Source organism: Marmota marmota, unplaced genomic scaffold (assembly GCF_001458135.2).
Source record: "Marmota marmota marmota unplaced genomic scaffold, marMar, whole genome shotgun sequence".
Taxonomy (NCBI): domain Eukaryota; kingdom Metazoa; phylum Chordata; class Mammalia; order Rodentia; family Sciuridae; genus Marmota; species Marmota marmota.
Window position 1 is genome coordinate 20,053,198 of NW_026000026.1, and position 125,269 is coordinate 20,178,466.

Consider the following 125,269-nt stretch of genomic DNA (forward strand, 5'->3'; position numbering starts at 1 on the left):
AAAAAAAAAAAAAAAAAAAAAAAAATCCTAATCCCAGTCCCTCACCCCATTTCCCAAGGTGGATCACCTGAGAATTTTTGAGAATAGGAGGGAAACCACTATATAAGCAAATAGTGAGCTGACCTCCAGATTTCTCATTTCAATTCCAAGACACAATCTACAATATTACTTTAAAACAACAACAACAATAACAAAAACCCTGAAACCAAGTTTCTGTATATTGTGATTTGTCACAAAGAACTGACAGAAATATGTCTGATTCAGGGTAGGGAATTTCAGAGCCTCCTCAAGAAATTCCCCAAAGGGGGGGGAAAAAGAGTGCTCCTTTCCTTCCTCAACAATAGAATAGAGAATCCCAGATTCCAGATCATTACCCAGAAAACTGGTCACTTACCCTGGAGTTACAATAGAATAGAGAATCCCAGATTCCAGATCATTATCCAGAAAACACTTACCCTGGAGTTACATTGCAATCAAATGACACCACTAAATTTTCTCTTAAAAAAACAAACCTAAAGCAAAATGAAAAGACAATCACCTAGGAAGGGCCAAGAGCTCAAAAAAGCAAGGAAATATCCCACATTCAGCTGGAGGTGAATCCAGTCCATTTAAATTCATGAGGCTCAAGTTCATCTTTGTTGCAGTGGCTTACTTGAGGAAGAACAAAATACTACATAGTAAGCCAGGCATGGCGGTGCACACCTGTAATCCCACAGACTCACGAGGCTGAGTTCAAGGCTAGCCTTGGCAATTTAGTCAGACCCTGAATCAAAATAAAAAATAAAAAGGGCTAGGATGAAGTTTAGTGGTAAAGAAGCCCTGGGTTCAACCCCCAGTACCAAAAACAAAACAAAACAAAATTACATAATATCCCAAACCTTACCTAGTCATAGAAGAGGAAGCCCACAATAAGAAATAAAAATACCACTAGTGGTCCTGGGGCTGACTCTTCCAAACTAGCAATAATATTCTGCATGCCTCCATTGGTACTTGAGGCTTATTCACTATTTCCAGGTACCTTCCCAGTAGCAGGAAAGGAAATAAATGCTCTTCTGTATGTTAGTTTCATTCAAAAGGCCTACATTTGGGTTCAATCCCCAGCACCACACACACACAAAAAAAGGCCTAAATTCAGGAGCAGGATCCAAATTCCTAATGCTAGGAGAAACAAAGTAATCTTTATATAAAAGTGAGCAGAAAGTCTAAACACCAGAGATTTTTCTTTCCTCCAATATCCTTAAATGTAACTTGTGGTATTAAGTAAAACTATTTTAGAACAGGAGCCAGTAAACTATGGCCAATAGGTTAAATTTGGCCTACCCTGTGCTTTCATAAGTTCTAATGGAACAGAGCCATGCTCCTTTGTTTATGTAGTCTATGGCTGCTTTCCTGCTGCACTAACAGGGTTGACTAGTTCTAACACCACATGGCCTGCAAAGCTGAAGATATTAATACCCAGCTCTTCACAAAAAAAAAAAAAAGTTTGCTGACCTTTGCTTTAGAATAACCTTACATTTCTTAAAACACAGTATACTTGAGCTATTAAAACCCTCATCAACTTTAAAGATGGCTTACTTTTCACTAATTTTGAAAAACAAACAAACTGAAGGGCAAAAGAGAAAAGGGTACATCTACTCTGACTTGGGTTTCTAACAAAATGGTAAAGGCAGTTTCCCATATTTTGAGAGTCAGTTTATGTAAAAACAATTAAGGAAAACGACAAATTTGCTCTGAATTTTTTAAAACTGACACTTCCAAAATTAGATCATAACTCCCAATATTTAACACTATAAAATATTCAACTAATCTTCATATAACTTTATTGGCAAGGAGAACTCTAACTCAGTTCAGTGCCTTTTCAAAATGGATTAATCTTATGCATACATACTTTGAAGAAAACAATTACCAAATAGAACAATTAATAAAGTAGTCATGTTTCTCAAAAAGAAAAGTAAACACAAAGCCCAATTAACTCAAAGACCATTAGTTTTTGTTTTTTGATTTTTTTCCCAGCAGTTCAAAGTAACTAAGCACTGAGAAATGGTAAAGGTACAAAGAAAGAGATACAGTACCAATACTACTCATAAGATCATCCCATACGCAAAGAAAAAAATTCAGTAAATTGGTCTTCTAAATGGGATAATAAGAAAGATTAAAACTAGGCTGGGGTTGTGGCTCAGTGATACAGCACTTGCCTAGCAGTGGGAGGCACTGGGTTTGATCCTCAGCACCACATAAAAATAAATAAAGTTATTATGTCCATCTACTGCTAAAAATATTTTTAAAAGAAAGATTAAAAACTATAACATTTTAAAAGAACCTACTTGCCTACAACTTGCTAATTACTCTTGAGACATTTATTGTTATTATTTCCATTTGTAGTCAATAAACACAAGAAACAGGCTTTTGATACACACCTAATGTAGTACTAGTACTGCATCTGGTACAGCAGAAAACCCAAAATATAGACAACTCGGTTTCTGCTCTCAAGCTGGTTAGATGGGAAAAGGAAACACATTTTAAAGGATAAGCAACAAAACACTGAGATACAAGAGTAATACAGGAAGTACCCTACAAATTCAGAGGGGGTGTGTTTACTGTGAGCCGGTGGGCTGGAAACTGGTAAGGCTTCTCATTGCAAGACTGAAATTAAAATGAAGCAATAAAAGTGAGATGTGGACAGCGAGGTGATAGAGAGAAGGAAAAGGAAGAGGACAAAGGGAAGATGATGATGGGACAGATCTTTAAGGAGTCTTAAATGAATGTTTACTTTATGAGTCTGACTAAACAGCAGTACTCACAGAATTAGCAGCAGCTAATCTAGTTAAGGGCCAGATTACAACTTGTACTTCCTAACAGGTAAAAAGTTTATACCTGAATCTATTACCAAAGTCCTTAATGGAGACTTGTTTTTTTGTTTTGTTTTGTTCCTGCAGGGTAGGGTGGGGTGAGTACTAGGGACTGAACCCAGGGGCTCCTTACCATTGTGGTATAGGCCCAGTCTTTTTTATTTTATTTTATTTTATTTTGAGATAGGGTCTTGATAAGTTGCTGAGGCTCTCACTAAGTTGTTGAGGTTGGCCTTGAACTTGCAATTCCCCATCTTAGTCTTCCAAGTCTCTGGAAGTGTGCACCCAGAGACTTGGAAGATTAAGATGGAAGACTACACACAGCCAAGATTTGTCTTCTTTAATTTGGATTTTCCAAAGCAAATTTCATTCTAAATTTAGGAAGTTAAAATTCAGAAAGTTGGTTTTTGAGTGATTCAAATTCCTTCATCATCTGACAGACCAAAGTTCTGGTTCTCCCAACTAGAACTTTTCCAAAAGGAGAAAAACCTCACTGCCCCTTTCAGACATAAAACAATATCTGAAAACAGACACTCATAAATAGGCAGGCAACTAATGGTTTCTTCTCCATTCTTTTCTTTATTTCCCAGAATCTATTATAAGGATATATAATAACTGTGTGTATGTGTGTGTGTGTGTGTGTGTGCGCAGCACAAACATGCAGTAAGGATGGGACCCAGGGCCTTGCACGTGCTAAGCAAGCACTTCACCACTAAGCTGTACCTTCAACCCTAGCAGACATAATAGTTTCACAATCAGGAAAAAAAAAAAATGTAAGCAAAAACAAGGCAGATATTCTACATTTTGATATTTAAGACCTTTTCCTCAGAAGATAGGAAAAAAATAGTAACAAATTTTCAAGAGTAATCTTTAGGCCCATCATAAATTTGGCTATAATAATTTCAAGCTTTCTTTCTTTTTTTTCTCTAAGCTTCATCTTCTCACAGGGAAGATTCATTTAAGGTAGAAGGCTTAGTTGCCTTTAGCTCAAGTGGAGACAAGCCTTATGTCAGGCAAAAGTATGTTTTTTTGAGCACTATATTTAACAGCTATCAGATCTTAGAAGAAAAGCCAAAATCCTTTAAAATGAACACACAATTATTTATAACACCTGGTAAACATTATATAAGCCCATCTTTCTGATTCATATTAATATACTTTTTAACTGAATGAATAAGTCAATGGTCAAAGAACTAATGATGAAATCAGCTTCTATATATAATAAAGTAACATTTATGAATGTTTTGTTATGGTCTAAATAATAAGCCAGATAGACGGGTATATCTTACCTTGGTACAAAAAGATTTTGTAGGTGTTTTAGTATACTTTGAACATATAGATTAGGCTCTTTAATAACTGGCAATGGAATAGAATCTTTCGGCAACACTAAAGCCATAATCCAGTCTGTATACACATCAACACAATATTTTACAGTCTCTCCATCCAGTGGAAGGGTCAGTCCATAGCAAATTACTTCCATGGTCCATTTTACCTAAACAAAAGAAAATATCCATATAGAATTATTATATATCCCTATCTATATCTCAGGAGACTAAGTTAAAATGATAAGCTTTTTTATTGCCAAAAACCTCTAAATTGATATTATACTTATCTATCTATCTATCTATCTATATATATATATATATCAAATTTATTCTAGACAATACAATTTTCATGTGTCAGACATTAACATTTCCCAAGCCAAAGGATTTCAGAAAAAAAAATTTTTTTTTTTTGTACTGCAGATTGAACACTGGGGCACTTAACCACTCAGCCACATCTCCATCCCTTTTTATGTTTTATTTAGAGACAGGGTCTCGATAAGTTGCTGAGGCTGGCTTTGAACTCACAATCCTCCTGCCTCAGCCTCTCAAGTCGCTGGGATTACAGGAATCCGCCACTGCAACTGGCTCTGAAAATGAATTATTTTTACCCTTTAGACATTATTACTGTTCCCTCTGTGAAATAAAGTCATTTCAATTTTCCATAAATACTGGAAGCACAAAAATAGAAAATTTTAGATTTTTTTTCTCTATTTAATCTGCAACAGGAATATGTATCATTTATGAAATCAGATACATAAATTCAATCTCATTCCATCTCCAGATTATACAACAGTAATAGGAGCAAATGACAGGAAGGAAAAGGGCTCTTGTTTTACAACTGTCTTCTCTGCCAAAGAAAACAATACTTAAAATGGGTAGGTGTGAAGGGACTGGAGTTGGGTAAGATCTTTTTAAAACATTTTTATTGGAGCATTATAGTTACACACAAAAACTAGATTCGTTTTGAGGGTAAGATCTTAACAAGGCACTTGGCTGTACTAAAGGAGTCTCAGCCTCCTGACCCCCCTGAATTACATACTAAGGGCTGAAATTGCCCAAGAGACTGGTAAAATATTGTTTGCAGTCATAAAGAGTGGATGCAGTGATCTGAGAAAGGAGAAATACCCTAATTCAGAAAAGAATAGGATATTATATTCCAGACACTACAGACTTTAATATTTAAGGGAATCCCAAACAAAATTCTGGGACCAATTTAAGTAGATGATCAGTGAACACTTATAAAAAGGGAACATAATCACTAAGAACCAATCTGCTCAAAAAAAAAATCAAGTTATGCCAGACAAGCTTCATTCCTTTACTAATTAGGATTCCTGTGAGCTAACAACTGTATAGTCCTTGCAATTTATAAACCACTTGCATAAAAATCATCTAACTATCATATTAACCCTGTGTGAGAGGGTAATTGTTCTCAGTTTACACATAAGAAAACTGAAACGGGGCATAGTAAGGTACACAGGTAATCCCATTGACCTAGGAGGCTAAGGCAGGAAAACTGCAAGTTCCAGGCCAGCCTCAGCAAATTAGAGAGACCCTCAGCAATTTAGCAAGACCCTGTCTCAAGATAAAAAAAAGAAAAAGTGGGGGCTGGGGTTGTGGCTCAGTGGTAGAGCACTCACCTAGCACATGAGTGGTGCTGGATTCGATCCTCAGCACTACATAAAATAAAATAAAGGTATTATGCCCAACTACAACTAAAAAACAAAATATTTAAAAAAAAATAAAAGAAAGAAAGAAAAGGGCTGGGGACATAGCTCAGTGGTAAAGCACCCCAGGGTTCAATCCCCCAGTACCAAAAAGAAAGAAAAAAAAAAAGAGAGGAAAGAAAACTTTAGTTTAGCAAGTTTAAGCAATTTAGTCCATCACTGTTTGGTAAATGGTGAAGCTAAAAACTTGAACCCTGGGCTGGGGTTGTGGCTCAGCAGTAAAGCGCTCGCCTCACACGTGCGAGACCCTGGGTTCGATCCTCAGCACCACATACAAAAATAAACACGTGAAATAAAGGTGTTAACTAAAAAAATAAATATTAAAAAAAAAACTTGAATCTTGGTCTTCTAACTAGAAATTTGAAGCTATTCTTAATTAATTAATATCTTTCTCTGGCACAGGGGTATCCGGGCTTTGGCAAGAAATTTCCTTATGACAAGATGGAGACATATATCCCATAAGATAATGAAGTACCTGGATGTACAACTAGTCAAGATATTAAGAGAGAATCACAATGGATTACTACACCAAGATATTTCAAAAAAAGGTTCCATCCAGTGGTATGCCAAAGGCCCTGCCAAGATTTTTTTTTTCTTCAGTACTAGAGATGGAACCCAGGGCCTTATACATGCTAAGCAAGAGCTCTACCACTGAGCTATGACCTCAGCTCCTGCCCCAAAATTTTAATTTAACAACAGATTACATGTTGATCATCTGTAGCTATCTATCATAAAGATAAAAACTGTGGCCAGCTTTTTGGACAGAAATTCAGGATTCGAGAAGACTTAAAACTAAAATTAAAGTTAAATATGAAAAGATATGTACATGTATAACATGTTTTAAACTCAAAAACTACAAAGGCTCAAAGTAGAAAATATATGGTTTAACAGCAATAAATGTTAAGGTCTAGAGCAACACAGTGAAGCTGTGCCAAATTAGGAGTGGCTGACAAATTAGGAGTGGTGTGTCAGGTTTTAGCAACACAAGAGATCTTAAAGGAAGTTGCAGGTCACTAAATATCAGATAAAAAGAAAAAGGAGAAGACATCTTTGGTAATATCTTCACACAGTAGTTGAACTGTATAATTCTAGAAGATACAGTATTCAAGAACTACTCTCATCTCCTCTAGAGGGTAGGAAAGGAGAATAAACAAGGGCTACACCAGGGAGCCTCTATCTACCCACATGCCATCTCTTCCCATGGGAAGGTAGCAAGGGGTCATAGCCACAACCAGAGGAGTGTGCCAGGGCCTGTGCTAAGAGGTAAGTCTAAGAGCCTTTGGTGAGAGAAAAATGCTCCTCTAACTGAAGGACTTCACCCTTTAGTGATCTACGGCCAAAAGAGTATCAACAAACTGCCTCTAGAGCCGCAAGCTTTCACCTCATATCAAAGTCTAATCTGTCCTTGATGAAAGATCAAAAAGTAAGGAGGTGCCAGGTGCGGTGGTGCACACTTGTAATCCCAGCAACTCCAGAGGCTGAGATAGGATGATCACAAGTTCAAAGCCAGCCTGAGCAGATTACCAAGGTACTTCTCAACTCAGTAAGACTCTGTCTCTGAATAAAATATAAAAAAGGGTCGGGGGTGTGGCTCAATGGTTAAGCACCCCTGGGTTCAATCCTGGTACCAAAAACAAAACAAAAAAATACAGAGGAAAAAAGGATCTAAGAAACTGGTAAAGGGTTTCGTACACCTGAAGCCTGAAGGTTGCATGAGTTTCCTCAAGGAGACAAAGTTTTAATTGCACATCTTAGCTAAATCTCATACTAGCAAGGTCCTACAGAATTGCCCCATTCTTGGGACTCCTTTATCACTTTCCACTGAGGTTAATCCAATCCCCTACACCCAAAAACAGAGGACAAGCTCCAAGGTGAACTACTCCAACAGTCCCTTATCTTTAGAAATGGCAAGCATGACTTGGGCTTACAACATGAAGAGCTCATCTGCTTTATAGCACTCTTGTCTCTCTTTTTTTTCCTTTTTGGTCCTGGGAATTGAACCCAGGGGTGATCTACTATTCGGTTATATTACTAGAGATAGGGTCTCACTAAATATCTTACTAGAGATAGGGTCTTGCTAAATTGCTGAGGCTGGCCTTGAACTTGCAATCCTCCTGCCTCACCCTCGTGAGTCTCTGGGATTATAGGTGGGCACCACCACACCCAGTTTCTATGGCACTCTTAAAGCTGGAAGCCAGGCAGGGACTGAGAAGATGGAAGAGCTCAAACTCAGCCATACATGTAGCCTGAAAATTTGATGTAAAATGGGCTTGTAGTTAGGGGGTATCTGGAGGTAGGGATGAGGGCTTCCAAAAACACCCAGAAATAGAAATTAGGGGAAAGAATCCAACATTCAAGTCTCTGTCTTGGGCACTTAACTCAAGTGGAGAATTGGGCATGGCTAGCTGAAAGCCCCAGTAATGAAAAGGTAAAATCCATTCCTTATAATCTCTACAAACTCCAAACCCCACCCCTCAATCTCAAAGAGATCAAAACTGAGAAGTCAACAGAACATTGGGCAGAACTTCATTTAAAAATCAACATTAAATAAACTTTTCAGTAGCAAATTTATATTTTCACATAATAGAAGGAAATGAATCAACACTTACTTCTTTGTCAGTTTTTAACAAACTCTCACTACCAGCCACTGAAGGGGTGCCTAATGCCTGCCCAAGAGGACGAACCACTGCATTTGCGACCTCTCGCCCAACGCTCTCTGGATAGCTGTGCAGCACACTGGTATGACCCTGATCATTCTGAATCACCAAATGCAGGGACCTCCACTCAGAGTACATCGTGCCGCTAAAGTACTAACCAAATGGCACCTGAAAAGACAAAACAGAAATGCATGTCAAATTATACTACTGCAAACTAGTAAAAAATTTACTCTAGGTGACAAGATGTTTAAAAAGGCCATAAATATACAATAGCTAGAAAACAGAAAAAAATAATATCTAAATGTTTGGGGAATATCACAAAATGACCTCATGATAAGATGAAATAGGAAGGCAGACCCCTGAGAAGCAGCTGTCTGAGCACTTCTCCAAAAAATCCTCAGAAGCCCTGGAGAAAATGACCACTGTGCAGGGGAATAAAATGATCAGCTCTGGGACCCTTACAACATGAAGATGGTTCCATAAGGCGGGGTTGGGAGAATGAAGTATTCTAAAGAGGAAAGGAGACAAAAAGATTTCACTCAGACCCAGATTTTTTAGTTAACAGTTTTGAGCAACACAGTCCCCATTTATCCATGGTTTCACTTTCCAGTTTCAGTTACTCAGAGTCAACTGTGGTCCAAAAATATTAAATGAAAATTTCCAGAAACCATGATACCCTGAGTAGCATGATGAAATCTTGAGCCATCCCAGCCCATCCTGCTTGGGCTGTGAACCATCCACTTGTCTAGTATATCCACACTGTATGTGTTACCCGTTCCACGGGTCACTTAGAAGCCATCTCCATTATCCAATTGTCATGGTATATAATGCTTATGTTCAAGTAACCTCTATTTTACCTAATAATGGTCCCAAAGTGTAAGAGTAGTGGTGTTAGCAACACAGATATGCCAAAGGTAAGCCATGAAATGATCACTTTGAGTGAAAAAAGGAAAGTTCTTGACCTAAAAAGAGAAAAAAATCCTGTGCTGAGGTTACTAAGCTCTATAATTAGAATGACATGTCTATCAAAGAAATTGTGAAAGAAAAAGAAATTCATATTAGTCTTACTGTTGGATCTCAAACTGCAAAGGCTACTGCCATAGTAAGTGAGAAGTGCTTAGTAAAGACCGAAAAGGCATTAAATTTGTGGATAAAAACATAAACAGAAAAATGTGCTCTAATAGCAACATATTTGTGTCAGAAAGTGTGCAGCCTATACCAGCCTGTAGGGTTCAGTACTACCCAAGGATTCAGACATGCACTAGAGGTCTTGGAACATCTCTCCATAAAGGAGAGACAACTGCTCCTATTATGCACTAAAAACATACCCCTGCAATTTTCTACCAACGTCCTCAAATTAGACTTTCAAATTCTTTGAGAATAATTCATTTCTTGCAAGAACATCACTCAAATTTCCAGTAACAGACATCTGGAATTCACAGTATTCTTTAGAAAACATTTTAAAGGCAGCCGCTTATTATATATTTACTACATTTTACTCAAGCAATCATCAAAACAACCTTATGAATATGCAATAATGTTATGCCTATTTCACAGATGAAAAAGTCAACAGCATAGAAAGGTCTGCTTTTTACATGAGGCTCCAGAGCTCTAACAGGGTAGAGCTGGATTCTGAACCCAAATCTGCTGGGCTCCAATACACATGGCACATACTGCCTCCCCCTATCCTATACATTCTCCCCAGCTGGTACTGCTTCTGCACATGCTGTTTGCTCTCCATGAAGTTATATCTAAGTTGGCCATACAAATGAGGAATTTTAGTTGCAGAAAACATACCTGTATGAATGCAATGTAAATACTACAACCATAGAAATCATACTCAGAGAATTGAGAATGTTGAGTCCTTTTCAACTCATTTCTATCACCTTTTCTGAATGTTTTACTCAGCCCGCAGTTTAAGCAAAATACACAGGTACAATGAATCTTTTAAAAGTTCTACCCCTTTGGGGGGCTAGGGCTGTAGCTCAGTGGTAGAGTGCCCGCCTCGCACATGTAAGGCACTGGGTTTGATCCTCAGCACCACATAAAAATAAATAAAGATATATATATTAAAAAAAAAGTTCTACCCCTTTGGGACTGGGGTTGTGGCTCAGTGGTAACGTGTTTGCCTAGTATGCCTGAGGCACTAGGTTCAATTCTCAGCACTACATACAAATAAATAAAATAAAGGTCCATCAACAATTAAAATATATATATATATAAAAGTTCTACCCTTTAAGCTACTTCTTCTTCAAAGTGAGAAGAGACTAGCATTGTTTAATTTTAATCCTGCAAAACTTCATTCCAGCTCACTAAATATTAGTGTTTTTTCAAGAGCATATGGCATTTGCAAATCTTTAGTCTACAGAATGAAAATCAAACTCCTTAGCCTGACAATGTCATTCACAGTCTAGTCCCAAACTAGCTTTCTTTCTTTGTTCCATATACAGAAACCCATCACTTTCTCTCTCCTCTATCATCCTACTCAAACTACTCAGCTTCTTTTGGAGCCTGAGAAACTCTGGGCCTAGCAACCATATGAGGATCTTCTGATTGCCTTCCTCTGAATCTGTCCCTGCAAATTAAAAGGCAGGAGGAAAAGACCACTATCTAACAAGGTACCTATAATTTAATGGAGGAGTGGATGTGTCTGACAACTGAAATTGCTTCAGGTTCCTTATGATTTATAAGGAATTCTCCTAAGAATATCCTGGTACCTCCCTGAAATAAGCTCTCTTAGAAATGGGGAAAAAAGGAAAGCTCTAATAGGCAACCATCATTATCAGAAGATAACTTATTCCCATACATTTTTCTTCTTTATTAACACATATATACACACACGTATATGGATGTCATACAATATACATATAACATATATACAGTATAATGTACATATACAATACATAGTCTCTTATATAAATGCACAAGGATATTTTATTACAGGGATTTATTAGTGTAGTTTTTCACCCTTTCATTTTTATTTTGGCTTTATTCCCTGTCCAAATAACTTACTTCCCTGGATGATCATGTTAACAACTTAATACTTTCTCCTGTATCTTGCTCCACCCTACCTCAAACACATTAAAATAATTTATATCACACACATCTAAGGATTATATACTTTTTTTGGTATTTAATTTTATTTTCTCCATTCAATAGTAAATATTTCATGAATATTCTACCAACTAATAAGATTTTTTTGCTGGCTGTGTAACAGTCCATGGTACGGGTGTAGCATAAATTATTCAACCAGTTTCTAATAATGTACATTTGCATCATTTCCTTTTATTCTTTTGTCATCTGAAAACGATGATGTAATAAACATGTTTGTTCATGTATCTTTAAGAGTAGCCTTTCTATTTCTATGGAATAGGTTCTCAAAGAGTGAAACTGTTAGATCAAAGGGTAAATATATATATATATATATTTTTTTTTTTTAAAGAGAGAGAGAATTTTTAATATTTATTTTTTAGTTTTCGGCGGACATAACATCTCTGTTTGTATGTGGTGCTGAGGATCGAACCCGGGCTGCACGCATGCCAAGCGAGCGCGCTACCACTTGAGCCACATCCCCAGCCCTGGGTAAATATATTTTTAATGTGAAAAGGTTTTGCCAGACTGCTCCCCAAAAAAGCTGTAGTAACTCCCATATACATTAGGAATCAATAAATCTTTTCCTGCTAGGAATCAGCATTATTTATAAATTTGCTAATTTGATAGGTATGAGGTAAATATTTCATTGTTCTAGCCAAGTATTTACTTTTATTTTACAACTTCTGGATTTTTGTTTTGTTTTAAGTTGTAGTTGGACACAATACCTTCATTTGATTTATTTATTTTTACGTAAAATAAATAAATAAAATTGATGAGGATTGAATCTAGAGCCTCAAGCGTGCTAGGCAAGTGCTCTACCACTGAGCGACAACCCCAGCCCCCAATTTCTGGTTCTAAAGGTTTCTACTCCCTATGCCCTCTACCAATGTTTTTCAAACTGTGGATCATGAAATAAATAAAATGGGAAATATTTCTACTTTTAAAAATTATGGAAGAGGACATACATCAAGGGCATCACACATAGTAAAGGCAAGCAATGTTCTGTGAAACTTGTTTCATTTTTTTACAAATGCATTATGTTCTGGGTCACAATGTAAAATACATTTCATATTATCAGTTGTGGTAAAGAAGTTTGAAAACATCACCCTAATAAGTACATGTAATGTCCTAGATTTCCCAGCAAGACATCAAGGGGTTTATCACATTTTAGTTTTATATTCATATGGAATTTACTTCTACAAGTGATAGAATTTACTTTCCTACAAGTATAGGAAAGGCTCAATTTTATTTTTTTTCTCAATACACAGTTGTGCCAGTATCATCTATTAAAAATATGTCCTCCTTATCTCACTGAACTGAAATGCCAATTTTGTCATATATTAAATTCTCATTTATACTGGAATCTATGACTATTCTGTTCAACTATGCCAAGCACATAAAACATTTCAATATCTTGAAAGGAAATCCCTTCTACTCTGTTCTTTTTTCAAGTTTATTAGTTATTCAAGGCAGTTAGTTATTCTTTCATATAAAATTTATAATTTTGCTCGGGAGGTTAAGACAGAAGGATCACGAGTTCAAAGCCAGCCTCAGCAACAAAGAGGCACTAATCTCAACTCAGGGATGGCTTTTCAATTAGCAGGAGTAGTATGAACAGTTAGTTACATAGGGTGTGAAAGAATTTGTTTGGTTTGAGCAATCATCAGTAGTTATTTGTGGCTACAGCTTGGAGTGTTTGTAGACATTGACAGTAAAAGGTGATAGAATTAGAATTTTAATTAGAATTCTAAGCAATATTTTATTTATTGTTGATTATTTTAAATTGGGAAAAAATTATATATATATATATATATATATATATATATTTTTTTTTNTTTTACATTTTTAATTAATTTATTTATTTGTATTAACATGGAGGCTAAAAAATATAAAACAAATGGCAAATATTATATTTCCTGGAGAAATCTGATTAGCGGGATTGAAAATATATTTCCTTTTTTATTTTTTAAAATTTATTTATTCTGGGGCTAGGGATGTGGCTCAAGCGGTAGCGCGCTCGCCTGGCATGCGTGCGGCCCAGGTTCGATCCTCAGCACCACATACAAACAAAGATGTTATGTCCGCCGAAAACTAAAAAATAAATATTAAAAATTCTCTCTCTCTCTCTCTCTCTCTCTCACCTCTCTTTAAAAAAAAATTTTATTTATTCTGGGGGGTTATGGCTCAGTGGTAGAGTAATTGCCTAGCATGTGAAAGGTCCATCAATAACTAATAAAAATATTTTTAAATTTTTATTTGTTCTAATCAGTTATACATGACAGCAGAATGCTCTTCAATTCATTGTACACAAATGGAGCACAATTTTTTACTCCTCTGGTTATACTTGAAGTAGGGTCCCACCATTTGTGCAATCATACATGTACCTAGGATAATGATGTCCGTCTCATTCCATCATCTTTCCTATCCCCATGCCCCCCTCCTTTGCCCAATCCAAAATTCCTTCACTCATCCCATGCCCCTCCCCATTATGGATTAGCATCCACTTATCAGAGAAAATATTCAGTCTTTGGTTTTTTGGGATTGAAAAAGCTAAACTAGCTTTTAAACTCCACTGTACACATAAGAATCATCTAGAAGACTCTAGTTGAAATGCAGATTCCTGGGCGCCATTTCTAGAAAATTTTGGTTCTGTAGGTTTAGACTTGAGTCTATGAATATGCATTTTTAAGAAACAGCTACTAGGCATAGGGATGTAGCTCAGCAGTTGTATAAGCCCCTAGATTTAATTTCCAGTACTGTAAAAGAAAAGAATTGGCTACCACTGCTCCAAATCTGAAGAATGAAGTATCATTCTTTTAAAAACTCTACAAAAGACCAATCAAAGCAGAATTAATAGCTCTTAAATTCTACCGTACTCAAAACATTTTTAAAGTTCTTAAATGTAATACATTTCCATTCTCTAAACAGTAATTTTTAAATGACTGAATGTAAGAAAATGAAAATGCCATTTTTGGGTTTTGGGAAGGTTTTTTTGGTATCAAGGATTGAAGCCTGGGATGATTAACCACTGAGCTACATTCCTTTTTTATATATTATTTAGAGACAGGGTCTTGCTAAGTTGCTTATACTGGTTTTGAACTTGCAACCCTCCTGCCTCAGCCTCCCAAGCCTTGGGAATTACAGGCATGCACTATACCAACCCAGCTGAAATAAATGCTCTCAAGAAACCTGTAAATAGAAAGTTAGAGAAAGACTACAATGAAAAGGTAGTCACAGGCACCCAATATTGAAATGTTGAAAGGTACATATCAGAAAAACAGATGCTATATTTTAACAAAATACTAAAAAGAAAAAAAAATACATTAAGACAAAGAACTGGACTATGGTCACAAACATATTAAGTAAAACAATGAAAGGGGGGCTGGGGTTGTAGCTCAGTGGTAGAGCACTTGCCTAGCATGTGTGAGGCCCTGGGTTCGATCCCCAGCACCACATAAAACTAAATAAACAAAATAAAGGTATTGCAACCAGCTACAACTAAAAATATTTTTAACAAAACAATGAAAGGAAAATAAACATCAGAAACAAACATAAAGAAATCAAAGAAGTTCAAAGTAAAGTAACCTTAAGGTATTATTTTTTTGTACCTATTAAACTAGCAAAACAAGCAGTAAAACTTAACTCTGTTTAGGAATAAGAACATACTCAAAACGTAAGGTCAATGATTTTTAATAGAAAAACCCTGCCCTCAAGGGGGCACTGTGAGAATATTAAGTGTGTTCGGGTTAACATAATGACTGGGTGGGCTGTTGGTATTTTCAGGCATTCAGGAAATCGAGACATCCTGCAATGCATGAGGCAGTCCTGCACAATGAACAATTATACTGCGTCTCACATGACTTTTAAACATCTGCCAGAAAAATCACTGTTCTGAACTAAGTATCAAAATTCAACTCAATTTTACATATAAATACAAAATAAATTTTAATACATTAGATTTTCTAGAAATAATTTATTATTCTAGGAAAATTCTATCCCCAATGGCCATGCCACTCATGGAATGAATTGCTAATACCACACACTGTTGTCAGAAACACAATCACAGGAACTACATGTATACTTCTTTAGCCTGTACTTAAAAATGTCAAACTTCAGAAAAAGTATCATAATACTGTCTCACTTCTCAACTTATACATATGAGCATCTGGCAACTTTATTATGCTCTTTTGTATAGTTGTTCCTGAGTATTTTTGCTGAAATACTAATTGTATTAGAAAGGCAATAATTTATGTTTTTCATTTGTAATAGAGTTCCATTGATTTCTTAAAAATTCTGGAAGACAGTACATTAGACATTATCTATTAATTTCATGATTAAAAAACAGAAATCATTACCAAGTATTAGATCTGTGAAGACTGAAAACCACCAGTTAAAGAACTAAGTGTAGGATGGAGTTAGAGAATATCATGCTAAGCAAAATAAGCCAATCCCAAAAAAATCAAAGTCCAAATGTTCTCTCTGATAAATGGATGCTGATCCATAATGCAGGGGGAGGGCATGGGAAAAGTGGAGGAAGTATGATTGGGCAAAGGCGGAGAGGGGTAGGGGGCAGGAAAGATGGTAGAGTGAGATGGACATCATTACCCTAGGTACATGTATAACTGCATATATGGTGTACAACCAGAGAAATGTAAAGTTGTGCTACAACTGTGTAAAATGAATCAAAATGCATTCTGCTGTCATATATACCTAATTAAAATAAATAAAGAAAGAACTAAGTGTAGTAAGCAATAAAGTGGGTAGGGTGGCACTATGGCAAAATGGAGTATACAGGCTCTGATTAAAAGGCACAGCTACTATTCAGTAAATGATAATCCAACTAGAAAAGATAATATAATTTTTAAGACACACAGGAATTTGAATATTTCTGTGAAATATCCTTCTCTTGAAATACTGGAAACTAAATTCAATTTCTTTTTTAAAAAAATCCACAATGGGGCTGGGCTGTATCTCAGTGGTAGAGTTCTTACCTAGCACATGTGAGGCAAAGGGTTTGATCCTTAGCATCACATAAAAATAAACAAATAAAATAAAGGCATTCTGTCCATCTACAACTACAAAAAATTTTTTTCTTTAAATCCACATGTAAGCTTAAAAACAACTTCTATGGTTTAGTTTTTGCCTCTGATCTGAGATAAAATGCACACATTGCTTTTGGTAATGGAATTAGTGTAATTCTTCAAGAGGGAGGAAAGAGAGTCACACATTATGGATGACATGCTGCTGGCCTGAAAATAAAATGAGTATTTCAGAAAAGAAAAGGAAGACCTGCACAACAATACTGGAGGACATAGTAAGAACCCTGGAAGTCACCCTGACCCATCTTTGCCACAGGAGCCAAGTTTACATCTCAACTACGCAGGTCCTATAACTTCATTTTTGTTGCTATTGGGAGGATAAAAGGATGAGGGCAGAGTGTGGTGTAACAGATTTAGTAGGGTGAATTCCACTTAACCCAGTTTTGCAAATGCCAGCCTACTTTTTTTTTAAATTTTTTTTGGTTGTAGATGGACAAAATACCTTTATTTTATTTATTTACTTATTTTTATGTGCTGCCAAGGATCAAACACAGCACCTCACATGTGCCAGGCAAATGCTCTACCACTGAGCTACAACCCCAGCCCACCAGCCTACTCTTAAATATACATATCCATATCCACCTCTTGGGACAGCACCATGGTAGGATCCTGCTGTGCCTTGATCCATTTACCCTGGGTCTGCTAGCAGACCAACTGTGTTAATAAAATGGCACATTTGTAAGGAGCCTCAGAATGATATGCCATTTTTTAAGCATTCAATCAAGGACAGCAAGAATGTTTATCAGTATACAGCAAGAGATGATAATGTCAGGTAACCTGACTCAGTAATACCATTTACAAGTAACCCAACCCAGCAATATCACTTACATTTATCTTTCTAGAACTCAATGGGAGAAAAATGTATAGAAGGGGAGATGAGTACAGGTTCACCCAGCTATAGACATGGGATGCAGAAAGTCAAATCAGATGCCAAACTCCAAGAAGACACCCTGGAGACCCAGTTCACCTGACCCTTTGTAACCACTTAAGTTTCATGATGTTAAAATGGACCATGACCACAACACTGGAGTCATTTCTTCTATAGCATTCCCAGAGGAATTCTAGATGACCATCACATGTCTGTCAGAATCAGTGAATGTGTATATCAATTGGATCGTTGTCTGTGAGGGGCCAATCAGCAACAATGCAGATGATCCATCCCCTTGGCAGTTCCACCTGCCATGGACCCATGGGCTAGGTACCAATTCAGAGACATCCTAGGAATCCAGGGTGGGTTCAATGCTGTTGCAGACCTCTATGCACATGGAGTGGGTGTGGGTGGGTATGGTTTTAAGTATGGCTGTGGAGGTGTGTTCCTAGACATAGAGTCCTGAGAGGTTACTGGGCCTGAAAGACCTGAACTGGCCTCACCTGATTCCAAAACTCTTTTGACTTGTCCCTTCCCCAGCTCTGCCACCCCTTCGCCCAGCTTTGGGGCCCTGGCTCAGGCAGGTGAACAGACCTCGCCAGCCTCCTTGTCTACTTCATCAGTACACTGCCCATTTGAACTAGAAGTCCTGCCCTCCTTCCCTCCCTTCCAATGCCTGTGGCTTGAGTTTCAAAGCTACTATTCCCCCTGGTTCTTTGGCTGGGCCTAGATAGCATGCTGGCTCCCCCATGCCAACTGAGAAGCTCCATTTCAGATTGCTTTTGTAGAAGAAGCAGGGCCTAGGTCAGGGATGGGCTGTCAAGTCACAAACCTGTAAATAAAAAAAAATCAATGCTGAAAAAAAGAAAAATAAATATATAGGAACAAACTGGAGGCAGAGAATAAAAGTTTAATTTTACCATAGGAATGATACAACAGGAAATTAATTTCCATTAAAGTAATTTGACAAAAGTGTCCAAGATAAGCTAAAGAGACAATAGAACAGTAAAGTCTAATGTGGCTAATACACTGAGGGGAAGGGCAGAGTTGATCACTGTGGTGAGATATATGAAGACATAACTGAAGTCAAATGATAAATCTCCTCCCACAGACTATCTGCTGTCAACCTGAGCTGCTAGCAGAGAAGTCGCCACCTTTAGTGTTCCAGAAGTGAATACAGGAAGATGATATTGCTCCCCTGCAGATCCATTAATTTCCTTCTCAACTCCATATCTACCCATTCTAGGTTTTCCTTCTGCAAGTTTCTATTATCAGGTGACTGTGTGCCGGGCAACAGCTTATAGCTTGTAAGTACCTCCTCAGAGTAACATGTAAGTTTAGTTTAAATAACAAATTACCATAATAATCAATACAGTGGTGGACATACTAAGACCACTGCCTGACATTAAGTATATCAATTGATTCAACCACTATTTATTACATGCCTTCTATGCACCAAGCACAGAGAATATAATAGTAAATAAACATCCCTGTTCCCAAGCAGCTTCAAGTTTAACTACAGAGAACAATTTTTTAAAACTCTATGAGGAAAATCCACATATCAGTTATTTCATTAAACACTTACTAAATGTTTTCTATGCATCCAGTTTGTCCTAAGATGTAGGTATGGAGATATAAACAGGGCACAATGGCTGCCCAGAAGTTTTCATACTCAGGATGAGAGAGAAATCAATAAGACACCATAATGCAGTATTAATACAATAACTGATGTGATGAGTAGTAAAAGCAGCATAATACAAAAGAAACACTACAGGAAATCTCATGTACCTTTGTATAACTGGTTGTTTTCAAAGAACTTTCACATATTACTTCATTTTATTGCAATAGCCACTAGGTAAGAAAAAAAAAGTTAAGGCTATGACCTTCTCAGGGTTACATCAAATAACAATAGAGCTAGAACAAGAAACTCCAACTCTTGTTCAAAGTCCAATGCTTCTTCCTTTTGTCTGACTCCATTCCTTATACGACCTTGGACAAGTCACTTGGCATTTCTTTTTCAGTTTCTTCATCTGTAAAACAGGGAGAATACCTACCTAAAGCGACTTAGAGAAGAAGATCAAATAAGCAACCTAAGTCAATATACTCAGGGACATACAAATGCAAGGTACACATTATAAGGTATGCCTGCTTCTCTTGGGAAAAACAAGGTATAGGGTGCCAAAACACTGAGCAAATAAATGAAATGTGCTAGATTCTAAGGCACACAGGTGAATTCAAGTTCATCCATATAACTTAATGACTAATAAATGCAAAAGGACCACAGTTCATAATCTCTTCTACAGTCCCACTGACCCCACAAGGAAAATATCAATCAACTTGGAAAAAAATGCAATCACCTATGTACCAGATTCTATTAAAGATCCTATCCGACACTCAAGTCACAGGAAGAAAACACAGGTTCTGTTTACATGTCTCCCCAAAGATAGCTTTTTCTAGTCTACCCAAAGAAAATATGAAGACCCCACATGCCCCCATTTACCAGCCTTTTTTTGGGGGGGGGCGGGGGTGGTACTAGGATTGAATCAGGGGTCCTTTATTACTGAACTACATTCCTAGTCCTTTTATTTTTTATTTAGTTCTCACTAAGTTGCTGTAGTGGGCCTCAAACTTGCAATCCTCCTGCCTCAGCCTCCTGAGTCACTGGGATTAAGGCCTGTACCACCACAACCAGCAGCTCTCCTCTTTGAAACCTCAGACTTACTGTCCAACATAGTATCTATAGAAATAGGAAACTATTTAATTAAAAATTCAATTCCTTAAATTTAATTCCTTAACCCACTTGAATCAAAATGTGAAATATGATATATCAAGAACTATGTAATGTTTTGAACAACCAACAATAAAAATTATTAAAAAAAATTTAATTCCTTAGTTGCACCAGTCATATTTCACATATCACATGTGGCTAGTGATGACCATGTTGGACACACCAGATGTAGATACAGTTCCATCCAAACAGAAAATTCTGTTTCACAGAGGTGCTTTAGATACTATATTTTTATTTTTATTACAACTCTGACTAGACTACCATCTTTTTTAAAAAATATTTTTTAAGTTGTTGATGAACCTTTATTTTATTTCTTATTTATATATGGTACTAGGAATCGAATCCAGTGCCTCACACGTATGAGGCAAGTGCTCTACTGCTGAGCTACAACTCCAGCCCCTGGACTATAGTCTTTTTGAGGAAAGGAGTTTTGTCTCACATCTCTTAGTATCCCCAGTTTACATAGCAAAGTGCATATCATACACCAAGCATTTGCTACCTACCTATCTAACTGGATATCTCAAATATAGCAGACTACTCTGTCCACTTTCCCCACTCCCAATACAAAGGCACACAAATCCTAACAACAAACAAGACAACCTCTGGTGGAGGAAGAGGTCATGGAAGGGGACACTGTACCCAAAAGAAGAAAGCCTGCTTTCTATTCTGGATGTGCTAGAAGCAAACCATGTCACCTTGAGCAAGATACTTACTTCATTTCTTCATCTATTAAAAAGTTAGAACTAAACGCTACAGACTCTAATACTAAAATTTTAGTCATCCTGTACCAAAAAAAATCATGTATTCTATCCAAAAGGCCTTATACATGTCAGGGAAGACACCTGCTAACACTGATGTATACCCCAAATTGAAAGGAATCCATTCACAGTTCTCAGGCTACCATGATTAAAGTCACTTTCGATCTTTCCATGAACATGTGGAATTTTTCATCCTTATTTTAGAGACTTAAACCTCAGATAAAAAGACTGAGTTTCTTCCATGTGCTACCACCAGAACTGGATACTCTGGTCATATGCGATCAGAAAAAATAAGGACAAGTTTCTTGAGTACCTGGACTTAACATGAATTATCCTGTCAGTTTCTGTATTAACCTTAGCCTAAAAACTGAGCAAACAGTACTTAAGTGAACCAAGAAAAATTATCCCATAAAAATCTTTACACTGTTGGGCTAGGGATATAGCTCAGTTGGTAGAGTACTTTCCTCACATACACAAAGCGCTGGGTTCTATCCCTAGCACCACACACACACACACACACAAAAAAAAAAAAAAAAACTTTACACTGTAAAGAATGTCATTATATGAAGTGTATATTTTTATTCAGTCTACACATTTCACCATATTTATCTGGTATAAAAAATTTTATTGCCCCCAAACTCTAATAATGATCTTCACAAACATACTCACCTACTTTATAAACCTTACATGGTTTTAAGACTAACCAAAACCAAGTCCAAACTGAATTACTGGTCTGTTTTCTTTAAAACTTGTAAACATGTAGGGCAATGGCAGTTCAGAATTCTGCAATGCTGAATTTGTCAATTCTTAAGTAGTTCTTAAGTTATCTCTGCTAGTGAGTAGAATGAACTACAACCAACTGCAATTTCATTTACTTGCATTTACTAATACCAACAAGGCAACAGTATTCAGTGTATGACAACATTTTTCTGGACAATGAGAGGGGAAACACATGCAAAAGCCTAAGGGTAAAAGAAAGGTTTCCATCATAGAATTGATTGTATCTGAGTATGATAAAATGAGACATTAAAAACCAACTGCTGTTGATTGCACATGATTAGTCCTACAGTGCCTTGCCATTGGTAAGAACTCAATGTGTTTGTTCGACTGCTAGACAGATAAAATAATGAACCTAACTAGCACATTCCCAAGGGGAGAAAAAAAAAAAAAAAAACTCCAAACACTACAAACTACCAAGTTCCTTTATAAAAATGAAAACACAGGAAATTCTATTTGCAGCATAAAGTTTATCAACAGCATAAAAGAGACTCAAATATTGCATTAAGTAAAACTTTTAAGAGTATCTATGTAAAGCACTGGAAGGAAGACAGAGATGGAGAAAATATGGTCCCTGCCCTCAAGTTACTCATAATCCAGTAGAAGGGACAAAACTAACACTGTAGAAAATAACTGGTAAATTCCATTATGATAGTGCTAAATAGGAGACTGAAAAAACAAAGATGAATGGGGGTTGGGGCAGAGGTATCTTGAAGTAAATGTGGTAGTTACACAGCTAGAGACAGTAAGAAAAGGATATGTGTATTGTATGTATGAGAGAGCAGAAGTGTGTATTTGGATAGAGTGTTGAGAAAGCTTAGAGGACTGGCTAGGGAGAGGAACAGCATATGCAAAGAAGACCAAAAGGTTAGAGACACCATACCAATGAGTATTGCATTACTTAGGAAATTGCAAACCAACAATTTTACAGGAGATGTACTCATTTTAAAGGCCCAGGTGACTCAGAATTCCTGCAAAGAAAGTTACTTCCCACCCCCAACAGCCTATCACAGGTGTAATGGAAGCCAGTGGGCCTATTGAAAAGATCCCTACGGATGGAACTTGCACTTTTAACAAGTGCTCAGACATTTCTCTTGCACACTTAAGCTAGAGAAACACTGATGCAGCTTTTGAGATGCAGAATTACCTACTGTTGTGGTCCAAACTCTACTGAACACGTGAATCACAGGGGGAACTTCCAAAAATAATGACAGCTGACTTCCACCACCTAGACATTCTGATTTAATTTGTCTGGGGTGTTATGTGGGAATCAAGAATCTTTCAAAGCTTCCCAGGTGATTTTACCATGCAGCAAAGTTGGACAGCCACTGACCTAATTGTTAAGAACTTGACTCTGGAGCCAGACGGCTTGGATTCAAATTACCAGCTATGTGACCTTGGGAACCTAAGTCACCTAACAGCTCAGGGCCTCAGTTACCTCGCCAATAAAATGGGGATAACACCCATCACCTCAAGGGGTTGTTGTGAACTTAGATGTGCAGAACGTACGTCCTGGCACAAAGCCTGCAGGACAGCAAGCGCTGAAAAGGGTTAGCTGTTTACTCTCATCACCAACTCTTCCTCATCCCAGCGTCACCGTGCAATGGGCAGCATCATCCCCACTGGGCGGCAGCAACTCCGCCAACCCTTCCGCTGGACCAAATTCTTCGCAGAGTTGTCTTCCAGGCTCCAGACCCGCCCCCTCCCGCGGGTTGCCAGGAGAGAGCTTCGCCCGGCCAGGGCAGCTCCCAAGGGCCAGCTTGGGTTTGCACAGACCAGAGAGAAGCCGCCGACCCTAGGGCCAAGGTACCCTACCCCGGTGGCTTCCCTCAAAATTCGGAGATGCGCTTCCGAAGGTCAGGCGCCTGGAGCACCCAGAGCCCAGAAACAAGCCTCAGCAGTCCAGTGACAGCCAAAGGGAAGAAAAGAAGATGGGAGGGGAGGGTCTAGCCGCCGCGGGGCCGACAGCCCGGTTACCTGAGGCGACGGGCGGGGCCCGCATCGCTGGGGCGGCGCCGCCGCCGGCCGCACTCAGCTTTCCGCCTCACGCGACCCGCGCCATTAGGCCTGCTCTTTCACCGCCCCGGCCGGCCGTCCTCAAGCGGTCAGTCAGTACACCAGTCGGTGACTCTCCCAGGGCGCCTGGGGACAACGCAGGCCGGTCCGGCCGGCCGGCGGGGCTCTGCTCAGGCAACTTCCGACTGCCAGGGGCGGCGGCGTCAAATAACTCCCCAGCCAAATGGGACACTGCGCTTGCGCGGTGCGCCTGATCAGAGACTTCTGAGGGGCCGAGCCGGTGGTGTCAAATAATTCCCGAGACATGGAGCCGGAAGCTGCGCGTGCGCAGCCATCCCAGAGGGCCGCGCGAGGCATGTTCACTCCTCCCTTTCCGGCTCCAGTGGAGAGCGATAAGTGAAGTGACGGATGCCGGTACCTCCTTGCAGCCGGGGAGCCACTCCAACTGTGTCCCAATGATTCATACGACAATCTAGACTCAAGCCTGCTACCAGTGCGGAGGAGTAAGGGGCTTCTCTGAAAGATCCTGGCTGCCACTCACGCTGCAGAAATTTCTCACATCCCACCGTTTCAGCATTCTTTCTTTGAAATTATGCCTTTTGCCCGGCGCCTTATTAGACAGGCACAGCGTTAGTTAAGAGCTGCGTTCTAGCCAGGCCTGGTGTGGGTTAAAAAGATGAATCAGACATCAGTTCAGAGCCTCTCATTAAGTAACTGAGTTTGATATGGGAGATAAGACTTTTAATAGCAAGAAATGCTGATTTGAGCACCTGCTATGCACCAGACTACCTACCACTTTAAATAATTTGTTTCGACTTCAACGAAGAAAACAATACCAGTAGTGAGGTTAGCCCAAGTACCTTGTGTGTGTAAAGGGGGAAACTTGGGCAGAGAGAAAAGAGGAGGGAGGAATGATGAAATTCACGGAAGGGCTGGCCTTGAGACTGACCTTGGATATTCGGAGGGGGAGAGATCAGGATGTTGAGTAGTGCTGAAGGCATGCTTGTCTGAAAAGAGCAAAGAGAGAAAGAAAATGCAACTCCTCACCCTCTGAAAGGAGTGACAAAGGAACTGGTATTCCCCTAGAACGGGTAAAACAGGAGAGCAATTCCTCAAGCCCAGGAAAGTAGCTTCAGAAATGAAGAGGAAAAGGGGGTAAGAATGTGCCAGGACACATTGTGGATCAAACATTTAAATACAACGTGACACATACTTTAGGAAACTCACTCAATATCTATTCCAACCACCCCTCCTTTCCCTTTCTACACTACAGGGGCTAAAAAGCAAAGCATGTAGTCACCAAGCTCCCTGCAAGTGTGGCAGTGAGACAGAGTCCTGCACAATAAAATATAGACTGAAGGCCCAGGGAAACCTAGAATAAAAGGGGAGTATTGGGAAATCTGTGTCCTTCTCCTTCTGCCTACTTCACTGTTCCAACCGAGATGCAACAGGCATTTTGAGACTATGAGTGGACTGTACTAAGAAAGGTAGAAAAGAAAGACAAAAGGGCATACCCAGGCACCAGTGCAAACCCTGTATTACCTTCCCGTTTTGTGAGGGGGAGAATCTTTTTTATGCCATAGTTTTCTGTTTCTGGAGTTTTCTGTTACTTGCAACCAGACACATTCTTAACAATGAATAATGAACACCTGTGATAGATTAGAAGAGAAACAGGAGATGGGAATTGGAAGAATGACAGATACAGAGGACAGAGAAGCTTTAAATGTTTAAAAGCCTTTGAGATTATGAAAATACCTCCATCCCCCCACCTTGTGGCTTTAATTAATTCCTGAAATTCTGCCTTATGGGCAGCTTTTGAATGAAATAGTGTACATTTTTACTGATTTAAATGGAAAAAGTTGTGTGTTCAATTCCAACCTAAACACCTAGGATTTTTGTTTTATTATTGTTTTTATTTCACAAATAATACTGTAAAAATAATAGAAATTTTAAAATCCCACACATTATTATCTTACTCACAATCATCTGTTTTTTTTCCCATGGTCATTTTTATATGCATTCATAATTATGTTTACCATAATAGATATGATTTTGAATTGATTTTTTTCTACTTAAAATAATAGCACTTAATTTTTATCATCTTTGTTAAAATGTTTCTTTTTAATTCACACAATAATTATATGTATATACGTATATATATATGTATAGGGTACAGTATGACATTTCAAACATGTACACAATGAGTGATGATCAAAGCTGGGTAATTGGTATATCTATCACCTCAGACAATTACATTAAAAATCCTCTCTTCTAGGTATTGTGAAATATTCAATTATTGACAACAAAAGTTATCCCACTGTGCTACAGAACACTAGATGTTATTCCTCCTATGCAGCCACCTCTGTATCTTTCTTCATGCCCCTCTCCCCTTACCTTTATCTATATCAAGATCAACTTTTAAACTGTCACAAGTGAGAACTTGCAGTATTTGTCTTTGTGTATCTGGCTTATTTCACTCAACATAATGACCTTCAGTTCCATTCACGTTGCTATAAATGACAGAATTTCATTCTTTTCCCCTGGTACTGGCAATTGAACCCATGGGTACTTTACCATTGAGCTATACCTCTAGACCTTTTAAATTTTTTATTTATTTATTTATTTTTTTTATTGTGGGTTGTTCAAAACATTACAAATTTCTTGACATATCATATTCCACACTTTGATTCAAGTGGGTTATGAACTCCCACCTTCACCCCATACACAGATTGCAGAATCACATCAGTTACNAACTACTATGTGATCCAGAAATCAGTTATGTTTCAGAGACATCTTCATCCATCTGTGGACACCTAGGCTGATTCCTGGCTATTGTGAACAGTGCTGCAGTAAACACATGAATGTAGATGTCTCTGAAACATAACTGATTTCTGGATCACATAGTAGTTGTATTTCTAGTTTTTTGAGGAACTGTGATACTGTTCTCCGTAATGGCAGTACAAATCTACATTCCCACTAACAGTTGATGAGAGTTCCTCTTTTTCAAATCTCATCAGCACTTGTTATCTTTAGTCCTTTTGATAGTAGCCATTCTAATTAGGGGAAGATGGTATCTCATTTTAGTTTCAATTTGCATTTCCTTGATGATTAGTGATATTGAGAATTTTTTCATGCACCCGTTGGGACATTTGTTTAACATCTTTCAGGACATGTCTATCAGATAATTCACCCATTTTTTAAGTCATATTATTTGTCTTTTTTGTTTGTTTTTGCTTTTGTGGTGTAGTAGTTTTACTGTTGAGCTGAGTTCCTTATATATTCTGGAAATTAATCCCTTGTTGGATGAATAGCTTGCAAATATTTTCTTTCATTGCATAGTTTGTCTCTTCACTCTGTTGATTGTTGCCTTTGCTGTGAAGATTTTAGTTTGATATAATATCATTTATTGAATTTTGCTTTTCTAGACTGTGCTTTTACAATATTGTCCAAAAAATATTTGCCAAGACTGATGTCCTTTGACATTTCCTGTATATTTTGTTCTAGTTGTTTCATAGTTTTGGGTGTTTCATTTAAGTCTTTGATTCATGGGGCTGGGGATGTGGCTCAAGCGGTAGCGCGCTCGCCTGGCAGGTGTGCGGCCCGGGTTCTATCCTCAGCACCACATACAAACAAAGATGTTGTGTAAATATGTGAATTTATTTCCTTCTTCTCTGTGCTTTTCTTTTGGTCCATATGATAGTTTTATCCAGTATTGTGATGTTTTGGTTATTCTTGATTGTAGGATGTTTTGTTGTTGCTATTGTTGTTTGGTACCAGCAATCAAACTCAGGGGAACTCGACCACTGAGCCACATCCTTAGCCCTATTTTGTATTTTAGTTAGAGACAGGGTCTCACTGAGTTGCTTAGTACCTCATTTTGCTGAGGCTAGCTTTGAACTCGCATTCCTCCTGCCTCAGCCTCCGGAGCTGTTGGGATTACAGGTGCTTAGTTTGTAGGATATTTTAAGCCAGGTATCGTACTACCTCTAGCTTTGTTCTTTTGCTCAGGAGTACCTAAATATTTTTAACAGCAACTAAAAAAGTCAATGCAACAAGGCAAACAAAATTATGTAACCAATAAATTATTTTGCTTAAAATCTGGCTTTTACATAAAATGTAAGGTATAAAAACTGATGGCACTGACCAGAAAGACAGATTTAACACAGGTGGGGGTTGGTGGAGAAGAGATGCAAGTGAGTCGTTCTTTAAAAGGTGATTTCCCCCCCTGTACTCTTTATTAATTTTTTAAAACTTCTGAGGGATTTGCTTAAACTAATATAAAGATAACATGCACATGCATATACACATGCCTTGAGGGAAAATTAAAGACTAAACATCCAAACACTTTGAAACATGAGAAAAGTGTACATATACAACAAACTACAAGATATATGAGATGCTGTACACACTTTTGTTCCAAAGCATGATTACTGACCAGAGATGTAGAACAAATTAGGGAGTATCTTTGCCTAAAACTGTAATGTCAAAATGTCACTTTGTAAAGTGTGTTTGAAAGGCATTGCATTGGATAAAGGAGAAGCAGTGGTGTAAACTTTTGTGACAGATGTTCTCCAAAAATGGCCACAGCAATCAGTGTGACCCACCCCACAATCCTTACTGCAATGTCACTGACACTTCTCCCACTGAGAGGTGGAAGCATTGTTCCCTCCCTTTGTGTCTGGTTGACTGATTAGACAGAATTGAAGCTATGTTATTTTTTGGGGTAGGTCATTAAGAGGAGAAGGCTTCCACTTGACTTGCTCTCCATCACAATGCTGACTCTAGTGACCCAGCCACGATGTTGGGAGGAAGCCCAGGCCATGCAAAGAGCCCAGACAGAGGTTCCAGCCAACAGCCCTAGCTAAATCTCAACTGACAGCATCCATGGCCAGAGATCTACATAAGGAAGACTTTAGATGATCCCAGGCCCCAGACTTCAGGTCCCTCCCCACACATACACCAAAAGGAACAGAAATAAGCTGACCCTATTGAACTCATTCCATGGAGCAGATTCATGAGTGAAATAAGTATTGTAATTGTTTTAACCATTAAGTTTTGGGGTAAATCATACAGTAGTGGTAAATGGATCATTTCAAGAGCCATAATTGAGAAAAAGTTAACTGAACAGCTGCATGTGAAGAAGGCCTGTAGCCAATTTGTTTTTTTTGTTTTTTTTTTTTTTTTCCTTTTTCTGTAATTGTAGAGAACCACCCTGGCTTAGTGCTACAGTTTGTATACAGTTTAAGTGTGTCCCCCAAAGGTTCATATGTTGGAGAGTTGATCTTTAGGATGGTGGTGTTGGGAGTTGGTGTGGACCCCTCTGTGGGGGGGGGGGCGGAGATTAAATCCAGGGGCACTTTACATCTGAAGTACATTCCCAGCCCTTTTTATTTTGAGACAAGGTCTTGCTAAGTTACCCAGGCTGCCCTCAAACTTGGGATCCTCCTGCCTCAGTCTCCCAAGTCTCTTTGATGGCTGGACCCTAAAGCAAGATGGCATGGACCTTAAAGAGGTGGGGCCTAATGGGAGGTCCTTGACTCAACAGTGGGCATGCCCTTGGACAGGATTCAGGTATTTTACATGGGACCCGGGTTAATTCTTCTGGCCCCACCCAGTCTAACCTATGACAAAATGCCACAGACTAGGTAGTTTGTTTCTTACAATCTTGGAGGCTAAAGTCCAAGCTCCAGGTGCCAGATCATTTGACTCCTGTTAAAGACCCTCTTCCTGGTTTGCCTTCTTGCTATGCCTTCACATGGTTCAGAGATGCTCTGTTGTCTCTTCATAATAAGGGCATCAAATCCATCATCAGAGCTCCAACCTTATGCCTTTATCTAAATCTCATTACCTGGGTATGAGACTTCAACATACCAATTGGGGGCAGGGCAGGGACATACATATTCTGTTCATGATATCCTTGGAGGATTTTTTTTTTTTTTAGAGAGAGAGAGAATTTTTTAATATTTATTTTTTAGTTTTTGGTGGACACAACATCTTTTATTTTTATGCGGTGCTGAGGATTGAATCTAGCGCCCCGCGCATGCCAGGCGAGCTCACTACCACTTGAGCCACGTCCCCAGCCCCAAGATTTTTGACATATCATTCCATAGTACCACACGTACTTCCCCCATGTACTGTCACACCTCCAACTGATGCAGTGACATTGTTTTGTCATTGTCTTCAGGCTAGGAAAAAGAGACAAATGGAGACTGCTCTTCTCACTCTGCTCACAGGCCCCTTGTATTGCTCCCTGCTGGCTGCAGCAAAAATCAGCATCTAAAGCCATCACAAACCAGAACCAGGCATGGTCCACAATGCCTGTAATTTCAGTGATTCTGGAGCCTGAGGCACGAGGATCGAAAGTCTAAGGCCAACCTCAGAAATTTAGCAAGACTCTGTCTCAAGATAAAAAGAATTTGGGATGTAGCTCAGTGATAAAGCACCCGTGGGTTAATTCCCCAGTACCAAAAATAAACAATCTGGCCTGAATAGTTAACACATGGTTGGAAAATGTGTTGCTTTATGTTTATAAAACAAAAGCCCAAATGGTAAATTTAGCATGACTAGAAAATAAATTATTCACATTTTCCTGCATACTCTGGGTAAGACTTATATTTATAGTTCTCATCAGGGAGGCATAGTAACAATCTTTGAGAAAAAGTTATCAACCAGATGATAAACTGTCATGACTAATGACATATCCATCATTGAATAAAGTCTAGGGAAGTATAAAATCAAGAATATCTATACTGCTGCAATAATGAGTTCTAAACAATGTAACTTCCTGTGATGATAAGTATGAAATTAATCAGGAATGGCATATTTTATAATTTAAAAAAAAACTTGAAGGGTTGGTGTCTGGACTTGACAGGAACTGAAAGGAACCATGCCAAAAAAAAAAAAAAAAAAAATTGCCCTAGCCCATGCAAACCCTTGGACTGCCCTCACTAGTGTCATCCCCTCTTGCCTATGGCCTTCTTAAACTCCCTCCCCTGAGCCCACCTCTTCCACTGTTTAAGGGCACCATTTTCCAGGTAGTCCTAATTGCCAGCTTGGGCTCTCACTGGGTGCTCACTCATGTCCCAGAACACCCAGAAAATACCCTTTCAAGTAAAAAAGGCCCAATTCACACATACCTTCTGCTTGGGGGCAGTGTACCTGCAGAGGTTGGTTGGCTGGTTTATGGTACTGGAATGGATCCCAAAGATTCACTATGCAATCCTTCTACCACTGGGCTACATCTCCAGCTCGTTTTATTTTTTATTTTGAGACAGAGTCCTGCTATGTTGCCCAGGCTGGCCTCAAACTTGCAATCTTCCCATCTTGGCTTCTTTAGTCTCTGGTATTACAGACTTTTACCATGCCTGGCTGCAGTTTTATTTAGTTGTTGTTGATATTGTTGTTGTTGTTATTACTACTAGTAGTAGTAGTAGTACTAGGGATTAAACCCAGGGCACTCTAACACTGAGTTACATCCTAAATTTTAATTTTGAGATCTTTAATATCCCCCCAAAATCTCATATGTTAGGCAATCCAGGAATGTTCAGAGGTGAGATGATTAGATTATGAGAATGTAACTTTATTAGTGGATTAATCCATTTGATGGATTAGTAATTTGAATGGATTGCTGAGTGCTAAGTGTAGGCAAGTAGAGCATGACTGAAGGAAGTAGGTCACTGGGTGTGTACCCTTGAACTATATCTTTCCTCCTCATTTCTCTCTCTGCCCCCTGACTGCCATGAACTAAGCAGCTTTCCTGTACCACGCCCTCCTACTTTACCTCAGGCTCAGAGCCATGGGACCAGATGATCATGGTCTGAAACCTCTGAAACCATGAACCCAAATCCAAATTAACTTTTCATCTTCTAAGTTGTTCTTGTCAGGTATGTAGTTTACAGTGAGGAAAAGATGACTAGCACAGGGTTTTGATAAGTTGCTGAGGCTGACCTTAAGCTGAGGCTGACCTTAAGAAGTTGCCTCAGCTTCTAGAGTAGCTGGGATTACAGGTGTGTGGCACCACATGTGACAATAATTCTTAATATTAACTACATGTTGAAATGATATTTTTGATATAGTGGGCTAACTAAAATACATTACTAAAAATTTATTTCCTCTGCTTCTTTTCATTTCTTTAATGTAGTTACCATGGAAAACAATGTGTTTTTTTTTTGTTTATTTGTTTGTTTTGTGGTACTGAGGCTCATATTGGTTCTATTGGACAACATAGTTCTAGACTATAACAGTTCTTAAGAACCCTCATCTGCTTTGTTCAGAGCTGTATGCCCCGCTGATGCCCACTGTGCATCAGAGCCTGATGCATACTGACTAATCTATTAATACCTGATGTGTGAATCAATAGAACTTATCTGCATACATGTGACCATCTTGTGGGCAGAAACTTACTTGTTCATCACCATATCTCTATTCCCTGCACCATGACTAAAACCTATATCTTTGGATGGACAAATGAGCCTTCAGTCTAGCTCTCCATCTTCCTGTCTTGATTCTGTCATGTCATCTCCCACCAGCTGCTTCTCATAGGTTTCTGGTACCCAGCAGTAACGCCCAGGCAGGATCATGACTTTTCTTGACGTTAATTCTGATTCTTGGGCCACCTCAGTAATACCCTTCTCAGATTTCCTCCAGTTCTAAAGACCTGGGATCACTCCTGCTTCAGACAACAGTTGTTAGAAGGACACTTGATATTTGGGTGTTGGCTATTGTCCCTATACATGTCAGGGTCACAAGTTCAATCTGCAGGACCTCTAGATGGAGAATCTTTTAGGAAGACAGGATAACAGGCAATAATTTGAAGCCAATGGATGGACTAGTAAAATATCCAATTTCCAGTTTCCCAGTACAAAGAAGCTTCTGAAGCCTGCTATACTCATGCTTTTTATGAAATCAGGCTGCAACAGTTTTCACTACTTCATATACCAGGAAATGGAAAACTGGTATTAGGTGTGAGGCAGGTCCCTTCATTTCCCTGTCTGGACTTCCTTATTTGTAAAATGGAGGATAATTAAATCTACCCCACTATGGTATGAAGATTAAATGAGGTAATTATATATGTGGGCTTAATACAGTGCATGGCATTTAATAAAAGTTCAACCAGTGATAGTGATGATTAACACCAGCCCCACTGGGATATATGCTCATCAGATAAAAATAGCTGACATTTATTGAGGCATGAAGCAGGCACCTTATCATGCATTTAACATGCATCATCTGATTTAATCCTTGCTATTTGGAGTAAGTGCTATTCTGTGGTCAAATTACAGAGCCAGATACTGAGGTTCAGGGAGGCAAAAGAACGTACTTCAGGCCTCACGGCAATTAAGTGGCCATACCAGGTTCTTATGATTTCATTAGGTGGTTTCCCAATGCTGGCCAAATAGGGCATTCTGGTGACATGGCATTTGTAGCCCTGGAGGCCAAAGGACCTACAAAAACTACTCCTGTTCCATGTTGTCCAGGCTGCCACTGGCCTCATTCCCATCCCTGAGTGCTGATAGGACTTTCCAGCTGTCAGGCACTGTGCTGGCATGTCTGTTGGCTGTAATGAGTGTCAATGTGCTCTCTCTAGTATTGGGCACAGTGGTGGTAAACATCAAGATTTCTGATTAAAAAAGAAAAGACAGGAATTCAGAGAAGACTGAACCTGAGCTTTGTGGAAGTCTGAGTGCTGCCCACAGCCAGATCTTGTGGAGTACGAATGTGGTTTGGAAGTTGGAGTATTTTCCACCTGTAAGACTTCTAGAAACAGTTCTCTCACCTGAAACAGGAGCTCAATGCTCCGAACTCCTGGGTGCAGACCCTCTATGTCTTCCTGTTTCTGTTCCTGTAAACAGTTAGGTTCATGACCTATGTGAAGCTCCCCCACAAGGAATCTTGGTTATCACTGTTGTTGGTTTAGGTTTTATTTATGTATGTATGTATGTATGTTATTTTTGGTACCAGGGATTGAATCGAGAGGTGATTTACCACTGAGCTATATCCCCAACCCTTTTTTATTTTTTGAGACAGGGTCTCACTAAGTTGCTTTAGGCCCTTCTCAATTGCTGAGGTTGGCCTCGAACTTGTGATCTTCCTGCCTCGGCCTCCCAAGTTGCTGGGCTTTCAGGCATGTGCCACCATTCCCAGCTACTGCTATTGGTTTTGAACTAAGGTCATGGGTTAGATCTATCAATGGCTGCCCTCGGGTGACTGTGCTTTACCAATTACTGAACTTATGATCGTGGGCAAGGGGCAAGCAGAGTCAAGAGGGGGAACCTGGCCCTGAGTGCAGTGCTGACTTGTTGATCTTGGTCTCATCTGGCTGTCAACTTCACCTCAAGCCGACAGATGGTCAAAAACAGGAGGAGCACTGCAATGGCCTCAGACACCTCCTGCCTCCCCAGGTCACTGGGCCTGGTAGAGAGAGCTCTCTAGCACCCCCAGTTGTTTTAGTCAGTTTGGTCACTGCTGCAACCAAAAGACCCAATGAGAACAATTTAGGAGGAGGAAAAGTTTATTTGGGGGCTCACAGTTTACAAGGTCTCAGTCCATAGATGGCTGACTCCGTTCCTCAGAGTCCAAGACAAGGCAGGATATCATGGAAGAAGAGTGTGGTGTAGGAAAGTAGCTGGAAACATGGTACCAGGAAGCAGAGAGAGACTCCACTCACCAGGTACAAAATATATACCTCAAAGGCATGCCTCTATAACCTACATGTCCAGCCACACCTACTTTCTACAGTTACCAGCCAGTTAATCAGTGGGTTAATGCATTGATTGGGTTAAGGCTCTGATAACCCAATCATTTCATCTCTAAACCACTCACATTGTTTCACACATGAGTTTTTTGGGGACACCTAATATCTAAACCATAGCCAGTGTATGCTCTGATAGTTTGTAGCTTACATAGGCTGCAGTCAATGCTCAGGGGCGAGAGCCCTCACTCAAATCACTCCTCCCAGACAAGGCCTTCCTGTCTCCTCAGTGCAAAAGGTCACTCCGCCAACTTAACCAAATACTTCTATCTTGTTTCCCTATGATTTTTTCCCTTAGTACTTCTTTAATATACTACATATTTTAGTACCTTATTTTATGATATGTCGCTGTTCTCCAAAATGTAAGTACTATGAAAACAGGGATTTGCTCTTTTGATTGTGTTGTGTATCAGTTCCTAGAATTTTACCTGCACATAATTGACACTTGATATGAATGAATGGAAGGACAGAGTCAATCTGGGTGGAGGTGTAGCTAAGGAAGTGACAGCTGAGTGGCTTTCTGAAGTGGGAAATGACACTCAGGTGCATAGCAGGAAAAGAACATTTTGAGGACCTGTAAGTAGTAGAGGTTGGGGCTAGGATTCTTGTGGGGAGGGCTGTGTGAGGTGAGAGTGCACAGGCAGACTACAAAAAGTGAGGAGACCTCGCCTGTGATCTATGGAGTCATTAGGATGCAAAAAGAGAAGGCAGTCAGTGAACCCTTCACAAATCAGTTTCCTTCCTAAGAAGGAAATTTTGGCAACTGTGGGCCAAGCCACCTAAATGATCATGTCCCAGACCCCTGAGGCTCCCCATCACCCTACTCCTCTCCACCAGTCAGAGCAATCTCATCTCTTCCTTTCCTTCCCAGTGCTCCATCACTGTCCTCTCCTGTGGAGCAGAGGCTAAGCAGGGCATCAGAGACCCCAGGATCGGGAGTCAGGAAAACTATGATGAGAGAGGCACAGAGACACGAAAGGGGAGGGAAGTAGAACCTGCTCTCAGTTGCTGAAGGGGGCTACTCAGCCATGAGGGAATAGTCAGTCTGTTAAGGAAAGAGGGGGCTACCAACATCAAGGAACCAACAGTAAAACATCGCTAAAACTAGTCAGTGGACTCAGAAATGTGGGGGTGGGGGACACTTTGGCCACATTGGGAAAAATGTGTTCATTTCTCACTAAAGGACAAGGACCATGGTAGCTCGAAATTGATCATAAGGGATTGGGGCAGGGTGGGAGGATCTTTCAGATAGCAAAAGGGAGATGACAAATGGTCCTTGGGTAAGAATTATGGTGGAGGGCAACACAGAGATATAGACCTCTGCCAGAAATGGCTGACAGAACCTATAATCCAGCAACTTGGGAGGCTGAGGCAGAAGGATCACAAATTTGAGGCCAGCTTCAGCAACTTAATGGGATGTCTCAAAAAAAAAAAAAAAAAAGACTTAAGGTGTAAGTCAGTGGTAAAGTGCCCCTGGGTTCAATACTTAGTACAAAAAAAGAAGTGATTGGCAGAGTGCTCTTCAGTCCTAAGAATGCGCCTGCTGGCCTTGAGGTGTCTGAGGGCTTGGTTTCCCCTCAGCCCCTGTCACAGTGAGTTCAGTTTCAATTGAAGAAATAAACCAATGGACTCTCCCCTCTCTGTCATGCCTTTGGGAGTGTTCCTTTGTATGGACCTCACCTGAAAAGTGAAGACAGATCATGTGCTCACAGGTGGTTATACACACACATGCTGAGCACATTGTTGCTACTGAACATAATCCCCAAAGAGCAAATAGACCTGGTGATAAATAGAAATCCCAACACCGGCATTTGCCTACTATGCTTCCAGAGTCCTCCCAGGGACTCTCTGTGTACTCTACTCCCACCTCTGCTCAAAACCATCCCCCTAAGTTCACTCCAGATCCTGGTGTACTTTCATCACCTAGGGCTCAGAGCACTACTGCCTTCCTCCAGATCTTTGGCCCTGCCTTTTCGCTATGTCCACCCCACTATCATCTTCCCTCCCAAATCCCTGACCCCTCTGGGCACAGTGGCACACACCCGTAATCGTAGTGACTCAGGAGGCTGAGACAAGGGGGTTGCAAATTTGAGGCCAGCCTTAGCAATTTAGCAAGGCCCCAGTACCAAAGGAAAAAAATTGTTAAAAATAATTTGTCAGTCAGCTATTTTCTTCAACTTTTTTTCTTTTTTTTAATGGTACTGGGAATTGAACCTGGAGTTGTTTTAACAGAGACACATCCCCAGTCCTTTTAATTTAAAAAAAAAAAAATGTAGTTGTAGATGGACAGAATGCCTTTTTTTGTTTTATTTATTTATTTTTATGTGGTGCTAAGGATAGAACCCAGTGTCTTGCACATGTTAGACATGCACTCTGCCACTGAGCTACAGCCCCAGCCCTTAATTTTTATTTTGAGACAGGGTCTTATTAAGATTGCTAAGGCTGACCTCAAACTTGGGATCCTCCTACCTTGATCTTTAGAGGTGCTAGGATTATAGGCCTACACCCCTTCCCTCAGCCAACTCAATTCTAACTTCTACATGTGAGCTCCTAGAAGCACACAGGATTATTCAATCTCTGGGCCAAATCCTACATCCCATCTCATAGTCCCTGGGGCAAACCTTGGGAGTGTGCCAAGGGATAATTCTCAATGAGTGAAACCAGAAGATCTGCTCCTGTGACCCACCTTCTCTAAACTCAGTCTGGCTGGTGCACAGAGCTATTAGCAAACAAATAAATGAAAAGCAAAGAACAAGCAACAAGGCATATTTCAAAATTTATTGAGGTAAAAGGACAAGGACACAGCATAGAAAACGTCATTAGCATTTTTTTAGATCTAAACAGTTAAAACAGGAATAGGAAAGAAGACACAGAAGCTGGCCACACATGAGATGGAGACCAGTCTTCCCGTTCAGGGATCCGTGGCACTGCTGAGGAGAGGCAGAGCCAGCTGAAGGGTTTCCACCTATGAACCCCAAGTCCCCAGAATCCAGGGCTTTCCTTGCCCTGATCATACAGAGTAAAAGTTTCCACGTTGTGCTGAGGCAACAGTGGCAAGGTCTGGCAATGTGTCACGTGGCAACATCACACTTCACTTTCTGCTGTGCCAGTGTCCACAATCAACACCACAGACCAAGAGAAAGTTAGTCCAGCCCAGCGGCTTGGAACTTCTATCTCAATCTCAGAAACACAGGTTGACTTGGCTTCTTGACAATAAATCAACATAAAGAGAGCTGGCACCCCATGTCACCATCCTGAGAGGGTCAGTGCCTCCATCCCTTGGGCCTTCCTTCCACAATCTCCAGATCCAAGGAAGCATCCCTAGAGTGAGGAGAGGGCCACAGAAAGGGGAGGTTAATGAAGTGCTTTTTCTTTTTTTGTTTTCTTTTGGTGGTGGATAGAGATGGAACCCAGGATCTCACATATACTAGGCAAGTGCTGTACACTAGCTACATCCTTATCCCTACCCCAAGTGTTTGGTTTCCAATGGCTAAATGGTTACCCCATTTTTCTTTATGCTGACATCAATGAGAATGTACCCAATCCATTAGATATGAGCTGCCAGGTTTTTTTCACACCAAATGAAAAAGGAACCTCAATACTAGAGAACAATCAAAAAGTCTATCCCTCCCTGCTATCACTACTGGCCTGTACATCTGTCTCCTCGGTGGGACAGGAGCTTTCGCTCACCTCAACCTCTAAGTCTTCCTCATGCTGCTCCCTACTCCCTGGGGTATGTTCCTACTGCCCAGCACACTGTCTGCCTAGCCTTACACTTACAAAAGACTGCTTCTCTTTGAAAATTCTGTGGCCACAAACACGTATCATTTAGTATTACACTTATTCATTATACATCATTCATCCTGTTTCCTTTGAACACCTAAAGTATCTAAACCTTGATGCAGATGTAGTTTGGACTCTGATTACAGGAGACTAAGCCATAATGTCTCCCATCACTGACTCTCATTCAGCGGCCCCCAGCATCCCTGAGATCAGAATATGTTGGCAGGAAAGAAGTGAGAGTGTGTGAAAACACCAGCATTTGAGAGGGACAGACTGGACCCTCCAAACACGGGAAATGGCTTTCAGCAATTCCTCTCCCTGCAATATGGATGATCAGAGCACAGGCAGCCCGTGATCACTTTTGAATGCAGGTACACACACAGGCAGAGACAGGTCCAGGAAGAGAAGCAGATGCCAGTAGCCTATGGCATAGTACAGGGAAAATTCATGAAAACAGCCCAGCCAGCCATGCACAGGAACCAACCATGACCCTCCTTTTCTAGAGAAACCCCATACAAACTCCTTGCCCAGGAGAATCAAAGAGAAGTCACTTTGGACATAAACAATGGAAAAATGTTAGGGTTGTAATGGTAAGAATCATGGGGTTTCAAGTACAACAAAAGTCAACTCTGTCACCACTTCATTTTTTCAAATAAAAAAAATTAGGTTCTGTTTGATGCAGAGATGCATGCCTGTAATCCTAGCAATTTGGAAGGCTGGGGCAAGGAGGATCCTAAGTTCAAGGCCAGCCTTAGCAACTTAGTAAGTCTCTATCTCAAAATTAAAAAGGGATGGAGGTATAGCTCAGTGGTACAGTGCCTGAGACAGCGGCAGAAGGGATTCTCATGCCACCCATTTATCATTACAGTATGCTATTGCTGGTTCCCAGGTAGAGAGGGCAGATGTCCCAGAGACCTCTCATTCCACAAGTGGGACCTTGGAGGCTTTCCCCTGCAGCAGCCACTGAAGGTATGTGAAGGGTCAGGTGTGATCTAGAATTGGTTGGTTGGGTGGTAGATTTGGGGACCCATGGTACCACCTTTATCTCACCTCTCAGCTCCCCTACATCATCACCCAGAGCCCCTGGGAACAGGGCTGTATCCGATACAAGAGACCAGAAATCTTACCTCAAGATTCCTGGGGTGTAGAATGTTCCTGACAATGACAACTCCCATGGTGCCTCTGTACACAGTGGACTCATCTGCAAGAGATAAGGAGCACTGATGGGAACCCAGGTGTCATTGCTCACAGTAGGGCATGGTAAGCACCAAGAAATGGTTTGGCACAGTAGCTACCAGACACTAAGCATCCTAAAAATGTTGGCGAGCACACCATTTCTTCACAAATAAGAGTTAACTCTAAAGAGGGAGGCAGTAGATGGTCAAAGGCAAGGCAATCAATACTTACTATGTAACCAGCAACAGGCTGAAATGAATGCCAAAGCAGGTTTGTGGGAGTGTGCCGGGCTGCCTGGCAGTGACTCTACTGGCTGCTGAAAGGAACTTCAACAACACCCATAGATTGTTCCCAAAAGAAGGGGCAGGAAATGAAAGCCCCAATAGCAGTAGTAACACACACACTGCAGCTGCCAATGCCCTGGAGTCCAAGGTATGAGCAAAACTGAGAAGGAGTGTGGGAAAGCTGCCAGAAGCAGAAGGCCAGGGTAAGACCTTCCAAATACAGGACAGTTCTTTCCACATTTCCTCTGCCTGCACTACCAAAGACCATGACATGAACACCCCATGATCACTTACGAATGCAGGGGCAGAAAAGGACAGAAGGCTTGCTATAAAAGGAGACTAAGGCAGAAGCCAGGAGCAGCCAGCCCAGCTAAGCACAAGGACCCAGCAATTGTTTCTAATACTACAAAAATTCCTTCATCATGACCCAGATAGGTAAGGCAAAGGGAAGACACCTCTAAAGAAAACCGATGGAGTTCTTAGGTTGTGAAAGACAGGGACTTGTGCTCTTCAAACAACTGGCTCACTGTATTCCTGCTTTCTGGGGAACTAAACTGAAGATAAGAGAAGGTCCCAAAGATAGGAGGCGGAAGTGAAGCAACTGAGATGTGGGTACAGATTAGCATGATACCAAAACCCTTCCTGCTGTTCATGTAAATGTTCTGCTGCCAATACACCAAAGAAGGGATCCCTGAAGATTCTGAACCCAAGCAGGCAGAGCAACAACCAGATGCATATCAAAAACCCCAGGAAGGATAAAACTGGGAGCCAGCAAGAATCCACTTTCATCTCACTTCCATCTGTTTCCCCAGAATATGTGATGCCTGGGGAACCAAAGCCCCAGACCTCCAGGGGACAGACCTCATCTTTGGAGCACTCTCATCCAGCTGTTTTCTGGCAGGATGGAGACACTTCTCACAGGCCCCTCTACACTAAGGTACCACCTTTCCGATAAACAAGAAGTACCAGATGAATCACCTAAATGTCACCTAGTCAAACTCATCCTTGTAAGCATATGGAGAGCTTCTAGCACAGTAACTAGCTGTTTAACAAATGTGGGCTGTTGTACTAATCTATGAACTACATCATTTCCTCATGGACAAGGAAAGAAGTTGACAATTCCACAGGGGCAAATAATCATCTTCCATAGAGAACTTTTCAGATCATTTTTGTGCAAACTCTGATAACACTGTAGAGGTTCTAGAAGGTTCCCTCATCACCTGGGACCCATCTTCTGCCAAAGAGACTCAAATGGATAAATTCTTGCTGACTGTCTAAGTGTCAAGCTCAAATAACCCTAAGCACTATGCAGTTATCTCTTCCAACATAAGCTTCACCTGCCCCATCAAAAGAGTCCACAGGAAAAGCTGGATATGGTGCCATATGCCAGTAATTCCTGATGACTTGGGAGGCTTAGGCAGGAGGATGTCAAGTTTAAGGCAAGTCTGGACAACTTTGCAAGACCATGTCTCAAAATAAAAAATGAAAAGAGCCTGGTATATAGCTCAGTGTACAAGACCCTGGGTTTAATGCACAGTATTGAAAAAAAGTTCATGGGAAGACCAACTTCTGGTCAAAACGCCTAAATTATTCATTCACTCATCCACCCAATTACTGTGCATCTACATGTAGCCAGACATAAAGGCTCAAAAGCAAAACAAAAGCAGTCAAACCCTTCGCCCCCCAGAGCTTTGGCGGCTTCCCTACTTTACAGAAAGTAAAGCTCAGGAAAATGAGGAAACTTAGCCAGGATCTACCCAGGTCTTTCTGGTCCTCAAACTCAGCCATGTACCCCACCCCAATACCTACACAGGTATCTGCACACAGGCTTTGCCACACCGTTTTCAGAACGTGGTAGAGCTCCATCACCTTCCCCTCTACTGGTGTCCACAAAAGGCAATATAGGAGGCACCCCCCATTTCCAGGTGCTCATGAGTAGCAACACTTACCCAGGGACATCCTCCCCCTGGACACTGGGCGCCCACCGGGGAGTGCCGAGAGAAGGGGACACTGGGTGTTGCAGAACCAGTGAAAACGTCCAAGGAAGAGCTGTCATCTGTCTGCAAGAGAGGCGCACAGCAGCGAGGCCTAGGCAGAAAAAAGCACGGGGAAAGGGCTTTCAGTGCGAAGCAGGGACGCGAGTCCAGACGCTGCCCCACTGGGCCCTTAGAGTGTCCTTAACTTAAACTTCAACCAACCAGTCTTCAAAATGGGTTTTAGCTCTTGCTTTCAAAAGTTGTCGAGGGGAATGTTCATCGTTCCTACGACGTGACACAAAGATTGACCCTATGAGACGACGGACCAGAGGCTTCGGGTCTTTGAATGCCATGAGTTGGAGAACCGGGTGTGAAAAACCCCGGGGCAGGCTGGGGATGTGGCTCAAGCGGTAGCGCGCTCGCCTGGCATGCGCCGGGCGCTGGGTTCGATCCTCAGCACCACATAAAAATAAAATAAAGATGTTGTGACCACCAAAACCTAAAAAGTAAATATTAAAAACAAAAACAAAACAAAACAAAAAAAACCCCGAGGCTCTGCGCGCCTTCCGCCCGGCTCCGGGCCCACCGGCGCGCCACTAGCCGGGCGCAGACCGACACCGAGCCGAGGCCGCGCGCGCCTCTGACGTCGGCTCAGAGTCGGTCAGCTTGGGGCGGCCGAGGGAGCCCGCTGCCCACCGAGGGCCTCTTCCCGGGAGGCCCCCGCCCTGCGCGCAGGATGGACCCCCTGCTTAGCGCTGACCCCGGCGGCTGCTCCGCCCCCCCGGGCCTCGGTTTCCCGGGGTTGACAGGGACTCCTGGAGGCCACCTGGGGTCCTCGCACAGATGACGCCTGGAGCGCGCACCCTTAGGGACTCACTCGGAGCGACCGAAGGGAATGCACCCAGGTGCAGAAAAGTGCTGAGAAGCATCCCGCAGCAGTTACGCGACGCTCTCTACGCCCCGCAGTGCCGGCGGAACTGCGGCTGCGCGCGCGAGGGCAGCCTAGAGCGGCGGCTGAGCGAGTGGCCCTGCAGCGCCCCTGGCTGAGCCGAGCTGAGATTCAATAAGCCACTAAGACACTCATTCAAGCTTCCTTGCAACCAATCATTATTCCATTATTGCACTCACCGACCACGCATCTGCATATGCAGAAAATATTTATGGAACATCAGCTTCCTTATCCATCCAATTATTCATTTATACCATTGAGCCACCCATCCTCCCATCCACTTAAATAACTATACATATGTATGCATCCATCTATACATTCATTCATCTTTTCATCAATCAACTGATCTAGACTTCCATTCATCCAGAAAATTTACTGAACAACTACTTTTTATCAAGGACTGGACTAAGAATTGAAAATGAAACGAAGAAGACAGACTTTTTTTTTTTTTTTTGGTTATATCCTAATAGGAATAATAAACAAGTTAGAAAATACAATAATTAAAAATCATAATGAGTGCCACAAAGGAAATGGGTAGAATGGTATAATATAATATCAGTGGTGACTTATTTAGCCTAGTGAACAGGAGGGCTTCTCTGAAGAAAGAATATTTAATCTAAAGTCTAGTGGAAAAGTAGGAACTAATCATGAAATGATAAGTAACTTCTATTTAGGAATGTACGAATGTGAAACTATTAAAGATGTAAAGATCATAGAAGTAGATAAACACTTCTTCTCTAGTGTATCTTTTGGTATAGTGCCTCCTGTCAATGCTATTAAAGAATACTAATATAATGTCAATCAATGACTAATATTTTTGAGCACAAGTATTTCAGGAATTTTAATTCATTTAATCAGCATACCACTAAGATCACTAAGACACTCATTCAAGCTTCCTTGCAACCAATCATTATTCCTTCCGTCCATTATTGCACTCACCGACCACGCATGGAACATTTGTTATGGACAAATGCTCCCCAAATTCATATGTTGAAGCTCTATACCCTAATATGATGGTATTAGGTGGTGAGATCTTTGGAAGGTGTTTAGGTTTAATCAGGTCATGCAGGTGGAGCCCTCATAAATAAGGTTAGTGTCCTTAGAAGAGGCTCTGGAGAGCTTGTTTCCCTCTTCGGTCATTTGAGAACACGGTGAGAAGACAGCCATCACTCTATAAACCAGGAAGTGGGCCCCCACAGGTCAGAATCTACTGTGCCTCCATCGCAGATTCCCAGCTTTCAGAATTTGGGGGAAATAAATTGTTATTGTCTATAAGCCACCCACTTTGTAGTATTTTGTTATAGCAGCCTAAAATGGGCAAAGATATCCATCCTACCTGGTGAACATTATTATTATTATTTGATTGTTTTTGTTTTTATTGTTTGTCATTATTTATTTAAACTTTGGATTTTCATTTCCCAGAAAAGTGGAAGAAAGAGAGGTTTGATCCCATGGGAAGAGTTTTTGGGACTCACCCCTAAAAGTCTTTTCCTTTAAGGTCCTTTAGAGATCCTCCACTGCTTGTGTTCTACTGCAGGTTTGACAGCTGTCCAGGAGAAAAACTTCCAATTATCCAATCCAGTCAAATATTATGTCTTGCCACCATCGTTTGAAGAAAGAAGAGAGACAAATGTCCTTGAACCTGACTTCAACGTCTTCAATAATATTTGGGATGGGCACTCTGGCATTTTCAAAATGGAGTTTCCCAAGTTTCAGGTTTCGGTGAAGTAACTCCTCCAAAGCCCCTTCTGCTATTCATGCTGGGATTTTTTTTTTTTCTTTCTTTCTTTCTTTTACCAAATTGCCAGAGTCAGCAACCTCAGGCTGTGCAAAGACAATAAACATACTTTACAGTCCTCCACTACCAGCATAGACCTTCTCGACCCTGTCCAGGACGAGCTCTCGGGCACAAGTTCGCCTACAGCACAGCAGCCCTGTCGCCTGGAGTCAACAACACACGATCGCGCCGTCCGCGGTGAATGTCCAACGCCTGCAGCCGCTCTCGCGGAGCGTGCAGGCTACAGAGGAATGTCGCCACCCACCAGGCGCCGCGAGGACGTCGCCGGCCAGCGCCCTCTGGTGATGCCACCATCCGGCACCCGAACATTATTATTATCATCCCATTTGCCAATGAGAAAATAAAAGCTCAGAAAGATTGATTAACTACTCCAAGGTCATGAAGTTAGTGTGTCCAGAACCATACATGGTCTAAGAGTTAATTCTACTTGCAAGCCGACATGTTAGCCTGTTTCTGTTTTATAGATACTGGCAGTGAGCAGGAAATTCCAAAGTCAGAGTCTAAGGACTTTATTATTCATAGCAAAAGCAGAAGACAGAGCTTGATGTTCGCATCAGTTCCTCTTGCCTTACAAGTCCTATGGCGCAGCTGAGTGCCCATGATGGGTGCATGCATACACAGGCTGTTAGATGAGGACCACTGAGCTTTGGGGGATTCACCCTTGTTATGGGGAACAGAAGTAAGCCTGGTTTTAGTCTGCAAGGTGCATTTACCTTATCTTACAAGGTTGCACATTGCAAAACACAACCTTAAGAAACACAACCAGATAAACTCTAGTCATGGCTTTGCATTCAGGGCATGGCCAGCAAGGATATGCAGAGATGCTCAGGGCCTACAGCAGGTTGTCTCTCCTAAAAGTAGGTGTCAGAGTCAAAAACCAAACCCATAACATAATCCAAGAGCAATTTAATAGATGCAGAAAATGTATTTGATAATATTGAATTAATTAGTTAGTTAGTTTCTTTCTTTTTTCTTTCTTTTCTTTTCTTTTTTTTTTTTTTGGTACCAGGGATTGAACCCAGGGGTGCTTAACCATTGAGCCACATCCTCAGCCCTTTTTATGTTTCATTTAGAGACAAGGTTGAGTTGCTTAGGGCCTCACTAAGTTACTGAGGCTGGCTTTGAACTTGCCATCCTTCTGTATCAGCCTCCTGAGCCGCTGGGATTAGAGGAGTGCTTCACCACACCAAGCCCTGATGCCCAAGCCCTGATGCCTGTTATTAGGTTTGGATCTTTTTTTTAATATTTATTTTTAATTGTAGATGGACATAATATCTTTATTTTATTTTATGTGGGCTGAGGATCGAACCCAGGACCTCACACGTGCTAGGTGAGCGCTCTACCGCTGAGCTACAACCCCAGCCCTAGGTTTGGATCTTAAAGACTCCCCCAAAGCTCTTGTGTTCAAGGCTTGATTCTCAATGCAGCAGTGTTCAGAGATGGGCCTTGGGGAAGTGATTAGATCATGAGGGAACAAATTCATAGTGGATGGGTCCACAGATGGATCCATAGCTTCATGGGCTATTGGGCAGTGGTGGAAACACTGGGAGGTGGGGTTTATTGGGAAGAAGTGGGTCACTGGAGTGCCTATCCTTGAAGGGTATATTTTGTTCTTGATTTTCTCCTCTTGCCCCTCACCTCCTTCCTGGCCACCATAAGGTGAGCAGCTATGTACTACCTTGCCACAGAATCAATGGGAGTAAGTGACTATGGACTGAAACCTCTGAAACTGTCAGCCAAAATAAATCTATCCTCCTTCTAAGCTGATACTTTCGGGTCAAGTATTTTGTTACAGGAATGGATAGCTGACTAACATAACTGTCCCTCCTCCCTTTCAGGGGTTTCAGGCACCCTCCTGCAAAGCCCACCGTCACACAGGGCAGGCCCTGCTGGGTGAGCTTTACCAGGCAGGAGCCAGGATCTGGCTAAGCATCCCAAGCTCAGTCCACAGGGCCCCTGAGAGGTGACATTTACACACTGAACACCTCCCAATACACCCTCAAGATAAGTTAGATAATGGACTACTGGTGTAGCCCAGCTGTACTACACCAGTGGGAGAGGATAGGTTGCCGAGAGTCCAAAGAAGAAACACAGAAATGGGATGTGAGACAGAAAGTTTATTGAAAAATGACTACAGGGAAGATCCAGTGGTGACATGCTAGACAGATACTTTGTCAGAAAGGTCCTGTGAAGCAGGCCAGATGGGTGCTTTGCCAGAAAGTTCAGGGTAGAGGGGCTGGACAGGTACACCTGCTTCACACAGTGCCTCTGGTGCCTTTATAAGACAATAGTTCCTCCATCCCCATAATGCTGTGTCCAGCAGGAGCCAGCTGAACACTGCCCTCTGGACCAGTCACCACAGGGAGGGGGCATTTATAGATTAGATTACTAGATTACAGAAGCAGTGACAGCATCAGCATCAGCTTAGCCTGCTTTGTCCAATTGTATGACCACATTTCAAGGAACTTGGCCTGCATGCAAGAAAGTAGCTTTCTGCAGATAGCAGTAACTTACCCTAAATCCCATCAGACACAAGAGAAAGCCAGTGCCTTCGACATAATGTCTGCATCTGGACATTCTGGCCTGGACCTACTCCCATTATTCCCTTATGTGCCCTATATTCTGAGGAGTGGAGATGGGTGCTTCAGGGATAGTGTTTCACTCTCCTTTTCTCTGAGGATGATACAGGGACCTCCAAGGTGACTGATTCCTCCCAGAGCTGCTGAAAGAGTGGAAACGACTGACTCTCAGAAAGTAACTTTGAGAAACGAGAATGTGTCAAAGGAGTGAAGGGAAGTATTTCCCAGAAAGTCTCCCCACTGCTTGCAAACCCTTCTCTTTTTCTAGTGGCCCTGCCCAGGTTTCACTATACCAGGTTTAATTATCTTCTGTTTGACTTCATGAATTGGAGAGAAAAGTGCTCAAGGGTCTTTATTAAAAGGTCTCACTATTTATGTGTTGAAATATGTAATAGAGGGTCACTCTGCTGCACTGAGGGGGGCTTACTAGGAAAATATCTTCTTTCCCTGTAGCCAAAGATGTTCCGAGTCATCAGCTCAGCCAATCTCCTCCAGCATCGCTGCTTCTCAACCACAGACTATGATGTGAATAGTGCTCCCAGAAATTGTGCAGTTCACAACCCGCACAAACGTATATAGTAGTCTATGGGGCAGATCAAGAGCAGCTGAATTGCCCTGGGCGACTGGGCTGGCCAAGGTGTCCATCAGGTTTTAGTCCCAGACTTCAGGAGACCAAGTCTATTGCTGCTGATACGCGCAGTAACAGAGGATCATAAACAAGCAGAGCAGGACAATGAATAGACCCAGCAAGATATTCAGCATGGTTTCCATTTGTGGTGTGGGGAGAGGGTTGGGGCTCCTGTAGGCCCAATGTGGCTAGTTGCTGACTTCTCATTTAGACCCTAGGCAACACCTCCTTGGAACAATCTGTCCAGTCAGCCCCAACTCCATCTCCTCAAGGGAAGGGGCTGTAGGCCCTGAGGATCCCTCAGCCACTATGAGGTCACAGATTCCCAGATGGTAGAATTTTGCCTTCTCAGCTGTAGCCAAATCCTTCATTAATGCGATGCAGGAGTTATTCTGATATGTAATCATTTACAAGTGTCTCTTTATACTTGCTGAACAGAAGTGTCTTTTTCCAGTCCCTACAAAAACATCAGGGTGGTCTCGTAACTCTTCTGACCATTATTGGGTAAGAACAAGTCTTGCAAGGGCTGGAGGTGTAACTCAGTGGTAAAGTACCTGCTCACTATACAATACACACACACACACTCACATGCACTCACACACATGCCTATCCAACTCTTTATTGCCTATCAAATCGTAATTTCAGGTGCTTCATCAGCTGAAACATCCATTTTGACATCCTTGTCACACCATGATTAACAAGCCTCGACTACTCTTCTTAGATGCTCAGCCTCCTTGTAGGCACTAGGAATGCAGAAATGGACCAGCCAAGATGACTTCCCTGGCATTATGGGGATGAGTAATGCAAAAGAAAATGTAGGTTTGAATCGTGGCTCTGTCCATCCCCAGCTTTCTGAGGGCAGTTGTGCCTTACTCTCCAGTCGAGAGCAAAGGGGCCTCAGTCTAATTAGGCAGGAGGGCAAGCCCCCCGGAGGGTGTCCAGGTTCAGAAGCAGGGGCAATGGGAAGGACATGTTCTCGGCTTCCTGCTTGCTTTTCTCTTCTAGCTCTAAGGGACTGACCAAAGCCAGAGTGTCTCACACCTGAGCTGATGAGAACAGGGGCCACAAGCCATGTGGAGCTCCCCTACCCTGAAAATACAGCCAATTTGAAATGCAATATGCTGTGAATGTGAACACACCACATTCCAAAGACTTCATACAAGAAGAAGAATGGTAGATATCTCATTTGTAATTTTAAACTATTGCTACATGCTGCCATAATATTTTAGTTACAGTATGGGGTTAAATAAAAATACATAATTAAAATTTATTTCAGTTAAAAAAATTTTAAAGGTGACTTAGAAAATGTAAAATTACATATGTAGCCTGCATTATATTTCTTCTGGACAGGGAGACCTTAAATTTGTCAAACAAAGCACGATTTCTCTGCCTCACGAAGAATACCACAGGGCTAGGGCTATTGCTCAGTGGTACAGCACCCTGGATTCAATCCCCAGGACCACAGAAAAAAAAAGAAACCCCACAGGGACCTCTGGCTTAATTCTCACAGCAGAGTTACAAGGGAGGAGCCATGACTACCCATTTTTCAGAATCAAAAACCAAGGCTGGTTACTATTGAGGGGGTGCATGAAGAGTGGGAGCAAGAGGAGGAGGCAGGAGAGGACTGTGCAGCCGCAAGGATGCATCCTGAGCCCTTTGTCCAGTGTCCTCTCAGCCACAGCACCTCAAGGCTCCTCCCCACATGTCCAATATTCTCACAGTCTCAGAATCCCATGGACTTCTCCCAGGTATAGAATATGTGGTGTTCTCACACTCCATGACCCTCATTTCCCTCGTGGTTGTGTAGGTCAATTCTGGATTTCTCCCCTGTGACAGTGAACTCAGAAATCTTCCTGGGAGGCCCCCTCCTCCTCAGCGCCAAGGGCAGCATTGCCCATGTCCAAGAGGCACACCTGGCCCAGGACACAGGCAGAATTCATTATTGTGAGAATTTGGGGGCATGGGCCCACTCCCAAGCCTGTCTTTGATAGGCTGTGAGAATCTGGTCAGGTCTCTACTGCTTCAAGGGCTTTCTCTGCCTGCCAATCCCATGTATTTTTAGGACGAAGTTTGGTAAAGAACTCATTCTCTGCCTGCCTCTCTGGACTCCTCTCCTTCTCACCCTCTGGTACAAAGAAGTACATGGGTAGAACTCATTCATTCTTTCTACTGTGGCAGCCACTGAACTAGTGCTAAAATACAGTGGTGAATCAGGCAGATGTACACTGGATAGGGAGTCAGAAAGAATTAGAAACTAAACACATTCGCAAACTTAACCTAGTAACAGAGCCTACTGAGGAAGGCTGACCATTCCTACAGATTAATGACAAATCAGTGAACAAGGAATAGCTTCAGAACAAACAGAAAGGCAAAGTATATAAGGGAAGATTTCTTCAAAACTTCCAGGCCACTTTGGAAAACTATCTCCATCCTTCCAGTCAGAAGCGGACCTCCTCTCCGCCAGGGGCGCTATAAATCTGCGCGCCCGGGTTCCGCCCTGTGGAAGTGCCGCTCTAGGCCGCACGCCGCGCGCGTAGCTCTATTTCCGCCGTCGCGGGCTAAGGAAAGGGAGGTCTTGTCGCGTGCTTGTTCTTTTTGGCATCCCGCGCGCTCTCTCGCCATCTCTCGAAATCGTCAAGCATCCTGAAACTTCCCCAGCTGTCTGCCCTGTCTCCGCCGCTTCCCGGCGCCAGGGCGTCGGGGTGAGTTTACTGCGGGGTATGTGGTCTGCGCCTCTCGCCCCATTAGAGGAAACCAAGGCTCCAAGGAGCGGAGATGCCTCTGGGGGTCAGCGTCAGGCGGAGGCCGACTCACACAGTGCGTTTGTAGCCCTATTACCCATGTCCCGGGAAAAGGCCCACGGAAGGCAGCGGCCTAGGCCGCCCCCAGCCTCGTGCGGAGTAGGGTTGCCTCGGGCCTTGAGCCTAGCAGAGGGTGCAGAGCTTCTGGGTTTTTCACACCCGGTCCTCCATCTCCGACTTGGCATTAGAAAGCCCGAAGCTCTTTGAGTCGTCTAGACAGGCTCAGTCTTTGTGCCACGTGGTAGGAACGTTGGCTCACGTTCCCCTCGGCCGCTTTTTAAGGCTAGACCTAAAACCCATTTTGGACACTGGTTGGTGGAGGTTTAAGTCCTTGCTGTGCACCGAAAGCCCTTTCCTGTGTTTTTTTTCTGCCTAGGCCTCGATGTTGAACGCCTCTCCTGCAGACATGAAAGCTCTCTCCTGGATGTTTCTTGCTGGTTCTGCAGCAGCCAGCGCCCTCTTCTCTCTGGATTCCCTCCGGGGCATTCAGTGTCCAGGGGGAGGATGTCCCCGGGTAAGTACTGCTATTCATGGGCACTAGAAACCAGGGGTGACTTCTGGATTGCCTTCTGTGGACACCAGCAGAGAGGAAGGTGGTAGAGCTCTGTAGTGTTCTGAGAACTGCGTGGCAAAGCCCCTGTGCGGAGTGAAGCCTGGGGTAAGGGAGGAGGCTGAATTTGAGGAGTAAAAAGTCAGATCTTGGCTAAGTTTCCTCATTTTCCTGAGCTTTACTTTCTGTAAAGTAGGGAAGCTGCCAAAGTTCCATGAGGGCAGAGAGCCTCTGACTGCCCTTGTTTTTGAGCCCTCGGGCCTGCCTAAATGCAGATAACTAATTTTGTGCTTTGAGTGATTAGTTTTAAGCATTTTGATGGAAAGTGATCTTTCTCTGTGCTTTTTTGATGGGGGTGGGTAGAATTGTTTAATTTTTTGCGCCATGGATCCTGGGCTTGAATGGGTTGCTTTCTCCTCCTTGGACTGTTTGTGTGAGTTAATATCCTAATGTGGGCTTCTCTTTGGGCTCACCTGCCATTTTCTGCCCCTGTATCTGAAAATGATTTGGGGTTGCCCGTACCTTTCTTTTATGGTGCAGGGAGAAGAATTGCTGAATGTGGATTGTCCACACTCAAGGGTTCACTGCTGTTCTTTTTTTGTACTGGGGCATGAACTGGAGTTTAACCCTTGAGCACATCCTCAGCCCTTATGTTTTATTTAGAGACGTGATCTCATTAAGTTGCTGAGACTGGTTTTGATCCTCCTGCCTCAGATTCCTGAGCTGCTGATACAGGCATGCGTCACCACTCCTGACTTTTTAAAATGCTCCTTCTTGCCAATTTTAGATGCCTCTTTGCACCTGGCTTCTGACATACCTGTGTTGTGTCTGAGGTGTCAACAGACACAACACAGGTATGGGTCCCCTTTTGCCCTCCACTTCTCAGAATTGACAGGAAGACTGGTAGAAATTATAAGACTGCAAGCCAGAGACTGGGTATGAGTGGTACTGAATCGAAAATCTGACAGTATTTCCACTGAGGCACGCTGACGACCAGAGCTGGTCACTGGAAATTAAGTTAAACACAGGTCTGTCCATCCCAACACACTGCTGCCTTCCTACCAACATCTCACCTAGGGACTCCCAGACCCCAATCAAGTTCTGAAAGCACCTTCTCTGCAGCAGCTCTACAAAGGAGGAAGAAGGCCCAGACCTGTCCTGCTAGACAAGGGAAAAGAGCTCAGAGAAAAGGAAGCAATGTGACCTGGCGTTCTCATTCCCTGCTCCAGACCACCTAAACACTGCCAGCCTCGAAGCCTGCAGAGAACATTCATTCCAGAGAGCCAGGCAGGGTACCACCTACCTAGAACTTCACAATCCCTGCTCTTGCAGGGGACAGATAGACATCTACCTACCTGTTTACCTCTCTCTCTCACAGCAATCACATGGCACTCCCTCAGGACACAAGAAGCCAGCACAGGATCAGCCCACTTGGCACTGCTTACAAAATGTCCAAGAAACCATGATATTCACCAAAAGGAAAACACCTGGGGAAGCACAGGCTCTGGTTATGCACCAAAAGCTTTAGCATAGGCTCAAGTAACTGCCACTATCCCACTAAGGCTATGGCTTCTGGAAGGGAAAAAAGTGGACCCTCTGCACATGAGGACACCTTGAGACTTTTCCTATATTACCAAAGATCAATACACAGGCAGCCTGTAATCACTTTGAATGCAGGGGAAGAAACAAAGGGCACAGGGCTTGCTAAAACTGGAAACCAGTGTCAAACACATGGAAAATGGCCTGGGCTGGGACAGCAGCACAGTAGAGCACAGTCCTAACAGCTGTCATCTTATCCTGCATGCATAAACTTAACCCGTACCAGCCAACAACAAGAGTCAAACAGAAGACTCTCCAAATAAGAAAGGTCCTTCTGTTGTGTAAAATAGGGATTATGTATCTGATATCAGTCAGAAGCAACTTCTGGGATTACTACTGCAAATGTGAGCATTTCCTTGTTGCTGGTCTCTTTCCAGTTGAGGTCATTTCCCAAGATGGTGGCCACGGCCTCCTTTCTCACCTTCTCTGCCCTTTTCTGCCCCTGTATTCGAAAGTTATCATGGGCTGCCTGTGCCCTGGTCATTGGTAGTGCAGGGAAAGGAACCGCTGAAAGCGTATCCCCGTGTTTGGAGGGTCCACTTCTGTCCTTGCCAAACCCTGGAGCTTTCCCACACCTCTCTGTCCCCGTTTTTGATGGTGGGATGCTGGCATCATCTAATTGAATGCATTGGCTCTTTTCCCTGGCCCAGGGCAGGTTGTTGTGTTACATGAGGGAAGAATGTGGACTTGACTCCCAGGAGTAGTGGGTTAGGTGTGGAGTCTTGACAGTGGCCATCACCTTCTGCCAGAAGTATTCTCTGCCTGTATTCCCCCCATAGAGCTAATCAGACTGGATGGAAGTTGGTGCTTTGCTTGTCTCTTTACTCTGAGGTGATCCTGAGGGCAGTATCTTCCTCTGTATCTTGCTTTGCTCTGAATGCTAGTGTTCTGTCAGGGTAGGGCAAATGAAAAATAGGGAGAATGTCTACTGTAAGGGAGATGGGGTTCATTACCTCGTGGAGTGTTGGCAGGGAGGAGATGCTGAGATGCAACATGAGTATGGATGTGTAGGTTCGGGGTGCGAGTAGGTTTTGTTTTGTTTTTTTTTTCCCCCACTGGAAGAATTCTACATGTGGTCTACTTCTGTAGGTCCTGGCCTCTTGTGGCCTTGGGAAAGGTTCTTCCTCCAGCTGTGGGTAAGGTGGCAAAGATCCATGGTGGGCAGAGCAGAATATAATTTGAGGGATTTATGGCAGCAGCCCATACTAACACAGCCCCCCTGCACCATCACCTCTTCCAGGTTGCCCAGATGCTGCTAGAGAAACACAGCGTACTCAACACCCTTTTGAACAGAGCCCTTAGTAACAGTTGGCACAAGAGATCACACTGGTTTAGATTAAGATCTCCTGCCCCTTTCCTAGAGGTAAGCTGCTTGTCTTGTTCCTATAATAAATCTTGGCTATTTAGGTGATGGTCATAAGTGTTTAGTCAACATATGTGCCAGTGTGTACAGAGGCTTGGCCATAGGTGTTTTCATACAAGAGAAGGTCAGACCACAGGTGCTGAGATAAGCATCTCTGGTTCATTCTCTGGAGAGTGACTTTCTGCACCCCTTAAAGTCATGTTCCTTTTCCCTGGTACATGGGGTGGTGATGAAGGGGGAGGCAAGGATGATAAAGGGTTGACCTTTATTGAGGAACCTGGATCACATTTGGCCCTTCACATGCCTTTGGAGGCTGTGCGGAACAGGTGGTTCTCGAGGTTGCAGAGCTCTGCAGCAGTGGCAAGTCATGGTGAGAAGTGGTAGAATTGGGCATCAGAGCCACTCACACCTGCTGCTGCTTTTTATTAAGGCACTGGCGATTGAACCATTTTGTCACTCAGCTATATCCCCAGCCCATTTTATTCTATCTTTAAATTTTCAGATGGGGCCTTGACAGATTGCCCAGATTGGCCTCAGAACTTTGAGTCCTCCTGCCAGCATCTCCAAAGTCACTGGGATTACAGGTCTGTGCCACCACCCCATCCATACCTGCTTCTTAAATCCTTTTTTGCCACCATGTCTGGCTAGTTTCTTTCTAATTGTACTCGATGGTTAAGATTTATCATAGCAGCAGACAGGATATACAGCCAAATGTTAAAGGAAAAAAGGACAAAGGTGGGGTCAGGAGGAGTCTGCAGGCTTTTTAATGCTGTTTCCATCCCTCATCCCTTACAGGGAACCCATTCTTCCCCAGCAGTGGGTAGGCCTCCCCATGTGTGCCGTGTTTCTGCTCAGAGAAGCCCAATAGAGACTTGAGCCCAGGGCTTGTACTGAGGTCTGGTCATGTGAACACCGTCTGCCTGGCATGCAGTAAAAGTCCAGGCTCCCAGGAGGAAAGTAAGTGGTGGGTCTAAACCACACTGTTTGCAGTCTGGGCTTGGTGAGCCACCCTGATCAGTTCACTGCTGAGATGGGAACATGCCGAGACCCAGGTTCCCAGATGCCAGCCAGGGGCTGGTCTGACCTATTTTGAACCTCAGTTTCCTGGTATGGAAAACAAAGATGTAATAAATAGGTCTTTGGACATGTCCATGTGAGCCTGATCTCTGGCCCGTAGGTTTTTCCAGTGTTTTTTGTTGGAAGTATCTCCTCTGTTTCACCTTGGCAGTTTTATGGGGTTTTGTATGCTAGATGGCAGCTGCAGGATTTCTGTGCTCTTTGTTTTGGACTAGGCCCCTGGCATTAGTTTCCTGTCCTTGGCCCTTCCTTGATCTTTCTTTGGTCCTGCATTCGAAAGTGATCATGGGCTGCTTGTGCCCTGGTCATTGATAGTGCAGGAAGAAGAATGGCTGGAAGACATTTTCCCCGTGTTTGGAGGGTCCACCCATCCCTTCCAAACCCTGTAGTTTTCCCACACTCCAGTTTATCTTTTGCCAACCCTTATAGTTGTTTCTTGGTGCCTCATGATATCTGGCTGGGGATGTCATGTGTGGATTATATGTGGAAGGGTTGCCCAGAACAGAATCCAGTGTTGTGAGGTGGCGAGTGCAGGGTTGTGTGTGCCTAAGTTAGGGCTTTATTACATGTTGTCCTTTAATAGAGATTCCTAAGTGTGTACTAATAAGAGGAAGGAAAGGGTGAGTGCTCATAGTGGTAGGGTGTCCAGCTCAGTACACCACCTCACTTCCCAGTCTGCATGGCTCCTCTAGGTTTTGCCTCCTCCGTGTCCCTGTGAAGTATACATTGGCATGACTCACTGGCCACTGTTCTGTGCTTATCATTCCTCTGCCATTTGTCCTGGCCTTTGAGGCTCATCTTAGAATGCCTGGTTCTCGGGCTGACCCTGGAGGAATGGGTGAAATTGTAAGATAAAGAATGAGCTGGGCTCAGTGGTGCATGCCTGTAATCCCAATGGCCGGGGAGGCTAAGACAGGAGAATCCCAAGTTCAAAGCCAGCCTTAGCAATGGTGAGGTGCTAAGCAACTCAATGATACTCTCTCTAAATAAAATACAAAATGGGGCTAGGGATTTGGCTCAGTAGCAGTTCAGGCCCCAGTGCCCATCCCCCCAAAAAAAGAATGAAGAAAAGTATAAAAATTAAAAAAAAAAATGAGCTGAGTGTGGTAGTGCATGCCTGTAATCCCAGTGACTTGAGAGACTAAAGAAGGAGGATCACAAGTCGAGGCTAGCCTCAGCAACTTAGTGTGAAACTGTCTCAGAATCAAAAAGGGCTGGGGGTGTCATGCTCAATAGTGGAGTGCTTGCCCAGCATGCCTAGCATGAAGCCAGAGAAAGGAAAAAATGAAGAAAGAAGTGGAGAGCGAAGAGAAATCTGTTTGTCACCTTTTAGCCCCTTCCATCCCCACTGAGATTTATTTTTATTTTGAAATGAGGGTCTTGCTTAATTGTTGAAGCTGATCTCAATCGGATCCTCCTGCCTTAGTTCCCAAGTTGCTGGAATTACAGGCTTGCACTAACCACCTGATGAGAGATGGGTTTTTTAATTCGTGGTGAACGTCTTGAGTGATTGACTGATAAATGATGTATGTGGCTTCTTGTCCCTGCAGGATTGTCAGCTGTCCTCTGTGCCTAGCAGCCCCCTGTCATTAAGAGGAGGCTGAAAAAGAAAAAAAGGGGAGGCTGGGCTATGATGCTCCTGAGGTATGGATCCTGGATGCTTCTCCAGAGAGAACAGTGATGTTCAGCTTCAAGACCAAGGCAAAGGCTGCTTCCTTTTGTTTGCTCCCTCACTGTGGCCTGCAGGGACATGCTCCCCAAACTCTCCTCTCCCATTCTGAGAAGCAGAAGAAGCTTTTGTTAAACACAGTAGGTATTATAGAGCTCCCCTTGGTTTCCAGGAGCTCTGCAAGGACCTATGTAGCCCTCATCCTTGCTTGGTTCTGCAGTAGCTTGTTAAAATGCTTTGGGAAGTCAGAAAGTTAGCTGGTGTTTTTTTCTGAACCTTGGTGGGATACTTTTTATGACTCAGTTCCAGACCTCCAGACCTAATGAACTCCACATTACTCCCAAACTTGGACTTCCATCTTAGGCCAAAGCTTATGAAGCCCCATGTTAGAGTACCTTTGAGAACCAGGGGCAGCTGGTACAGTTACAACCAGTAAACTTAGTTACTGTGTCCCTTTTCCGAGTCACTATGTCTCTCATCCTGGCAAGGGCCCTTTCCTCAGCTGCTGGCCCTGGCCTGTCTTTTTTTGCCCCTGTATTCGAAAGTGATCATGGGCTACCCGTGCCCTGGTCATTGATAGTGCAGGGAGAGGAATTGCTGAAAGCGATTCCCCGTGTTTGGAGGGTCTGCTTTTGTCCCTTTCAAACTCTGGAGCTTTTGTACATATATTGTCTCTCACTCTCTTACCTCCTGATACCTGGTGCTGAGGCCACTTCAGTGCACCTTCTAGCATGGTGTGGGCACTGGGGCCTTATAGAAAGGGAATCAAGGCAGGGCTCTGCCCCAGGGGACTTTGTTCATAGGCTGATTTTGCAATCACAGTAGAGGTCATTTCTCCTATCTTTGCCCCATGCTTCTTGTCCTCAGCCCCAGCTCTGGTCACTGGTCACTGTGGTCTTCCCCCTCATACCCTTCTCATGTACTGGGAATTGAACCTAGGGGCAATTAATCACTGAGACATATCCCCAGCTTTTTTTTTTTTTTTTTTTTAATTCTGAGATAGGGCCTCACTGAGTTGCTGAGGCTGGTTTTGAACTCAAGATTCTCCTTCCTCAGCCTCTTGAGTCGCTACTGGTGTTGGCCACCATGCTTGTTTGCTGTAAGCTTCTTCACGGCAGTGGCTCTATGTCTCTATACGTCTTGTCACAATCTGCTTTGGGCCTGGAACTCTTGTCACTTTTGGACAAAAAGGAGGCAAGTTCCTATAAAGATAGAGTTCTTTCCATTGAGCAGTCACAGGAAAATGCCCTTGGATAAAGCAGCCTGCCTGAGGTTGAGGCATTTGTCTCATTTTCTTCTCCCATTTGAGGAATTTCTTTGGTGATGAAACTTACCTTATTTTAGTCTACCCATAGACCTTGCCCTAAAGAGGGCCCATGGTCAGTCCATCAGGTATGGATTTTCCCACTGGTCTTCAATTAAGGGGGCAGGGACTACAGTAGTAATCAAGGATGGCAAAACACAATATGGACAGATAGGTGAACTCAACCCTTACACACCAGACGGTAGACACAGGCCCCCGTCACCTCTCTCCTTCCCCTGATCTGTTCCAATCACTGAGGTCTGTAACATGTTATAAAATAATAAAGTGGTTATCCTCGTAAAGCAGATTAACATCTGTCACACAGGACTTTTTTCCCTACTGGGGATTGAACCCAGAGGTGCTTAAGCACTGAGCCATATCCTAGCCACTGTGCCTGTCTGGGCTGGGATTATCTTTTTTTTTTAAGGTATGTGTATTGCAAGAGCAATTAAAATCTTAGAAAATGAATTTAACAAAACCTCTTAACATGGTATGATAGTCCTCATGCTAACTCAGTCTACATATCTAAATCATTTGATTTATACTGGCCCATTTCCCACTACCACCTGCTTTTTAGTCCACATATAAGTGAGAGCTTTTGGCTTATCTCACATAGCATAATGTCCTCTAAGTCCATCTGTGTAACAAATGGCAGGATCTCCTTTTTTTTAAGGCTGAATAATATTCTGTTCCCTTATTCTGTCTCAGTGTGTAGACATATATATCATTTTTTTGATCTCTTTGGGTTCATTTTTCTGTGTCTTGGACATGGGGAAGGGTGCTGTGGTGAATATGGGCATTCCTCTGTCTTTATGAAGCGATTCATCTTCGGGTGTGCGCCCAGAGGGGGATAAGCAACAAATTGACAGTTGGTGCACAAATACATGGATATTACTCCTGTCAAGACACTGTAAAAACTGAGCTTCCAAGGTATTTTTGTTTTTTAACTCTTTATAAAACAAGAACCTGCTGATTGGGAGCCCCTCAGTGGTGTCAGTTTGGACAGGAGAAGATGGTGCCAAACTTACTACTTTTCTGCTTCCTCAACTGTCTAGGTCTCATACCTGTGGAAGCAGAGACTATTGAAGGACATTCCCAGGCCAGGGAGTCAGTCCGTGGCCCTTGGGATGATTGGGATCTGGGTGTGCTGATGCTTCTCATTGTGGTTAAGTTAATGCCAGGGGCCCTGGAAGCCATTATCAGAAGCTGAGGGCAAATGAAACCCCAGACCACTATCTCACAGCCTTTTCTTTTAGATCTTGGTGGGTGCTGTTCATGGACACCAGAGGGGCAGAGAATTGAGAGTGATGTCATCCCATGAAGCTTCACTGCCAGCTGCTCCCTACTGTATGCTGAGATCATTCAGAAACCAGGGCCATGGACAGGAAAGCCCAGCTCCATCTGTCTGCCTGTACCTGCAGTCATGGTCTCTTAAGTTGAACAGGCTGGCCTTGAGTTTGCCATCCTCTTGCCTCAGCCTCCTGAGTCACTGGGGATTACAGGCATGTGCTGTGGTGGCTGGCTCTGGACTTTTCCTTGGTCTTCGTGTTTCTTCCTGTCCCCCCATCCCCCATTCAATAAAAATTTCCTTTTTTTTTTTAATGTTGATGGGCCTTAATTATTTTATTCATTTATTTATGTGCAGTGCTGAGAATTGAGCCCCGTGCCTCACACAATCTAGACAAGTGCTCTACCACTGAGCAACAAACCCTGTCCCCTCTGCCTGCCTTTTAAATTAGTAACAACCTAAGTAGGAGGCAGGGTATGTGAGATGTATAGTCAGGACTAGGAAGTGACTGACTGCTGCTCACATTCAGGGATTGTGAGCTGAGGTCTGTGCTAGCTTTTTGTCACTATGAAAAAATACCTGGTGTGAACAAATTATGGGAGGAAAGATTGATTTTTGTCTCAACTATCAGATTTTAGTCCGTGGTTGCTGGCTTCGTTGCTTTGGACCTTAGATGAGGCAGGGTGTTATGAAGGTGTGGCTGAGGAAAACAGCTTAGCTCATGGCAGCAGCCCCAAACAGGATGGAGGCATAAGCAGGAAACAAATCATTCTAGTAACCTTCCTCCAACTAATCACTGGCTCCCCATGATGGCATCAAATTATTAATCCATCAGTGGGTTTCACTGATGAGGAACCATCCAGTCCCTTTCCAAAAGGGAGTTAACATTGCTGCCCTTGTTAACAAGTCTTCTAGCACATGAGTCTTTGGGGGACATGTCGTATCCAGGCCGTAAACACTTCAGGATAGTCAAGCCAGGAGTTTGAAAAGGTGGTTGGTATTAGGAAGACCACGGTGTCCATAAATTGAGGGCTTAGGCAGAAAGTGGGACCTCTCATTGCTAAAACCAGAAAAGTAGGTAAATGAACTAGTTGGCCAGCCTCCCATGGACATAAACTGCATGGTGTTAGCATGGTGAGAAGCTGTGGAGTAAGGGTGTGAGTAGTGTGAACGTGGGGCAGCCACTATTGGAACAGGATGGGCAGGTGGAGGACAGATGTGGCTAGTGGGTAATTGCAGCAAAGAGATGATGCATTAACCAAGTCCTTGTATCGACTCATCCGCCTTTTACAGAGGGTCAGATCTGGGCATAGAGAAAACATCCTAAGGGTCAGGACAGAAGGATGGATTCTTCCCTGTAAAGATTTGTTAACATTTCTAGAAAACGTTAAAATGGCCTCAAATGAAAGGCCTAAATAATAAGATAAAGCTGGTCCGATAAGACCTCAGGGACAAACTTGATCAAAGATCATTAAAGTTGTGTCTTATTTTAGTGCTGGGGATTGAAAGCTGTGGCTTCCTGATGAGAAATCTTTGATCCATCCTGGAATAGACAAAACCAAGGGGGTGGGGAATATAGCTTAGTGCTTGCCTCATGCACAAGGCCCTGGGTTCAGTCCCCAGCACCACCAAAAAAAAAAAAAAAAAAATTCTATCTCATTGTTAGGGACAATTGCATGTTGTCCATTTGCAGGAGCGTGAGAGTCTTGAAGGTTTGACATCCAACAGGAAGGATGGCTATGAACTGTTAACTGGTCATGCCTTAAAAAATATTCCTGCCAGTGTTGCTTTTGGGTTTCAGCCACTTGCCTCTTTAAAACAGAAGTGATTGTTAGAAGTTTTCCCAATAAAAATCAGGCTTGCTTTCAGTGTCAACTCTTGGTGGTTTGTTCTTTTAGACCAGGGATTGGCAAACTGGCCTACAGGTCAAACCTGGCCCACTGCTCTTTTTTTGGTACCAGGGATTTAATCCAGGAGTGCTTAACCATTAAGCCAAATCCCCAACCTATTTTATGCATTTTGTGTAAAGACAGGGTCTCCCTGAGTTGTTAGGGCCTTGCCAAGTGCTAAAAGAGCCTTTGAATTCATGATCCTCTTGCTTCAACCTCCCCAGCTGCTGGGATTACAGGCAGTGTACCACGACGCCTGGACCATTGCTTGTTCTTGTGACATTTATAGTGACACCCACTTCTTGTCTATGGGTGTTTTCTGCAATGGCAGAGGTAAGTTGGAACAGAGATGATATAGGCCTAAAATATTGACTATCTGTTGCTCTTTGCAGGAAAGTTTGCTGGGCTTTTGTTTGGGGCTGTAAGCTTAATGAAGGCAGAAACCATGTGTTTCTGTGTTCACTCTTCGACCTTCACCCCTCCCCAGCATCAAGTGCAGAGACAAGAGGCCAGTGTGGATAAATGATCAGAAAATTGAAATCGAGGTTTGTTGAACAAATGTGTGCCCTATCTAGAGGCTGGATCCCACCTCAGAGTATCACCCCGTAAGGAGCAAAATGAGGCTTTGAGCACATGTCCATCTAACTCTTGATCTCTTAACCACAACATCCAATGACTCATACAACTTAGTTGCTCTGGGTTTAATTTGGGCTGCTTGGTGCCTGGCCACTGCTGGTGCTTTTTTCCTTAATGGAAGTGGATTCTAGTGTAGACTAGTATGGAGTCAGGTTGAGCTCCCCAGGGTAAAGCAGGGGATCCAAAGAAAACACCTGGGGCGGGGGAAGGAGAAAAAGGAGGAGGAAAGTTGGGAAGGTGTCTCCAGGTCAGATGTGTCTTCAGATGTCATAGGTTCTCTGGTGACAAGTGTCGGTAGGGCAGCAGGAGCTCATGGGAGAGAGTAGCTGCAGCCTTTGAGCCTCCACTGGGTCAAGGGCAGGTCCGGCTGTGATATGGTGACCCCTCTAGCCACAGTCTAATTGATGTTGGCCCCTAAGAGCAAGAAGTTCTAGAGAGAAGGCAAAAAGGACAGTCAAGAAAGGTCACTTGCTGAGCCACACATGCACTTCTGGAAGAGAAGGTTGAGTGGAGTAGGCCAGTTCTTACATCAACCAGAAGCCTTAGGGACCTTCGCAACAAATTGTCCCTATTAGCTGCCTGTCCCCAGGAATTTATCTGCATCTCCCAAGTTACTGATTTCTGTCAGATACCCACAAATGTCACCTTCCTTCTCTAAAATTTGTGCCCCCAGAAAAATAAGTCACAATTGGCTGTTGCCTGTGATACTCAATTCCAGGAAAATGCTGTCCAGGATTTCCTTGGAATATATTGTGAGGGGCTGGGGTTGTGGCTCAGTGGCAAAGCGCTTGCCTAGCATGTGTGAGGCACTGGGTTCAATCCTTAGCACCGCATAAAAATAAATAAAGGCATGTTGCCCATCTACAACTATAAAAACATTAAAAAAAAAAAAAAGAAAGAATATATTGTGGCTGGGTGTAGTGGTGCATGCCTGTAATCCCAGCAGCTCAGAAGGCTGAGACAGGAGGATCGCAAGTTCAAGGCTAGCCTCAGCAATTTAGTGAGACCCTGTCTCAAATTAAAAAAAAAAAAAAAGCCCCGGAATATAGCGCAGTGGTAAAGTGCCTCTGAGTTAAATCTCAAGAACTCCCTCTGTCACCACCACCAAAAAACCCCACTGTGAACAGCAAAGACTGGCACACAGTACCTCTGGGCCTATGAAAGTGTGCTCTGGTTGTTTCTGCCTCTGCCCCTGCTAAGTTCCTTCCACCTAGAAGGCATGCTCTATTTTTCTCCACACCATCCCCTGCTTCTATGGATGGGAAGGCTGGTCAGTGACTAAGGAAACCCACACACCACCAATGAGATTCTAGGCCTGTTCAGATGGCCCCTCATCAACCCAGAAGTGGCATCTCATCTGACCCTTTTCCCATGTTCCTGCTGTGCACGGCTAAAGTGCCCTGCAGTCACAGATGCTCAGTGACTGTCGGATTGTTGAGAAATGAGTTTTGGTACATGAAGTCAAGAGTCCAGATTACAGATGCTATTTATACTCCAACATTTGAAACAGATTGTTATTTTTTCTTAAAAATTAGGTCCAGGTTGTATGTGGGGGTCAGGGCTTGCTTCCATCTCCACCAGCCCCTGAAGCAACCTCCCAGCAGGGCTTAGAGCCCCCCCCAGGTCCCACTTCTCACCTCATGAATCTGGAGCTCCACACTGTTGAGGAAGATGTTCCTTGGAACAGGGAGTGGAAATCCCTTTTTGAGCTGGGCTGGAAGATAAACAGCGAGAGGCGATAGACAGCATGAGTCAGCTGCTGGCTACTGGGTCCAAAGCTGGTTTAGGGTGGGGACGTAGAGGCCTGGAAAATGCAGCCTCTTCAGGAGGGGATGGATATGGACAGCTTCTTGGGCCTCTATCAACCCATTTGAGAGCCCAACTTCACCCCCACCTGAAGTGGCTAGGCCTGGGTGTGCAGTGTTCATGTCTAGGGACTCATCCCTGAGGGCCACATCCCTGAGGGCCACACTCTGCCTCTCCTTCTCTCAGATCATTGTTTTGCTCTTATCTCTTGGTCATAGATGTAGATGGTGAGGCCAACTGGAGAGGGAAGGGTGGGAGGTCTGCTAATTCTTAGGCAGCCGCTGGACAAGCACTACCTCCAGCAAGGTCCCCTGGCTTGGGACCCAGGGATGCTAACTCCAGGTGTCCTGCTAGGGGTCAACTATAATGTTACTCCTTTGGCCTCACTCCTATGTCTTTTTTTTTTTTTTTTTTTTTAATTGGGAATTGCACCCAGAAGTGCTTTACCACTGAGATACATCCCCAGCCCTAATTTTTTTATTTTGAGATAGGGTCTAAGTGGCTGAGGTTGGCCTTGAACTTGCAATCCTCCTGACTTGACCTCCTGAGTTGCTGGGATTACAAGCGTGCATCACTGTACCTGGCTTAACTCCTGAGCTTTGAGACAGCTTATCCCTCATGTCTAGGGAGCTCCGCCTGATGTCTAAGTCCATGCTCTCTCCCAGCTCCTGTGGTTCCCTGAGCTCCCTTCTATAGGCACCTGTTACACATCTGCCTTCTTAACAAGGTGGGAACTATGAGGCATGGGTCGTGGATTGCCAGCATCCCAGGTGGCACAGAAGAGAGGCTCAACTTGCTGAACGAATGAACCAGGAATCCTGTGGGGAGGGGAGAACCCAGCCCTTGTACTCTGGTGCAGGTAGTGGCAGCTCTTCTTACCATTGAGAGAGGGGTAGATGACCTCGCGTGCAAAGACGTTGAAGATGGTTTCCATCTCCTCCACCTGGAGCACAGACGGGGCCAGAACAAATAGACACGAAGAAAGAGGAGTCAAGGGAGGAACATCCGGTCCCACCCCTGGAAAAATGGACGTCACCCCATTTAAGCACAGATGCTGACTGACTACCACTCTTCCAAACAGCCCCTTGCTCACAATGCAAACCCTAGTCTCTGCATTTACTTTCTGAAAGAGCATGCAGGCCCAGTGAATGCCGCACCATGATGTGAGTGCTATTTCGTGTTTCTTTATGCCACTTTATGTGAACATTGTTAGGTTTTGTTGCAAAAATATCACTGTTTGATTATAGAGTTTCCCCTGGTCTTGCTGGGGAAGTCAAAGGATGCATGCACTGTATTATGTCTCAGATACTCTCAATCCCTAAACCCACCCGTCCTCCAGGGGTTTGAATAAGGCATTGTGATGCTGAGCCATTCATATTCCAATTGTGAACATAGTCAAGAGCTTACTGTGTTTGAGGCACTGGGTCAAAGTGTTTTACATAACACACTGCCTCATTTCCTATCACAGGCCCCATTTATGGTAGATGCCATTATTCTCATTTTTCAGTAAAAGAAACTGAGACTCAGAAAGATTAAGCAACTTGTCCATGATCACCTAGCTAGCAGGTGGCACAGCCTGTATCTTACTCCAAAACTCGCTGTAAGAGCCTGTTGCTCTTCAGCCCTCAGATGGAGCCCTTTGTATAAGGTAAACTTTCAGATATGGGATCTCATTCCTCCTGGCATCTCTGTCTGGGACTTGATTGCGTCTCCTGGAGCCTAACAGAACCTGTCTTGGCAAAGATGATTGAGAGACACTGATGAAAAGTAACTCACGTCGACAGAACCGATGTTGGAGTGTTTCAATTCGAGTTTCAGCTCACTGTGTAGAGAAAGAGACAAGTGTGGGTCACTGGGCCGTGACTCCCATTTTCTTGTCACCCCAGTGAAATCTGCAGTGTGTTTGGAGGCAAAGGCCTGTTGCCTGGAGACTGGGTAGCCCGTAGTTCCTCTGCAGTGTGTCCCTTGTGGGTTAAGGTATGCATTGTGATCTGAGAGGAAGTGCCATTGTTAAAAAGGATGTTTGCAAAGAATTTTAATAAGGAAATTATGATGGAATAAATATTAAGTGGAAGTGAGCGTGCTGGTACATTCCTGTCATCCTAGCGGCCCGGTAGGCTGAGGCAGGAGGAAGGCAAGTTCCAGGCCANCTGGGCTCTCCTCTTGCTCTGGTTCCCTTGTTCAGGAATTCCAATGGCCCTGGGTGGATCTCCCTGCTTTCTACTCACGGGGTAGAATGAATGGTCTTTGAGAATTCCTTGGAGAAATCCTCATTCCAGTCCTTTGTGGGAGGCCATCCTCGCACGTGATTTGAGTTACCTCCTTGGCTGGGTGAGAGGTGCTTAGGCACATCTTGTGTCCAGAGCTTTCCCCACCCTTCTCAGGTCCAAGGGCTTGTCCGTGCGGAGGCATGTCTGGCCACTACCCCGAAGACCCAATTGTCGCCCCTGACCTTGGGATGCTGCCCCCTTAATCTTCATTGGATGGGATTTTCCCCAGAATTTTTTGTTCCCCAATAAAAGTCCACTCCCTGGCGTGTTTGCTCTCTCTCTCTCTCCCTAGCCTCTTCAGTCAACCTCGCTACCATAATAGGTGGCTGGAGGCTGGAGCTAGGAGGAGCCATCCTGGAGCTGGTTTAAAGGTAATTAGAGTCTTGTCTCTTTAATTAAAAACTCCCTAGAGATTTCTCACGTTTCGAATCTTCATTCACGCGGGCTAAAATCTTTGGCTGTCCTGAGACCCCCAACCAGGAGGTCTGTGCCTACATGCAAACTCTAGGAAACTCCAGAAGTCCATCTGTCCCTACCAGCTTTCCCACTGCCCCAAAGGCTCACCATTAACTTCTCTCTCTCTCTCTCTCTCTCTCTCTCTCTCTCTTGGGGGAAGGGGTTACTAGGGATTGAACTCAACCACTCAACCATTGAGCCACATCCCCAGCCCTATTTTGTATTTTATTTAGAGACAGGGTCTCACTGAGTTGCTTAGCACTTCACTTTTGCTGAGGCTGGCTTTTGAACTTGTGATTCCCCTGCCTCAGCTTCCCAAGCCACTGGGATTATAGGCATGTGCCATTGCGCCCGGCTATTAGCTTCTCTTTTTAAAGCATCCTAAGATGTTCATTTTAATGGGGCCAGGGCATTTTATTAGCCCAAGCACATCTAGCAAGGAGCATCACCCAGAGCAGACAAGACGCGGGGCTTGCACACCAGCAACTTTGGAGGCTGCAGCAGGAGGATCACAGTTCAAAGCCAGCCTCAGCAGCTTAGTGAAGCCCTAAGCAACTTAATGAAACCCTGTCATGAAATTTAAAAAAAATAAAAAGGGCTGGGGACTTGGCTCAGTGTTAAAACACCTCTGGGTTCAATCCCCAGTACAAAAAAAAAAAAACCCACAAAAACAAAAATACAAAGATGTGGGGCTTGGCACAGAGGACATGAGGTATAGAGGACAGGTGCCAACCCCCAAGAGGCAGTATAATCTCTGCTGCCCAAAGCCTGAACTCTTTCTGCACTGATCCACCATCTAAACCTTATGCTTATGGATTGGGAATCTGGGCAGGGGAGCAGTGGGCAGTGGCTTGGGGAACGTCAATTTTCCATCCAAAATTTCCGCTTTGTGACAGTGGACACTTTTCCTCAGAGGTAAAGTCCTTGTGAACACAGCTTCAAGTTCTACCCTCCATCTTGACCTACACTATTCCTTTGCAGAAATTCCAGCTCCTCTGAAGCCTGCGGGGCGGGCAGGAGGAGCCTGGAGCGACAGGCATCTGGAGACACCTGGCGATTCTTCCCCCTTCCAGCTTTCTGCCCGAGGCATTGTCACTGTGCCTTTTCTAGAGGGCACTCAGATCTGGTGGAGAGCTGCCCCCATGGGTCACCTTCAGTCCTGAGTGAACCATGCTCGCTGTTACGGCCACTGTCAGCATGTCGCTGTCCACCCTCCTTCCTCTCCCCACTCCTGCTGTCTTACCTTTCTGGGGACACTGAGCCAACGATCCTATCGGAGTTCATGCTGACGGAGATGGAGAAGTTGGTTTTCTACAAAAGCAAAAGACCACTTAGGCACCTTGTTTGTTCCTGATCTAAGAAACCCCAGGCCATGTGGCCATGTGGAACGAATGGGCAAAAGCAGCCACCCAGGATTGTGGGTGGCTGTGCGGTGGCCCCACAGCTGGCACAAAAAAGGGAGAGCTGAGGCTTCATTCTCCCTTTTACTTGCCCAGGCTGACCTTGAACTTATGATCCTCTTGCTTCAGCCTCCTGAGTTGCTAGGATTACAGGTGGGTGCCTCGGTTCCTGGCACATGTCTCCATTTTAGTGAAAGCATTGGGAAGGGGAATAAGCCCAAATTTGAACAGGGACACTTTAGTCTGTTTGACTGAGTTCTTCAGAGCAGACTCCTAAGGGACTTTCACAGAGTCCCTGAGCCCTGGAGAAATTTAGACGCCACTTACTGACACCCATCTTAGAGACTGAGGATTGGCTTGCCAAGGGATGGCATTGAGCCAGGTGATAGAATCGGTCAGCCCCTCAAAGCCCCGTGCCAACTGTGATGGTCAGCTGTCCACCTAGGCCACTTCTCACGGGGGGGGGGGACTCCTACCTCTAACACCTGGTTGAGTGCTTGGGTGGCACCACTGAACAGCTTCATTTGAAACCTAACTGATGTCCCAAAGACTTGTGACAGGAAAAGGGAACCAGATTGTGTCTCAGCCCAAGGACAGAAGGCTGGCTTCTGCTCATGTGTGGACAAGGTCCACATAGGCTTGAATGGTAGCCAAGAAATATTAAAAATGCATGAGCAACATGTGTGGCAGAGACTGGGTACACCAAGACCCATTTCCTTTTCTTCTGGGCACACAGTTGGACTACATTTCCCAGCTTCCCAGACAGTTAGGTGTGACCATGTGACTAAGTTTTAGCCAATGGATGGTGGGCATAAAAGATGTGAGTTACTTCAAGACCTGGTCAATTAAAAGACCTCTATGATCTTCCACCTACTTTCTGCATCTGCTGAACTGTGTGGAGGGGATTATGAAGCTTTAAAGGAGAGAGGAAGGGCTGGGGATGTGGCTCAAGTGGTAGCGTGCTCGCCTGGCATGCGTGCGGCCCGGGTTCGATCCTCAGCACCACATACAAACAAAGATGTTGTGTCCACCGAAAAATAAATAAATAAATATTAAAAAAAAAAAAAATGAGAGAGGAATCACAAGGCAGAAGGAACCTGGGTCCCTAAATGGCCATGTGGAAGGCCATCTGCCAACTAGAAACAACTGATTGATTTTATGTGAGATAAATTTTTTTACTGGATTAGACCACTAGAATTTATTTTTATTATGGTAATTAGCTTACTCTAGCTACATATGACTGATTATGACTGTTTTGAATTCTTTAATTTTTTACTTTTGCACTTTTTTGCTGTTGTTGTTTGTACTGGGGATTGAACTCGGGGGCACTCGATCACTGAGCCACATCCCCAGCCCTACTTTGTATTTTATTTAGAGACAGGGTCTCACTGAGTTGCTTAGTGCCTTGATTTGCTGAGGTTGACTTTGAACTTGAGATCCTCCTACCTCAACCTCCCGAGCCTCTGGGATTATAAGCCTGTGCCACTGTGCCCAGCAAGGCTTGTTTTATGGGCCAGGATATGGTCTGTCTTAGGATGTAGACATTTGAAAAGGATGTATTTCAGTGTTATGGGTCATGGTATGAGTGTTCTTCTTTTTTTGTTTTCACTACTGGGGAATTAAATCCAGGGTTGTTCAACCACTGAACCACCCCAAACCTTTTCATTTTTTATTTTGAGACAGGTCTCACTAAATTGCTGAGGCTGGCTTTGAACTTGTGATCCTCCTGCCTCAGCCTCCTGAGCTGCTAGGATTATAGGCCTGTGCACCACTGTGCCCTGAATGAGCGTTTTTAAAGCCTGTTAGAAAAAAAATCTGTCGGTGGATGGTGGTGTTGAGCTCTGTATCTGAGCTGGTTTTCCATCTAGTTCCTTTATCAGTTGCTGAGAGTAGATGTTAAAATCTCCAGCTATGGTCAAATCTCCAGCTATGTTAATTTGGGCAGTTAAGTTCTATGCATTTGCTGTGAACATGGGATTAGTGAATACTGAATCAATGCCCTTTGGGGAAATACAAGATTAAGTTCCTTTGTGTCTCTTGTAACATTTTGTTAACTGATCAATCTATAACTTTGTTCTATGAGTGTTTAGAGATACCTTACTTAACACGTATTATTGATTCCTTAACATTGAACTCATAGCCAATGGCACTATAACTCATGCCTGTATGAAGTATATATAACACACACATTTTCTTTGCTAGGCACATCACAGCCTTCTTGTACTTAAGAATTCTAGAATTCTAAAAAAATGAGGAAATTTAAAAAAATAAAACTAAAAAAAAAAGAAAGAAAGAAAGATAAAGAAAACTAGAAATCTGGCTTCCCAGTTGGCCTTTTCAGGCTTGGGGGTAGGCATCATTTATTTTTTTTCTCTAGTGTTTGGCTAGAGAGAGAAGAGTTTTTTATCTGTGCTTGTTGGCATTTCTGGGCTGTTGACTTCTTCAGCTCCAGGTTGGGATATTTGAAGGAGGGAATTCATTACAGGTTGTCCTCCAGACCCTGAGATCCCTAGCTCATCTGCCTTCTCTCCCCGTTCTACAGAGTCTTCTTACATTTATTTTATATCCAGTGTCTAGGGTTTTTAGTTGAACTTAGCAGGAGGTATGGGGAAACGGACATCTATTCTATCTTCTTAGAATTGGAAGTTCCCCTTTTGAAGTTCTCTTTTTTGTTATTGAGTTATAAGAACTCTTATATTCTGGATACAAATTCCTTATCAAGTATATATTTTGCAAATACTTCCATTCCATGGGTTTCACTTTCTCATGCATCCCTTGAAGCACAAAAGTTCTTAATTTTGATGAAATTCAATTTATCTATTTTTAATTTTGTTGTTTATGCTTTTAGTGTTAAATCTTTGAAGATTTTGCCTAACTCATGTAGATTTATGCTATATGTGTGTATTTGTGTGTATAATGTATATATGTATGTATATGTTTACATATACATACATACATTTTAGTTGTAGGTGGACACAATAACTTTATTTTATTTATTTATTTTTATGTGGTGCTGAGGATCAAACCCAGAGACTTACATGTGCTAAGCAAGCGCTCTACCATGAGCCACAACTCCAGGCCCGACAGTTACGTTTCTTTTTAAGTTTATGTTTTAGATCTTATATTTAGGTATATACCCATTTAGAACTAATTTTTGTGTATAGTATAATAAAGGGGTATGATTTTATTCTTTTGCTGGTGGATATCCAGCATTATTTATTGGGGAAAAAAAACTGTTATTCCTTTTGAATTGTCTTGGTCTCCTTGTTGAAAATCAACTGACCATAAATATGAGGTTTATTTCTATACTCATAATTTGTTCTATTGATTTCCATGTTTATCTTTGATTATCACAGCCTTATAGTCAGTTTTGAAATAGCAAAGTGTGAGTCCCCAACTTTATTTTTCTTTTTCAAAACTGCATTGGCAGTTCTGGGTAACTTGAATCTCAATGTGAATCTTGGGCTCCTGCTTGTCAGCTGACAAAAACTGACCTGGGGTTTTTGTTAAGATTGCAAATCAGTTTAGACAGCGTTGCCAAATACTATGCTGCCTTTAAACCTTCTTTAAGAAGGCAATTTGATATGCTGGGAGCAGTGGCACCCGCCTATAATTGCACAGTTGAGAGGCTGAGGCAGTAAGATTGCAAGTTTGAGGTGAGCCTTAGCAATTTAGCAAGATCCTCATGCAACTTAGCAAGACCCTGTCTCAAGATAAAAATAAAAGGGTCTGGGGATGTGGCCCAGTGGTTAAGTGCTCCTGGGTTCAATCCTCAGTACCAAAAAAAAAAGTAATTTTATGATTTTTATTTATAAAAATAAATACTCTACTTCCAGTTCTACTGAACAAGATGGGGGGATGTTTTAAATGTAAAAAGATTACAGCGAACATCTGGGTGCAGTGGTGCTCACCTGTCATCCTAGAGACTTGGAAGGCTGAGGCAGGCAGATTCAAGTTGGAGACCGGCCTGAGCAACTTAACAAGATTCTGCCTCAAAATAAAAAATAAAAAAGGTCTGGGATGTGGTTGGTTCATTAGTAGATTGCCCCTGTGTTCGGTCCCTAGTGCCTCAAACATGTGTATATATGTAGAGAGAGAGAAACACTGAGAAAGTGAAAATGTTCATCTTGGCTGGAGCGAAGCCTCGAGGTTTCTTGTCACTTTGACAGCAGGGCAGTTGGTGAGCCATGGTGATTTAGGAAGCCTGGTTATTAGGAAGGGGGGGCCACTGACGCAGCTGGGAGACATGAATAGCCTTCTGCAGGTATCAGCTCTGTGGTCACCTCTCAGCTAAAGGAGTGACTTCCACCCATGGCAAGCAAGACCCTTTGCTGCCTGATCAGGGCCAAACTTACCACCCTGAGCTGGAAGAGTGGCCTGCGGTCAGAGGAGTTGGGCAGGATGCCGAAGGCTTGGACGTCCATCACAGGTGCAATGGTCACATTTCCAGGAGTGAACCACAGGTGCGGCTCTGATTCAGGTGATGCCTCCAATTGTACTTGCATATTGGGGAACAACCCGGCCAGCTAAAGAGAGGGAGCAGATATTCATAGCACAGCAGAGACCTCAGGAACCCTGAGATGCAGTGGGGAAGGCCAGATGGGCAGGTCTCCAAGGGGCAGATCTCTAAGGGTCCTAAGCCAGCAGGGGAAATATCCCAGGATGGAGGGAATCGCATTTTCCAGAAGTCCTTTCCAAGAGACGGCTGTCAGGGTGGGAAGGGGCACCTTGATGAAGTGTATAGGTGACACAGCACCCAGTGGATGTGTTTAAGTGACTTCAGATGGTCACCATGATGCCTTCCAAAGCCAGCTTGCCTTGTCTGGCGGGTGAGTTTGGGGCTGGAGCTTGAATGCTCTGCTCTGCCTCTGCCACTTTTCAACTAGGCCTCTATAGAAAAATCAAATAAATATTGATAATCATCAGCTTAGCCCCCAGTGATCAGCCTGCCCAAGGCCCTGCATTTGTGCCGAGAAGGGCCTCTGCATGTGGGCACTGGTCGATTGCTTTTATCTCCCATGTGAGAATCTCGGGGGGGGGGGGGAGATGCCATCCTCATCCCCATTTGTAAAAGGAGGAAACCGAGCCCAGCGAGGTTGAGTCCAAAGCTAGGAAATAGCAGAACCAGGATTCAAATCCAGGTGGTCAAATCCAGATCCCGTGTCCTTGTGCCACAAGGAGACGGGGGATGACAGGAATTGATTTTACAAATGGGGAACTTTTATTTTTGTACCCATTTTTTTCTGTTGGGTAAACTGTACCCAGCCCATTGATGCATGTTCCACAGCACCCAAAGGGTCTCTAGTCCCATTTGAAGCCCTCTGCTGGTGCCCGGCCTCCTTCTCTCCCCTACTCACGTGCTCATTTGAGATGGTGACATTCAGGAGCCCGGCCTGGTGGTAGACCCTGCTGGCTGTGTTGAAGACGTACTCGGAGACTGCGAAGTAGACCATGCGGTCATATGGTTGGGGCAGCATCATGGCTGGGGCATCGAAAGGGACTGGGGTGCGTTGGCTTTGGCTGAAGAATTCACCCTGGAGACAGAGAACTTACCAGTCACCCCAGTTCCTACCTGTTAGGATGAAGGTCTCAGGCAGAAGCATCCAAAGCCTGCCAGGTGGAGGCCTCCTGTGCCCTGGGGACAGCTGGGGTAGGGTTCCTCTCCAGAGGGAGGGGTCAATGTGCTCAAAGATTCCCTCTAGACCCACACTACCTAGGTCCTGACAGCTGCCTGAAACTGATAGCCCAAAGAGACCCGGCCGGGGGCAAACTTCATGGATCATTTCAGCCTTTTAATCAGGAACAGGACTACCCCTGGGGGAATGGACCCACTCTCCTGGTGGAAAATGAGCCACTGAACAAAGGAGGGGACTGGGGGCTCACATAGGCTGTGGGTGATTTAGTGCGCATGTCAGTCTGAGCACTCAGGAATTTGGGTTTTGGGGCTGGGAGTCAGTGGCCAGCACCTGGAGAGGAGCTGTCTTGGGAGAGATTAGTGTTTCCTAGAGAGTCAGTCCAGCATCTGAAAAAAGGCTGATCTTGAGAGAGATAAGAGCTATCCGTGTCTGCCTCTCTTTTCCATTCCCTTCTCCCAGTCCTCACTATTTGGGGGTTTTCATTTTCCATATCCAATAGGAACCACTCATCAGCGTGGCATCCCTTTGGGGTGGACCAAGCCTCCTGTGTCCTCAGGGGACCACGACATAGGAGGCACAGCCATGGTGAAGAGCATGGAGTTTGGAGCCCCCTGTCAGGACTGGACTCCTGCGTCTTGCTAGCTCTGGACCTTGGGCCAGTTACCAACTTCCTCACCTAAAAAAGGGGACAGCGCTAATGGTGTGAAATCTCGGTCAGTTATTATTTGTACAAACTCTTAGAACTGACCCACAGCAAGAGGCAGGTAAGTGTGAGCTAAGGCAGCTCCAGGGCCTGGCTCCACCCACGGGGAGTGAAGAGGGAACACTGGGAATGCAGAGGGGTGTGTCCGGTTCCTCTGTGGCTGTAGGAAATGACCACAATCTTAGTGGCTCCAAATTAATTCCCCACAGGTTTGGGGCCTGTGATGCTTCTGAAGGCTTCCAGGGAGACTCTGAAGCCTTGGAGGCCACCAGCTCTCCTTGGCTTTAGGCCTCCTCCCCACACCTAACCTCCCGCCCCTCTTCTGTTCTTCACCTCTTGCCTCCCTCTTGTAAGGACCTGTGAGCACACTGAGCCCAGCAGGATAAACCAGGATAATTTTCCCATCTCCAGACCCTTAATCACATCTGCAAAGTGCTTTTGCCATATGTGGTGACATTTAGAGATTCTGAGGGTTAGGATGTGGACATCCTAGGGAGCCATCGTGCAGTCTGCAAGGGGTGATGCAGGCAGTAGTGAGTGTCCCCTTATGCATACAAGTGCCAGGTACCTGCTGGGAATCTTATGCACATCATCTCACTTAATTCCTGTAAACTCTGAGGGGTTAAGGCTATGATTATTTCAATTTAATAGAGGCTCAGAGAGGTTAAATAACTCTCCCAAGCACCCCAGCACATAAATGGTAGAGCCAGGACTTCAAGCCCAGGCCTTTGTATTTCAGACAGATTTACCTCATTGGTTCACAGAACCCCTGCATTAGGTCTTGGTCTGTTGTGACTAGTGCCACCTGTGCCCACCCTGGACACTGGTCAGGGTCAGTGACTAACAGGTAGATGAACTTGAAAGGAAAAGGAAGAGCTGACTCTGAGAGGTGAAGCTGATGCTCTACCAGTCTTCAGTTCCAAGGTGCCCTCTCTATAGCCCCTTACCTTGATGGGTATGTCCACACTTTTAGAGGTCACCTGGGGAGCTCCAAACAGTCTGTAGTCAATACCAGCAACCTGGTCAATCATCAAGGTGACTGTGGGAAAGGAAAGAAGCAGCCTGTGAACATGCTGTTCCCAGCTAATTACAGTTGTGCAAGTTTATACTGCACACCTCCAAGGAACTCATTAACATGGAAATAGGGTTGGGGCCAATTCATGGTACCTTTAGCCAAGGAAGGGAGAGGGAGAAGGAGTGGGGGGGAGTGTGAAGGGAAAAAGGAAGGGAAGGAGGGAGAGAGAAAGAGAAAGAGAGATTGTCTTATTTGTCCACTCGGCTCATTCAATTGAACCCAGGGGGTTCTCCAAGCTGTATCCTGAGCCACCCCCTCCCTTTTTGAGACAGGGTCTCACTAAGTTACTGAGACTGGCCTAGAACTTGCAATCATCCTCCTCAGCCTCCCCAGTCTCTGGGATTACAGACAGGTACCACTGCACTGGGCCCATTCAATATTTTATTGAGCACCTGCTCTACACCAGGCGTGATGCAGGTGCCAAAGAAACAGCTGTGAATAAGATGGGCAAAGTCCCTGTCCTCACGAGTCCAGAGGGGAAATAGGCAGTCAGACACTTAGCAGATAAATGTAACATTGCAGCTGTATCAGGCAGCAGAAGTCCGTAGGGTGATGTAGCCATGCAACTGGGGCAGAGCGAGCGTTGGCAACTTAGCTTGGACAGGAGTCAAGCCGGGTTTCTGAAGGAGGGGTTGCTGGGGCTGGGATCTGGAGGAGGAGGTGTTGAGTGGATGCAGGGGGGACATGGAGAGGGCATTCCTGGCAGAGGGGGCAATGTGGGTGCAGACGGTGCAGCAGAACGGAGGTGGTAGCTAGAGGGACTCATGGGCCCATGTGGCTGAGCGAGTGGGGACAGGAGCAAGATGACCCTGGGGACTGGGATGTAATGGACAGGTCAGACCACACAGGGCCTGCTACCAAGGCTGGGCTCAGTATTCTGAGAATCACAGGAGTCTGAGTCAGTCTGCAGGAGAGTTGGTGACCGCCCCTGTGTTCCTGTGGCAGCAGAGGTGAGGGTGGGAGGGCCTCAGCCCAACCCAGGGATTTCACAGCACTCTGTTTCGTTAAAGCAGCCGGCACACGCCAGATACTGGGTATTGAACTCAGGGGCACTCGACCACGGAGCCACATCCCCAGCCCAGTTTGTATTTTATTTACAGACCGGGTCTCACTGAGTTGCTTAGTGCCTCATTAAATTGCTGAGGCTGGGTTTGAATTTGTGATCCTCCTGCCTCAGCCTCTCAAGCCCCTGGGATTATAGGCATGCACCAATGCACCCGGCTTCCAGCAGGCTTTTGAATACCTCCTCGATCCCTTTTCTCCCTGTCTCCTGAGAACAGGTCCCAGGAGAGGTGGTAACCCCAAACCAACTCTGCAGGATGGAGATACTCAATGGCAATTCTCCCAGGGCTGCCCCAGGGGTGACGGTTTCAGGGATGCCCAGTGACATGGCATCTGAAGGCACCCAGAGAAGCCGGGTGGGAGGGCTCCAAACCTGGCAGAGTCTGGAGGTAGGGCTTCAGGTGCGAGTCTGATGACTTCTTGACCACTTCGCAGATCTGTCGGAAGTGGGTGAGAAAGTGGGGTGAGTCCTTCCTCCACCTCTCCCTGGCGATGCCCCTGGCTTCCCCACTCCTCTCTAGGAACCATGGTGGCATTCCTGTCCTGTGGGCCCCTGTGTGTGTGCACAGGGCAGGGATATGATGGAAAGGAAGGAGAGACCACTCCCCCGTGCACACAGCACTTGGCCCTGTTCCAGTTGGACTGGCCTTTCACGCAGGAGGGCCCAGTTTACGTTCCTGGACTTTCCTGGAACCCACATTAAAAGTGGCTGGTGGTCAGGCTGCCCTTGCTCTGGGGTGTGCTATTGATACTGTCCTCAGGTCAATGTGGTGCTGGCGGCTAAGGCACCAAGAAGTGCAGTACTTACACGGAGTTACTAGAACAGGGGGACAAAGCAGTGGAGCTCCTTGGTACAGGGCACAACTCTGGACTCGGAGACTCCACACCCCATTCCCTGGCTCCTTTGACTCCTCTTCCTACTTGCTTCCTGAAACCTCACCATTAATGCCCCTCTGGAATAAGGGGGAGCCATGTCCCAGCACCGCGGAGGCTCCGCAGGCAGTACTGACTGCAGTCACTAGACGGCGCCAAAGCAAAGCAGAGGCGGGTTCCAGTGGATTCCAGGGTCCTCATTGGCTGCCAGCTTCCTGAGGGATCCCTCAGCCACGGGGTTCCAGGCTGGGGCGGTCTCAGAAGCTCCCAGTCTCGTAATTTCCCAATTTCAGCGATTCCTACACCATCTTCATGATTTTTGCCTTTCTCACTTTTGAACCGTCTGTTATTTCTACCAAGTGGTCTTATTAAAATCACATACATTTAATAAAAATATAGAAACTATCTCTTGTCAGTAGAAAACTGGTATCCTTTGGCATAAAGAGGGAATAACTGGGAAAATGAATATGAAGGATTTAGAAAAATATGCTCTGGAAGTCTGGCCAGATGGTGCTGCCTAATTAGATAATGCCCTCTTTGTATTTAGGGGAAAAAAAAAATTGTTCACGATGCATTAAACCCCACTGAAACGTCCTGTCTTTGACATAAGAAAGAGAAAGAATACTGCAGCTGGAGTTACTTATTCTGTCATTCTGCATAATTTAATACCGAGCTTCATAATTCATATAATCAACTCTGGAGATTTCTGCATTTTGAGAAGCATTGTTTTAGTGCAAAATTCTAATCTAAGCCAGCCAGAAGTTTCCAGGTAGACCCAACCAGCCTCTCCTGGACCTTTGAGCCAGGCAGTGTTACTCAGGGAGCCAGCCCTCCCATGGCTTGGAGTGTGACCTCCTTAGATCTTCTCCATTGTCCCCCAGGTCCCCTGGCCAGAGATCCTCTTTCTGCAGAGCCTCCTGGAACCTGGAACTCACAGCTCTATGGGAACTTAAGTCAGGGATGACATCTGAACCTGTCCATTCCCTGGGCTCAGCCTCCCTAGCACTAGCCTCATTCCCTCTGGACAAGTGGCATCCAGATTTTTCAATTGTAGGTCAGTGACTGCAACCCACACAGGACTGTTGGGGAGCTCAACTATCTGTAAAAATAGCCTTACCCCCATTCACTCAGCTCTTACTCAGTCCCTGGGTGCTCACTAGTTAAGTATATCACATTGCCTGGTCCTCAGAATAGCCCAGCAGGGTACATGTTATATCTTGTGATTATTCCTATTTTACAGATAAGAATCCTAAGATTCGAAGAGGTTAAGTCAGTTATTTAAGACCTTACAGCCAGATGATGACTGAGCTGGGATTTAAACTCTGAGCATCTGACAACAGAGCTCAAGTACTCAACAGGGAAGAGACCAGGAGGTGAGTCTAGTTGAGACAGGGCTCTGAGATGTGAGTGCGCTGAGCCCCACTTGTATACCAGATATTCTGTGAGTTTATCTCATGAAATCCTCACTAACTTTCTTCAAGGTAGGGGTCATTGTCTCCAGTGGGCTCCCTGACTTGTCCCACAGTGCATGGAGTGTAAAATGAAGAGGTATCTCTCTGCCTCCAAGACCAAGGCCATTCTCACTGCTATTCTCAATATGGGGTCTTACTTGGGAAATCAAGTTCTTAAGGTGAGATAGATACTTTAGCTTTTCTCCTAAAAAAGTTTTTTAAGATATATTGTGGTATTTAAATCCACAGAACACCTGGAATTGAATTTCTATATGGTGTGAGGGAGGGATTCAAAATCATTTATTGCCAGTCTTTCTCACTAGTATTACCAACAGTTAGATAATCAAATAACCTTGGTCAATTCCAAATGCCAGTTTAGCGTGCGTGATCACACAAACTTGAGAAAGCCTTGACATTTGCCTTTGCACCATGAATGAGGAAGGTGTTTCTAAGCAAATTCAAATGGCAACATACTTAAGGGAAAAGGCTCTTTCCAAATATCAAATAAGTAGATGCTTAGTGATTCATGTACTAATGACCAATATGTGTATCTTTTTACCTGTTTTTCTAAGATTCTTTTGATATTGCTTTCAATTCTTTTATGGAAGAGATTCAGGATCCATCTGAAGAGAAGAGAAAGAAGGTCAGGATACATTTTAAGGTGAACTGAGACTCCCAAAAGGAAGGCTACATAGGGATCTGAACTTTCCCCATTTTATCTCAACAATGAGACCCAGGCAGATGAATTTAATCCAAAGGGGGAAAACCCTGGACAACCTTTAGTATAACTATGTACATCTTAAAGCCCACTTCTTCCCTAGCCCCCAGGTCTAAGAATGAGTAGCAAACCCTGTTCAGCCAATCGGAGCTCATGCTGATTAGTCTAGGGATGAGCATGTGACCCAATGTGGACCAATGAGAGCTTTTCCCAGGGCTTTTATGGTAAAGGATGCTTTCACTGAGGTCCAAGGAAGCCTGAGTTCCCGGTGACCATCATTTCCACTCTAGGGTGGGGGACCCTGCCTCAGAATGAAACCAATAGAGAAAAAAGCAGAACCAGGAGCCAGAAATTCCCAGTGATGCTGGTCAAACACCTGGATCCAGTCAGAGCTACGACTCTATCCCCTGGCTTCCATGGGAACCACTCAAGTTCATTCCTGCCTCTTTTATTTTGATTTTGGTGCTGGGGACAAAACTCAGGGCCTCGGGCATACTGGGCAAGTGCTCTACCGCTAAGTGACACCTCCAGCCCCAGTTTATCAACAGATGACTGCTAAGACATTGTAGAATCTTCTTGTAATGGATTAGTTTGAAAAGGAAACTTGCTTTCTGATGAGGAAGGATTTCCAAATACACGCAAAGTGAAGAAAAGCTAGGGATGTGAGATTGTATACAGCACGCTCCTCTCTGTGTAAAAACTAAAAGACTAAATACCCACCTGGGCAGTCAGAGAATTTCAGGACTCACACCTGGGACGCTCAGCCTTGGTTGCTGCTAGCAAGGAGAATTGATGGGCAGGGAACTAAAGTGGAGAGAGATTTCCCCACCCTGTACCCTTTTGCACATCTTGAATTTTGATAAATCATCTATTAAAAACATTTGAAAAAATTTAAAGCGTAAGGTGGGGGTAAAGCCTATTCTTTATACCTCCCCAAGCCTGCCAAACAATTTTTTTTTCCTCCAGCAGTTCAACAGTTTAGTTTAGTTACTTGTTAATTTCATGGAGATCCGACGAGTTGAAGCCACTGCAGATAAAGTCACCTGCAGAGCTCCCTCCTACCACAGACACCCCCCTGGCAGAAGTGAGGACCGGGACAGGGTTCCCACACTGTGTTCTTCCAAAGACTGCAGTCGAGGGTGAAAGGTTGTTGGAAACACGGGGACTAAGTTACTTGACTTACTCTGGCAATCTTTTCTCTCTCGTGAAGTTTCCTTTGCCATTCGGTTCCTGCTGGCTGATGACTGGTGAGGTGCAGAGCGGATGCGGGAGGTGTGTATTACAATAGTAAAACCAGATACATGTGCTTCCTGGGTTCTACAGAAAGCATCCTAAACTTTCCAGAGCTCTATCCCTGGAGCAAACCTGGGACCCACAGCCTGCCTGAACCTTGGTCCCTGGATGGGCCTGAGCTGTCTGGCTGTTGCTGTAGACACCCTGGTTGGGGTCCCTGATGGCTATGGTTGGGGTATTGCTTCCAGTAAAACCTTCTACACCCATGGGTAGGCCTACAACCTGCGCCAACATATTGAAGCAGTAAGAGTTTTTTCCATGGGTCACAGACTCCGTGAAGTCACCCTGGACTCCTTCCCTGCCTTCCTGCCCAAGTTCAACCTCCTCTCCCACTTCCAGTGTCAGCACTTGTCTGCGGCCCATCATCTCTCACCTTGACAACTGTCTCTGCCTGCAACCTGTATCCTTCTCTTTGTGCTGCCTCACTCTGATCTCTCCTAAAGATGCTGTCTTTTACAGCAAAAATCTGATTTTATCACCCCCCTGCCTTCTTAAAATCTTTCAATGGCTTGCCACTGCCCCGTAAGAGAAAATCCATAATCCTGTTCCTGCCTAATCCTTTAAATTCTCCTGGTAACCCCCACCCCATCCTTTTGAGGTACACTGACTTCTTTTTACTTCCTGAAAAGCACAGCATTTTCATGCCTCAGGATCTTTGCACGTGCTTCTCTTTATGCCAGTAAAGCTCTCTCCTCCCCTTCCCATTTTGCTTAAATTCCAGGCTCATTTCTGATATCCTGTCTTCCAGGAAATTGTCTCTATGCATAAGCTAGGCCAGTCCTTCTGCATTCAGAGCACCTGGTCTCTCCTTATGAGCATGTCATCATAATTATATCAAGTGTAGTTCATTACATACTAAAATGTTTAATACCACACTGGGGTAGAGACTCTGTCTATTGCTTCCTCTTATATATATCCTGATCTTGCAGTTAGATCAGGATCTGGTAAATAATAAGGGAATCAATAAGTATTTGTTAAATGAATGAGTTGGTAAAGCTACAAACTCTCCTGTTTTGGTCAAGACCATGTTTCCTCTGTCTATATCCCTAGAACCCCAATCATGTAGCAGCCGCCAACAACCAAACAGCTGAAAGATTTTTCTGGCCACACTATGTGTGTGTGTGAACTGCATAGAATTTCATGAATTTGCTCCTGAGAAATGGGGACTATGTCCACCTGTGAGGGTTTGGATATGAGATGTTCACCCAAAAAGCTCTGTGTCAATGCAGGAGGGAAACGATCAGATTGTGAGAGTTATAACCTGATCAGTGGATTGATTCATCTGATGGATTAATAATTTGAAAGGACTATTTACAGTACTGGGAGATAACTCTAGGCAGGCAGAGCGTGGCTGGAAATGGAAATAGGAAGTGGAAATAGGTCACTGGGGCCGGGCCTTGGGGTTTATAATTGGTCTCTGGCCTTGCATTTCCTGTTTTCTGGTTGCCATGAGCTGAGCTTTCCTTTGCTGTCCCTTCCCCATGATGTCCTGTCACCTCAGGCCCAGAGCAAGGAAGGTGGCCAACCACGGCCTGAAGACCACTAAAACTGACAGCCCCAAATATACTTCCTCCCCTAAGTGTTCTTGTCAGGTGTTTGGTCATAGCAACACACCGCCTGGTTAAAACAGTGCTTCGAGGGCTACAGCCTCAACCAATCTCCTTTGGCAGATTCCGGCTGAAGCCTCCAAGCGTTTGTGCAGAAAACATTAATCAGTGAGTAAATGAACAACTAACCGTCTCTGCTTCCCAAAACACAAATCGCCTGCAAGCACAGGATGGCAAGTCTCCACGCTTCGGTGGGCATTTTGATCTTGTCAACGTGGCCACCCAGAACATTAACTTCTAGCAGAGAGGGGCTTGGCTCTTTACCCTGTGTGCCCCTGCTGCCTGCCAGGTCCAGCTCTGTCCTTCCGATTTACCTCCCAAGCCCTCTTGCTGGGCTTCTGTTGCTCTGCTGCCCCACCGTGTCCTGGTGGTGGCCGTGTTCCTCCATGGGTATCCTTCTCTAAGGCGCCAGTTTCTTCTAGATCTACAATGCCCTTCTCCCCCTCTGACCTTCAACCCAGGGTGATACTGGCCCCCTGCTGTCACCACTCTCAGGTGCAGCACTCCTTGTAGGTTTCCACCATTCAGTCGACTCTTTGATTGACAGTCCCCTTATCAGGTAAGCCTGTGGAGTTGCCCTCTTTTTCCTGCCAGGACCTGAGTGATGCTGTGACAACTCAAATACTGGGAAAGCAGTGGTGCTGGAGACTGCCACTCATTCAGTGTCCCTGAGTATCCCCCATGGGCAAATCTCGTTGGTGTGCTGGGTTCCCACTGAAGACCATCTTGCCTGGGAATCAGCATGTGTTTTCTTAAAGAGACAGATGGTAAATGGTTGGGGCATTTGCCTGTCCTGTGGGCTCTGTTGCTCCTACCCAGCTTTACTATTGTAGAGCTAAGGCAGCCACTACCAAAATGTAAATGAGTGGTCGTGGCTATGTTTCCATAACATCTTATTTACAGAAACAGGTGGCAGGCTGAATTTGGCCCACGGACTCCTGCTCCTGAAGACCCTTGAAATCTTGCTCTTCTGCCTGTTAGAGGGGCTGAATGAAGGTTGAGCATGTTACTGTGGCAGCACTATCTCTAGCCAGTGTACTGAGGTCACTTACTTTAAGCTTCCAGAAATGCGGACGCTCACACGGCCAATGGAGTTGCTGCAGTGGTGTACGGAGGCAGTGGGTCGTCCAGTCTCGTCCTTGCCCAAGTTCAGAGAGACTGAGATGGAAATGCCATCCACCTTCAGATCAAACGAGCCTTTCAGGTTGCTGGTTGGGGGAAATGAGAAGTAAACTGCTGTATAAACTGGGTCACCATCAAGAAGAGCAGCCCCAGATTTGTCTCCCAGGTTCCCACTAACCAGCTGTGCCTCCTGCCTGGGCCTCCACTTCTCTTTAAAAACAGTGTCACTGAAGATTTGCTATGTGCTAGGCACACTGCTAAATGCCTTACCTCCGTTGTTTTATTTAAACAACGGCATCTCTGAGACCATTTCCCAGATAAGGAAACTAATGCTTAAGGATTGTTGGATCTGGGTCCTTTATAGACCCGACTTTGAATAACCAGGGAGGGAGGGAGGGTGTGCCCTTGCCCAGAGCTGAGCCACATTCCTACCGGAGTGCTACTCACATGAATCCTTTTTTCACCTTCCAGTTCCCACCCAAAGACAGATCGTTGTTGGACAGGGAAGCCCTGATTCCCAGCCCTGGAAGTAGACTCAGATCTGAGTTTCGGACCTCGAAGCGATGGATCTTCAGGCTGGGGAGGAAAGCAGATGTCAAATCCATTAAAAAAAAACAAAAAAACCAGGGGCATGGGGCTGAGGTTGTAGCTCAGTGCTGGTATGCTTGTCGTGCATTTATGAGGCCCTGGGTTCGATCCTCAGCCCCACTTAAAAATAAATAAATAAAATAAAGGTATTGTGTCCATCTACAACTAAAAATATTAAAAAATAATAATAAAAATAAAAAACAAAAAACAGGGGCCTGTTTATCCCTGAGTGAGTCCCCTCCCGTTCCTCTCACTCTCTTTTGAATATATTGACCTAACCCACAAAGGACCATCTGACCGTCTCATGTGCCTCTTTCAAGATCCGCTCAGCCTCCTCCAGGAAGCTTCTCCAACTCTCCAAGGCCAAGGCCCTCCTCTCTCCTTTGACACACATCCTCACAGCTGCTCCTGTCCACCCTGCTGACCTGACTCTGGTGAGCACCCTGTGAGGTGGCCTGGCTTTACGTGTCCTGTCTCCACCCTGAGGTCTCTAGGAAGCAGCTGTCCCCTCTGCTCTTTGCCCCTCATTACTTCAAATAGAAACAAGGGCTCGGGGCTGTGGGTGAGTTACGCATACGCGAAGCCCTGGGTTCCATCCCCAGCACCACAGAACAAAAACACGGACTCACGGTTCGGATCAGAGATCATTCCCTGGCAACCTGTGGGATATATCTATATTTTTTCCTATGTACTTTTTTTTTTATATAAATTATGAATCAGCTGTAAAAATGTGGGCAAACAACTAGATTTCTGGCTTGTCTTGAAAAAATCCAAAGGAAAATGCCACGCTCCCCATGGCATTGACCAACTACAGGCGAGAAGCGCTGTCCTCTTTATGTGGGCACGCACCACGCTCTCCATTTGATTATTGGCTCTTAGATCCATTCCCTGGCCTTCCCCTGCTCTGAACCACGTGGACTGGGACTGACCTGTGCAAACTACATTTCCCAGGCTCCTTTGCAACTGGCTTCTAGTTAGAATTGGCCAATGGGAAGTACTTGAGGGAAGTGTAGTGGAGGGAAGAGGGAGAAGCCAGGGTGTTTCTTCTTCTCTCTCTGCCAGGAATTGCCTTTGGCGGTGGTTCCACGTCCACAGTGGGGTCAGCTCCTATCAGACACCTCTTCAGGGACTGAGTCTTTCTGGAGGACTGACCGAGGGCTTGGGAATGATTTCTAAGGGTCTCTCTTTCGTTCTGATGATTCAAGGAGCACACATCCCCTTCTGGAATCCCACAAGAGCTGGCCATCATCCCTCTGGCTTTGCCGACTCCCTTCCCCAGGATCCTAGGTTTCCATCCTTCCTCCTCTGCGGCCCCTGATTTGGGGAAAGGAGACCTCACCTGTGAAAATTGTAGCTCACCCGTCCAAACCAACCAATCTTGAAGTTTCCTGAGAAGTCAGGCAACCTGATGGCCGGCAGCTCCTTTCTCAGGGTGGCCACTGCATACTGGTTTGCTGGGTGGGGAGAGGGAAAAGAAGGATCTGTGAGCCGAGTGAGTTCATTCAGTGGGAGGCAGATTTGGTGGCCGGGCTTTAGAATCACACACGCTGGGTTAGAACACAAGATGTGCTGTGTGCTCACGCACACAAAGTGTTAAGTTTTGCTGTGCTTAGCAAAACAAGGAGTTCTGTGAGAAAGTATGAACTCTTTGAACTGTGTCCTTGTTGCTGTCTTAAGAAGATAAGAGAATGTTCTGCCAAGTGTAAAATTTATATATATATATAAAATATATATATATAATGTATATATATATATAAATTTTACACTTGGCAGAACATTCTTTATATATATATAATTTATATATATATATATATATATATATTTGCCTGGGAATAACTAACCACAAGTTAATTGATAAGAAATATGGAGCACTGTGACCATAAACAAAGTTTTCCTGAGAGTGTTTATCCATGCTTGTAAGGATTAAGCTGCCGAAAGGATGTTTTTTCTTTTCCCTTATTTTAATTAACAGTGCTGTATAAAAGAAGGAGAGAAAAAAGTAAAGACGGTGCTCATTTTCTACTGAATGCGTGTGTGTGCGTGTGTCTTTCTTAAGCATCTCTGCTGTACCAGGATTACAGATTGTCAGCGGGTTCTGACAATGTGCCACTTACTACTGATGCAATCCCACGTGAGTCCCTTGAGCCTCAGCCTCCTCGTCAGGAAAATGGTAACAATGATAGTGACCTAAAGGCTTATTAAATTGGGTTGGGACTCAGAGCACCAGGTAAATGGCAATCATTGTTCTTTATTCCTTCAACAGATCTTGAGTAATAATGAATTACAGGGGGCTCTTGTGGAATCATCTGCTACATTTGGTCAAATCTCCTGCCCCTTCACTATTGCCTGGACAGTTTGTTAGCAGATTTTTAGGTCTGGCCCCAGTCAATATTGAGTGGATCCCCAGAATCTGTTTTTTTTTTTTTTTTGTACCATGGATTGAACCCAGGGGCGCTTAACCACTGAACCAATTCCCCAGCCCTTTTTATATTTTATTTAAAGATGGTGTCTCGCTAAGTTGCCGAGGCTGGCTTAGAATTCATAATCCTTCTGCCACAGCCTCCCAAGCTGCTGGAATTACAGGTGTGGGCCACCATACTTGGCCAGCAATACTAGTCAAGTGAAGTGCTCTCTTAGTGAGCCTCATCCCCAGGCACCCGCCCCCCCTTGCCCCCCCCCCCCCCCCGCTTTTTAAGAACTTGACTTTTATTTTTTATTTATTTGTTTTTTATGTGGTGCTGAGGATCATACCCAGTGCCTCACCCATGCTAGGCAAGCACTGTACCACTGAGCTATAACCCCAGCCCCCTTTTAAGTTTTTTTGGGGGAATGAGGTCTCACTAAATTGCCCAGACAGGCCTTTAACTTGAGATCCACCTGCTTCAGCCTCCCAAGTGATGGGATTACAGGTGTGCATCACACCTGGCTCCCAGAAATTTTAATGTGGGAAAATTGCTGACCTAGTTTTTACCCTCTGATATTCAAGATGAGGAATTTGAAGCCCTGAGAGTGACATATCCCAAGATGTCCAAACCAGGTGGTGGAAGAACCCCAGCCTGTGACTCATTGTCCTTGTGACCACACCATTCTGGTGGGCAGCAATGGGCCTCAGAAAAAGCAACTCAGTTCCCTTACCATATTCCAGGCCTTTTGTGGTGATCCTGGCCACAACTCCAGGATTAGAAGCTCCTTCTCCAAACCTGACGGAACTTTCCAGCAGCAATAGGACCACTACCACATGGTACGGTCTGGCCATCATCCTTGTTCTCCTCAGCTCCTTCCTCTGCAGAGGTTGGTCAGAGGCTTTTCGTAGGAGCCTCCCTTACCAAAGGTGAAGGCAGAGGCTGAGGTACTTATAAAGCCAGAAGCCGGATGAGATCTGAGCCAACTGGGGAGTGGGGTGGAGGTCTAGTTCCCAGCAATTTGAGATGATGAAAAGGTTGCTTGTGAAATTGTTTGAGTTTTATGTTTGCCACGCCTCCCAATTCTTCCTCTTCCAAACTTTCTGGCTCAGTGCTTGGGAGGGCCCCTCCTCCTCCCCTCCTGTCACACCCCTCTCTAGCTGAACACCAGCCATTCATTCCCGTTATCGGGAAGCTGAAGTCTAAACACCCAGCTGGCAGTGAGGGCCATCACAGCATGGCTGCGTGCCACTAATCTCTCCAACCAGGTCTCCCGCCACCGGCCTGCCAGTGCTCTGCCCTCTGGCTGTGCTGCAATCCACTGTTCTCTACTGACATCATGCAAGAGCCGATCAAATCAGGTCACAAATACAACAGGTGTATCCAGGAACTCCAAGTGGATTTTCTCTTGCCTGTGTTGTTTCTAATCGGCTTTTGAGGCATAATTTATATGCAATAAAATGCATACATGTTAGGTGTACCGCACCATGGATCTTGACACAGGCACGCACCTGGGTGACCGCACCATAATCCAGGTGTAGAACACTTTCCAACACCCCAGGAAATCCCTTGTGCCTCTCCCCAGTCAATCTCCCTCCTTGCATCCTGTATCAGAAAACGCTGCTCTGCACTCTAGGGCCACATATTAATTTTACCTGCTCTCGGGCTTCACATAAATGCGGCATATCTTCCTTTCTGACTGGTTGCCTTCATGTTTTTAAGCTTAGTTCATGTTGTTTTGTATTTCAGTAATTTCTTTCTTTTTTTAGGGGGTACCAGGGGTTGAACTCAGGGGCACTCAACCACTGAGCCACATCCCCAGCCCTCCCTCCACCTTTTTTTTTTTGTATTTTATTTAGAGACAGTGTCTTGCTGAGTTGCTTAGGGCCTCACTAAGTTGCTGAGGCTGACTTTGAACTCATGATCCTCCTGCCTCAGCCTCCCAAGCCACTGGGATTACAGGCGTGCACTGTGCCTGGCTTCATCTCTCTTTTGGGTCCTCCCATTTTCTATCTCCTTTCCATCATATCAAGGTACAATCCTGAGGAGTAAGTGTTAGGAGACACAGGAAGTGCCGGAGGGCTCGCGGGAGCACTCCAGAGAGTGGGTGCTGGAGCTTGGTGTTGAAGTAGGAGTAGGAGTTGGATGAACAGAGAGAGGAATGGCGTCCTGGGTGGAGAGGACAGCCCCAGCCAGTGCTATGGGCATTCTAGAGGGCACGAGGAGGTGTGGGAGGGTGTGGGCCAGGGGTGGGGTGGAGGAGAGGGGCAGGAGAGAAGGTGTGAAGCCGGGTGCAGGAAGCTCATCCTGAAGGCTCTTGTCGGAGAATGAACACGAGATGATTTTGGATTTTCAGTGACTGCTGATGCTCATGTTCTGTCCAAGTCTGTCCGCTGGGTAGTGAGCTCCCTCAAGATGTCCCTGTCCTTGTTGTATCACTTTATGGTCCTCTTGGCTTCTTTGAGACTTAGTCCTATTCATGTTAAAATGGTGACCTCAGGGCCTCCTTAAAGTCCTCCCCCTGATTCCGGGCTGGCTTTCCGTGACTCTTGTGGCTTCAGGGACGTGTGTGTGTGTGTGTGTGTGTGTGTGTGTGTATGTGTGTGTGTTCTCTTCCCCTCTCTTTCTGTCTCTGTCTGTCTGTCCCTCTTGCTCTCTCGCTCTCACCCCCGCCTCCTTCTCCCTCTCCCCTTCTCTGTTCCCTTGAGGAAGAGGAAGGGAAGCTGCCTGAGGTGGGTTGGGGGCGGGTGACCTCTTAGCTGACCTCAGTGATCGTGATATTGCTGTCACCTTGCTTAGGTCCTTGCCGCTGGCCAATCTTGATGTCTGCCAGTTCAGGGTGGCTAAAGAGGCCCCACCAGCCCTGATGAGGGTCTCATTCCAATCAGTGGCCCCAGGCAGGGACAGCTCCTAGGACAGCCACCCTCTGTCTTTGTCCCTCCAAGTCACATCCTCAACCCCAGGCCTGGGGTCAGAACTGGCCAGTTTTCCTTCCCTGTGGGAGTCTCAGGGAGGCCCCTGCTGCTTCTCCTGCTGCCCCCTACCACCTGCCACCGTCCCATCCCTGGCCTGTGTTCTTCCCCCCTCCTCCTCTGGGCGTGGGGCAGTTCAGCCGATAGCCAGGTAGGAAAGGAGATGTCAGTCTCCACTTGTTGCACTGCCCCTAAATTTCTAGAAGCTTCTCTCTGGGGGTCCTTCTTCCTTGCCTTATTTTAGGGGAACTGACTCCCGTAGGATGGTGAGGGGAAAGGACAGCTCAGGGTCTTTACCACCTCATGAAAGTGGCTTAATCAAGAGCCTGGTGTGGGCAGCTTTGGGTTCTGCCCAGATGGGGCCAGCAGCAAGTGGAGGATGGACAGGCTCTGCACAGGGCTGTGGGGTTGGACCCCAGAACTCCACAGGGGACAGAACACGGTGTCTGTGTTGGTTTGCTAGGGCTGCTGTAACAGTAAGCGAGGTGGCTTAACAGAAATCCCTTTTCTCACTGTTCTGGAGGTTGGGGGTCTGAAGTCAAAACGTTGGCAGGGTCGGTTCCTTCTGAGGGGTATGAGGAAGGATCTGTCCCGTGCCTCTTCCCTGCCTTCTGGTGATTGGCAGGCAGCCTTAGCTATTCCTGGGTGGGACATGCCTCACATCGCTCTCTGCCCTAAGGTTGCCCTAAGGTGTGTTGACTGCACCCAAACCTCCCTGTCCTAGGGATGCCATACTGAATTAGGACCCACCTTGATGATCCCATTTTAATCTAACTTATTATATCTGCAATGACCCTGTTTTAAAATAAAGTCACATACTGAGGTACTGGGGTTAGGACTCCAACATATGATTGGGGGGATATAAGTTAACCCCTATTGGTACCCTATCAGCTACAGGAGTGACTGTGGCAACTTAAGTCAAGGAGATGCTGAAATTTGAGTCCTGTCCTTCTCTGTGCCTATATCCCACCCCCCAGATGGGGTTAACAGTGTCAACTTGCAGGGTTCGTGTGGGGATTCCATAGGGGACATTTGGGAGTGTGCTGGGCTCCCGCTGGCCACTGACTCTGGGCAGTGACTTCATCTGGATTAGGGGCATCACCTGAGCTGGCCTCCTGGGAAACCTTGTATTACTGGAAAAGCAGAAGCAACAGTAGAGAAAAACTTCTCATCACCTTTCTCACTTCCCCTTTGGCCAGGAATTTGGAAGCTCCTGTCAATATAGAGTTCAAGTTCCTCAAAAGCTCTGGGCTGAAGCACTTGCCTCCTGTGGGTGTTTGGACAAGTGCTATCTTCATTGGACCTGCTGGGGCATCTTGGGCACGTCTGACTTGGGGTTCCCTTTGCCACATCATTCTGAGATTGGCCTTCCCACCAGTCTCCACCTAAATCCCTCCGCTCCCAGGGAGGGAGGGCAGGCCAACCTAGAAACACCTGTGGCTGGACTACCCCTTGGTAGCTTTTCTTCTTCCAGCAAGTGGGCCCCTTGACCCCTTTCTTAGGTCCACTCTAGATATTAACCAGCAGTGTGGGCTTTGCAATTTTCATAGGTACTTGATTCTAGGCTCAATCCCATTCCCCAGGGACTGGGCTGATGCCATACTTTACTGGACCAAATCATATCTTAAGAAGCTCTGTCTGTCCGTGATAACAATAGAGATTCAGAGGGTACAAAAGGGTGAAAATAACTTTCCTCTGCCCCTGGCCCTGGTCTTCCAGCTCCCTTCCCCAGATGTAGTGTCCTTCTCATTCTTCCAGAAGTACTTTGTGACCACAGAAGCAAATGGACATGACAACCCAAGCCTTCTCCATCTTGCTTTTTGCACTTTACTGCAGAGCTTGGGGATGGCTCCATGTCGGCCCGGGCAGATCTGGCTCACCCATTTGAATGACTGGAAGCATTTCACAGCTTATTTTAATCAGTCTGCTTTTGATGGACATTTGCATGAGTTGCTTTCTTGCTTTGACAAACCTCACTCCAAAGTATCACCGTGAGATTGTCTTTATGCGAATGAAGACAATCTGCGGGAGTTATTCTGAGAAGCAAATGTTCTGGGTGACAGGATATTGGCATTAACCATTTTTTCCTGGATTTTTGATAGATTGCTTTCAAATAAGACGAATCCGTTTCCATCTGTTTTGTTATGGAAAGGGCTGAGGTCCTCTGTGGAACGGAGGCAGGAACTGAAACACAAGTCTCATCTGTAGCCCAACACATGTCCACTCCTTATGATGGACCCAGCCTGATTCCATCTTAAGGTTGGGAGCCATCTCATCACAATGTCATGAAAAGTTCATTTCTGTTTTACTGTAAAATAATAAGATTTCTATTTGGCCTGACCATAATTTGATGTTTAAAAAAAAAAAAAAAACTTGCTTGGGATTCTTGCCTGGCTTTGAACTTGCCCGTGCCCGGCTGTCCCTGACGAGATAACAACCCTCCCTGGAATCCAGCTGCTCCTCCTTGACTTTGATGTTAGGATCTGAGTTTGCCCCTACCTTGAGATGTTAAACAATGTAGATCATAAACCTGCTAACTGCCCTAGTATTACACTTGACAGAACCCTGTCAACTGTCAGTTCCCAAGACACCCTCCTATTTGTAACTTTTTGTGTTATAAAAACTTCTCTGTCACCAGACCAGTTGCTGTTCTTGGCCCTGTTTTTCCAGGTGAGGCAGCTGCCATCCAGCTTTTGTGCACATGATATAAGCTTGCTTTAGTTTCGTTTAAACTGGACTTGGTGGTCTTTTTTTTGCATCATGGTTCAACATTTGGAGGCCCCAGTGAGATTCAGACAACCAAAATTCTGAAGCTGAACATTCGCTCTGGGACTCCAGGGCCTGAGCGCTGCCCCAGGGTTTGCGCACCTTGAGATGTTCCCAGGCCCTGGGGTATGCCTTTGGTTCATCAGATTGCTGGAGTGAATTGTTGCACTAAAACAATTAGCAAGCATCCAGTGAGGAGGCCTCCATAGGTAAGTGGCCTCCATAGGTAAGATAACATCTGGTATCAGGTTTAAGAGTGTCACGAGGGGGCAAAATTGTGATGTAATACAGTCAAGGGGAGAAATAAAGAATGTCACATAAAAATAAATAAAATGAAGATATTGTGTCCCGCTAAAAAAAATAAATAAAAAGAAAAAAAAAAGAATGTCCATATGCTTCTGCCCCTTTCAATGTTTTATTCACTCAAATTATTCAATACAGTTTCATTCTGCAGGTTCTGAGTCAAGAAAAATGACAATTCTTAATGCTAGGCACTGCAATCGACATAATCAATTCACAGCAAACAATTCTAGATTAATTTTAGGCATTGCAAAACACACTTAATCATGACAGGCTAATGACAGACATTCTCTCTGCATACTAAGTTCAGAAGTCTCAAGCCTTAGGCTTTATGTCCAAAAGATGCACACTCACTCAGACTGTGGTGATCAGGTCCGGAACCAAGGCAGGCTTTTCCTGGCGTGGAGTGGATGACCAGTTGAGGAGAGTGTAGTAGGGAGAAGTTGCAGCTCTCATCAAGGTCCAGATGAGGCAGTAGAGTTTGAGAGCAGTGAGGATCACACAAAGGATCAGGAACGATGACATGTGATGGGATGTCAGGTCCACATCAGGCTCTCCAGTTCAAGTGCATCCTTGTTTCGGCTGGCTGAATCCCTGTTCATTTGCTGTATTATTTATACTAAATTTTGGGGCTTTTGATCCCCCTTTCAATCCTTATCAGCTACTACCAGATTTCTCAGTGACATCATTTACCCTGGGGTCAGAAACATCTCCTGCTAGGGGCTTCACTCTGTTTATCAGGTGAGGGGAAGTAACTTGTCTGAGGCCATACTGGAGGACTCTGTAGGCGCGCCTAGTCAGACTGCAGGTTTCAAACTGGAGTTTTTAAAATGGAATTGCTTAGGCTCGGACCTAAGACCATCGTCACAAAGAGAGATCTCTTCTGGGGACAGTGAGGTGCCTGGCAAGGCACATACACACTCCTGTCTAGGACAGTGGCAAAGTGTTGCACTGTCCTCTGGAATTGATCTGGTGTGGAATTCCTTCTGGGGACAGGGAGGTATCTGGTGAGGCACATACAGACATCCCCTCTGCAGGCTAAGTTCAAAGGTCTTAAGCCTTAGGCTTTATGTCCAGCAGATCCACACTCACTGTCTAGGATGGTAGTGAAGTGTCGCACTGTCCTCTGGTCTGGTGGGGACAGTGAGGTGTCTGACAAGGCACATACGCACTCATGTCTGGAGCATTAGCAAGATGTTGTACTGCTCCCTGTTTTTTTGGGGGGGAGCACCTGGTTCTTGTTCCCCTGTGTCTCGTTCTGTGTTCTATGGTTTTTCTGCCTTTTCGTTGTGTGTCTTCTCTGGTATAAACTTAAGACAATTGAACAACAAAATGGGTAATAAGACAAGTAAGCCTGACATTCCTTTGAACTGTGTTTTAAGAAACTTTGACAAACTTTACCCCGGCCTTCATTAAGCAGGATTATGATTATTCCATCACCAAGGCTCACCTCCGAACTTTCTGTGAGGTAGAAGTGTAACGGTGTTCCCTTCACCTTCAGAACGTAGCCCTCATTGCTCTAAGGTTTATTTTGAAAAAAAAAATTATATATATATATATATATGTTTTTTTCCTCTCTTCTCCCCCTTCCCCTCCCTAGCAGGATTAGGGAGACAGTGTTATCTTTTCTTCCCCAGTTGGCTGCCCTTGAGCACACCCACTGCAGGAGGGGGAAGCCTGCTGGGGGTCTGGGAAGTGAATATCTCCCCAAATAACAAGTGAATCCTAACATGCCCTCAGGGCACCCAGGGAACCCCTACAGGAATATAACCCTTGAAAAATTCTTTTAAACCCCCCCTGTCCCTCCCTCCCTCCTGAGAGTCACAGCCTTTGGGACAGGAGTCCCCTGTGTTTCTCCTTTGCTAGCAAAGCAATAAACCTTCTTTTTCCTTTTTCTCAAAACCTTGTCCTCGTTATTAAATTGGCATTGGTTGATTTTGAGGACAGAGACCAAGCTTTCAATGACAGATTCTGGCACCCCAGATGGGACGGCAGGGCAGTCCCCGCTCTGCTTTCTTGGGCAGGCCTGGCACTCCAAGCGACTGCACTTGCACGCTGAGGATGTAAGGTGAACTTTTTGAGAGCTGACTACTGGAAAGTTAGGAGACTGGCGGATGTGCCTGGGGTTGAACCAAACCAGAGGAGCTATTCCTGTAAGTAAAGGGAGGGACTGAGAGCCTCCCAGCAGCTGCCAAGCCCCTTTTGCTTTGGGGAACTCCCACCTTTCTTCCCTGCACTGTCAGGACTGCTCCATTTTTGTTTACTTTAAGAAAAAGGAAACACAACAACAAGACCCTTGATTCCACACTTCTGGTTCCCCCTTTGTGGGAGCATCTGGTCCCCTCGTGAGGACATCTATGGTGCCACTCGTGTAGCAGTCACGTTAAGTGGGAGTTAGGAACTTGGGGAGATTTTTTCCCCTATCTGGCTGTCTGTTTTAAAGGTTCCTGTCTGTCAGCCATTGGAGATCAGATTCTGTCATTGTGTTTTTTGTTTGTATCTGTTTCTGGCCCTTTAAGACATGCACAATAATATATTGATCTTATAGATTGTTTCTTGGGAATGATCTTGGCTGAATGTGTCACCTATAGATGTAAACATGTCTAAGAAGATGATGTTTTACTGTAACAATCTGGTTTTTGAGTGTTTTTCTGAAGTATTGTACAATCTTGCCGTTGGAAGTTGGTTTGCCAGAGATAAAATAATTAATTAATTAATAAGGAGTCTTAACAGTCAAAAACTAAGTTGGATGCAAAAGATGTTGCCTCTAATGTGTGAGCACAGCAGGACTCTCAGGAGGACCCCCACCCCCCACCTCCCACCCTGCCCAACCCCATCCATTCCCTTCTGGATGCTTCCCCTCCTTTGCTGATCAGAAACACTAGCAATTCATATTGTAGGACTGAGAGAAAGACATGGGATAATTAGTAAGAAAAACATCCAGGTTCCCTTTGTTTGCATAATTAGCCTTCACAGGCCAGTTGAAAATCTCCCATTACTCTTCCTGTACTCAGATGTACTCAATGTACTTTTATATTGAGATATTTCAGAACTTATGCCAGATGTTCAACATCACCTGGAAAAATGTTATGCTATTACTTAGCCAAACTTTAGCCTCAAATGCCCAAGGTAGGATTCTCCTGCTTCTCCATGGGGAACCAAGAGGTCAATTTCCCCTTGAATACAAGCGCCAGCTTTTCTGTTCTCGCCTCTTACTTTAGACCTCTTAGAAATACCTGAACAGCCTGTAACCAAAAGGTTTACTTCCCCTGAGTTATGAACAGGCTTTGGAGCAAAATTTAACCAGTTTGTCACTGAGAGAGAAGGAATAACCCTAGGAATGGTCCCACAAGGCAATGGATTGGCTCAGCAGCGAGTGGCTTATCTCATTAAGGAGATTAACATCACTTTGTTCATCATAAACAGTAAAACCTAAGGTAACATAATTTTCATCCAAACATGTCTGATTGCCAACTAAAAAATGGTTAAGATGCCTTAGGCATGAGGTTTTTGCTTAGAATAGCAGTTTTCCCAGTTCCTTCCAGAACTCAGCCAAGACTTACATTGAAATGCAAATGGAAGAAGCTGGCCGAGCTCAGTAGGAGACTGAGCCCCCACCCCCAACAACAACAACAACAACAACAACAAAAAGTAAAAGTGTCTTTTAACTGAACTCATACTAGACTAAACCAAAAAGCAAACTACATGGTACTTGACTAAAATAGTTGTTGTCTGTGACATTTTTTTCTAGGACTTTTGTTTTTTTCTTAAATTCTATATTTTTTTAGCTTATAATTTTGGTCCTATGCACCTAGGTTAATTTTTTTTTTCTGATCAGTCCTATTTTTATTCAACTATGGATTTTTTAAATATCTGTAAAATTGCAATGGAGATTCACCTGCGAAAAGCTACAAGTCCTTTACTTTTATGTGTGTGAACTCTGTGTATTGTGTTGCCTGTCCATAAGGGTGCGTGTCAATGTCATGAACATGATATCAAGATTGACCAATGGAAAATAAATGCTCATAAATTAAAATTGGATCCAAATACCTTTAATTCACGTGATAAAAAAGGTTCAATTTAAATTGGGTAAACAGATGAAAGTAAAGAAGTCTTTAAAATTAAACGTAACTCACAAGTCAACTGGTCAAAGAACTAAAAATGTTGATGTCTATAAAATGTCTAATATCCATTGTTTCTAGGACTTTTCTTCAACAGGGAAGAAATGACTAATACTGTTCAATACATTTATCTGATATCTTGGTAAAAATAAGTAAAGTAGATTTGATATGGAATTACTCATAAATGTATTTATTAGACATCTGATTAATTTACAAGGTTAAATGCTAACTGTTAAATATACAATCAAGTTCTCTAACTTCTTGAATTCCATTGGGTAACATTATTGATGTTTTCATAAATTGGTAAATAAAAAAAGGGGTTTAAAGTTGCTTTGTTATCACTGAAAACAAGGTTACTGAAATTTAAAGTCCCAACAGGCATAATTCTATATACTTCAACATTATTTATATTTTCATAAAATAGTAAACAGATATAATTAAATGTAAATAATAAAATATTTCATATTGAAATAAAATAATTTGCCTAAGTTCAGAGATTTACAGGGATTGTTTCTAAGTGTGAACAGAAGAGGGGATTAATGGATGGGAAAAATAAATTAAAATGTCTATGTAAGTTGGTTGTATATGTATGTGAAACTATCAGTCAAGGCTATTTGGGGTTCTTCCCTAGGGTCAAATGTTAATGTGCTGGTATAAACCAAGGTTTAATATATATGTTAAAAGTACAAAGATTTTTTAACACATCAATTTACCTATAATGTTGTGTTTATTAGGGCTTTTTGAGCAAATAATCTTAAAAGAATTAAGGATTATATAGCTGTGGTTAAACAACAACTGCTATTTAAAAATATTATGTTATTTCTTTAAGAGCTAAACTTGATTAATACAAAACCATCAATGTAATTGTGATGGTATTATTCTCCTTTATATATTAAATGTGTTCATATTTTCCAGGTATACAAATCGTTAAAAAGAAGGTTTAAAAGAACATTATATCAAGCTGGTATTCTCCAAACTAAAGTTGTATGGTAATTTGAGGCTTATAAGAATAACAAATCTATTGGAGATTTATTTATATCACTTAATGCTCTACAACTGGACCTGTTACAATAAGATATAAAGTTTTATGATGCTTTTTACATTGAGTTACAATTTAAATGTATTTTTAAATTAACGAGAGCTCAATCTATGTAAAAGTTAATATTGTAAAACACAAAAGCATTTTGCTGCTTTTCCACAAAAATTTAAAAGCTCTGAGCCTTTCCTTAATGCGTGTACTAAATGTAATATCATATTGTATTAGCTAACATTCATGTGAACTCAAGAAATAATATATGTAAACCTTGTAAAATGATATACAAAAAAAGAGACATAGATCAGCTTCAGAACTAGAACACTCCTCTTAAAATTTGTGAGGAGCTCTGCCTTACCTGAGATAAGGCTCTGCCTACCACCTTACTATATGCCAGAATGACTCCCAAGTAGGCCAGACTTCAGTTCATTCAAATTTGTGTTCAAAGGACTGATTTTTGTTGTTAAGATTACTAGGATCTCAAACAGAAGATATAATACATTAACTCAATGAAAATTCAAGATAGTTATTATAAAAACTAAATATGTTTTTACTCTTGTTAACTTTATTTTGTATTTTCCTTATAAACTGTCTAAATGTTACCTGTTAATGTTTTGCAGAGGTATTACTTCAAGAACACAACCTGGGTTAATTGAAAATAATAAACCATCACCTATCGGATAGATAGGTTAGCACAGACCCCAATTAATAAAAAGGGTAAATGACTGTAAGGCTTTAGGCAAATTAAAGTTAAAGCCCAGTACTCTTAATTTAAAACTGGTGAAACTGATTTGATGGGTGTTTATGATCAAAATTTAGAAATTAAATTAAACTCAAAAGGGCCAAGGAAACCAATATTTGGCTATTGCCCTCTGAGTCAGTCTGAATCCAGGGAACAGGAAACTTCTTTAAAGAGTTTTGCAACTCTGGGCCACATAACCTCCTGATCAGGGAGATTAATGAGACCACTGGAAAACAGAAAGCCAGTCGGTGCACTTGCCATGAAAAGGAGGGTCATTGGAGAAGGGAGACGTCCCTGATGCTTCCAAGGGAAGCCACATGGTCAGCAGGACCTGGACCCATCCTAGCTCAAATGGCACTATCAGAACTAAGAAGATGCTCTCAAGTTCCCCAAGAGTGACTCCCATGGGAACTCAGCTGACTCTTAACAGCAGATAGACACAAAGTCAGCTTGATCTTAAACACCTAGCAAAAAACAGTTAAAACCAAAACACAGCCATCCCTAAACATTAAAATAATATATGTAATAGTTAAATGTAACTTAAGATACACACTTGTACTAACTAGCCCCCCAAAATAAGTAAGACTGGAGGTTACAAAACAGAGATTCTTAAGAAGGAATGCCTAATAACTATCAAGTGAAACTGCCAAGTCAGAAGTTTTAGTCAGTTTAGGGCCTATAGACCTTCCTAACCTCCTTCACAGGTAGGATTAATATGTGCTAACATGATTATCTAAGCCTAAGTGACAGAAATGAAGGGTTCTCTACTAGACACAGAGGTCATACCAGAAGAAAGATTTTACAACATCAGATGACATTAAGTAGCTTAACTACATCTTATGGAGATGAACTTCTGTAACATTAAAAGTTAAATGTTATATTTACATTCCTGATAACTCTGAAGATGTTAAAGATTTACATCCCCAAATAAAGGCCTTGTCCACTTGGCCTTATTATGGGAACAACTTCTCAGCCCTCACACCTCCTGGTGAGAAATGATTGACTTCTATCATCCCCATGATATACATTGACATGTTCCAGATGCTACAATATTTATTTTGTACTCATGTCTTTTTGTTTCTCTCTCATAGAAGCACTTCTCACTAGATGACTTTACAACCTGTTCTTCCCCAACCAGACTTCAATCTGACCTGACTTCTAAAACGGAACTCCAAAGCTGCTCACATCACCCCCTCTCAGCTCTGAAGAAGCCAGAGTCGTTGTTGCCCCTTTTCTTACAACTAAAGAAGTTCCTAAAATTAGAAGGGGAAAACTGAAGCCAGAATTAAATAAACAGTCAGTATAGATAGGTAAATCGACTCAGGTGGGATCAAGGAGACCAGTTTTCAGTGAGTCCTGAAAGTTGGAAATTGTCCCTTAGTGGACTAAAATTCCTTCAGAGCTCTTCCTCCACCCTATCAAAGATTTGAAAGGGACACATAAGGAGGGAATGATGGACCCAGCCTGATTCCATCTTAAGGTTGGGAGCCATCTCATCACAAAGTCATGAAAAGTTCATTTCTGTTTTACTGTAAAATAATAAGATTTCTATTTGGCCTGACCTTAGTTTGATGTTTAAAAAAAACTTGCTTGGGATTCTTGCCTGGCTTTGAACTTGCCCGTGCCTGGCTGTCCCTGATGAGATAACAACCCTCCCTGGAATCCAGCTGCTCCTCCTTGACTTTGATGTTAGGATCTGAGTTTGCCCCTACCTTGAGATGTTAACAATGTAGATCATAAACCTGCTAACTGCCCTAGTATTACACTTGACAGAACCCTGACAGCTGTCAGTTCCCAAGACACCCCCTTATTTGTAACTTTTTGTGTTATAAAAACTTCCCTGTCACCAGACCAGCTGCTGTTCTTGGCCCTGTTTTTCCAAGTGACACAGCTTCCGGCCAGCTTGTGTGTACACAATATAAGCTTGCTTTAAATTGGTTTAAATTGGAGTCGGTGTTCTTTTGTTTGTTTTGTTCAACACTTGCCCACATGGATCCAGTATTTTTATGACTTTTTCCCCCTCTTAATACAAATTTGACACTGTACTGTAAAAAAAAACACTAAAGTATATTTTCCAAATAATCTTCCATATCATACACACACACACACACACACAATTTATTTATTTATTTATTTTAAGTCAGAGTTTCACTAAGTTGCTTAGAGCCTCATTAAGTTGTTGAGACTGGCTTTGAACTCATGATCCTCCTGCCTCAGTCTCTCAAGCCAAGGGGATTACAGGCATGCACCACCAAACCCAGCTTCCCTATCTTATGTAAAACTGCATATCTTCCTCAACACACACAGAAGGCACTCAATAAGTATTTGATGAATGAATGAAAAAATGGAGGAATACTGATAAGTTTTTTATGCCCTTGACTTTCTGTTCTACTTATTAGTTTATTCGCTCTAATTAGATATATATGACAGCAGAATGCATTTTGATTCATTGTACACAATTGCAGCACAACTATTTATTTCTCTGGTTGTATACAATGTCGTGTGGCACCACATGTGCAGTCATGCATGTACCTAGGGTAATGATGAACATCTCATTCCACCATCTTTTTTGCCCCCATCCTTCCTCCCTTCCCCTTTGTCCAAAGTTCCTCCATTTTTCCCATGCCCCTCCCCCCATTGTGAATGAGCATCCACTTATCAGAGAGAACATTCAGCCTTTGACTTTTTGGGATTGGCTTGATATTTTCTGACTCCTTCCATTTACCTGCAAATGCCAATTTTATTCTCTTTTAATGCTGAGTAATATTTCATTGTGTATATATATCACCATTTCTTTATCCATTTATCTATTGAAGGGCATCTAGGTTGCTTCAAAAGTTTAGCTCTTATGAATCGAGCTGCTATGAACATCGATGTGGCTGCATTACTGTAGTATGCTGATCTTAAGTCCTTCGGGTCAGACTGAGGAGTGGGATAACTGGGTCAAATGGTTCCATTCCAAGTTTTCTAAGGAAACTCCATGCTGCTTTCCAGATTGGTTGCACCAATTTGCAGTCCCACCAATTTGAAGTCCCACCAGCAATGTATGAGTGTGCCTGTTTTTTCTTTTTTTCATGAGACATATTATCTACACATGTTTTTTTGGGGGATTTTGGTAATTCTATACATATATGCAATGCATAGTAATCTGATCAGGATAACAAACATTTCCATCTCTTCAAGCATTAATCATTATTTATATGTTGGGAATTTCATATACTTCTAGCCATCTTGAAGTATGTCCCAGAGCGTTTTAACCAGTAGTTACCCTATTGTGCTAAAGAGCCAGTAGTAACTCTTCCACTCTGTGTTTGGTGCCCTTTTTTGAATTTATTCCCATTCCCCATCTCCTTCCAAATCTAGTGACCTCTGTTCCACCCCGTTTTTCTATGATGAGATTGACTTATTTTTTTATGCAAATGAATGAGAACATGTGGCATTTGCCTGTGTCTGGCTTGTTTCACTTAACAAAACGACGTTGCTGCTGAATGGCTGAATAGTATTCCACTGTGTATATCACCACATTTTCTTTACCCATTCAGTCACTGGGGAGCATTTGGGTTGATTCAAAATTTTAGCTGTTGTGAATAGTGCTGCAATAAGCATGGGAATGCAAGTATCTTTTTGGTAGAATGATTTCATCTCCTTTTGATACGTACCCATTAGTGAAATGACTGGATCATGTCATTGATCCAGTAGTAGTTCTATTTTGAGTTTTTTTTTTTTTTTTTTTAGAAATCTCTATAGTGTTCTCCATATGGTTGTGGTAGTTTACATTCTCACCAACAGTGATAAGTGAAATGAGCACTTTTTTCATGTATTTGTTGGCCATTTGTATGTCTCCTTTGGAGAGGTGTCTGTTCAGTTCTTTACCCCATTTTTAAATTGGATTATTTATTTTTCTGTTGTTCCACTTTTGCATTCCTTTACATTCTGGATGAATAGTTTGTAAATATTTTCTCCCATCTGGAAGGTTGTCTCTTAATCCTGTTGATTATTTCTTTTGCTGTGCAGAAGCTTCTTTGTTTGATGAAATCTCATTTGCCTGTTTTTACTTTTGTTGCCTGAGCTTTTGAGGTCCCATCTAAACTAATCATTGCCTATACTGATGTTTTGAAGTGTTTCCCCCTGTTTTCATGGTAATTTCCTAGTTTTAGATTTAATATTTAGGTCTTTGATCCATTTGGAATTGATGAATTGATGTTTGTGGATGGTGAGAGGAAGGGACCTAGTTTCACCTTCTGCACATATGTATCCAATCTTGCCAAGATCATCTATTGAAAAAGTCTTTTCTCTGCTGAATGTTCTTGGTGCTTCCATGGAACATCAGCTGGCTATATGAGTGTGGTTTAATTTATGGGTTTTCTATTCTGTTCCATTGGTCTATGTGTCTGTTTGTATAGCTTTGTGGCATGCTTTGAAGTCCGGTATTATGATGCCTCTAACATTATCCTCTTCTGATCCATGAATATGGGATACCTTTCCATTTTTTGTGTCCTCTAATTTCTTCCATCAGTTTAATAATTTTCACCATAGAAATATGTCACTTCCTTAATTAAATTTATTCCTAAATATGTTACTTTTTATAGATGTTGTGAATGGGATTGCTTTCTTCCTCTCCTTCTCCCTCTACCTTCCCCCCTCCTTCTTTGCACTGGGGACTGAACCCAGGCCTTGAACAGGTACTCTACCACTGGGAGACATTCCCACCTTGGTATTGATGTCTTCATTGTTTTTTTTCCCAGCAAGTTCATCTTCTGCTACTTTATTTATTTATTGTATGTGGTTTTGTATCCTATAGCTTTACTAAATTTGTAAGTTTCAATAGCTTTTTGATGGATATTTAGGGTTTTCCATGTATAATGTCGGGTCATCTACACATATGGACAATTTAACTTCTTTCCTTGCAGTTTGGGTGCCCTTTCTTTTTTTCTCTTGCCTGATTGTTCTTGCTAAGACTTCCGGTACTATATCAAATAAGAGTGGTGAAAGTAGACGTCTTTGTCTTGTTCCTGATCCTCATTCAGTATGCTATGAGCTGAGGGTTTTTCATATATGGCCTTTAGTACTTTGAGGTATCTTTTTTTCTAGACTTAATTTGTTGAGTTTTCATCATGAAAGGGTGTTAAATCTTATTGAATGCTTAATCTACATACATTGAAATAATCATATGGTTTTTGTTCTTCATTCTATTGACTTGTTGCATCATGTTTATTGATTTGTGAATGATGAAACAACTTTGCATCCCTGGGATGAATTCTTCTTGATAGAGGTATATGATTGTTTTTGTCTTTTTAAAATTTTTGATTTGTTACATGTGACAGCAGAATGCATTACAATTCATATTACATATATATAGCACAATTTTTCATATCTCTGGTTGAACACAAAGTAGAGTCCCACAATTTGTGTCTTCATACATGTTCTTAGGGTAATGATGTCCATCTCATTCCATGGTCTTTCCTACCCCATGCTCCCTCCTGTCCCCTCCCTCCCCTTTCTAGATTTTATTTAATCCTTCCATGTCCCCCACCCACATTATGAACCAGCATCCTTAAATCAGAAAAATCATTTGGGATTTGGTTTTTTTTGGATTGGCTAAATTCACTTAGCATTATATTTTCCAACTCCATTCATTTACCTGCAAATGCCATGATTTTATTCTCTTTTAATGCTGAATAATATTCCATTGTGTATATTGTTGTATATATACAACATTTTATTTATCCCAAGGTATATATATATATATATATATATATATATATATATATATATATATATATATATATNTTTTTTCAGTTTTTCGGTGGACACAACATCTTTATTTTATTTTTATGTGGTGCTGAGGATCGAACCCAGCGCCCCGCACAGGCCAGACAAGCGTGTTACTGCTTGAGCCACATCCCCAGCCGGTATATGATTTTTTGATGTGCTGTTGAATTTGGTTTGCTAATTTTTTATAACTTTTAAAATTTAAAAAAAATTGTACTGGGGATTGAACAAAAGGGTGATTAATCAATCACCACATCCCCAACTCTTTTTACAAAAATTTATTTTGATATAGGATCTTGAAAAGTTCCTTAGTGCTCTGCTAAGTTGCTGACACCAGCTTTGAACTTGTAATCCTCTGCCTCAGCCTCCTGAGCTGCTGGGATTACAGGCATGTGGCACCACACCCTGCTAAAAGTTTTTAAAATATTTTTTTAATTGGGAATTTTTACATCTATTTGCATCAGGGATATGGATCTGTTGTTTATTTTTATGTAGTGCCGGGGATCAAACCCAGTGCCTCATGCATGCTAGGCAAGTGCTCTACCACTGAGCCACAACTCTGGCCCCAGGTATATAGATCTGTAGTTTTCTATTTTGTTGTATCTTTGTCTGATTTTGGTATCAGGGTAATGCCCACCTCATAAGAGAGTTTGGTGGAGTTCCTTCCATTTCAATTTTCTTGGAAGAGTTTAAGAAGAACTGGAATTTTAATTTTCTTTAAATGTTTTAAAGAAGTCAGTAGTATGACCATAGGTTCTGGAGGGTTTTAGATGGCAGACTTTTAAGTGCTGCTTCAATCTCATTACTCACTATTGGTCTGTTTGTATTTTTATTTTTGCTTGATTCAATTTTGTTAGGTTCAAGAAAGCATCCATTTTCCCAGGTTTTCAAGATTTTTTTAAGCATATGATTAGTTTTTCATGATCTTTTTATTTCTGTAATATCAACTGTAATATCTCCTTTTTCAACTCTGATTTTATTCATTTGAGTCTTCTTTTTTTCTTGGTGAGTCTAGCTAAAACTTAGACAATTTTGCTTTCCCGTTCAAAGAACCAACTCTTTGTTTCATTGATCTTTTGTATGGTTTATTTTTTTAGTTTCAATTTTATTTGTTTTTGATCCTTATCATCTCTTTCCTTGTACTACTTTGGGGTTTGGTTTTGTTAAGGTGAGATTGCAATAAATCACTGAGTTGATCTTAAAGCAGGAGATGCAAACTTTATTCACCAGTTGGGGGTCTGGATCCACCAGCTCGTGGGCCAAGGGGTAGGCTGCAAGTTTACACCCTTCGACCCCCTCACGGAATTTGAGTACATCTTTTATAGTCCAAAACCATATTAAAGAATAAATGGCTGTTGCTATGATTCAAAACCACAAACAAATATCATGAGATCTAAAATCATAAGCAGAAAAGAGATACTAATAAGGGCCTTTTTGGGGACGTAAATCTTTAGCATTGTCAGAGTTATCAGGACTGTAAACACAACATTTAAGTTACTTAATGTCATCCGATTTTTGTGGAATATCCTTTTATGACCTCTGTGCTCAGTAGAGGTCCCATATCTTTGTTATTAGGGCTAGATAATTATACTAGCAAACACTGACTAAGTCTACCTGTGTAGGAGCTTAGGAAGATCTGCAGGCCTTAAATTGACTAAACACTTCTGGCTCTGGTAGTCTGTCTTGATAGTTATGAGGTCTTCCTGCCTAAGAATCCTTCTTCTGTCGCCTCCAGTCTTACTTACTCTTGGGGTAATGAATAATAAATGCACATCTTAAGTTGCATTAAAATAACTATTATTTATTTTTCTTAAATGCCCAGGAATGGCTGACCTTTGGTTTTAACTTTTTTTTGTTAGGTGTTTAGGATCAAGCTGGTCAACTGACCTTGATCCTATCTATTATTAAGAGTCCCCTGAGTTCCCTTGGAGGACACTCTTGGGGAACTTGTGAGCAGCCTTTTAGCTCCGCTAGTGCCATCTGCGCTAGGCTGGGTCAAGGTCTTGCTGACCATGTGGCTTCCCTTGGAAGCATCAGGGATGTTTCCCCTTTCCAATGACCCTCCTCTTTTGCAGCATGTGCACTGATCGGCTTTCCGTTCTCCAGTGGTCTCATTAATCTCCCTGACTGGGAGGCTATGTGGCCTGGAGTTGCAAAATTCTTCCCCTATTCCCTGGATTCAGGCTGACTCAGATGACAAGAGCCAAATATTGGTTTTCTTGGTCCCTTCATTTTAATCTTAATCTTTAAGTCTTGGTCTTAAACATCCAGCAAGCCAGTTTTACCAGTTAAAGTAAGAGTATTGGGTTTTAACTTTAATGTTTCTAACCTAATAGTTATTTTTATCCCTTTTAATTATTATCTGTCTATTGATAATGGCTTAATATCTCTGCAAAATATTAACATAAAACAGTTATAAGGAAAACAGAGTGAAATTAACAAGAGTAAAAACATATTTAGTTTGTACATAATTTTATACCTTAGCTGAGTTATACATTATATGCCCTGTTTGAGATCACAGTAATCTTTACAATAAAATCAGTCTTTTGAAGACAACTTTAAATGAACTAAAGTACGGCCTACTTTGGAGTCATTCTGACATGCAGTAAGGTGAGAGGCAGAGCCTTATCTCAGGTAAGGCAGGGCTCTTCACAAATCTTAGGCAAAGTGTTCTAGTTCTGAAGTTGATCTTTGCTTCCTTCTTTAGATATCATTTCATAAAGCTTACATATATTATTTCCTGAGTTGATATGAATGTTAGCTAACATAATGTGACATTACATGTAAAACATGAATCAAAGAAAAGCTATGAGAGCTCTGAACTTTCCTTTTGCATGAAAAAGTGGCAAAATATTTTTATGTTTTATATTAGTAACCTTTAAATAGATCAGGCTCTCATTATCTTTTAAAGATACCTTTAAATTTTCATATCCCAGGGTAGAAGGTAATATAAGGTTTGGTTACAAAACACCAAATGAAATAAATAAATCTTAAAATAAAATCTGCCGGGGCTGGGGATGTGGCTCAAGCGGTAGCGCGCTCGCCTGGCGTGTGTGCGGCCCCGGTTCAATCCTCAGCACCACATACAAACAAAGATGTTGTGTCCGCCGAAAACTAAAAAATAAATATTAAAATTCAAAAAAAATAAAAATAAAAATAAAATCTGCCATCTTTATAATTCTAAAATTACCATCACAGACATCTTTACCTAGGCATTTATTATTCTGAACTTGACTCTCAGTACTGCTTTTGCTAAATCCCACAGACTTTGATATGTTATGTTGTGATTTTCATTTGTTCCTAGAAATAGTTTGGCTTCCTTCTTTAGTTTTTCAATTATCCATTGAAGATCTTGATTTTTCTTCTCTCAGACTCCAGTGGGAAAAACAAAGAAATCTTGTGTAGTAGAGTTGATCGGCTGCTGGACACACATCCATTCTCCTCTCCCCTGTGAGCAAACCTTGGATTTCATTCCAGTGCCCACTTTTTTCCCCCATATGATTATAGTAAGTCATGACATGTCAGTGATGGTAACACCATTTCTTTTTTGGTGACTAACTTAAAAGAAGTTATGTGATCCAGTTCTATCTACAGATTGGCAAGTCTTCTGAGAAATTTTCCTAAGTGACAATAAAAAGCTGCACAGAGGGCTGGGATTGTGGCTCGGCGTTAGAGCATTTGCCTAGCATGAGTGAGGCACCGGGTTCGATTCTCGGCACCACATATCAATAGACAAAATGAAGTCCATTGACAACTAAAAAATTATTAAAAAAAAAAAAACTGCATAGAGAGACATAACCCCACTTCTGCTGAAGGTTGTCAGTATGCCATAGCTGGAACTGGGCAGCCATCCTGGGCCACTGAGGGGAGCCAGTCAAGGACAAACTGACCTGTTGAGGATGGTTGAACTGAAAGATAGAAAGAACTGTGTCTTTGGTGAATCCTGGAGCCACTGAATGAACCAAACCTGGAGATGCTGGCTGTGATGCTTGCTGTTTTGTGAAACCATAATGTATTACCGTTTTCTCTTACTTACATCCAGCAGCATCCTAAATGCTTACTGCTTGAGATGTCATGAAACTCGCATGCCCCACACTCATTTACCACGCGGGCAAGGGACACTGGAACATGCCCAAAGCCTTGAGTATCTGATTTCTTCCCCGCCAGTCCACAGGAGGAGAAGCAAAACTGAAAGCTATAGACAAGCACAAAGGGAATAAAAGTTCCCATCTCCTCCTTTTCAGAGGTTGAGAACTTTCAATATTTTGAAATATATCCGTCCAGTATTCTTTCACTGCTTTGTCTCCTTATATATGAAAAATATACAATAGTAAGATAGGATAGCGAATTTTTTTTTCCTTTTAAAAGCAAATATAAACATGTTTCTCTCTGCCACCAAAGCTGTGGCCAATGTGACTTTTGATGGTGGCCTGCATTTTGAAGGACAGCTCAGTAGTGGCTGTCCTCTGTAGTGCCGGGTCCTGCTATAGAGGTGTCTGGTTACTTCGTCTGTCCCTTCCGTGGTTGCTGATCGTCTCAATGGTGGGTGACCTGATACTGTGAAGCCTGCTTCTGAATGTGCCCCTCTAGTCACCTCAACAGAAATCACCTGAAGAATACCTTAAAAGGCAGATTCCCGGGACCCGTGACAGTCACATGAAAGCTGACCTGGAGCAATTATGAGTAACCCCAGTGCACACTGAGTGTGCAAACCGTCCTTGTAATCTCTGGCCCCTTTCCAGATGAAATCTTCCGGCTCAGAGCTAGAGTTGGGGCTGTCCCTGGGTTGGTTTCATGGCACCTGCTCCCTCTCTACTCTGTCTATTAACAATGGCTCCATGCTCCAGGGCATCCTGAGACTTTTCTCTTGACAGAATTCTAATTCCCAGCTTCTTCCCGCTTCCCTGTAACTCCTGCCTGTTTCGTCTCAGCTCTGGCCTCGAGAACTGCCAAGGAAAGTCCAGTCCAGTCCCTCTCACCGGCAGCTTCTCTTTTATTTACTCTTTCCATGGTTCCTTACCGTCCTCCAGGTGGAGAGCGGACGTGTCCTAAGCTGTCATAACAGAAACTCACCCTAGACGTGGCTTGCACAGGGAGGGCTTTGTTATCCAACATAACAGAGTTTGGAAAAAGAGGTTCCGGGGCTGGTCAACTCAGGGGCACTGGAAGGCAGCAGGACCAGGTGCCCGGTCTCCCACTCTGCCCTCCTGTCTTTAGATCTTTAGGTTTTCCTTGACAAAGTGGCAAGGGCTGACCCCGTTTCTCACCTTGCTCAGGGACAAGAAGGGGTGGGTTCTCTTCTGGGAAGGACCTGAGCTTGCTGACACCTGGATTTAAGACTTCTAGCCTCCCAGACTCTGAGACCCCAGGTTTCTGTTGCTGAAACCACCCAGTGTGTGACTCAGGACACTAACACACATCGAGTCCTGATCATTGGCACCAATAATGGAAGTGTCGCCAGGGACCCAGCCCAATGAACAATCATGCTGGGAAGGGTCCTCCTCTTCAGATGGCGAACCACTGAACCATATCAGGACCCTTGGGCAAGAAAGGGGAGCAACGACCCCTGGAGGGGGCTATCCACCAGATCCTCCTCTGGTGACCTCTTCCCTCTCAGTGTTTTGCTGCCCCACCCTCCATCTTTGAGCATCTTTGGCAAATATTTCTCCTCCCATTCCTCAGGTGCTGCTCTTCCTCATTCTTCCTTATCTCCACCCACGTATCAGAAAACAAATCGGCAAAGGTAAGACTCTCCTTGGTGCTAGGGAAAGAGAGGGGAGACATACATAGAAATCTGTATACGCCCCAAAATGACCTCTTTGCTCCCCATCAGCAGGCTGGATCTAATTAGCTGAAATGCCAGCAGGGCGTCTGTGCGTATCTTCTTTGTAATAAGAGTGTCCTTAGTTCTCAGGTCTCTGTGGTCACCTGCCATGGCTCCATCTCTCAGCCATGGTCATTAATTCAGAGAAAAAAAATGGTGAGGGGTGATGGAGGATTGAGAAAAGACAAACAGACACACAGAGAGAAAAAGTTGGGGCCGGCTGGCTCATCACCTCCTGGTGGAGGGTGAACAAACCAGAGCTAGTTCAGCACATTCGTGATGTAGATTTCGTCAACAGTTTATTTGTGGGAAAGTTCCAGCAAAGCAGGCAGCCTGAAGGACGCAGGATGGGCGAGACGTTGGGGTCATCTTGTTATGCTCAGAATTCTCTACCCCTGGGAGCTGGTGCCTGAGCTCAAGATCCCGACTGATATAGCTCTGGGCCTTTGCATGTAGCTTCCTTGGGCTGGCATCACCATGGCCACTGGGCCATCTTGACCTGTGCCTTTGTACAGGACGTTCCCAGTGCAAATGCAGCCAAGAGGGAATCAGAGACCATGGTTCAAAGTCATGGCTCTCCTCAGTCACCCCTGTTAGAGGGAGGCTGCTCAGAAAACAAAGACTGAATCTGAACCAAATTAGAGAGCTTTATTACCTGGCCAGGGACGCTTCTGCCATGCCCAAATGGCCTTCTGACAGAAGCGCGCCAGGCTGTCTGTGGTTCCAGTATTTAAGGAAGAAAACCACATCCTATGGGATCTAAGAATTGCAAGCAAGCAGGGTACAAGAGCTGAGAAAAGCAGCTAGTAGGGCCGAGTCAGACACCACATCCTGGGTTTGAGCACAGCTGTGGCTGCACATCCGGGGCTCAAGTACATTTGCAGATGTATGGAGCACAGAAAAACAATTTTTAAGGAAATAATTTTAAAGAACAGCCTTATATAACATTTTCACATGGGAAGCATAAAGATGGAGTCACTATGGCTCTACTTACTATTTTTTAATCTATAATCTATGATTTATTAATTGTATTGATTAATTCAGGCCATAACAACCCTTTCCTTAAATAGCCACCGAATGTCAGCCCAGAGCTCTAGGAAGTCCCCAGTAAACGCTGATGTGGTCCCACACATCTATCTGCTGCAGGTCTGTCCTGAGTATCTCTATCGCTCCAGGCCACTTTGTGGTCACCTCTGGCCACTTCTTCACCTCTTCTCCCAGCTGCGGTTCTTTTTCTGGGTATTTCACTACAAAAGTCCTTAGGACCAGCTGAGACTGGCCTCAGGGCAACACGGGCTGCAAACTCTGTCTGGTTCTCACTTGTGCCTGAGAAGCACGTGGAGTCCTGACCCAAGATGGCATCAAGACACCTCCTAGCTCATGTAGCCAGGGCTGCTCTCAACAATTGCCAGCCTTGATCATCTTCCCCTCTCCTTGGTGATCATCAAAGGGTCTCACAACCCAGCTTGGCCACTGAGACTGAATCCCAGGGTCCTCTGAGAAGGGGCAGCAGATTTGTGGGTGAGAAAGCGTGGGCGAGGGTAAAGGCAGAGACGCTAGTGGGAAATGAAAGAAGAAGGAAAGTGGACAAGACATTACGATGTAACCCAGTTGAATTGGAAACTGAGTTGGCACTTGAATCATCTAGAAGGGGTGTGAAAGCAAGATTGTCAGGCTGCACCCAGACTTTCTGATTCAGTAGATTTGGGGCGGGGACCCAGCCTACTTGTTTCTAAGAAGAACTCAGGTGCTGCTGCGGCTCAGGGGACCACAGTTTGAGAACCACTGACCTCACCCCAAACCAGCTTGGAGATGGCGCTCCCCATCCTGATGTGGTATTTTGCTCTTTCCAAGGGGCAGGCCGATCTGCTCCTTCCAAACTCTCCCTGCAGCCGGCAGCCCACTCCATCCACATGCACACAGCTGCACCATGTCCAGCTGATCCCCAAGGACGCTAATGAGCAACTTGGATCCAATTCTTTACTTTCTGTCCGAGGAGAGGCATCCGTGCTTGATAATGAGCCTTTGGTCCCTCTACCAGCCTCTGTAGTTTGTCATTAACTGGCAAGGACCTTATTTTGTGGGCAGAAAACCTAACCAAGTCACATTCTCCCACCTGCATGTTATATGCCACTAAATTGGGGGTGCAGTGGGTGATCTTTCTACTCAGAAACCTATTTATTTTTATTATGGTCAGGGGGCAGGAAAGGATATGTGTCTTACATTCCGCAAAGACAGGGACATGATGGACACTACCCCATCCTCCGATTCCATCAGCCTCCGGCATAGACTTACCTTGAACCAAGCATCCTAAGTGGGAGTGGGGACCTGGGGGAGGCGCAGAGAAATGCACACAGGACCTGCTTCAAGGTTAGGCCTGTCACAGCCACAGGCTGGGCCCACTGCGAAGACCCAAGAAACGTCAGCTGTGATTATTGTGGGAATAATTAAGAAGAGAGTGTCCCCAGCCCAGTTGGGTTGGAATTCTCCTTCCTGATTCGATTCACGGCCTTCTTCTGGGAGGGCATTAGCATTCCTGATAAGTGCTTGAAGCAATTTTCTGATAAACTTTAACAAGATTAAAAACCTCTTTAGGGAAATCAGCTACCCAAACATTCAGCTGATTATCAGGCGTTCTTTGTCTTGTATTCGGTAATAATGATTCTTCAACCATTCTCTTTTCCTTAACAAAAGGGAACTGTTGACTTAGCTCTGTGGCAAGCTTGGAATAAAACATTGACATATGCTCATAACTAACTTATCTGAAAAAAAATTAAACCAGTCATAATGAAGACAGAACATAAGAATAGTAGCTAACATTTATGGAGTCTGGGAGGCAAGGCACTCTATTAACTGGTCACCAACTCTTTCTAAGGAATCGGGTTATCATAGCTCTCTTCCTTCTCAGATGATCAGAGAGGTAAAGTGACTTTTCCAAGATCACACAGCCAGGAAGTGGGAGAGCCAGGTTTTGTGTGAGGCCCCCGGCTGCACTCTTCCACCTTTGCCAAAGGGATTCTAGGAGGAAAGTGGGATAGTCCCTGAGGGGGACAGGTATGGTGCTATAGGACTGCAGAGGAGGGAGAGGGTCCTTCCAGGTAGATGACTTGAGGAGGGATTATAAGGGACAAGAGAGCCTATGACAGAAGAGGAGATAGGGGTGGGACATATGAGGTCCGTGAGCAGACATGCTGGGAGGAGTGACAGAAGGAGCCCAGCAGAACCAAGGCGCAAGGATGTTTGGAGGAGGCTGTGGAGGTTCATCTGTGGGCTGCAGAAATGGACCCTGGTCCTTTCAGTAGTAAGAACCCTGTCATTGTGAACTGTGGACACTTTGTGCTGATGCTGGTTATAACCATGGATTCAAAGAGCCCACCTCAGCTATGTGACCTTGGGCAAGTCTCTTCACCTCTCTGAGGTGAAGATTTCCTCATCTGAAAATTAAGAGTAATAACAGTATCTCCCTCCTAGGACTAGTGTGATGATTTGACAAGATCCACCTTAAAAACTAATTAGCATGTGCCTGGCACTTGTTAAGTGATCCAGGAAAGATGAGGTATTATTGAATTCACGAAAGCATTATATCACTTTTTATTTTCAGGAAGCTTGAGGAAAAAAATCCTTTTAAATGGTCATTTCTTGCTACTTTCAGACTTTTAGAAAAGTTGCAAAAATAGAGTAAAGAATTCCCGAATACCCTCAACCAAGACTGCACAGACATTCACATACATACGGGTGGATACATATGTCCCCCTGAATTGTTTGCAAGTCAATTACAGACCCCTTGGCTCTTTACCCTCAAGTACTTCAATGTGTATTCTCAAGGGCGTTCTCCTCCGAGGTCACAGGCCAGGGATCAAAATCATGGCATTAAGCTCAATTCAATACTATCATCTAACCAGCAGACCATATTAAGATTTTCCTGATTATCTCATAACATTCTAAGAGGAGAAAATCTGATCACCTTGAGCCTTCTTTTGTCCCATCTCTTTGGTCCCCTTGAGTCATTAAATTCCAGGCTTTTGTGTCCATGACCTTGACAATTTTTTTTTCCAGGGTACAGGCCAGTCGTGGCGTAGAATATTCCTCTCCTGTGTTTTCTTATGATTGGAGAGTCGGGTTCGGGGGTTCAGGGGAGGAGTACCTGCCTCCAGCACCTGCTTAGCGCTTCACATCCTGAGGACATTTTTGTTGACAACCTTAAAATAGGGTCCCAGGATGGGAAGAGTGAGAAGGCACTGGGCCACTTGCATGAGACTACCCTGAGGGACGCGATGAAATTCGGGTCCCCCAGATGCCCGTGAGTGCCTGGGAAAGTACACCCGGGAACCTGCGTGGTTGTCCCCCAGCCTAGGTGACCCTGTAACTGCTGGCTCCTCCAGCCGGAGCATACCAAGGCACGGCCAGCAGAGGGCGCCGCAGTCTGCGCTTTCACTGCCGCTTCCCAAGTCTGGAGGGAGGTGGCGGCGGAGCTTCTGTGAATTCAAGGACCTGCTCCGAGCTCTTGGCAGCTCAGCCAAGTCGACGGCTCAGCTCAGTCTCCCTTTCCCTCTGCTTTCCTGAAAAGGGGATTTCACCCCGCTCCTCTTCTGTCCCTTCTGGGTGACTTCTCGGGATGCCCTGGGACCTCTCAGAGGTTAGGACTCCTGGGAGGGTTCCTGAGCCCGAGTTGATCCACTTCTCAAGGCAGATCCCTCCCCACTTTTCCAAGTGACCCAGGACCTGCTAACAGGATAGCCTTCGGGATGCCTACAAGTGGCACTCCCGGGAACCCTTGGTGGGCCAGACACTGCGGGCCCGTGCCTCCCATTCCTGGTCTCATTTACGGCTCACAGTAAGTCCTGGGAAGGGAATGGTTATAGAGGAAGTCACCAACCCAGAGTCACACGGTCAGTCACTGCCACCACCTCCTGTTTCCATCTTGGCTGTAGCTTGCTTGCCTTGGAGCAGGGGTGGGGAGTAGCAATGCCTGCACTGCAGGCCGCCCTGGGAGAACGGAGGATGTCTGTCCCCACTTGTGGGGTCTGGTGGACGGCCAGGGAGCATAGCATGGACAGACCCTGGGCCAGTCTCCCTGTACAGGGTGGGCTGCAGTGGTCAGGGAGGCTAAGCTTGGAGGGACTGGGGACCTTCAAAAGGCTGGCAACAGGGGGCCAAGGTGGGACGTTCAGCCTTTGGATGTCCGCCACAGAACAAAGCATACTTGTCGAACTTGTCTCCAGCAAGCTTGCCCGAAGCTCTGGAAGGTGACCTTATCAATATCTATGGCTATTGAGGCAGACACTGACACTGCCAGTTGCCTGTACAAGATTTGGTCTCCCCTTCGTCCTTGTTAACAGAGACTGGGATTGGCTGGAGTGGCCACACACCCAGCCAAAAAGCCACCGAGCCTTGCAGCCAGTCCTGGCCAACAATGCAAAGGAGATGTCAAACAGCAGTGCTGGCCAGGTGTGTTGGCTCTTCATAGCTGTGACCAAAATACCTGACTGGAACCACTTCGAGGAGGGAGAGTTGATTTTGGCCCAGGGTTTCAGAGGTTCAGTCCATGGTTGACTGACTGCATTGCTCTGGGCCCAAAGTCGGTAGAACATCAAGGCGGTAGAACATCAAGGCGGAAGGGCATGGAGGAGGACAGCTGCTCAGGACATGGTGGCCAGGAAGCAGAGAGAGGGAAGTGGGGAAGGGGCCAGAGGAATGGTGATTCCTCTCGGGGCACGCCCCCAGCGACCCACCTCCTCCCGCCACGCTCCACCTGGTTCATTTGAAGAGGGAAAGTTGATATAAAGACTTCTTAGCTGGAGCAGGGTGTGCAGTAAAGAGAGACTGCTAGGAGAGAACTCTGAAGACCCCATACAGGATCGGCCACGACTCTCAGAGCTGAAATGGAGACCCCTCGGCAACATTCTCTCACCCCAGGGCTGACACCCAGACTTGGTTGGAGAGGGCCTGGCTGTGGTTCATTGTGTGTGCTGTGCTGATGGAACCTGCTGATTATAGAACTTTCCACACAGTTGCCCTCTCTGGTTCATTTAGTCCACGGTTGACCAACTGCATTGCTCTGGGCCCACGGTTGGGTACAACATCTTGGCAGAAGGGCATGGAGGAGGAACGCTGCTCAATCACAGACCCTCGACCACGTGCCACATCTGAAATTCACTCTTCAACTTCCTTTGAGAACAGGAAATTTTAAAACCAGATTGAGAAAAAAAACATGCACAGGCATGCACGTGCACACTCACAAAGTATCAAAAGTGACATGATACAGCTAAGACCATATTGAAAGGAAAATTTAATTCTTTTTCCCCACTTTTTTTTTATTGGTGCATTATAGTTGTAGAAAGGAAAATTTAATCTTAATCACTGCTATTTCTGAAAAAGAGAAACAAAGATAAATGAATCAAGCATTCAACTCTGGAAGATATAAAATGAGCGATAAAATCAATCTAAGAAAAGAAGAAAGAATGAAGACAAATGGAAATGAATGAATCAGAAAACAAAACAAAGATACAAAGATAGGATTGATAAATTGAAGAGCTGATTCATTGTGGGGGAGAGAAAACCCATAATATAATAGCCTAATTAAGGGGTGAAACACACACACACACACACACATACACACACACAGAGAAAGCACAATTAGGAATGAGACCAGGAAAATCAGCATGATAAGAGGACATTTGAATATGTATTTTTTTAATTACATAAATAATGCATGGATACATGTAGATTAGAAACAAAAGTCAAAGAAGAAAAAATAGAGCAAAAAGTTGAAGTGCTCTGTATTAGTTTGCTATGGCTGCTACAACAAAACATCACAGGCAGGGTGCTGTGCGCAGGAGGCATTTGTTTTCTCAGGGTTCTGGAGATTGGAAGTCCAAAATGAAGGTCTTGGCAAGTTGGCTTTCTTTTGAGGCCTCTTTCCTTGGCTTGTGGGTGGTAGTCTCTTCTGCTGCTTTTAAACAAAGTCGGCCTTCTGTGCACACTGGAACAAATATAATGACCTGGGAAACTGGGTTTGGATTCAGGGCTCTTGACTTTGTAGAGTTCCTTGCCAGAACACGGCAGCGAGGCCTGCCTACCCTTCTGGTGCCCAGCTCTGTCTACACCGCGAGGGCCTCATGCACATGTATATGGAGACTCCAACCTGCACCTACGAGTTCCTCCAACAGATGCCCGTTGCTCACTGGTTGAGCCTGGTCACAGCAGTGCTGTACTCCACCTGCCGGAGGACACACCTGGAGTGAGGTCCGCACAGGACCTGGAAAGAATTCCTAGGTCCCGGGCACCTGAAGCCTGGTCTGCAAGGAGGGTCAGGCATGTCCCTTTGGTTTTTGGGGTGAGGGGCTCCGGAGGGAGGCTGGAGTAGGCCTTCCAGCACCCAAGGGCAAGGCAGGGATCCTCTGGCTGAAGTCCAAGGATGTCACTGCTATCACTGAGATTTAGTGGGGATCTTTTCAGGTCTTTTTACATCCATTTCCTATCTAAAAATGAGATTCAAACTCCAAAACTTATAAAATTTTATTTTAAAAATGGATGCTCTATTTTTCTGAAATTTGCTTTCTTTTCATTATGTCTTATCGCTCTTTCACTTTTAGCATATACAGATCTACTTTGTTCTTTTTTATTTTAATTTTTTATTTGTCTTAATTAGTTATACATGACAGTAGAATGCATTTATGCACTTTGATATATCATATGTAAATGGGGTATAATTTTTCAGTTTTCTGATTGTACATGTTGTAGAATCACATGACTTTGTTCTTTTTAACTGCTGCATGATATCATACGGCACAAAGATAAATGGAAGAAAAAGAAGTATAAAGCATATTTAACACAATTCAGTACACATTCCCTTGAAAAGCAGGATGATTTAACCAAAGCAAACTTAAAAATCACAAACTACCAAGGCTGGCGATATAGCTCAGTTGGTCGAGTGTTTGCCTTGTATGCCCAAGGCCCTGGGTTCAATCCCCAGCACCACACACACACACACACACACACACACGCACACATACACACACAACTCCACAAATTACCAAAATTAACTCAAGAAGAAATAGCAAAGCTAAACAGACTAATAATTCTCTGGATTAGCTGGAAACTGTTGGAATTAGTGAGGGATTTATTTAAGAGGACTTCATTGTTTCTTTTAATGCTATAAAATAATTCCAAAGCACATCAAGCATAAACCACACAGCAATAAGGGAGGGCTGGGCGTGCAGCTCAGTGGCCAAGCCCTTGCCTGGCAGGTACAAGGCCCCGGGTTCAACCACCAGCACTGTAAGCCCGGAAGGAAACCGACCAGGATGTGTGGGAGAAACCTTAGCTCCATTTGCAAGGGAAGCAAATGGACTTGAGTTACAAGTGAATACACTCACCCCGCTGGAAGGTGTGGGGGTACAAGGACTCACCTGCCAGGTGTGGTGGCCCAGGTCTGTCATCCCAGCTACTCAGGAGGCTGAGGCAGAATGATCATGAATTCAAAGCCAGCCTGGGCAACTTAGCAGACCATGTCTCAAAATAAAATAAAAAGATCTGGGGAGGTAGCTCTGTGGTGGAGTGCTTGCACAGCCCTGGGTTCAATCCCTAGTTAAAAAAAAAAAAAATCCAAAACACCCATCTAAGTAACTTTGGACAACAGCATCAGCATTTTGACTGGATAGTGTAAGGCTACCAACAACAGGAATTGTGCAAAAATATTATGCTGTTTAGTATTATGTATATATAAGGATTGAACAATTAAGAAAATATCTTGTGGATAATAAAAGCCAGGTTTCTGTCGGAAGAAAAGGAGGCGCCTCAAAATAAGGAAAGAACGAGAATGTACACTGTGTTGTGTTGGACTAGAATAAGAATATTGAAATGAACCCGTGGTGTGTGTGTGTGTGTGTGTGTGTGTGTGTGTATGGATAAAAACAGAAATGAGCTGGCTTGTTGGTCTATCTGTGTGAGTTTCCTAGTTCTCCTCTCAGAAGGCCCCCAGGCAATGACACCCCGGGAACAATGGGCACCTCTTAATGTCTAGTGACCAGCTCTTGGTTTCTAAATACCGTTCTTTCAACACAAGGAACTAGAGTTGCGTAGGGAAGTGGTTAATTCCAGGGTGTGGGTGAGGCCGGAGATGAGCCTGGCTCTCATGATTGTGAAGAGTGAAGAAGCCCTCAGGGAATGATGGGGCCGGGACCAAAGGCACAGAAGCCCTCTACGTCATGGCGAAAGGCTAAATCGGAGGCCAGCTGTGTAACGGAGTCCTACAGATTGGACTATGACCCTGTTCTGTTTTCTCCCATAACCACTATCATCTCTTCCCCTACCATCTGTTTAACTTACATCTGTTTCATGGCCTGAGTCTCCCCGACTAGAATATAAGCTTTTCAAAATGGGGAGTCTAGAGGCATCTGATTTGTTTACTGATCTATCCCAAGTACATGGGGCTATATCAGCACCCACAATTGCACCTGGCCTCTAGCGCACACTCAAAATAAAATTTGTGGAGTGAGTGAACGTTCTCTTCTCCTTCCCGTGGGCACAGGGTTCAGGGAAACTGAGGTTCTAAAGGCTGTAAAAGAACTCGTCCAGACCATTGAACACCCAGCATCAGCCGCCGCCTCCACCTGATTCTCTGCTTCAGCGCTTCTGAGACTCACCGGGGCAGACAGAGAGAGTCTGGGGGGAACTGAGCAGACTGGAACATTCCCCACAAGAGCAGCGCTTGGCAACCTGGGAGCCCACCACCCAGGGACCCCTTCCGATGGTTTTCCGTGTGAAAGGTGTTTGGAGAAGCTGCGGTCACCGTGGGAGCTCCGTGAGAGGTTGACTTTTGCACGGCTACCGGAAAACCCACTGGCCGCTTTGTGTCAGCTGGAACCCTCCTGCTCTTGAGAGGTGGCCATCAGTGCCCAGTAATGGAGAAGGACAGTGACTTTGCATCCTAGGGCTGCCGTAGGAGTGGCTTAAAACAACAGAAATTTTACCTCTGCGCTCTGGAGGCCAGAAGTCAGGGATCCGGGGGTCGCAGGTCACCCTCCTTCTGAGACCTGGGTAGAATCCCTCCTGGCCTTCCCTAGCCACTGGTGGCCTTGAGCGTCCCTTGAATTGTGGGCCACATCCGTCCCTTCTCTGCCTCCATCCTTATAGCTTGGCCTTACATCACCTCTTCTATGTCCAAATGTCCCCTTACATAAGGACACAAATCAAGTTGGATTAGGGGCCACTCTAGTGACTTCACCTTTACTTGGTTATCTCATATTTCTGCCTGGTGTGGTGGTGCACGCCTGTAATCCCAGCGGCTCGGGAGGCTGAGGCAGGAAGATTGAGAGCTCAAAGCCAGCCTCAGCAAAAGCAAGATGCTAAGCCACACAGTGAGACTCTTTCTCCAAATACAAAATGGGGCTGGGGTGTGGCTCAGTGGCCGAGTGTCCCTGAGTTCAATCCCCCATACTTACCCTCCCCCCCAAAAGAAAGACCCTGTTTCTGAATCAAGTCACATTCTGAGATCCTAGGGGTTAGGACTTCAGCATATCCTTTTGGGATGACAGTAAGGAGCAACAAATCATGGATGGCTGGACCTGAAAGAACCTTTGCCATTGGAACCACCGGGTTCTACCCTCACTCTGTGTGATCTCAGCCAGGCCCAGGCTCTCCTGACGTGGGACGCGTCAGGGGAATTCACCAAAATATTGCCTCTGACAGAGGTCACCTCACCTTGCCTGGCCTCCTACTCCCAAATGCAGGCCCTTGGAGTCTGTCTGCTTGTTCCCTGCTGGCCGGGGCTTCCCCCACCTGACTTCACATCTATCCTGGCTCATCTGCCTCCTGAGGGCCTCCCACAGCCCCAGGAGACAGCTGAGAGCCCCAGAAAGAGTGAGGGGCACCACCTCTGGTCAGGGGCTCCCTGATCGCAACAGGAATAACGGGAACGTGAAGGACCTGGGGAATGGAGCATGCGTGGCCAGAGCAGAGGCGGGGACAGGAGGTGATGACCTGGAGGAGCCCTGTGGTCAGGGCTAGGGCAGTGCAGGGCTGGGAAAGCCCCAGTGACAAGACTTCAAATCACCAGCTACAGATGACATGCCGGCTTCGTACTGCGATGAGCCGTGGGTGACACAGACATAGCCAGTTGATTTCCTGCCCTCAAGGCAATTATGATCTACTTAGGAAGGTTAGACACGAAACTCAGGAGATTAGTATTTAAACAGCAATTCACAACACAGCGCCATCAGTTGCTAATGAACTATAGCGTAATAGAAAGCTTTAGTGGGATTCTGAGCAAGGAGAGATTATTTGGTCATTTGTGGTGTAGATTGATGCCTGTTTCCTTGCTGGGATAAAGGAAGAGTTAACTGAATATGGCAAGTTAGGAGGTCTCGGTCGGGGCAGCAGAGAAGCCTGATGCGTTCCAAATAATAATAGCTCCCATTTATTGAGCATCTTCTACAGATGTAGCAATTTACATACCTTATTACATTTCAGTCTTTCAGCAGGCTCATACCTTGCCACTGCTACCTACCTTCTGTATCAGTTAAAGCCAACATTAGCCCTGTAATAGATTAATCCCCAAATCTCAGTGGCTAAATATGACAGAGGTTTATTTCTGCTCTTACAAAGTCCAAATGATGGTTGAGGTGGGGTGAGGTAGGGAGGATCACAAGTTTGAGGCCAGCCTCAGCAGCTGAGCGACTGGTATATTTGGAAGAATAAATCTGAAAATTAGACTTTTGTTTATTGTGATCCTAAATAAGCAAAAGAACTATAAGTGAGCTCCCCGTCGTAGCTGGTGCACAGATGGAGGAACGGAGGGTCGCCACAGTCCCAGAGCCCCTTCTGTCCTTTCCTCACGACTGTTCCACTCATCCCCAGGCCCGACCGCTCTCCTGACTTTGGCTTCCATGACTTGGCTTTGTGTGGTTATGAGTTGGCCTTGGGGACTCACACAGCAGCGTCCCTCCCGGTGGCTGGCTTCTTTCGCTCAGCCTTCTGTTGGTGAGACCGTCCAGGGGGCTGCAGGGGGTTGCGGCTCATTGATGCCCGTTGGTGTTCCAGTCCCATGTGTGCACCTTATAGTTTGCTCACTACTGGGGATCGGGGCTTGTTTCCAACCTGGGGCTGCCACGAAAAGTGTGTTAGGAACAGGCGGCACATGTCCTTCGATGAACAAATGTAGGCATTCTGTTGAGGCTGTGCTAAGGAGCGGGGTTGCTGGGTCCCGGGGCACATGCGTGTTCAACTTCAACTTCTAAATGGTCTTCCAGGGGCTGTACCGATTTGCACTTTGCTGTGGACTGAATGCACTCCCCGACTCACCTGTTGGAACCCTAAACCCCAATGTGATGACATCCGGAGATCAGGTCTCAAGGGTAGAGTCTTCATAATGGGATTAGTGGCCTTATAAGCAGAGACACCTCAAGGTCACTTCCTCCCTCTCGGCTCTCCACCCTGGGAGGATACAATGGCTATCTGGCATCCAGAAGAGCATTCTCATCAGACACCAAGTCTGCTGTCACCTGCATCTTGAGCTCCCCAGCCTCTGGAACTGTGAGATACATGTTGTCTTTTAAGCTGTCCCGTCTCTGGCAAATTGTTAGAGCAGCCTGCACCATCCGAGACCCGCTGCCACCAGCAGGGGGCAGGTTCTCCAGTTACTCCACATTTTCATAACACCAGTTTTGTCTGGGCTTTTTAATTTGGCCATTTCACTCTTAAGAGGATACCAAGCGGGAGCAGTTCTTAGAAACTACTCTCTGCGGAATCACAGGTCCTGGAGGGCTAGCTGGGGCTGGGTGAGTGGCACCGAAAGAAAGCTGGGCTTGATTGGGTCTGGGGGATGCGGGCGACGGCTCTGGGCCTACCTCCTTCGTGGATGGGATGAGAGAGCATCCTTTTAAGATAGCCCACCTGTCCCTGGCATTTCTGCTGCTGTGTCTAAGCTAATGGCCCCATGAGATCACTTGAGACAGGAGGAAAATCCTTCTCGGAGGGAAAGGACAGAATGGAGCCTTGGATTCTTTACTGGCCCCAGGTGGGAAATCACTTTCTTCTGGCCCATAAAGCAGCCGTCTGTTCTGCTGTTTTACTACCAGCGTTCCTCAGCGGGCTGGGAGAAGCAGGCCCAGGTGGATATGTTGTGGGGGAAATTGATGCCCCCGGCTCTGGGAGAAATCCTCAGGATGCCTTTACCTGTCCCTCAGCACACCAGCCTGGTGCAGCCTCCCGAATCCAGTAAGCCCAAGGGGGTCGTCAAGCGTGCTGCTGTCAAGGGACAGGTGGCATCTCAGAATCTCTTCTCTCAGCCAGGATCAGAAACATACTACAACCAGAGATGGTGTTCAAAGCCTCGGAGGCCAATGTTGCTTGGGAAAGAGAAGAGTGTCCAGGCCCAGGTCCCAAGCCCGCGGGACGTGGGCGTCACAGACCCGAATTCTGGAACAGAGAGGAGTGTGGGAGAAGCCAGGAAGCACGGGAGGGGCGTGCAGGGACAGGAGCCTGGGGCCAGCTCTGTGCTACCTTATTGCATGAGGGGTCTGTGTTGGGCATGTTTCCCTGACATGGAACTTTCCGATCACAGCCTTCAGAGTCTTAGGCTGAGGAACACCAGCTGCCTATGAATGTGTCAGACACATTCCCCTGAGAACTACCTGCTTCGGGAAGAGACACCAGGGCAGGAAGCCCCGAACTTCCCTGAATCTGTCATACAAATGGGGTCTGAAAGGTGGTTGAAATCTGGTTCTGCAGATGCTATTGGTTCCCGAGTTCAAAGTGACCCCAGCCAAAGCCATCAGTGGGGGACCGAGCTGATGACCTTTCTCGGGACCACAATTTCCTCCACTGACAATTGGTGACTTCTGATCATATAAACTTTTTGGTGGAAAAAAGTTTCCAATATTTTTGAAATTAAATATGTAACTTTAGAATAGTTTTAGATTGGCAAAAAAAAAAAAAGATTTAATAGTTTTGGAGTTAAACTAAAAAATAGTTTTAGTTTTTTTTTTTCAAAATAATTTTTATATGGTTTTAGATTTTTAAAGACAGTACGAAGTCCTCAGGTATCCTGGCCCTAGATTCCCCTACTGTTAGCATCTTGTATTATTATTACACTTGTTACAACTAACGACTCCACAGTGATATATTATTTTAACCAGATTCTGTACTTTATTCAGATTTTATTGTTTTCTCCCTAATGTCCTTTTTGTTTTTCAGGGTCACATCTAGGACACCACATTAGATTTAGTTCTCATCTGTGTTGTGACAATTTCTCATTCTATCCTTGTTTTCTTTCTTTTTTGGTACCAGGGATTGAACTCAGGGGCACTCAACCACTGAGCCACATCCCCAGCCCCCTTCAAGTTATTCAAGACCTCACTAAATTGCTGAGGCTGGCTTTGAACTTGCAATCCTCCTGCCTCAGCCTCCCAAGCCGCTGGGATTACAGGTGTGAACCACCAAGCCTGGCTCCATCCTTGTTTTCGATGACCTTGGCAGTTTTGCAAACAGGCCAGGCAGTTTTATAGAATGTCACTTAATATGTGTTTGGTGTTTTTCATTAGGGACTTTGGAAAAGACTAGAGTGCCATTGTCATTTCATCACATCAAGGATACATACTGTTAGGGACTGGATGCTTGTGTCCCGCCCCACCCCACCCCCAATTAATCCCCAATGCCAGGGTATAAGGGGGCGGGGCCTGTGGAGGTGATTAGCTTAGGAGGGTGGAGCCCTCATGATGGGTTTCATGCTCTCATAAGCTGAGACTGCAGAGAGCTGGCGTCCTCCTCTCTCATCTCCCCCAGGAGAGGCTGCAGTGGGAAGCCAGCATCTGCAACCTGGAAGAGGGCCCTCACCAGAGCCTGACCCTAGCCTTCTAGCCTCCCAAACTGAGAAAAAGAGACATCTGTTGCTGTAGCCAGCCAGTCTATGGTGATTGCTATAGCAGCCAGCACTGACTAAGACAGACTACCAACATGACTTGTCTTTGAAGAGGCTGACCTTGACCACCTGGCTACGTGCCAGGTTTCTCTATGATAAATTTACTCTCCGCCTCCTATCACTCCACTCTGTGGAACAGGCCATTACCTAAGGGTGGGGAGTCAATGCTCTGCCTCTCCTTGAGGGGGATATTTGCACAAATTGTTAGAATTCTGATTGGGAGATTTGTCTTTGCCCGATTATTGGCAAAGCCGCCCCTTAATCTCAACAGGTTGGCTGGGCCACTTTCTCTACTTGGCTTTCCC

General features: G+C 44.0%; 3 protein-coding genes, 1 long non-coding RNA gene and 5 other non-coding genes across 20 annotated transcripts in view; 4 read left to right on the plus strand and 5 right to left on the minus strand.

Annotated features, from left to right (window-relative positions):
- The window catches only part of LOC125618993 (ral GTPase-activating protein subunit beta-like), a 61,693-nt gene extending 37,530 nt beyond the window's left edge, over positions 1 to 24,163 (minus strand). Inside the window, exons 1-3 of the mRNA XM_048810956.1 lie at positions 23,916 to 24,163; positions 8,508 to 8,723; positions 4,139 to 4,341 (exon numbers count right to left, since the gene is read on the minus strand). Coding sequence (XP_048666913.1) covers positions 4,139 to 4,341; positions 8,508 to 8,693 — 389 coding nt within the window. The 5' untranslated portion in view covers positions 8,694 to 8,723; positions 23,916 to 24,163. The remainder of the gene's footprint in view (positions 1 to 4,138; positions 4,342 to 8,507; positions 8,724 to 23,915) is intronic.
- A 14,564-nt stretch (positions 24,164 to 38,727) lies between these two features.
- LOC125619217 lies at positions 38,728 to 38,860 on the minus strand. Its single transcript, XR_007350719.1, has one exon. It is a non-coding gene; the product is annotated as a small nucleolar RNA SNORA71 (small nucleolar RNA).
- A 1,258-nt stretch (positions 38,861 to 40,118) lies between these two features.
- On the minus strand, positions 40,119 to 40,251 carry LOC125619218. The gene has a single exon (XR_007350720.1). It is a non-coding gene; the product is annotated as a small nucleolar RNA SNORA71 (small nucleolar RNA).
- A 10,164-nt stretch (positions 40,252 to 50,415) lies between these two features.
- LOC107138133 lies at positions 50,416 to 100,369 on the plus strand. 12 transcript variants are annotated; one of them, XR_007350457.1, is made up of 7 exons: positions 50,416 to 50,579; positions 51,055 to 51,192; positions 54,068 to 54,190; positions 54,693 to 54,774; positions 56,818 to 59,169; positions 59,295 to 59,404; positions 59,496 to 59,845. XR_007350457.1 is itself a non-coding variant. In XM_048810957.1 (4 exons), the coding sequence occupies exons 1-4, from the start codon at positions 50,653 to 50,655 to the stop codon at positions 99,723 to 99,725; spliced, it is 489 nt and encodes a 162-aa protein (XP_048666914.1). In that variant the 5' UTR covers positions 50,416 to 50,652; the 3' UTR covers positions 99,726 to 100,369. The 12 variants fall into 12 exon arrangements, 2 of the variants coding, with proteins under 2 accessions (XP_048666914.1, XP_048666915.1); XR_007350450.1 differs by adding an exon at positions 54,986 to 55,147 and having other exon boundaries at positions 56,818 to 59,845; XR_007350454.1 differs by having other exon boundaries at positions 56,818 to 59,404.
- On the plus strand, positions 53,268 to 53,401 carry LOC125619214. Its single transcript, XR_007350717.1, has one exon. It is a non-coding gene; the product is annotated as a small nucleolar RNA SNORA71 (small nucleolar RNA).
- LOC125619215 lies at positions 55,533 to 55,666 on the plus strand. The gene has a single exon (XR_007350718.1). It is a non-coding gene; the product is annotated as a small nucleolar RNA SNORA71 (small nucleolar RNA).
- LOC125619213 lies at positions 57,467 to 57,600 on the plus strand. Its single transcript, XR_007350716.1, has one exon. It is a non-coding gene; the product is annotated as a small nucleolar RNA SNORA71 (small nucleolar RNA).
- LOC107138143 (lipopolysaccharide-binding protein-like) lies at positions 62,132 to 87,469 on the minus strand. The gene is made up of 14 exons (XM_015480722.2): positions 87,248 to 87,469; positions 85,452 to 85,566; positions 83,972 to 84,100; positions 83,455 to 83,610; positions 79,344 to 79,407; positions 76,834 to 76,897; positions 75,271 to 75,362; positions 73,342 to 73,518; positions 72,340 to 72,510; positions 67,828 to 67,895; positions 65,635 to 65,680; positions 64,738 to 64,801; positions 63,690 to 63,766; positions 62,132 to 62,482 (listed from the first exon to the last, which is right to left on the minus strand). The coding sequence occupies exons 1-14, from the start codon at positions 87,369 to 87,371 to the stop codon at positions 62,450 to 62,452; spliced, it is 1,380 nt and encodes a 459-aa protein (XP_015336208.1). The 5' UTR covers positions 87,372 to 87,469; the 3' UTR covers positions 62,132 to 62,449.
- Positions 100,370 to 121,747: 21,378 nt separating the features above from the next.
- On the minus strand, positions 121,748 to 125,260 carry LOC107138158. The gene is made up of 2 exons (XR_001502978.2): positions 123,221 to 125,260; positions 121,748 to 122,576 (listed from the first exon to the last, which is right to left on the minus strand). It is a non-coding gene; the product is annotated as an uncharacterized LOC107138158 (long non-coding RNA).
- Between the last annotated feature and the right edge of the window lie 9 nt (positions 125,261 to 125,269).

Bases quoted from the DNA above. Each gene is read 5' to 3' on its own strand.
- LOC107138133 (XM_048810957.1), top strand. From the start codon at position 50,653: ATGCCTCTGGGGGTCAGCGTCAGGCGGAGGCCGACTCACACA. The intron at 51,193-54,067 runs GTAAGTACTGCT...CACCTCTTCCAG, and splicing joins CAGGGGGAGGATGTCCCCGG to GTTGCCCAGATGCTGCTAGA. The intron at 54,191-99,539 runs GTAAGCTGCTTG...TCTCTCTCATAG, and splicing joins CTCCTGCCCCTTTCCTAGAG to AAGCACTTCTCACTAGATGA.
- LOC107138143 (XM_015480722.2), bottom strand. From the start codon at position 87,371: ATGATGGCCAGACCGTACCATGTGGTAGTGGTCCTATTGCTGCTGGAA. The intron at 75,363-76,833 runs GTTTGGAGCCCT...CCTTTCCCACAG, and splicing joins CTACCTCCAGACTCTGCCAG to TCACCTTGATGATTGACCAG. The intron at 65,681-67,827 runs GTAAGACAGCAG...TTCTCTACACAG, and splicing joins GGCTCAGTGTCCCCAGAAAG to TGAGCTGAAACTCGAATTGA.